Raw genomic sequence first — 130,096 nt, 5'->3', positions numbered from 1 at the left:
AAGAAACATTAAGAATGATGATACTGAAACTCGTTTCCATTTATTGAGTCTTTAGCTAGTGCCAACCACTATGCTATATTTTGCATTATCTCTCCATGTATTGCACCCATGTTGACTACACATGTCTTCCCTTTTCTATATGGAAACTCTGAGATTTGAAGGGACTGAGAATTTGGGACTCAAATCCAAGCTCAATTTATTCTACCTTGCCCTTGGGGTGGCCCTCAGGTAGAACCTGGATGACTCCTCTGAGACTGTCTCTGGCAAGGCTTCAAAGAGACCAAGGACTTGGGCTCCCTTGAGACTCTGTTCTGGGATGAAGGAGAGGCTCGCTATGGATTATTTAATCTTCAGAGAAAAAAATTCATGCTCACACCATCAGCAAATTTCCCTCGGGTACTTAGCTGAGAGAGGAAGGGAGTCCTGAACTCACTAAACCACTGATTTCTGCTAAACCCTGTGATAAGTGTTCAGGGGCCTTTGGCCCATGCCAGGCCTGCTGCTAGGAGCTTTATTGCCATATCTCATTTCAGCTTCACAGTGAACCCAGGACATGTGGCATTATCATGGTCCTTAGAGAGAAGATAGCTGAGTCTCACAGAATCAAGTAATTTGCTTGAAGTCTTATCAGCCAGAGAAGACCAGACCAGAACAGCAAACCTATCTGACACCTGAGCCATCTCTCCTGGGACTAAGCCTAGTTATCCTGCCCCTGAATCACAGGAAGACTTTACAGGAAATGTTTCATTGACAATAGCTTCAATTTCAGTTTTGAAGGCAATTTGGAGAGTGATTAAAAAAAGTAGATTCAAATAGCATGATTGTCTATACTCTGATATAATCGTACGTATGTGTAAGGATTGTGGAGAAGTAATGCATCCTGGGACTCTTATGTTGAATGATATCACTGCTTTTTAAGGACTTGTTTTGATCCAAAATAATCACAATGATAGCCCTGCATAGCTGGGAATCATGAATGGTCATAACAATTAATTAGGTATTCCCACACAACATATGTGTGTATGTATATGTATGTATGTATCTATTTTCAAAATGTGACTTAATATTTAAATATTCCTAATGCCATTTTTGTAAGTGACCAAATGATCCATATGAAGAAATGCCTTAGAATTTCCCATTAGAGGGAAAAGAGCTCTTGGGAAATCTGTCATGTTTTACAGTATTTCTCATTTTTCTCATGATTTGTGTAGCATAGAACATATTGTTGAACGTGAAGGATTTTTATTGCTCAAATTCTTTGTTTACAGCTTTTCTCTTTGAAGCAATAAATCATCAGCAAAGTAACTTAGTGGATTAGGTGGATTTTCTTGGGTATTCAGTTATGAGGCAAAGATGGGGCACTTAACACATTCAATCAATGCTTTGAGGGTGGGACATGCGTTTCAGATATTTATAGAGAGAGATAAAAAATAATTTAATAGTTTGGAAATGTGCTTAGGAATATAAATTCTGGAATCCAGAAAAGACCAGAGCCCCTGATGTATTCAGGCTCAGTGACACCTCCTCAATACCAGAGGCAATGTTTACCATTCACTCAGTTACTCATTTATTCAATGATTTTCTATATCCTCAACTAGTCTAGTTACCCTGGGGTCAGGGACCATGATGCATAGCACAGCCCCTGACACATGCAGGGGCTGAGGAAGCAGGAGTGGGTGGACGGACAGACTCTCTCCCCAGCTACCTGAGGAGCCAAGGGGCACAGGGAAGAGGTAGGGGCTTCGCTATACAAGGAAAAAGGCCTGACAGTGGGCTCCAGTGCATTTGAATGTACTTTACTCTTATTTGAGTTCCTCACTAGGTCATCTGGGCCTCAGTATCCTCAATGGTGAAATGCACAAAATGATTGTATCTACCCCTTGGGAGGATGTACATTAATACAAAATTTTAAAATAGAGCTCAAAACCTAGAAAACCCTCAATAAACTCATCTATTCTTAGCTGAGTCTGTTTCATCAGACACTTGGGGCAATCAACCAGGCTATAGTAAGGATTGCTGCCAATGTGTGTGTCTACACATTTAAATTATTTACTCTTTGGTAGATATAAAGTATCCTCAATATCAGTTGAGTGCTCTTTTATTTTAATCATAGGCCACTTAGTCACTGTGTCGGGCAACTTTCCCATTGCTAGTACACAGTCCCCAAAACCTGCAACTTAAAGGAGCAGAGGCCTAATTTGGTTCCTTGTTCAGGGGATTCAGTCCATGGTAATCTGAGTCAAAGGCAGAAACATCACGGTGGAAGGGCCTGGCAGAGGGAAGCTGCTAGTCTCATGGCCAGGAAGCAGAGAGAGAGGGAGGAGCTGGGGAAGGAGACAGGCCCTCCAGTGCTGACATGCCTCTTTCAATCAGGCCCCACCTCTTCACAGGGCATTCAGCCGTGAGCTCATCAGCGGATCGGTCCACTGAGGAGTGTAGTGGTCCCACAATTCAATCACCTTCCAAAAGCCCCACTTCTGAACACATGAGATTTTGAGAGAAGATTCTAGATAGAAACCATAACAGTTTCTTTTAAAAAAAAAAAACTGTAACTTTGGAGCTTGGTTAAAGTTCAGTGGCTGAGGGTGAGAGAGAAGGCCGCATTCCAGGTTGAGACTCTGAAAATAACCCATTCCTGCCTCTGTTGCTAGCCTTGCACTGTGCAGAGGAGAATTTTCAGTTGTGATTTTTCAAAATCTAGGTTTGGATTCTTGGAGCAGCTGAATTGCTATTGCTCAGCTCTCTATTTTCCAGCACTGGGGATTAGAAGGCTTCTGATCCTCAACAAGTTCTTGCTGTCCTCATGGCTTCCGGTCAGAGGAGTCAATCCTGTGAGGGTTCAGTCTCCTCGCAGGATGCACACTTCTCTCACATCCTGCAAAATGTGCTCCTAAATGCCAAGTTATGTAAGTTGGTGTCATTTCTGCTCCACAAGTATCAAAAGAAGGAGCAGGTGACCATGAAAGAAATGCGGCATGTTCTGCCCCACGATTACCGTCACAACTTCCCTCTGAACTTTTGGGAACTCTGTGAGTCCATGTATCTGGGCTTTGGCATTAAAATCACGAAAGTGAATCACTCTGGCAATACATATGAGCTAGTCCCCATTTTGCGTCTTACATATAGTGGGATACTAGGTGGCGATGATGAAAGAATCATTCTCAAAATCAACATCATTATATTCGTCCTGTCTTTAATCTTCATAGAGGGCCACTGTATCAGTGAGGAGGACCTAACTGAAAAAGTGAAAAGATGGGACATGTTAGCTCAGTCTGAGCATATTCATTTTGAGGAAGCCTGGAAATTCATCACTGAGGATTTAGTACAGGAAGAGTACCTGATGTACCGGCAGATTCCTAACAGTGATCCTGCTCGCTATGAGTTCCTGTGGGGTCCAAGGCCCCACGCTGAAACCAGCAAGATGAATGGAACAGGTCCCAAGTCTTACCCAGAACTATATGAAGAGGCTTTGGGAGCAGAACTAGGTATACAGCCAGGGTTCCTGAGAAACAGGGGATATTGCACAAGGGTCTCAGTGAATTTGTTCTCCCCTGAGGAGAAATGAGGCCCATTTTCAGTCTCTGTGGAGAGCAGGCAGTTTTCTAAGTAGTGAAGGGCCAGGGGAGGGGTCAAATAGCACACATAACATCTTGCTGTCTCTTCTACTTGGGTTACTTGGAAATGGACAGGGGTTTTCTTTATGGTTTTTTGAAGTATTGGTCCTTTTGGGGGAGACTGAAGTAGCTTGCGTATTTAGTGAATGGTATTGATCTCCTGTGTATTTTTAATTTGTGATGTTGATGTTTGTGTTTTCTGATGGGAATGTGATTTTGTGTGACATTGATCACAAATGGAGTGCCTTTTCCATTCAAATGTAACAGTCTTTCCTGTTTTATCATAGAAACAGAAAAACTATTTAATTATTTATGATAAAATGGGACTGGAATAGGAATTTCCTTGAAAATTGTAAGTTTACATCTAGTTAGAGGGACCCTAGAAAAAGTGATAAGGATGAAAATCAAATATTGGCTGCTGCTTATTTCTTTTCCCCTGTTGATGTATACTATGAAACTTATATTTATTGCATACCTGAAAAAAATACTGTAACTTTACTTACAGCCCAGCTTAGGGCAGAAAGAACATGCTACTCTTCTCTGTGTCTCCCACACCCAGCCCAGCAAGAGCACATGCTCAGCTGTGTGAGCAGATATGCAGGTGGCTGGGACCGATGCAATGAATGACCCTTTTGATCCGTTCTGGCCAGATCCCACATAGTTCCGAAACACATGATGATATCATAGTAAAGGTCAAGGGGAGGCTTGATTCCACTAACAAAATTTGTCTCATGAACTGTTTCCAAGAATACTTTTATCCCAAAAGGTAATTGTTTTCAGTATTGAAAGCTGGATCATGGAGTGATATAAGTGCCTCAAATTAAGAGAAATGTGTAGATTTTGAGAGATATTTCCAAAGATATCAGGTGTCTGAAGTTTTGGGAAAATGGGATTTGGAAATATAGCCAGAGTGTTTTATTATAAAAAGTAGAGAGGTGGCCAGGTCTAATCGCACACAGCTGTAGTCCCCACCACTCACTAAGTTGAGGCAGGAAATCTCTTGAGCTAAGAGATTTGAGGCTACCCTGAGGAACACAGTGAGACTCCATCTCTAAAAATGTACATAGTGAACATGTCAGGATTTCTCGTTGTCTCCTCTCACACAACAAAAATGCAGAGGTTTCCTCTGTTGTCAGAAACCCAACTACTACCTGAGTTTGGATTCTCTCTGAATGTAGAGCTGAGTGAAGGAGACTTGTAAGGAGAAGAGAGAGCGGCCATAAAACCCACGTGCTGTCTCGAACATTCTGTACAGAATGTCTCTGGATCTCCACTCTGAGGCTCCTTACCCTTGATTTTTACATAATACTGCCAATGTAGACTTACCAGACTGTCGCATAAAAAGGGAGAGGGAGGTGGAAGAAGCAAGGCTATGGGCAACAGTGAAACAAACAATCTCAGCCTACCAGCCAAGAAGAGGGGGAAGATTAAAAACGCGATGAAAAGCATCATAAAAGCAGGTTGACTGGGTCTGTGTAGATTGCTCAGTGGAGGAACAGATGCACCCCAAGCCACTAACACCTTGCAGGCATCACATCTTAGTCTGGAGAGCTCACTGGTCCGCAACCCTGAGATCTCCACTGGTGTCGGCATGTGCTCAGCAAATGGTTTTAACAGGCAACAAGGGATGTGACCCAGTTTAGAAATGGCTAGGCAAGCTGTTTAATCTCTGAGCTTTGTTTTCCTTATCTGTGAAGCAAGACACATCTTCCTGACAATGGATAAGGAGATGCTATAATGCATACTCAGTATTCCTATTAGTAGAGGAAGTGTCTGTCTGCTTGTTTATCAAAATTCTCCTGTTAGTGTGATTCTGGGCTAACCCTGAAGAACTCACTAGCTGGTGCAGTGAAGGATACATACAGTGGCCTGCATGGCAAATGCTGCAGGTGTCATTTCTCTTGCCTCCTGGGAAGGACTGGGCATTTGGGAAATGCTTCTCAGAGACAGGATGAGGAAGCGATGCTCTGCAGTAGTGAGCCCAGCTGCAGGACATTTGCTTGTGTACGAAGGACACATCAACTTCACTTCCACTTCCTCAGAGCCCCTGCTACTGCAGATGAGGGGTAGGAGTGGTGGGACTTGAGCCCAGGTATAGCTGATTGGACATCTGAGCCAAACTCGACCAGTTAAATTCCTCTACTTAAAAGACACAAAGCAGGCCAGGGATTTAGCTCAGTGCTTCTGCCGCCTGCTTTGCAAGCGCAAGGTCCCAAGTTTGATCCTCTGTACAAACAAAACAAAACACAAAGCTTTGATTGGTTTTGGGTTCAAGAATGGAAAGGTCAGGTAGCCCTTTGGTTGGGGCTAGCAGCATTTTATGCTTCAGAGTTGCAGAGAAATCTGACCCAAGAAAGGAGGCTGATCTGTTTGCTCAGACCCCTCCCCCACTACTATTTCCAACTCAAGGCTTCAGCTCCTAGGTTCCCAGGGGCACCAGGGAAGGGCTTCCACGAAGCCTAAGAAGCTCCAGACAAATACATGAGCAGATGGACTTCCATCTAGGGACCAATGCAGTGACTCACGGCAAGCTGTGTCTGAGAAGAAGCTATGAGGAAGCGGTTGCAGGAGACTCAGACCCTGCTTCAGCCTGAGCCTAGTGCATGCTTCCTCTCCCAACTGCTTCTAAAATGCAAGGTTGGGGATGTGAAACCAAAAGGAGCAGCTAGAGCAAAAGTAGATCTGTAGCTGGCAAAACAGTGTCTGGGCACCCCACCTGCCAAAAGCATCCAACCGGGCAAATATCCAAGCTGTTCCTGGGTTTCCAAGCCTGATCCAGCAAGCCCAATGGTCTTTGGGCTACCCCACTCCCCAAGGTGGACTGAGACAGCCCATTGCCCTCTACCAGACCCAAAGCAGGAAAGAAGGGCACTATCTGTGAACCAGTGTGCTTCCTGCCCCACTTGGGAAGCAGAGCTTCTTAATGAGAGCTCTTTGGACCCTCCGGCACATAGACTCTAATGGCCCTGTCCCAGGAGGAGGCAAAATGCATCTTCGTTTCCACTAGCCTCTAGTTGCAATTTAGCATTCACCTCTCTATAAACATAGGCAATAAATCCCAACAACATTGCGAGCTGTGGTCACAGGCAGGGGCTTGTCACAGCTGAGGGGGCTGTCTCAAAGCATGCTGGCCATTACTTGGAAATTGCAGTCACACTGGGACCTGCCTCAACCTTCTATTTAACTTATTACTAAGGAAGTGTGACATCATCACACAATTGCAACATTTGAGTAATTATACTTCAATGTGCCTGATTCGCTTTCTTACGATAATTCTATGGATTTTATCTTATTCATTTAAACTCTTTGGAAGTGGGTAAGAAGGCTTCTCTTTTTTTTTTTTTTTTTTTGGTACCGGGGATTGAACTCGGGTCCTTGCACTTGCGAGGCAGCCAGCAGAACCACAAGAAGGCTTCTCTTACTTACCAAAGAGGCCCGAAAAAGGCCACCTTCTCCTTGGACTTAGCTGGGACAAGGGACAGAACTGTGGTGTCCAGCCCTTCCCCAAGACCACCCCACTGGCTTCACTTCCTGTCCTGGACAATATAGCAAGTCACTAGCTCAGGTGTACACTGCACGCTCCTCACACACACGTAGCTCATCCACCCTCTGTGCTGGTGCCCAAGAGGGCACCCTTTATGGGGCACCTCCTCACCCTTCTGTGCAGGGTCAATACCCTGGGCTATTCCAAGCCTATTTCCTGGACAGCAGGGTCCATGGATTACAAAAAATATGCTCATTGTTGCATGATGCAGACCTTGGAAGCCTTATATCTCATCATACATAGGTAGCTCTTCAGGAGAGGTGAGAAAAACGAACTTACTTTACATAATGGGGCTGCTGCGGGTTGGGTGACAGTAACTTGCTGGAAAAGTGAAGGAACCACAGGGCAGTTGATAAAGGTCACTCTCACCTGCGATGGGCCATGCTGATACTATGTCCCTCCCTACGAGGTGACAAGGGCTTCATCCCTGTGGGTCTCCTGCCAGCTGAACCATGAGGAAAATCCTACACCACCCTCCCCGAGGGACCTTCTCCAAAATGCCTGGCCAGTGCTTCTCAATACAGCCCAAAAGCAAGGGAAATTTGAAAAAATGCATGGAGAGCATGGAGATGTGAAACTGGACTTGCTGGGGCCTTCTGCAAGGGACCCTGGATAGAAAAAGGACCCTGAAGGGGAACAAGTGAAATCCCAAGAAAATCTGAAGCTCAGGGGACAGGCAAACTTCTCTGTTGTGACAAATGCTCCCCTGTACCCTGTACCATAAGATGTGGAGAACAAGGAACCTGACAGCGGGGCACAGGGGGACTCTCTGTACTACTATGGCAACTGCCCTGTAAATTTTAAGAAGTTTTAACAAAAAGCTAAAATAAAATGGGAAGTTACATAAAGCCTGTTTACATGTTCAAAAATGTCCAGTAGAAAGCAAGCACTACAGTGGTTCTCACTGGGCGTGAGAAAAGCCACGATCATTCCACATATCTTCCTGTAATAAAAACAAAATTTAAAAATAAAGATGATTCCCTCTAATTTCAGAGTGAAAGGCTCTATTCTCTTGTCACTCTGCTGATAAAGGTGCTGGGTCCCTGATGTGCAGCAGAACACATCTGAGATATGCTATGAAGATGAAACACACACTGGGTTTATTAGTACAGAAAAGGGAACGCGTTAAATGTCTAATTGGTAAGTTTGCTAGAAATGGCCATATTTTGGATATCCTGGATATCCTGGGTTAAATGAAATGGATTATTACAATTACTTTTGCCTGTTTCTATTTTTAAATGTGGTGACTAGAACATTTGGTTGTCCGTGTAGCTGACAGCTATATTCCTATAGATCCTGCTGCTCTAAAACAAAGACTTCTGGGGCTGAGGGGCCAGTGATGGGAGCATGGGGGTCAAGGACAATCAACCCCCTCATTAAAGACCCGTCCCCCACCCCACTGTCCACACACAACCCCTCAGGTAGAGGAAAAAGACACAAGCCATTGCAAAGTTACAAATTTATTGGTCTGGAAATAAATACAAATATCTCATTAAGAAACTCCTCTGGAAAGACTTGGACAACAGCTTCTGGTCTGCACTCAGCCACTCTCTCCTGGGTCTCTGAACTTTTCAGCACAAGGTCAGGGGAAGCCTGCCTGCGAGGTGGTAGCTGGCAGGTAAACTGAATGTTTGCCTCTCGGCCACTCAGAAGGCATGACTACTTCCTTGTACCAACTCTGGGGTCCTCGGAATCACCAAACCCCAGTGGCTGTTGCATAGTGTTCGGTTCACTCTGATCAAACTCACTCTAAGAAAATCCAAGGTTAGCCAAAGTGGAAATCAGAAGGCAGTAGTTCAGGAATGCAACAGCTGCGCTGGCATCTTAAGGAGTGTGAGTGGTACTGCCCGGTGAGCAGGAGGAGGTTAGAGGGGCAGGAAGGAAGGCAGGGCAGGGAAAGGCATTCCCATGGACCACAGACCCCGGGAGCCTCACGTTCCCTCAGCCCGTGACCCACATACATTCCCATTCCTCACACGGGAGCAAAAAGGTGTGTCTGAAGACCCACTGATAGTCTTGGGTCAGAGACATCCAGCTATCAAGTTCAAAGTCAACCTCAGAAGAGAACAAGGGGAGCCCAGATTTCACTCAATCACACAAGATTCCTGGGAAACAGGAATGGGTGGGGCCCACTGAAATAATCACCATTAGGTTGGATTCCCTGGAAAGCACTTAGTCTGCTCATCCAGATTCCACTCCTAGCCCCCTTCCCTGCTCCCCTGCACAGAGGCTGCAATGTTTGCCTCCATTTCAAAGAATGCCACTACAGATCTAAGGATCTTCCCATGAAGGAAGCTAATCATTCACTGCAGGATGCAGGCAGGAGGTAGGGGTGGTGGAGGAGGCCAACAGCAGATCTAAAGCCTTAGAACAGCAAGACACCAATGTCTGCTGAAGCCGTCTTTCTGTAAAGCTGGCAGAGCATGCTGCCTGATTTCATGGTACATTAAAAGAGGCCAGAAAAACAGGCACGTGTGCCCTGGCACTCAGAAGTTCATAGAATGGCACCAACTTTAAAAACAGATTTGAAGAAAGTGGACTATGTGGATTTGTTTTTCCAAATGCTTCTAGGTTCCACTTCAATTGCACTCTGTCTTCCCTCTTCCTGTTTTACGTACTTAAAACATGCATCCACACTTCCCTGCTCTGGCCCTCCCCAATTGGAGATGGTTTCCTTTTGGGAACTCAGTCAGCTTGGCTCCAGTTGGAGAGGAAACAGGAAGTAGGTGGGCTGGCAAAAGGCCAGAGCGTCAGGCCGCTGAGCCAGGAGGGGGAAGTGCGTGCCGCTCTGTGCTTCTCGCTTTTGGCAGTTTGGTGTCTCTGAGGGCAGGTAACAGGATGGCAACCAGGCCCCTAATTAATGAAAACAGGACCCTGAGCTGACACTGTCCTTTGGTCCCCTGCCACCTCACCCTCGTTCCACAAGGGGCCCTGGACAGACCCAAGCTGTCAAGGCCAGAGCTCACGCTTTCAAAATAAGCTTTGAATTAATACCACATTAGCGCAGGGTGGCAGGCCTGGGCAGGCAGAACGGGAGGGGAGGCCTCTACAGAGATCTGAGTCCGGGGTGGCCGGCACAGGCCGCTTAGCAGGACACCTCCATGGACTTGGGCCCGGCGTTGTTCCCGCTGGCCCCCGAGTTGGGGGTGATGTCCAGGTGGGCCCCCTCGCTGGTGTGGGAGCGGCTGCGGGCCCCCTCGCTGGTGTGGGAGCGGCTGCGGGAGCCTTCCTGGGACGTGACGCTGGAGCCAGAGGCCGTGCGGGACCTCATCAGGCGGGTCATGCTGGCGGAGGGCACTGGGGAGACAGAAGACAGCTGGTTCCGGGGCAGGCCATGGCTGCGGGGACAGACCACACGGCCTGGCTGCCAGCCCCCATGCCTTCCGAGTCCCTTCCCGCCCCACCTCAGTCCTGCAGCGGCCCGGCCACAGGTGCCCGCTACTCTGGCCCTCAAGGGGGCTACTGAGCCCCCGATGGGAGAAGCACTGAGCCCGGACCTTGGTGTGAGGCTCAATTCTGCCACTTGCTCAAGAGCTACGTGACTTTGGGGGTGTGCCTCTCTCAGTCCCCGTGTCCCCATCTGTACAATGGGGGCGTTAACACAATCCCAAATAGGAGCGTCCGATGCCCCCTGCTGGCAGATGTCAGTGGAGCAGGGAGGATCTCTGAGTGTAGCCAGGCAGGTCCTAGCGCCTCACGGGTGAGGAAAAGGGCCCTACAGCAAGTGTTCCACAGAGATGTCAGCTGTCTGTGTCCCCCAAAGAGCCTGTGAGCTTCCCCGCACTAGCAATGGTGCTGAGCATCCTCTGAGATCTCTTCGAGACTTCAAATGTCTGGAAAGCGGGTGGTTGATGACTGGAATGACCAACTAACAACCCTTCCCACCTCTGCCGGATTGCATAGCGTCACAGTGTCAGCTCCCAGATCCATGGCCACCTGGAACCTCAGAATGTGACCTTGTTTAGAAACAGGGTCTTTGCAGAGATAATTAGTTCAGTTGAGGTTGTCCAGGATTAGGGTGATCCCTAATCACATGGCTGGCATCCTTAATAAGAAAAGAAGACAGAGATGCAGACACGGGGCAGAGGGCAGTGGGCAGATGGAGGCAGAAACTGGATGAGGCCACTACGAGGCTTGGAAGGCCGATGATTGCTGGCTCCAAGAGAGGCCAGGAAGGGGCAAGGAGAGCATCTTCCACAGCCTTCGAGGGGCACAGTCTTGCCAACACTTTGATGTTAAACTTTCAGCCCCTGAACTATCAGAGAATGATTTCCTCTTGCTTTGAACCACCTAGTTTGTGAGAGTTTATTATGGCAGTGCAATAAGACTAAAACTCCACCCAACTAAAGTAGCCTGCAAAGACTACACTGAATAACATACATCAGCTGCCAAAGCAGAGGACAGGGGTGGGTCCACAGAGGGATGGCCATGATGGATAGTCATAAGGCTGGTTTTCTATGGCAGATATTCACACACAGTACATTCCCTCCTTTTGAATCCAGAAAAAATCTACATCAATCCCACATCTGTGGCTCACATATTTTCCCTGAGTCTTTATTGCTAGACTCCAATTGGGAGTCTTGCTCCTGGCCAGGGCTACAGTGACTGTCCAGCGATGCCAGGTACACACATGGTGCCAGTCACATGGCCATCGTGGGCAGGTGATGAACGGCTGCGTTCTGTCCCTTTGGGCAATGCCTCTGGGACGCCAGCTATTCCTGCTATGTCTCCAAGACCTGTAGGATGCTTTGGCTGCTAGAAGCTAAATTGGAGCAAAAAGCCCAGGCGAAAAAGAAGCTGATTTGGGGGGAAAATCACAACTTTGTTTTTGCTCCCTTTTCCCCCAGAATACACTGTGGGAGCAGAAATCCAAACCCATGTCAGATCCAAGACAAACGAGCCACTATTCACGCCCTGCAAGGTAAACAAGGCCGGCGCAGTGCCTTTCTCTGGTTTCCACATTTGCCTGCCTCCTCCCTGTGGGAAAAGCAGGCAGCCAGGCAGCCGGGCTATGAGGAGATGTGTTCTGCTGCTAGAGGTAACCTGGGGACAGGGACCCTCCCTAGCACGGAAGTCATTTTCCCTCACTCTCGGCCTTCTAGAAGCCAACTCATCTGAGGCTGAGCTTAGGATTGCACTGGTTTGTCAAACACGCTGTTACTCTCTTACACAGGTGAAGGGCCTAAGGAAAAAATGAGATTAGAAGTTCAAGGCTTTCCTGGCTAAGACAGGCACATGAATGACGATTCTAAACATGGGCAAGAAGAACCGAGAGGGCCACTTCAGGGCCAGAACCACAGTACCATGCCACCAGCCCTGACCAGGGCCATCCTCAGCTAGGAGCTTGCACTGTATCTTGTGAGCCCTACTCGGAATGTGGCTGTATGTAGGTGACGACCCAACAGCTAAAAATAAAGCAGGGGCAGCAAGTTTTTGAATTAAGCTTTCATCTGCCCACCTGTTCCAGAACCTAATGATTTAGCAAAGACTTGGTCTCTCTTGAGTCTAAGTAGCTTTATCATCCACGTGCACAGAGCTTAGAACTTCCATGGACCACTTCTCCACTGCTTGCTTAACCTCTACAAGTCACAATTTCCTCATGTGTCAACCGAGGTCAAGAATATCTTGTAGGATTATTGTGATGGTTAAATGTGAAGAAATAAAGGATTTATCAATCCTTCACTACCACCACTGTCTGCAGAATCTTCACTGCAATGGGTAGGCTTTTAAGTAAGCATGTAATCAAAATTAGAAAGACACTGCTTGGTGTCTGTCATCTTCTTAGTGCTTAAAGGGACAGTCCTCACCTAAACCTAAAAGAATTCCAGGTGTGAAGCACTTCTATTCAACCAAATGTTGCATGTGCCACGCAATGACATTTCAGTGAAGACTGAGCGTGTGTATGCAACAGTGGTGCCATAAGATTATATGGCTTAGCGATGCCTAGTGATGCCGCAGCTGCCTAAGGTTTTTTTGAACTGGGGATCGAACTCAGGTCCTTCCGCTTGAGAGGTAGGCAGTGGAAGCACTGAGCTAAATCCCCGGCCCTGCCTAAAGTTTTGTAACTTTATCATTTCACCTAACTGTGAAACTGACTACTAGTGCATTTCTCAGATGTTTCCCACCATTCAGTCATGCACAATGGCAAACATTTCTTTCTTTGTCCTGTCCATTATTCCAGACCTAGAATCTGGCCAGTGTGATACAGAATTTTCATCCAAACCCCACTAGGGCATGGCATTTGCCTTCCCACTCCTCCCCTGCCCACCATACGCCAGGAGATGCCACACTCACTGTATCCCATGCCCTGCACGAAGTACTTGAAGGCCTCAGCGAGCTTGGCTGGCTGTGAAAGAGGGGAGAGAGAGAAAGTGTGGTCAGCAGCTGGAGGTCCAGATTGCCAAAGGCCACCTTCAGCAGGGGCTCTGGGTCACCTCTGTGCCAGAGCTTTGCTTGAGATGAACAAATGCCATGTGTTGACAGGACAAGACATAAAAGCAAAGGTAAAAGTCTGGGCTAGTTACGGGACTGACATTAGCTTTGGCCAAGGAGAAAGAGTTCAAAGTCACTTCATAGCTGTAGATACTGGGATAAGTCACATGACCATCTGAACTGGCTCCCTGGCAGCGTCACCCTAACTGCTGAATGTTTCTGGGGGCCACACCGGACTCAGCACTGTGCCCCACGTCAGACACAGAGCCACAGCAGCATCATGAGCTGCTTGGGCCACCAAGGGTTCCACAGCTCGGCACCGTTTCATCTCCTCCCACCAAGCACTGCATGAAATTCATGCTATTGCGGGCACATGGCATAGCAGACAGAGCTGGAGAGGAAAATTATCCACCCAAGATCCTCAATAAGGGGTGGCTCCCGTAGATTCACCCCCCGGACTCCAAACCCAGAACCCATGTGCTCAGGGTAATTCACCACCGGGCTCAATGGAAGGATGGATGGATGGATGGAAGGAAGATAGATACATGGATGAAAAGAACAAAGATGGGTGGAAGGAAGAAAGGGAAAATGAGACTATGGATAGATAGATGGCTAAAAATAAAACAGGTTCGAGAGGCAGAAAAAAGGAAGGAAAGATGGGTGAGAAAAGACAAATGAAAGGAGATAAAGATGGAAAGAAGAACAAACGGTTGGATGCTTGGGTGGACAGACAAACCAATGAATTAACTGGTTACTTTCACTGAAATGAGTGGGGAATGCTGGACCACATGTGGTGCGGGCATTTCCTCCGAAACGGCCAATTTACTGCCAGCTACGAGGGAATACTCAAGCACATCTGCAGTCTCCCGGCAATCTCGGAGCTCACATCCATTGCCCCGGGTCTCGTTCTCCTACAGTGAGGAGTCAGTAGGGGGCCCTCCCCGAGAGCCCCACCACCTCCTGCCACTAGTCTACACAGAGGCAAATGTCATCTGGCTATGAAAAGATTGTCCTCTGGGATTCACGTGACAATGGAAAAAGTGACAAGTGGGGCGTGTCAGGGCTTCAGAGAGAAGGGACAGAACCAGGAAGACAGGCTTGAGAATGGGACTCGCTGGCCCAGCGGGGCTTCCTGGGTGACTGACTGCGGGCCAACTCCCCCATACTCTAGTGTCAGTGTCCTCTTCTGTGACACTGAGATCAAATCCTGGCACTTCCTGCCTCTGAGAATAATTGCAAGGGTCTAACTTGATCAAGGGCAGGAGGGTTGTTTGCAAACACACCCCCTGAGGGGGCCCAAGGCAGGAGGGGCGGCAAACACAGGAGCAGGGCCTCCCCGGCTGGTTTCCTGGAAGCTGGGGTCAGCCCACTCCTAATCCCAGGCAGCGTGAGTGAGATCCGCTCTAATTTCAGGTAGGGAAAGGAAGCAAGGAGGTGGGACAGGGTTCGGAGGAAAAAAGACAACAAAAGCTTCATGGAGCATTCCATTCCAACACAGAACTAAATGGTAAGAAACCAGAAGAAAGGTCCGTGCGATGGGTGGATGGGGTTGCTCATGGGAGGCAACTGGAAGGTCAGTTATGACAGGTGCAGCAAACATGCTGTATCACTGACATGGTCATAGGTGTATGGCACACACAGACTCCACACATGCACACACGATTTGGTCACATATCTTCTGTGTCCCTCTGACCCCGGCTTGAAGTCCTGGGGTGGGGCCCTGGCTCCAGCAGAAGCCTGCAGTCCCTAGGGAGACCTGCAATCTGCCCCATAGTGACCAAGCTCTGTCCACTGGCACTTCCCTGAAGCCTGTGAACCCCAGGGCCACCTACTCCATAAGGGGTTCCTTTCTGGGGATCGAGTGTGTCCTGGTGTGAAAGCATATTCTATAAACCATCACCACAAGTCCACAAGCCATCATCTGCTGTCACAGGGAGCCGGTGAGGAGCGAGGCACATGCACAGAGGGCCCCTGCCAGGGAGAGGTGACAGGTGGCACTCACCTGAGAGATCTGTGGGAGGCCGCCACAGTCCGCCATCTAGGAGGGAGGGAAGCTGTTAGTGCCCAGCGCTCGGCCACAGCAACCTGCTCCGTGCCAGGTGGATCATGGCTGGGGCGCACCCCACCCCCACCCAGCAAGGCTGCTCTTGGGCATGTCAGCGTCAGACTGTCTCCTTGGCAGTCTCTGCTCAAAGCTTTCCACAATGCCAGCCCAGTGCTGGGCCCTACAGACCACCGCACACCCTTCTTCGAGAGCACATATGTGTCTCTTTTGGCAGGCAGAAACTGGGCCCAACAGGGCTGCAGTGACTTATAAGACAGTGGCCAGAATCTGTCTGACCTGCAAAGGTTCCACATAGGAGGCCCTGTCTGCTCACTCCCCGCGGAAAGCCTTCATGGGGAAACTGGTGGATTGGAGGGTTCCGGGCTGAGAGGGCTCCAGAGGGGGTGCAGCATGGCCATCCTCCAGCCCAGGGGCTCAAGGCCATATCCTGACTTCCATAAAAGAAAAGGGAAGTGAGGCACGGTGGTACACACCTGAAATCCCAGCACTCTGGGAGGCTGAGGCAGGAAGACTGCAAGTTTGAGTCCAGCCCAGGCAACTTAGTGACTCAGTGAGACCCTCTTGCAGAATAAAAATGAAAAGGGCTGGGGATGTAGTTCAGTGTAAAGGCCCTGGGTTCAATCCCCAGCACCACAAAATTAAAAAAAACAAAGAAACAAAACTGGACCCAGACCTGGAGACACAGAGGGACGCACTGCCATGAGGTGATGGAGGCGGAGACCTGAGCACTGAGGGGCTGCAGTGACTGCAGAGCCGGAACAGCGGGGCAGCAGCCCTCCCCAGAGCCTGAGGAGGACCCACGCCTGCCTGCACCCAGCTCGTGGGCTTCCGGCATCCAGCCAGGAGGGAGGGATTTCTGCTGCCTGAGCCACTAAGAGTTCGGGGCTTGGTTTCGGCAATCCCTGAAGGTCAGCAGCATGAGGGCGGAGGCCCAGCATCATCCCATCTCACAGTGGAGTGTGAGGAATCAGAAAACACTCCCAGGGCCCAGGGCATGCTGAGAGAGAGCTACCACCTCTCCCCACAGGTCCCTCCTCCCGCCCACCGCCTGCCCTCCCTGGAGGATGCCCCCTCCGGAGGGGGAAAGAACCCTGCTCTGTGCTGCATCCTGCTGGGCGGGCCTGTGGGCGGCAGTCTGGGCTGTGCAATCAGCAGAGAGCAAGTGGCCGCGCTCGAGGAGCCGGTGGGGTCACCCAGGCTGGCCACTGGCTCGGGCCGTTTGCGCTCCTGGCAGCCGGAGCCCCGTGGCGGGCACACGGGCCAGCCTGGGACACAGAGCCCCTGCCAAGCCCTCCCGGTCCAGCCCGCCCTTGCCCTGAGAGGATCACTTGTCTCTGCAGCCTCAAGCCCCGGCCAGCACCTCCATGAGCTGGCTTTGTAAACAGAGATGGAAACCCTTACTTCCACCGTCTCTGACCACCAGCTCTGCCCTCCCGGCACAGCTCCGAGTCCTCTCAGTTTGCAGAATACTCAGTTTCTGTAGACACAGACCTCTGGCCCCGTACCTTGAGCAGAGTGGTCTTCGTGGGGTCCAGTTTCGAGTTGCACTCCACCTGGACAAGGGCAGAGCTGTCAGTACCGCACGCCCGCCCTCTGCTCTGCACTGGCACTGGAAACCCCGATCTTCCCTCGGCACAGAAGAAAGAACCTGGGCTCCCGGGCCTCGCAGAGGTGGCTTTCGATCTCAAGTCTGCCGTGACCCGCTGTGTGGCCTTGGACAAGTTACTTAACTTCTCTGAGCCTCAGTTTCCCTGTGAATTAAATGAGAACTGAAACTCTCTCCAAAGGTTGTTGCAAAGTCTAGCCACAAGGTGGAAGGTGAATGAACGGCCTTATTTTACCAGCTGCTGTAGGAACTGTACAGATTGAACAACTGCAGTTCCAACAATCGTTCTTCATGTTCAGTCACTCCCACCAAGGAGGTTTCTGTCGTCATTCTGCAGTGTCCCTCTTAAAAGTGGTATCCAGATTAAACAGATTTATCTGTAAGTAATCTATGATGTTCCACATGCCTAAAGTAGAACTATCACCTCCCTTGGCATGAACAGTATATCTCTATTGATGTGCCCTATGATTACCTCCAGTGAGTCACAAGGAACTCAGTTCCTTAAGACAGTACAGGTTTTTACTACATGACCATCTGCAAATTCTACTCTGTAGCCCAACCTGAGGCTCTGATCAATGGCCAGGGCCAGCGCGGCAGGTGTCACCTGCAGACTGGACAGGGAAGGCGCCCTCCATCTCCACTCACCACGGCGTCCACGGAGGGAGAGCTGTCCCCGACCACCAGCAGAGCAGGGCACCTGGGGACGGCAGGGCAGAGTCAGCACCCGCTCACTCGGAGGCTCCGGCCCCTGCCAGGCTGGCCCGGACCCCAGAAGAGCTGTTCCCTGTTCCTGTCTCCCCAGCAGCCTTTGCTCCTCTCGCCGCCTGCCCCCATCTGCTCTGCTCTCAGGATAGATGGGTTGGTCCTCACTGACTCCTCAGTCTAGGTTTCAGTCAGAGGAGTTCTGGGCCCTGATGTTTTGCTTCAAAGGCCCCTCTGTCACCTGGGAAGTGTGGGCTGGACTCTGCCAGCAGGCAACATGGAGACGAGAATGGCAGGAATACAAGGGGAACAAAGCCCGCCAAATTCACAAGGGCTGCACAAAGCAGTGCTCCAGAGCCGCCTGTGACATGGGCACTGCTGGACTCTCCGCTGCTGTGTGCTCTGCTGCCTTTTCCTCCGGGTGGACAGGTTCTGTGCAGCGAAGCCTAACAGCTCCAGATGCACAGGAGCCAGGAGAGGGCTGTGGGGTGTGGGCAGCACACCTCGCCCGATCTCCAGTGCAGCCTGCCGGGGTGAGGGGAGCAACAGGCTGCGCCAACCCGAGGAGGAGATGGCCAGTTCCCAGTGCCCACCACATCCCACTGTGGGCCACGCTCAGCAGGCTCCAGGCACAGGGTGGGGAGGGCCAAGGACTCACTGCAGTGTCACGGTGTGGGCTCCAGGCATGGGCCGCTCGATCTCCAGGTCCCGGCGGCTGCAGGGGACAAGTGCATCTCAGTATCAGCACACGCTGTCCCAGGGCAGCCTCCCCTCCCGCCGCTCAGCACAGAGGTCCACTGCCGGCCATGATGGAGAGCCACCCACACCCACGGTGCTCTCAGGCTCCGGGACCCAGAGCCTCCCGCGTCCATGTCAGGGGGCAGCAGGACTCGTGCACATCCAGCAGAACCCAAATGCATTGTTACTGTCGTTGTTGCAGGGATGCAAATCGTCCCCTTTACTCCCTGGGGTTTTTTACATTGCCACTGTGTGACAAGTGCACTGCAATGGTCATTGGGCCTCCACTCTTAACCTGCGTCCAATCTCAGCGCCTCCACCATCTCCACAGCAGCCGAAGATCTCCCGAAAACTCAGACCTGAGCTCCCTCCAGCCTTGGTGCAAGTCCCCAGGGCTCCCCACTGTACAGCGTGGCCCCAGGGTGGACCACCTTCCCCTGCAGCACTACATCACCCCTCTGCTGTCTGCAAGCTCCCAACAGGAGCCACCTTTGCACACAGTCTGCAGCCAGACAAGCAGGGTTCAAATCAGCCTCCACCACTCCTGGCTTTGTGACCTTGGGGAGATCACTAAACCTCTCTGAGCCTTTGCTTCCTCAATAGGAAATGACCACAGGAGCAATAGCACCTCTGCCCAGCACTGTGCTCCGTGCCCTCCATGAGGCAGGACAGAGTGTGGGCCTGGGGGTCACTGCCCAGCCCCGGGCCGGCCTCCCTCCTGTTCTCGGGAAGCAGTCGGGAGTCAGTGAACTTCAAAGTCTGTCTCTTTGATGACAGCAAGAACCTCAGCACCGCTGCCCTTGCTGAGATGCCACAGGACACAAGAGGAAATGGCCATCAGACTTTGTGATAAACACCAGCACGCTCAGTGATGTCACCTTATTACCATGTGAGGCCAGATGACCCCTCAGGCCTTCCTGTGCCCCTTCTGGGGAGTGTGACAGAGCTACCTCAGCAGGGGCAGGCTGATCCCAGAACCAGCGGCCCACACCAGGGTCCTCTAATCCTATCCCTTCTAAACTCAGAAGGACAGACTGGCTTCCGGGCAGCCCCAGGGACCCCTCCCTCTGCCCAGTGCTGTGCTGTTCTGCTTACTGAACTGTCCTTGCAGTCACCCAGGAGCATGCGTGCCGAGCCTCTAGCCCTGAGCCCGAGGCAGCATCTCTGGTCCACTTCTGTGCTCACGAAACACCAGGAGCCCCTGACACATAGGTGTCCTTGCCAGGCCCCGTCCTCCCAGCCTGCTGCTCCAACTCGGGGCCTGCACCTCCTCTGAGTGCCACCACCCTTGCCCCACTGGCCCCTGGTCAGAGGTACCTGTTGTAAGCATTGATGAACAGGTGCAGGTTGCCCGGGTTCATGTCGTTGAGGATGTGCTGGCGGTAGGTGTGCACCACCTCCATGTTATTCTGCATCTCCTCCTGTGGGCAGAGAGACGCTCTTCACTGTGCTGGGACCTGGCTGCACTTGGCTCTCCAGCTCCAGATGGCCCAGGTATGAGGCAAAGGCAACCAGCCATGGAGCATGAGGAAGCTTCGGGGATGGCACCATGGCAGTCAGTGGGGAGGAGGAAGACGCCTACCCAGAAGGGATGGCTCTGTCTCCTGGGCTTGGGTACAGTGTCACAAGGCCAAGGGCTGCTGGTGGACAGCCCAGCTCTACTACCACTCCTTTGGCGGGTTCATCCTTTGAACTCTCTTGAGCCTCAGGTCCTCAAACAAAGAGGGTGTTTACGGGACTTAAGAAGGCTGTGCACACAAAAATCCTTTGCAAACAGCCAAAATCAGATACAAATGCCAGCATTTATTTTTTAATGGAGGGAGCTGAAGTTTTTCATGCTTGTAAGCCAAAACCGACTCATGAAACAGGAAGTTGCTGGAAAGAGGAGACCTCAGTTCCCACAGGGCCCCCCAGGGCCTTTTTGGAGGTCGACCTCAGCCTGCCTGCTCTTTGGGGGGCTTTTCCAATGTGATTTGGGTCCAAGTTATGAGCTTGCTTTGTTTCTCCTCTGTACAGGGCAGATGCTGAAGTTTTCATACAAAGATCTGATGTGATCAGAGACAACTAGAGCAGGGGTCGGGGGAGCAAAGAGAGCAAATGTCAGATCTGAGCTCTGTCAAAGCAGCCCAGTGTCACGGTCATTAAACCAGCAAGGAGGCCAACTGGCTATTAAGAAAAAAGTTAGGAAAAGTAGTCTGAGGAATCATCCTGGGATTTCTAACCAGAACACAACTGCAGAAACTTGGGGCCACCAGAGGCCCTCACTGTCCGACCTCCCAGCCTCCAAGAACTTGAGGTACAGTCAGGTCAGACTTTCAAGGCTACGCCTGACATCTCCTTTAAGAAAATAGAAACACTGGCTCTGAACTCTCGCAAATGCCTCTCCGCTCCAGGAGATGTGCTAAGGGCAGACAAAATGCATCACAAACTGTGGAATGAACCAGAAAGGAGGAAGCAGAACTGCAGTGGGCTAAGAGTGGCCTCCAAAGGATATGTCCACATCCAGCCTGGCACTTGTGAATGTGATCTTACTTGAGAAAAGGGCTTTCTCAGATGGGATTAATTATAGATTGTGAGACATGACTCTCCTGCGTTCTCCCTGTGGGCTCTAAATCCCTGCCAAGCATCCTATGCACAGATAAGAGACAGAGTTGGGACAGATACAGGGAAGGCCATGGGAAGATGGGTCAGAGATGAGGGTGAGCAGCCACCAGCCAAGGAAAGCCGACAGCTCCCAAAAGCTGGAAGACTCAAACAGAGATTCCCCAGAGCCTGTGGAGGGCTTCCGTCATCCTAAGTCATTGTCTCTGTAACAGTGCGTCACTGCAGCCGTGGGAAAGGAATACAATGGCCACGCCCAGGGGCTGCACCTCGACAACTCCAAAGCTGAGGAGCTTGGCTGCTCTGGGACCCAGGAGGGTGCCAGACGGTCACACTCTGCAGTCCTGCAGCAGACAGTATTAAAGGCACAGAGTGAACACAGCAGCTCACTTGGTTAAGGGCAGAGATGTGAAAAGAGCCCGAGGCCGTACCGCCAGGGCTGGTCACCAGCGTGCCAGGAGAGGCCTGGCCCTGCAGCCCACGGAGGGCCCCTGTGGAGGGACAGCTCTGCAAAGCACAGCCCAACTCAGAGCCAGGTGAGAGCTGAGGCCCCAGGGCCAGGGTCTCGCAGTAGCTACCAGCTCCAGCTCGGATTGTAGGTGCGAATCCCCACCACCCTTCTCCCTGCAGTGAAGCCTCACGCAGGTCACTCCGCCTGCCTGGCCCATTTCCTCATGCAAAGGTGGGGACGAAACTAACACTTATCACAGGGCCCACAGAGCTGAGCAGGCACCGTGAGAGAGCTGTGAAGTCCTGAGCACGGCGCCCAGCGCACAGCTAAACCCAGGGAGGAGTCTGCAGCAGAGCTTGCCTGTGACTCCCCACAGCGGAGAACGCGGTCCATGAACAGGTGAACGAGAAAAGCCGTGATACACCACCCCCGGAACACTGCTCAGCTCTGAAATGGGACTCGCCGTGGCTAACACTCAACAGCACGGTGGGCTCTCAAAATAATGAGGCTGAGTAGGAGAAGCTAGACCAAAAAAAGGAGTCCCTGCTGCCTGACGTCCTTATATTCAAACTCGGAATTACACACTGGTCTACAGTGGCAGAAAGAAGATCAGAAGGTATCTGGGAAGGAGGGAGCGGAGGATTATCAAGGGGTACGGGACGCTTTGGGGGTGGTGGAGATGTCCATCATCTTGATTTTAGCGATGATTCTACCGATATACACCTATAGCAAATCTTGTCAAGATACACGCAGGGTGTTGGACTTCAATAAAAGGACCTGTGTGTCACGGGGAGGTGGAATGAACATCTTGCTGACTGTCGCAGTATGGCCCGGGTATCAGCACAGGGGCCCCTTGACTCTGTCTTGTTCACAGTCAAGCACAAGGGCCCCCACTGGGTACCCCAGTTAACCACCCGGTGTGAACGACCCAGTGCCAGGCTGGCCACTCACCTTCCCGAAGAGATGCGACACCACCATGTCCGGCAGGGCCTGGGTCCATCCAGAGATCTGCAGGAAGACAGCAGTACATGGGGAAGAGGGCCCACAGAGGGGCCAGGCTCAGCACAACCCCACTGCTCAGGGACAGAGTGGCATCCTAGGCCCCCCGCTTTCATTCTTGAGGACTCCCCTGCTGCAGTCTGCATTGGAAGGCCCCCTAAGGGCCCACATGTTGAAGGGTGGGTCCCCGCTGGGCGCTTTCTGTAGGCTGTGGAACCTTAAGAGATGGGGCCTAGGAGGAGGTCTTCAGGTCACCAGGGCCTTCAAGGGGACTGTGGGACCCCAAGCGCTTCTTCTGTTTACATTTTGCTTTCCTGCCATGAGGTCAGGGGCTTTGGGCGTCTGCTTACCATGGGCCCAGAGCAGCTCGGCCAAACCTCAGAAGGTGTGAGGCAAAATAATCCTTTTCTCTTTGAGAGTGAGGATCTCAGGTATGGGCCCCAGAGATGGAATGCTGAGGACCAGCTTCCCAGGGATCTCATTCGCGTCTCTGGACCCTATGGGACAGGCAGCCCTGGGCAGGCTGGCCTGGGTCCCTCCCTCCCAGGAGGCAACAGCAGGTGAGGCTGCCAAGGCCCAGCTTGGCCCTGGCTCACCCGGCTCCAACAGCTCCCCGGCCTTCAGCAGAGAGCCGCTACGGTGCTCTTCTAAACCCTCAGCTTCCCCAGTGCACACCCAGGGGCTGCTTAGCCCAGAGCACTCCTCATGCATCACGCCGCTCTCTCCCTTCAGCCAGTTTCCTTTCTGTGTATCTGTGGCTATCTACGGAGTTACTAAATTCATTAATGACTATCTCCCTCCCTCTCTCCCCAACAAGGCTATGTCTATAGCAAGAGCTCCACACATTCCCTAAAAGAGCTCTTTATAGCACAAGCTCCAGAAATATGTGCTGACCAACTCCGGCACCAGTGGGGGCCGCTGAGGGGAAACTCCTGGCCTAGGGCCTCAGGTAGGCCATTGACTCCACCTCCCAGCTGGGCGGCACTAGGCAGGCGGGGACATCTGGGCCTCAGACCTCTCATCCGTAACTGCAGGTGTCAAGAATCTCAGCGTCACAAGCCCACAGTGACGGTCATGAGCACAGGAGGCAGCTAAGATGCCACCATACCTGCTGCCTGCGCCTGACGCACAGGGCTCTTTCTCCGTAGCTGGGCTGGAGCGCGAGGACACAAGTGGACATAAACCCAGCAGGCCTCCGGCCCTACTCCAGCCAGGCCCAGTGTCCCCAGCCCCCATGCCTGGCTCAGAACAGCTATCCAGGAGCCAAACTGGTGACTGGAATGTCACTTCCTTGGCTGGAAAAGCAAATAAAAATGGGGAGTGTGCTCTGCTCCTGAATGTCCTCCGAGGGCAGAGGGGCTGGGCTCCCAGGTTCTGGCGGAACAGCATTGGAGCTGGGAACATGTCAAAGCTGCCACAACAGGGACCGGGAGGTGGGCGTGGTGCCCCAAACCCTCCGCCCTCGCAGCCACTTCAAAGGGAGGAAACACTTTCACGCTGAGATGCTGGATCACCCCAGCCGGAAGCGTGTCCTCCTGTTTCCATTGGAACGATGCCCAGCCCCTGGGCAAACACTGGGGCTTTGATGGGATAAAAATTAAAGTAAAAATAATAATCATTTTTAAAAGATAAACAAGGAGCCCCAGGAGCCTGGCCAGGCAGTGCCTCCTCCCAAGCAGCTAGGCAGCATCACAGCCAGGACTGAAAACATACTCACTTTCATCAGTAATGTGAGGATTCCGGAGAGACTTCCGTCTCATTTGTCTCAAAGAGTTTTATTCAACGAGATCATCGACAGTTTGAGAAGAGTCCAGCGCATGGAAGATACTCAGCAAATACTCAGGAATCTGAGTGATGCTTGGGAGGCTGGCTCAGAACTCTGTCCCTGTGACCTCGCTGGTGTGGCCCTCCCTCCACGTGCAGGGACCCCGGCCCTGGCCTCACCTTGGAAGCAGCCCAGTCCATCCAGCCTTCTGCACAAGGGTTCACATTGATGAGGACGAGGCCCTCCACCATGTCAGGGTTGTTCAGCTGGGGTTGGAGACACAGGGTCAGAGGGACAGACAGACAGGAATCTGAAGCCCTAGGAGCTTCCTGTCACAGGGAAGCTTGGGGAAGGAACAGAAAAAGGGCCAGCGTGGGGCCAGAGGGCTACCATGCTCAGGGTCATGAAGACCCTGGAACCCCACCATGCAACACTGGGGCTTCCAGAGCCTTCAAAACTGAATAGCTTCCCCAGAGAGCAGAATGAGGAAGCACTGGGGGGTGGAAAGCACCACACTCCAGAGCCCTGCCTGGGGCAAGCGCTGCCCCCGTGCCAGGCCTCAGTCTTGCCAGCTGCCCAATGTGTCCAACACCTCATTCTCTGCACAATCAGGTGGGTGCACACATCCTCTACACTGCTGGTACTTCCAGGAAACACATGGATCCCTGGGACCCAGCTGCAGCCTTTTAGTCGTCTGCTCAGAGCTGAGATGTTGGGCCGGCGTGCGCGCTCAGCATCTCTGACCTGCAGCAAGCATGGACCTGACTGAGGCGTCGGGGCACCTCAGCTGGATACAGTGAGTGCCCCGGCATTCAGGACGATGCCTGGTACGAACACAAAGGTCTCCCCGCCCCTGGCTGGGCCTCAGCGTAAGACCCATAACAACAGTGTCAGTGGACAACACGGGTTTCTGACTCACATTCAGAATCTGTTAGGGTCCAAGACCATAAAAAGCTGCAGTTGTGACAAAGCCGTCCAGGCTGAGACAGAGCACATCCAGTGCTGTACTTTAGTGAGGGCACAGCACCGTGGGCACATGTGCACAAGACACACTGGCACACCCTTGCATACTCCCGCACGGCACCGTGGGCATGTGTCACTCAGGAAATGGAACTGCAGCTCCCTGCTTTCTCTCTTGGGCTTCTAGATGCCTTTACAAGTGTCTAAATGCAATTTTCAAGAACTCACAGCAAAGCGGCTGAGGATGTAGGCGCCGGCGCCCGTGCCCATGCCCATGATGCTTTTCAGCCTGGGAAGGAAGTGAGAAGTCAGTCCCGGGAGGAAAAGGACGGTGAACCCCTACCTCGTCTTGTCCCTCAGCACCGTGGTCCCCTCGGGGTCTGCCCTGGTGCTCACTGGGCTGGCTAAGTGGAGCACGGAGCTGCTCTTGGCCTGGGCGGCCTGGGTCAATCAGGCTCTGCTGGACCAGAGACTTTGGCCTTGCAGGGGCCTGGCCTTCTGCTCACTTTCCTCACCCTGCTTTCGGGGCTCTGAGATGCCTGCCATTTACAGGAAGGCCCACGAGGCCTCACTTCTTCCCACTCCCAAGCTTTGTTTTGCATTTTAAGTCTTGGAATGAAAGCGATTGTGCCAGAACCATGAGGTGTTACCTACCTAACGGGAAAGGCTCAAGTGAGGCAAAGGCAGAAGGATAGCAAGATTGAGCCCAGCCTGGGCCACTTAGCAAATCTGCAAGACCTTTTCTCAAAAAAAAAATAAAATTGGGCCAGGGATGTAATCCAGTGCAAAGGCCCTGGGTTCAATGCCCAGTACTGGGGCGGGAAGGAGGGGCACATTGGCAAACTGAGGGACTAAAGAGAGGAGCTGAGGTAGCGGCAGCTCCATTCCAGGACATTCCATGGGAAGGGAAGGGGGTTGAGGAACAACAAGCCAAAGACAGGGTGGGGAGGCTGCCAGCATGTGATGTGGCCACTCAAGAAGCAAGGCTAACCTGGGGAAGGAACAGGGGAGGGCTGGAAGGCGGAGGGAGGCGCACACTGCGGTGAGCTCCCTCTGGCCCCATCCTGAAACCCCAACCTGCCTGCCAGGGGCTAGGCCAGGTCACGGCCGGGAGGCAGGGAGGTCAGAAGCCCCCATCCTACAGGCACACACTTACCCAAACTGGCGGAGGACTCCGGGAAGCATCTCAGCCAGCTGATCCATGGAGGGGTACATGTACCTGGGAAGACATAGAGAGGCGGCCAGTGAGAGGTGGAACCCTGCCAACACAGGCAATGCGCACGGGACACCCTCCACCTGGTCCCCAGCCCGGCCCCCCATGTGTGTCGCACACAGAAACGCGAGCTTACCCCACTCTGCTGCTGCATGAGGCTGCTCCCATTCTAACCCCCTCCTTCATTCTGTAAAGTGACTTTGGATCCACTCCTGCCTCTGCTCCAAGCCCCACGGAAGAGGCCCCATGCGAGGATTAAAAGCTCATTCACATCTCACACAGACTCTGAGGCTGCTATGGCTCCCAGGACCAAGTTCATAAACATCCTGAGGCTGGGCACAAGCCTCATGGCTATGCAAGATCAGTGCATGGCTGTCTGCTCTCTGGCTGCAGGGCTGGGAAGGCAGAGGTAGTGTGGACCTGGATGCATTTCACAATCTGACCTCAGGGACAGGAAGCAGGACCCTGAATTGCATCAACATGGAAACTGTGGCCCATGCAAGGCCCAGTTCTTGGGAAGGAAAACAAGTGGCCCTGCAGATGTGGCTCCGATTAGGAACCAGCTAACAAGTCAGCAGAGATAAAGTGAGCATGACTATGATGGAGGCTAGGAAGTGACACCAGAGGGCTGAGAGGGGACACCACAAAAGGGAGACGGTTCTGCTCAAGGCATCAGGAAGGGCTTCTCGGGAGAAGTGACACTTCCAGGGAGGAAGCAGAGGAAGGGACCAGCATGTGCAAAAGCCCTGGAAAGAGCCAGAGAGAGCTGGATATTGTGACTCCCCTGAATTGAAGAGAGCCTGAGGACAGAAGGGGCCAAAAATGTCACGCTCCTTCAAAGTGGCCAGAGCTCAGGGTGCAGCTAGCAGCTCCCCAGGTGTGGTACCGGGGAGCCACCTACCTTCAGGGGCTTCTCTGCCCTCCCCATGCCCCAGGGCCAGCTGCACAGCAAAAGGGGAATCAGTTCTCTGTTGACTGGGCCTCAGGGTTGGGGGTTCCACCCTTGCAGGGCCTGGGAGAACCTCAAGCCTGACTCCAGAGGCAAGAACGAGCCAGGCCCCTTCCAGCACTGGCTCCCACCACCACACCCTGGACCACCTGGTTGGCTGAGGAGAAGCAGCCTGCATCTCGGTCTCCAGGTAAATGAACCGAAATTCCGGGGGGTGGGGTGAGCAAGGGGAACTAAGAGCCTCAGTGCCAGGTCTTTCAAACATTTAGTCCCACCCAAGACGGACTTACAGCGGGCCTCCAGGGCTCTATCTCTGGCTAACTGTTAACTGTACCCCACTGTTTTCATAAGCTCTTTACCTCTGGTTCTGGCCCCACAGGGCCCAGTGTCCCTCCCCTCCTTCACTGATAAAGGTTAATAATTAAGAATAATTCTGAAAAACTGAAAAAGGATATCTAGCTGTGAACGATTCAAGGCCTTCCTGGAAGCCTGTACACCCAGGGACAGCCGACCCGGCCTGGTCCACTGTAGCGTGGGCATGTTGGGGACATCTCTGAGGTCTGCTTCCCCAGGCAACGCTGCTGGGGGCCAAAGCTGCCCTCACCACTGCAGCATGTGGGAAATGGAGATAGCATATTGGCCACATGCTGTGAAGGCCAGGGAATAAACACCCAGGAGCAAGGCAGCCTCGTGCTCCAAAGCGACATGGTCTTAGTTAGCACGGGAAGGAGGCCAAAGCGCAACTTCCTACTTCCAGCTTCGTGCCCCTGAGCAAGGCAGTTAACCCCTGTGCCCCAGCTTCCTCATGTAGAAAATGCAGGTAGGGACAGCAGCAATCAATTAAGTGACAATGACACTGATAAACACAAATATCCCACTGTAGTAAGTGCAACAGTGGGGTTATCTCCCTCCCTCCCTCTCTTTCTTTAACTCTTGAGGTTTTCTCCTCAAAGGCCTGCTCTGCCATCGCTGCTGCCCAGGTGGAGCCCCTGAGCCAGCCGCGCCAGACATGGGCAGAAGTGTCTAACGGGCAAGTTTCAGTGGGAGATGAGGGAAGGGCCCTGGAGATGGCTACCCAGCAACGTCTGAACTCACTCAATGCCACAGCACCGTGCACTTCAGAATGGTTAAGATGCTAGACGGTATGGAGCAGTAAACTTTCCATTTTACCCTGACGAGGCAAACCTTTTCAAGTGAGCTCCATGGGTCCCCACCCCGTCTCCCCTCGCACTGGGACCCGGCTTCTCTCACCCTGCTGGGAAGGACGGAGCACCATCCTGCTGGCCCGGGGCGTCCACGTGGCACACGGCAAAGTGCTGGGTGATCTCCTGCATGTCCTCGGAGTTGAAGAGGGGGTTGTAGCAGGTTTTGTCTGGAGAACAGGCCGGGAGGGGTGAGAGCAAGAGCGAAGTTAGCCAAGAAACCAGTGGATGCTGGCTGGCTGGCCCCGCACCTTGGTTGTGATAGTGTCACTGCAATCCAGCAGGGAGGTGGGCTCCTGGCCCCCGCCCCACTTTGCTCTGGTGATAAAAGCAAGAATAAATCATGGTGGGGGAGGGGGGGCTGAGGATTTAGCTCAGTGGTTCTGCCGCCTCTCAAGCGCAAGGACCTGAGTTGGATGCCTGGTACCAAAAAAAATAAAATTAATAAATCATGGGGCCAAGGGGGTAGGATGAGGGTAGAGCTGGCCAGTGGCCTGCACTGCACAGGCAGTGACTGAGTCTTGGATTTGCCCTGGTGCTAGGACGGCTCCCAGTCTAGCTCCTGCCTCTTCCCAGCCATGTGCATGAGGTGGTCTGGCTCCACTGACACATTCTGCTTAGGTCCCCTAGGCCATCACATATGGGGCACTGGCCAGAGCACAGAAGATTTTCGAACAAGGAGAAGCATGGTAGATAAAGCATGAACCCTCTAAAGTGACATAGATGCATCTGTCACTTGTGAAGGGCCTCAGGCAAAGATGCTGGTCACCAAAACTTTCACCCTTTCCTCCTAGGCAAATCACGACTACATTTTCCAGGATTCCTTGTGACTAGTGGCAGTCACGTGACTGGGTTGTGATGTCACCATTTTCTCCACATATCTGCAGCCAATCCTCTACATTTCTCTCTTCTCCCATCAACCTTTTAGATACAGAGGGGCAACAGAAGCTTCTGAGGATCCTGGAAATGGCAGAAGAAGTAACTGGGTCGCTGAATCATACACTGAACATGTACCATTCATACTCACTGGATTTATAAGTGAGAAAAATCACATGCTGTGTTAAGCCACAGAGGTCTTGGGTTGGTGTTTCAATACAGCATTGAGTCTGCTCCAACTAACAACAGGCCTTTCTAAAGCAGCAGAGAGGAACCGCCTTATGTGCCTGCTTCCAGCTCCACACCAGAGTCCAGTGAAATAGGACAAAGTCTGTAAGTACCTAGCATGGGACCTGGCATGTAATGTAATGGATACGCGGGACAGACAGGCAAGATGTGAGACAAAAGAAGTGAGACTGAAAGGAAGAGGTGGTTTCCAGTCACTGACATCATCCCGTCTCAAGATATTAATAAGCTGTAGGAAAAAGATCAAGCCAAACCACCCAGTTATCCATCCTGGCAATACTCAAGTTCATAAAGAAGTGTCTAGACCCTTCCATACTCTGGATGGGCTTAACAGTAGGTGGATCTATTCCACTCCCTTTGTAAAAACCAAGGCACCTGGTAATTAAGAATTCAGCGTCTCAACATTTGCATGGCACTATTCATAATAGCCAAGAAGTGGAGAGAGTCCAAGCGCCCATCAGCTGAAGAATGGATGAACAAAGTGTGGTGCATCCTACAATGGAATAGCACTGTGCAATGGGGCTTGAGGGACTGACACAGGCTACAGCATGGGTAGAGGCTGAAAAGGTGTGAAAGAGCCAATCATAAAAGCCCACATGTTGTATGATTCCATTTCCAGAATAGACAAATCCACAGAGGCAGAAAACAGATGAGAGGTCCTCACCAAGGGCTGGGGAGTATAGAAGATTGGGGGTGACAAATAAAGGGTACAGGATTTCATTTGTGTGATGGAAATAGTCTAAAATTGCTTGTTCTGGTGGCTGCACAACTCTATGACGATACTGTACAACACTGTGTCCCAACACAGTGCATTTCTGGCTTCTCCAGGCCACAGCAAGAGTCCCCACCAGGACAGTTCCAAGGGGGACTAGCCCTTTTCAGCTGCTTTTCCCTCTGCCTCTGGGACCCGAAGCTCTAGGGAACTTACGGTTCATGCCGATGTCATGGTATGTGAGGATGACAGGCCGGTTTCCCTTGGGGGACCCACACAGGGTGACGTGCAGGGAGCCATGTAATGTCTCGATGTCCTGCTCCTGAGAAAAGACAGCACACAGAGGCCTGTCAAGTGGGCTGTAGGTGCCAACCACAGGCATCCAGCATGTTCCCAACTGTGCTTTGAGGATGCTCCAAGTACACATGGGGGCCAGAGTTTCAGACAGCAGGCCTTTCTGGCCAGAAGGGACACCCAGAAGGAGGGAAGAGAGAGGAAGTGCAGAAAGGCTCCATCAGGAGGAGGGGGAGCCCTGGATGGACGGCGCCATCACTGCATAAAGCTACAGGGCCAGAGGAGCCCCAGAGCCCCCTCTGCAAAGGACTCTGTTTCCTCCATTCACAAAGTGAGACCTTCAAGGTGTGAGCAGAAGGTAAAGCTGAAGCTTCTCTCATATCACCTAACTCACAGTTTGCTGCCCCTGTGATAGATGTCTGAGGATTCAGGGTGGCCCAGAATGCACTTCCTTTTCCAAGAAGAGCCTCCAGTTTCCTTTGTGAATCCACCCTTCTCACCCTCAGTCCTAACAGGAGTGTGAGCACTTGCCTCTCCTGCATGTTCCACAGGCTGAAGCTGGTTCCTGTATTTTACCTCCCAGTGTCAGGGCCTGAGTGCAGGGGGGCCACTTAGAGCCCACCTCACTCACTTCCAGCCACTGGGGCCAGAATGGACTTGACCTGCCAAGGTTGGGACCCAGAGTTGTATATGTGGGAGTCATTTTGTTGCTATGAGGCAAGAGCCCAGAGACAGAAAAGAGAGATAACAGGTCTTAGGGAAGGTATCTTCCAACTGAGATTTTCAGTCAACTAGTCAACCACTTCCAACCCCATATACACCATTTGGGTTAACCAAAAACATCCTAAATGACACCATATCACTCTTCCCTTCTGCCCCCCTTCAGGAGGGTTAGGTGGCTCCTCCCAAGTCAAGGCCAGTTTTCCAGCCTGTATCCTCAAGTGGGCTGACCCCCACTCCTGGTACAAAACCCCTCAGGGCTTGGCCTAAGAGCAGAGCACACATTCAGCTTTCACCCATCCTAAAAGAAATAAGTCCCCCATCTTGTTCTAACCACCTCAACTCATTCCTGGACCAATTTTTCCCTTGCCATTGTCATCTACACTGTCCAAGATGGTGATGGTCATGGGCCTTTTCCAATCAGTCACTTTTTCCACAACCTTGGGCCCAGCTGTCTTGGATTCCTGCCCACTTAGAGTTGCCCAGAAGCTTCTGAGGACCCAAGTCACAGTCTCCCTGGAGCGATCCTGTGTCTGGGAGCAGTGACTTCACTCCAAAATGCCATCTCCCAACGGGGGACACCGAGGCCTTCCTGGTGCTGTGCAATGCTGAACCACTTCTTTCCAGGCCCTTCACCCTCCCAAGAGCCCAAAAGACCATGCGACTCACTCTGGCTCAGGGCCATGAAGTTGTAGTCAGAGCCACACAGACCGGTGACACCAGTGGTGCTCCCAGACGGCTGGCCTCAGCATCCTCAGACTTCTCATCTCCTCATACAATGGGGAATCAAAAATATCAACCCACACTCACACCTCAGGGGGCCACTCAGGTTAGCTCTTGAGAGCAGATGAGGGTGGAGTGGGACAGGGAACGCACAGGTGCCAGGAAGCTGCTCCCCCAACCCAGCAGAGATTTGACCCCAAGGGTCCCTGCTGCATGGCAGGAGAGAGGAAGACCAGCGTTCATGGCCTCACATGAGAAGAGGTGGATGATGACACAGCCAGTCACCCCATCTGTAACACGGGAGCAAGCCAGTGCCTGCCTCCCTCCTGAAAATGCTGGAGACCTATGGGTACAGCAGGTGACTGCAACAGGACCCTGGCCCAATCGTCTCATCTCAGGCAGGGTGACTGGCCACACCCACAGCATCTACAAGGTTGGGGGTCAGATCCCACCTCTGCTACTTCCTACCTCTGACTCTTAAGCCAGTTCCATTTCATCCACCAAACATTTATTAGGCACCTGCTATGTGCCAGGATCTCTAATTTCTCAGAGAGATGTGTGGATAAAAACTCACAAGCCAGTGGGCAGCGGTAGGAGGCCCAAGGGGGGACAGGCTCTCTGGGAGGATTTACCCTAGTGGAGGCTAGCAGGAAGGGTCAGAAGAAGCACTCAAAATCCCATAAAGCCAGTGGCTCCCAAGTGAGAACCTGAACCAAGAGGGAGAAACATAGCCTGATTTAGTACTCTGTTTTAGCAGGAACTGGCCTTCTCCACGCCAGGCAGAGGGATGTGGGGGTCCTGGTCCTAAATCAAGAAACTCCTGAGGCATGCAAGGCCAGGGCCATGCTGCACCTCCATGGAATGGGAGAAGACCTTGGGCCCATGAAGCATCTACAGAGCAATGGTGTCAATACACGGCACAGCTCGGAGAAGACCCTCGCCCTGAGCGTGGGGTCCTCTGAGAGCCCAAAACCAAGTCGCCTGGAACACAGACCTCACCAGTCTGTCATCTCCTGCCCTCTTGCCCTCTGGGACCAACATTTCTTCCCTGCTCACAACAAGCACTGGAAAAATCCACAGCCAACTGCGCCAATGACCAGGCCCAGCCCCCAAGCCACAATGGCCCATTATGGGGCCACAATCTTCATTGTCTCCCTGGCTGGCCCACATGGCTCACTCTAAAAATAGGCCAACCCAGGCAGTGTCCCCTCTGCCCGCACACTCAGGTTCATATCCACACTCCACCCTTGCCCAGCTCCCTGGGCCTGCAGGTCCTGGCCTCTGAGCTGGAGAGAGCAGCTCCACTGGGTCCTGATGAGCAGGACTACTTCGTGAGTGTGAACAGTCCCAGCCAGGAAAGGATCCTCAGCACATCAGACAGAGATTTTTTTTTTTTTTTTTAGAGTTTTAACCTGGTGGCAGAGGCCGGACCCCTGGCCTGCCTGAACCTACAATGTCCCTGGCAGGCCTAGGAGTGGGATGTGTCGCATCTCTTTTACCAACCTCTTTGGCTGCCTTACAAAACGATATTTTTTAATTTGAGGAGCCCATGTCTCAGTCCAAAAGGAAAAACCTACGTGTGTGACTGTTCCACTCAGAGCTGCCTACACAAGCACTCAGGGCCACTGGCAAAGTCTCAGATACTCAGGGTCATGGACGTGTGATCTCCTAGGACAGCATGCTTGCCACCACCAGATTCATCCAGGTGGCTCCTCCCTGGGACATCTCTCAGGACCGGCTTATGCTCCTGACAGAGCACGTGGGAGTCATCCCTGTATTAACCCCGATGTCAACCCTGAGCAGGTCCCTGCACAAGAGCCCTTTGCCATGGCCAGCCTTACCAGGGCAAAGACTCTGGTGTCAGGAGAGGGAAGCCAAGTCGCAATGGCACACAGCTGCAGGCCTGCCCCTCATCACAAGTGGGCTGGGGTGAGGGAGAAGGTGGCTAAGCATCTCCCCAACCCAGCCAGGGTCCCTGACGCACGGCCACAAGGAATTACAGAGGCAAAGAGACCCGGACGACCTCCCCAGGCCACCGGCTCATGTAGTAGAATCAGGATATACTCCTGCCTTGAGGGGCCCTGTGCTTTTGTGCCAAGGTCTGTGGGCCCGATCAGGCCCTCTCTGAGCTCCAGGCACACGCGCATGCATGCGTACACATGTACACACACACACACACGCACATACACCCTCTAAGCCAGCTCCTGTGCTCTCTCCATTGGTGAAAGTCAGGAAGACTGTCTGAGACCGAATGGGAGAATTAACACACACACAAACACATGCCATTGTGTCCTTTGGGTCCCCAAGGAACATTCTGTCCTTCTGTGCCTGTGGGGATGAATCGCCCAGTGTCCAGGGGGAACGGGCCCTCCATATCTCAGACATTCACAAAGACAGGGGACCAGAAACCAAACGTCAGTACCACCTGGTGCTCGGCAGGTCCCTGTGCCGGACAGGGATAGTTTCCTGTATGGGGGCTCATTAGGAGACTCCCCAGCTTCTCCATCATCCAGAACTTTCTGCTCAGTCATACCTCAGCTTAGAAGCAGCCTGCAGAAGACCCTCTTCGGGTGCCTCATCCAGCCAGGGGGAGCCACAAAGACCCAGGCCATGCTGGTTCCTCTCTACCCTGTTCTGGAAAAGTCAAGAAGCTTCTCTGTCCAGGAGTAGTGATAGCCATGATGGCTGTCACGGCTGCGGTGGGAATCGTATCAGGCATCCCATTCCAAGCCCTGCCCCGAGTACCCTAAATGTGTCCTGTCATTTACTGCACAGTGACCCCTTTGGGTAACGTCCATCTGTATGGGACAGATGAGGAAGCTGAGGGTGAGAGTACTTAAGTAACCTGCCCAGGTTCACACAGCTGGGATGGTGGCGCATGGTGTGAAGCAATCCCGGATTTGGACAGTCCAGGTTCAAAGCCATCTTGTACCGTATTCCAGGGGCCACATGAAGGGGGTTAGGGAACCTTGCTACTCACGGTCACTGTGCTTCCCTAAAGGCAGACACCGCGGGTCTCATCCCCACACTTAGGCAGCTGCAGATCAATCATCTCCCCAGCAGCAGACAGGGTCACACAGACACAGAACAAAGACTAGTGCCTGCTCCCGCCATCCTGCAGAGGTGCGCCTTGGCCCCAAACTGCAGGCACGCAGGGGATGGGTGTGTCAGAAACAGAAAGGCTGCACCCCAAGCGTCACCTCTTGGAGAGGCCTTTCCTGCCACACACCACACACATGGCATGCCCCCATCCTCTTCTTTTGCTAACACACGGCAGCCACAATTAGAACTGTCTGCTTAGCAGCCTCCCCCCACAACCAGACTGCCAGTCCCCAAGAGAAAGGGGGGCTCTGTCACAGACAAGGTCTGCCTCAGAGGGGATGCTTAGGGACTGGCACAGCCTACACTGTCTACAGGCCAGCAAGTAGCAAACACGGCTCCTGACACAAGTGTCTACACTGCTTGTGACCTGGCAGGTGGAGAAATGGCAGCTACCACTACATACAATTCAAAGCTTTCATCTCTGTGGCTGCCCCTCCTGGATCAGGGGCTTTATGAACTACAGCAGATTGCTGGGTGGCCTCCCAAACAGCTATTTTCTTCTTTTTTACAACAAAATTCCAAGTTTTTCTGAAGCACCAGTGTACCTGATAAAACTCTCCTCTTGCTATCTCTCTTGTATCGAAGCTGGTCAGGAGAATTGGTTCTGGCCCATGAGAAGTGACCAGAATTTGCTAGGCTTTCCTGGAGAGATTTTTGGGTTATTTTTAAGGATCAACCTTGGAATTTTGATTTTTTTTTTTCCTTTTAGCACTTCCACCTGCTTTCTACCTAGAACATGGATGAGGTGCTTGGGATTCTGCAGCCCTCTTCTAATCATGAGGATAGAGGCTACACACTCAGGATGACAGAGCAGGAATCTGGGGCTGGATGACATTCATGGCCTGCTGGACCAGGCCTTGTAGGTTAGCAAAACTTAGCGAATGTTTCTGCTGGTTCACATCTAGATGTCCCCCAAAGCCACAAGCGCTTGTAGCTGGGGCTTTGGGGAGCTAATTAGATCATGGGGGCGCTGTACTCATTGGTGGATTGGTCCACTGATCAGTTCATAGTTAAATGTGATGTTGGGAGGTGAAGCCTGGTTGGAGGAGGTAGGACCCTGGGGGCATGGCCTGAAAGGTCTATCCCTCTCCCTCCTCCCTTGATCTCTCTCTGCTTCTTGCTGCCATGCCAAGAGCTGTTTCTCCTCTGCAATGCCCCTCTGTCACGCTGCCCTGTCTTAGAGCCAGTTGACTATGGACTGAAACCTCTATAAACTGCGAGCCAGAATAAATCTCTTCTCTTAATTTGCAGATGTCAGGTATTTTGTCTCAGAGACAAGAAAAGTTAACTAAGACAATTTCCTCTCCTAGGGCTGTTCCCCAGACTAAACCACATCATGGGCCTAAAAGCGTTCCCTTCCATAGTAGCTGTCACAGGCTGATTACTCTGTCTACCTGCCTGCAGGTTAATGGTTGGCTGGAGGTAGAGGGGGTGCCCTGGAGACCAGCTCCTTTGCCCCTCCACAATCCCTCCTTCCCATGGCCCCTGGGAGGATGCTGAGCACACAGGACCCTGAGAGGGTGATGCTAACCCAGGCACTACATCCCAGGTGCCTTGGGCCACCCCTCCCCCTGTGGCAGCCAGCCTTGGGGTCTGGGCACTGCCAGAGTAGGAGGTCACCCCACAGCGTGCCAGCCCCAGAAGGCTGCAGTGGCTAATGAGAGCCAGCACTAAGTCAAGGCGAGCTGAAGCAAGAGAGGGTACACAGGAGAACAGAAGTGGAAGAAACGGCCCAGAACCTGCCTCGGCGGGACTTTTTAGGGAATTAACGCCCGCCCCCGCCCACTTCTTCCTGGCTCACCTCCTGTGCCCACATGGGGTACAGAGAGTCAGGCCTGTACCTGTGGCCTTTGGGTCCTTTCAATTAAAAAAGGGGCACACCGAGAGGGGAAGACGGTGAGGGAAGGGTTTGGGGCAGGTAGGGGACACAACAGCACTAGCGGACAAGGACAGCCACTCATTCACTGAGCAAATCCACAAAGCCAGCTCTGGCCCGTGATAGGACAGCCATGTGACAGATGGCCTCTGGAGCTACGGCACAGGTGCCCAAGGGCACCCACACAGGGCTGGTAAGATTCAAGGCTGGCTTCCAAAGCTGCAGCAGGCACAGTGGGGATGGGGCACCAAGAAGTCGCCATCAGGAAATGGGTTGCTGAGGGACAAGAGGACATCAGCCTGAGCTCACTCTGTGCAACTGGGACCTGCTCCAGGGCCTTGATTCTTCACGGAAAAAGAATCAGCTCTTCTTGGACCAGGAAAAAGAGAAAGAGAGAGAAAACCAAGAGCCCACAAGGAGCAAGGGAGGGAGACAGAGTGCTGCATGCTGATCCACGGCTGTAACGTTTGAGACACCCAAGACAGCAACACCTTCCTCGCTCTAAAGATTAGAACATTGAGTCCCAGGAAGGGAACGTTAAGTCCTAGGCTAAGGGGTGGCAAAAGACAGGGTTGGATCTGGACCCACTCTGTCTAAGGCACCTTTCTGGGGCACGTGGAGAACAGGTCTTCCCTGGCTGTTTTGGAGCCTGGCCTGGACAGACCCGCTCTGATCCCCGCATGCGCCAGTGGGTCAGGCATCCTTCGTTCTGGGCGGGCACTCCCAGGGAACCCAGGAGAGGAGGCAGACAGGGCAACCACGTTTCACCCGCAGCCTCCCTCTGTGTTGATCCAGATGAGCACCCTGCCATCTGTCACCTAGTTTGCTCTGAGTCCCAGTGCCTTCGCCAGGAAGCAGGGTGGGGAGTGGGCAAGGATGGGGAAGCGAGGGGTGAAGATCCCCAAGCTTCTGCATTCTGCTCACCTCAGTCGAGGGACAGGAAAATAAGAAGCAATTGTGTGCAAAGAAAGCAATTAGTGAAGGGTCACTCTTTCCACTTTCCCTTACACTGACAGATTTCCAAGAGACAGGAAAAATTCAGCCCCTAAGAGGGATCACGCTGCCCTGCACCCAAGAGCCAGACTTCAGGAGGCCACGTCCGCCACACCCTCTGCCCTGCCTCCCTCCACCAGGAGGTCCTGTGGGGAACAGCAGCCCGTTTCCTAGAGAGCCCTGGTGAGCACACAAACACAGATTCCCATGGAAACCAAATCAAATCAAACCAGCTGAATAATTAAAGATCCAGGTGGAAGAAATTAGAAACATCAAAGGACACCAACAAGAAAGGCAATCTGAGGCACAGAGAGCCCCCCAGCCTGAGAGCTAGGAACTATGGGTAGCAGACACAACTCTGTCACCCCCTCCCCAGAGCTCCCTGTGGACTTGGCTCTGGACATGGGAATGGAGACAGCGTTTGCCCTCCATCTCAACACTGTGTGACTCTGTGCACATTCCTTATGACCTTCTTGGGCTTCGAGTCTTCAAGGGCACACTAAGAAGGTCCAAGGATCAAGTGATAAGACGCACAAAAGCACTCAGCAGTTCTGGCATAGGGTTTACACTGGAGACGGAGGCCTTCATGGCTTCATGATTGTCACACTTGTAGTGTGGCCTGACCCAATTTTAGAACTATCTCAACAGTACCTTTCATAAGTGCCTACATATCTTCAAACTGGTCTCTCATCTGCAAACAAAGATGACCCCTGCTGCCCCGGTGGGGAAGCCCTGAGACAAGGTAGCATCTGGTGGCTGTTCAAACCCTCCCCATCGGAGGGTCCAGCCGAAGAGATAAGGCTGGTCCATCTCAAAGGCATATACAGTCTTCTGACAGTCTTGGACTCGAGAGATCCAGCCAAGGAAAATAAGCTGGAACCCGAGATACCCTACACTTCCAGCTATTCAGTTCATAAACACAACTTCCTGGACCTGGATGCCAGAACCTTCTCAGCAGGCCCAGGTGAAACCATCCTTCCTGCAGATGCAGGTGCGCATCTGCACAGGGAAACAGCTGAAATCCTTAGGCAGGCAGGACCCCTGTGATAATAAGCAGACGGGGGAAGAGATACAAGTGGCTGGCCAGGAAGGCACGGTGATCCAAGTCCCCATCAGCCCATGCTCCTAGGTTTCACATAAGCCCAGTGAAGCACTGTTAGACCATGTGCTTGGCAAGATTGTTTAAAAAAAATAGCCACTGCGAAGCAGGATAAGAACCTGATCCTAAAAATTGGCCTGGCCCTTTCAGGTCTGGATGGAGTAAGGCCCCAGGGATGAGGGTTTGACAGAGCTGGGACCAGCAAGGTCACCTCTTAGCCCTGGCTCCCCCATCTGCAAAGTAAGGATGAGGGGACAAGTCCCAGAAGACTGAGCCAGGGCAGAAGGAGCGCTGGGGACCAGCGTGGCTCATCAGAGGTCAGCAGCTGGCAGGTGACTGTCACTTTGCTGGCACCCCCATGAGCATCCTGAGGCTGGAGCACACTCGCCTATCCCTGGATGGGAACACCCTGCAGCCACCTAGGCCAACCGATGAGGCTCTGTCACGCTCAGCTCCTGGCCCTGGGTGCAGGGACCCCTCACGGCCATCTCGTCATGCAATGTGACACATTTTGAAGGCAATCCTACAGTGACCCGACACCGAGGGACATGGAGATTCATGGTAGTCATGACCATGTCAACAATCTGGGGTGGCCTTCATAAAGGTGACCATTAGGTCTGGGAGCCACACCCAAGAGTAGTTTTGTACACAAGTCTTTTGGTAACAATCTTCACAAAGTGTCTCGACAGTCAGATTCGGCTCAGATTCCATGGTGCGTGGTAAGATGGGGCCTGCCAACAGCTCATGGGAGTGACACCTCTCTGTCCGTGGACAGCTCTGAATTCAGGACTTGGGGCTCACATCTCCTTGGCGCACGGCAGGCTCCATCTCTCCCTAGGCCACTGCCCAGACAGCATCTACCATGCCCTACCCCTCACCTGCTTCAGGTCAGTCCCTGCTATTCCCATCAATGCCCCTTCCATAGATGGAGCAGTCACACTGCCCAGTTGTTTTATGCGTCAGTCTCACCTTTGTGGGGAGTCAGAGAAGAAGTTTCAAACCCGTGCTCTGGCAGCTTGTGGCTCGAGTACAAAGCTGGCCCTTCCTTTCCTAGCCCTGAGGCTTCCGGCAGGTTCCTTAGCCTCAGCGGCTTTCAGGCCCTCCATCTGTGCGCGTCAGACCGGACTGCCCGGGTGAGCTCAGTGTGGGGCACACAGAACAATGCCTCGTGCAGGTTCAGCACGGAGACTCCTTTGGGCTGAGCTACTACTTCCAAACGGAAGTTCCTGGAAGCAAGGGGGGCGCCTGTCTCCTTGCCACTGTATCCCCAGCATGGAGGACCCCGCTGGGCACTGAGTGGCCACGCATGTAAAGAACAAAGGGTTTTGTACCAGGGAAACTGCCCACCCTACAGGAGAGCACTGGGGAGGGTCAGAGGGGACAAACCCGGGTCTGGCACATGGTGCTTTTAGACCTTGTCCTGACCTCTGCCAGCCCCTCCCTCCCCTTAGCAGTCCCGCTTCATCAGCCTGCTAACACTGCAGCTCCTCAGCCCCTCTGGCCCGCAGAGCCCTTGGTTCCACCTGAACTAGTAGCAGGGCCACTGCTCCTGTCCTCTTCTACCACCCACGGCAGCCCTAGAGGACAGGAGTGACACCGAAGTGAGAACTGCAGGGAACAGATAATCTCTGCTTTCTAGGTTTTCCACAATCAGTGACTGAGATTTTAAACATCCACAATCACCACAGGATGCAGTAACTCTACTACTCACAGACCCGCCAAGAACGGAAATGAGTCTCAAGTAGTTATCTGTGCACTCATGTTCAAAGCAGGATTCATCATGGAAGCCACCCAAGAATCCACGAAGGAATGAATGGCTAAGCAAAATGTGATAAACGCACATGGGGGAGTATGACTCAGCCTTAAAAAGGAAGGAGGCCGTGACACATACTGTGACACAGACAGGCCTGGAGGGCATGGAGCTCAGTGAAATAAGTCGGGGACAAGGGACAGCTGTTGCACGGTTCCACTCACATGAGGCACTTAGAGCTGTCAAACCCACAGACAAAACGCAGAATGGTGGATCCCAGGGCCCGGGAAAGGGAAGTCCAGCATCATTGTTCAATGGGGCAGAGATTCAGTTTTGTACAGTGAAAAGCCTGGAGATGAATGGTGGTGACAGTACAGTACAGTGGTGACAGTACAGTACAGTGTGGATGTACTTAACTCCACCGAATGGTCATGTATAACGGTGAAGACCAACATTCCCTGTTATGTGCATCTTATCACAATAAAAAGATGGGGGACCCTCAACAGTTAGCAGGTAGGATGTGCTGAGGTTGGTCCATCACGATGTAGAGGTGCACCTCTGCCAACCTCTCTACACTGCTCTTGAACAAGGAGAGAAATGCACACACTTCCCTCCTCAGGAAGGCTGCAAGGGGCAAAGCAGTGTGCCCTGGGCCAATCACCAAGAAGGGGCACCTGGGATCGCAGCCCTTGTTTCCTGCTTCTGGGATTTGGCTTTGACCCTGAGGGAAATGGACAATCACTGCATGGAAAGACAGATCCACCACGGGGCTCGTCATGGCCCTCCCAGTGGCTCCACAGAGCCCCGAGATCACCCCAGGTGGATGGTCCAACACAAGGCCCACGTGCCCCATGGCAGGGAAGAGGGCCTGCATGGCCTTGTGCTATCCAAAGCTTCCATCCTGCCTTCATTTTCCTTTTCCTCCCAAAGATAGTGCAAGACCCTGCCTGTGGATGGCTGGGGGAGTGCAGTGGGGCAAGAGTCTTGGGAGGGAGTAGAGGGTGGGACAGAGGAAGGGGACCAGAGCTGAGAGCGGCCTGAAGCCAGGGACCCCTGTGTGGGAGCAGGTGGAGGCTCAGGCTGGTGCATTCAGCTGTCTGTGGCTGGCTGGGTGCTGTTTGCTCCTCTCCCAGCGGGCACGATCTCCCGAGTGTCAGGCTTTCTGCCTCCCCCTTCTCCTCTGCACCTCAGGCTCAGCATGGCGTGGGCCTTCCCAGCCATGGGGATGCTAAGTCCAGTCCAGGACCTACACACCCCGGGCCGCTGTCCTGAGAGCGTGTTAACTCTCCCACCAACCCCAAGCAGGATGGCCGTGCTTCAGACCCAGGACAGCAAACCCCAGGGAGAGCTCATTTCATTTTCCTGGCCAGAGCCTTCCCATCACAGGGTTTCCGACCTGCTAGATGCCCCACTGTTTCCCACACGCCCCTTACAGGGCTGAGGGCTCCACAGGGCCGGGGCTGTGCAGTCGTCTGCCCTGCTGCTCTACAGGGATGTGACTGGCTCCTGCTTCTCTGGCTGGAACTCATGCCACTTCCTGCCAGGAGATGGCTAAGTGTGGGACCTGACTGAGCCCACTTCCTCCCCTCCCCTGCCCCCCATGTCTGAAGAGTGATCTACTTCCCACCAACAGAAGGAAGGAAAGAGAGGAGGGGCAGGGAGTAGGGAGGGAGGCTACATCTTCTACTTGCCTGGACATCAAACTCGTGCAGGAGGCCAGTGATGGTCTGTGGGAAAAACAAGAGACAGGACGGAAGTCAGGCTTCTTAGAGAAATACGGCAGGGACACAGGGTCTCCACCCCCAGTCTGTATCTACCCTCTTCCTCTGGGGGGCGCTCTTATTCCCTGCAAAGAGAGGCTGGCCTTTTCTTCTCAAATGAAGGCAGCCCAGCAGAAAGGAAGACACTTTAGCTCGATTCCTTTGTGATGACAGCCTTGGTGAGAAAACTCGCCTGAGGGACGCAGGGCTGTGAATGGCTGTTAATGTTAAGTGGTCTCCCAGACCACACTCAGGTGCCACACTTTCAAGACTCACACCTCGGGCCTCAGTGGTTCTGCCGCCTGCTTTGCAAGTGCAAGAACCCAAGTTCGATTCCCAGTACAAAACAAAAACTCAGACCTGACCACATCATTGTCCTCCTTCAATGTTTTTCATGGTTGGCATCATGTGAGTTCTAGATTAAAATCCAATCTTTCATGAATGGAAGGTGAGAATGGACATCTCTAAGCATTTCCCTCAATCTAAACACTATCAATTTCAATCCAAATTCCATCTTTCACCAGACCTTTCAGTGGCAGGAAAGGCTTGGAAAGTCGGGGAAAATGTCCTTGTCCCCAGGGGAGCTGTGGAAGTATAGCTCAGAGGAGGACTGGAACCTCGCTTGGCCTAGATTGTCTAGAAATGTCGCCTGTGTTCCTCTGACCCAGAGACAGACAGATGACAGTCCACCATCTGTTTTTGTAAATAATGTTTTATTGGGACACTGAAAGTCCAGACACTCACAAAATGTCCATGGCTGCTGGCACGCCATAATGGCAAAGCTGAGTACAGTCATCCCCTCAGTACCTGAAGGGAACTGCTTCCAGGAAACCGCTTCTACCCCGTGGATAAAAAGTCCACGGCTGCTCATGTCCCTTATATAAAATGGAGTCGTGTTTGCACACAGCCTACACACATTGCCCTGTATGCTCTATGTCATCTCTAGGTGACGTGTGATACCTGATACAGAATAAAGTTGTGTCAGTGGTTCTTAGACTGCATCGTTCAGAGAACAACAACAAGGACAATTTCTGTACAGACACACACACTACGTTTTCAAATGTTTTGGATCCACAGTTGGGTCTTCAAATGTAGAAACAGTGGACATAGAGGGCAGAGTGAGGTAGCATCTGGCCCTCCACAGAAGGTCACCCAGACCCTGGGTGCAGAATGATGCATGAATTTTCTGCGGCTTCCCCAGTCTTGACTTCTCATCCTAGCTGTGTCAACCTCCAGAATGAACTTGGGCAACTCCCTTCCTACCTGAGCCAGTGTCTTTATCTGCAAAATGGGGACGTACACAGAAATTAAATGAACAGTCTGTTCACCACAGGAAGCCGACCTGGTTTGATTCCATGCCTCACACTTTGCAGCTGTATAACTGAGGATAAACTGAACTCCCTAAGACTCCACCCCCTCCTATGTCCAATGAGGACAACCACAGAAACTAGTTCAGCCACACTGGACATATGGCTAGCTGAGAGGCACGCAGCCAGCATGTGGTCAATGCATGTTCATGATTATTCTAAAAGGCACAGGCTTGGCCTTAGAGTGACTTCATTTTTAAGCCTAAGCTTCCACATTCTTTTAGAGTTATCAACACGGGCCATTATGAGTCTCTGAGAAACGTGAGCACATTATAAAAACCCAGTGTCAGCTGTGCAGACAGACAGCCTGGCCCACCATCGGCACAATCAGCCAACCGGGCTTTAGCGCACAGCTCCTGCTTCCAGCAGCAGGACCGCTGCTCACAGAAAAAGGTCCAGCAAGAAGAGCCGAGGAGACACCTCGATCACTAATGAGTGTGCTCATCTCCTGTAGAGCAGAGAGGCTCTGCCTGCTCTGTGTGGATCAGTGCCCCCTTCCTCACAAGGCCCCTGCAGGAGCCCACGTCTCCACTTTACAGAGGAGAACAATAGCACGAAGAACGGAGGCGCACGCTGTGGACGTAGCCACAAAGCGCTGTAGCCAGGACTTGATCCAGGCAGTGTGGTCTCATGGTATGCAGCTTTACCACTAAGCTACGGGGTACGCAGACCCCATGGGCACTGGACTCCACGTCTAACGTTCTAGAACCACAGGATGTCAGACTTGTTCAGAGAAGCCTGGTCTGACGCCCTCACTACCAAGGAGAGCAACGAGGCACCAGCAGACAAGAGCTTGGCCCAGGGCCCCGTAGCACTTAACAGCCACACCGGGTTTTGAACCCATGCCTCCTACCCCTGTGCACTCACAGAAGCAGTGCAGACATGTGTGCGAAAGGTTTATGCATGCTTCGTATTCACACACATGTGGTGTGGGTGTTTGTGGGGGGGGGTGCTATGTGCACACACGTGTGTGTCTACATGTGCACACCTGTGCGTGTGAAGGGAGGAGCTGAGATCGTTTCCACTCACCTCCCCTTTCTCCACCAGAGGCTTCACCTCGGCCAGGTCCACGTCCTGAAGCTCCCGAGACATGTCCGTGCTGTCACCTGCCTGCAAGGGGGAAACCAATAGGTCAGCACTTTCTGCTGGAGGCGTTTCCTGGCAGAAGGAAACCCTAGGCCAGGGGATAATAAGATGGGCGAAGAGGTCAGGCCTGTGCTGGGCCCACGCTCTCCCTCCTGCACATGCAGTACAGCACAAGGAGGTCCTCTGTCTCCACAGCTCCACCCTCATCTTCCTCCTGGGGCTGTCCCAGATTTTCTGGGACAGGAAACTCACAGACATGAGCTCCCTTCCAACAAAGCAGATGGATGGATGGATAGAACACAAAAACAGGTCCACATCAAGTCCAGGCCCACCCGCGATCCCCAGAATGCTTCTCACTGCATTTCAGAAGCAGCCCACATTCCTGATCCCCAAATCAGGCAGCCACACACTGGCAAGGAAAGGGAACAAAAGGTCACTGCCTGGGGGCCCAGCTTGTGCAGGCGTGGTATAAGCCTCACCCTGCACACACACACACACACACACACACACACACACATATGCCTGCCACTCTATAGGATGCTAGGCTGCCTGCTGAGAGGGACAAGGGACAGGGAACAGGAAAACCCTTAAGCCAAAAGGCCTGCCAGGCACTGAGCTCTGGGCAGGAGTAACGTTAAGTCAGAGCAGGGCGCGGAGCAGACAGGGCTAAGCAGGAGGCTCATTTCCTCCTCCTGGGCTCCAACTCAGCAGGTGCAGAGTTGGAAATGGAGCTGCAAGGAGACTGGGCAGAGCTGGGGATGAGCTTGGAACACTGCCTCCTGTTCTCCTGCAAGGCAAGGCTTGGGTGGAGCTGTGTCATTTACCGAGCATACCTTCCCAGAGTTTAACCTGGGAGCTGGAGAGATAAACACTCATTTTCACAGATCAATAGTCAAGTAGGAAAAATTAAACACTCACCAATACCAGGGTGAGGACCAAGGGTCCCAGGGGAGGCATAGTTGTTACAGGCAGCACAGAAGGGACCTGGGGAGGAGGGGGAGTGACAGAGGGGCGCCCAGGCCTCCACCTGGTTCACAGATTCCAGCCTCTGGAGCAGACAAATTCCGGAGAAACAGCTCCCCAAGGCCACCACACTGTGCCTCTACAGCAGAGCTGGGAGGTTCTCTGGAGACCGTGGCAAGGGAAAGCGCCCAGGCTTCTCTGAAGACTCAGCTCCCTGAGCCCACAGCGCCCGAAGAAACTGCTCTCCCACCGAGCACCACACCCCAGGCGATAAGCGGCATTCAGTGGGTGGGTGCCTCTGGCCCCGATGCTCTGGCCTGGGGCCTCATGATGTTTCCCCCGTAGATAACCACCCCACAAGAATGCCTTTATGCAGCCTCTGCAGTCTACACTCCCGAACATTCTGAAAACAAAGTCGGTTTTATGTCTGTGAGCATTCCTGGACTGCTGCCTGCTCGGAGGCAGGAGGCATGAAAAGCCAGGGTCTATGAGCCCTGCTAATTCAGCATGTTCATGGTCCCGAGACCCTGGCTGTGGGACACTGCATCCACACAGCCTAGAGAGGCTTCCAGAAGCCAGGGCCGGGGAAGCACACTGCTCACCCTGAGAGCGAAAGGCTCCGCAGTTCACAGGGGCTTCCAGGCATGCAGTTGGATCTTTCAAGATCCATCCCAGCTGGACCTCCTCAGCCCCACCGATGAGTTCCAGAGGCAGAGAGCACACCTGCCTGTTCCCTCAGCTGCTCGCCCAGTACAGCTCCCTTCCTGATCAGATGAGCAGTGCACTTACTTAAATTCCCTCTTAAAGTCACTAACCCCCAGGAGCAAAATGCCTTGAAACCCTTCCACATTGTAAGGACCCACACAGGCTGTAGTTCAGCCTGGCCTGCTCAGCTCTCCTTGGTGTCCAGAAACTGTGATCACGCTTGAATACGATGTCAGTCTCTCCAGCTCCTTGATCAGGACAGAAGGGAGACCAATCTCAGCCTCTGGTTCCCTCCATGCCCCTGGTAAAAGCCCTCTGCCTCACACTATTTTTCCTTCCTCCTTAGCGTCCAGGCCACAGGAGGCAGTGGTTCGAAAACTGGCTGAGTCTCCTGAACTATCAGGTCCTTGCAAAGCTGTTCTTTGGAGCTGGAGGGGCCTCTTTTAGCAGAGCCCTCAGCCAACTCGGGGCCCGAAGGAAGCCAGCCCAGCGGTGAAGATATCTGGAGTCTCTCAGGGTCTATCACAATCTGGGGTGACTCTGTCTCCCAGGACCTCTGCAATGTGTGCATCTTGGATTGTCATAACTGGGGATGCCATGGCATGTCGTGGGTGGAGAGATGCCGCTAAACACCCTCTGGTACACAGGGCGGCTCCGCGACAGGAAATTATATGACTCAAAAGCTCAGTAGTGGTGAGGCTGAGACACTGAGTCCAAACCAAGGACTCTGAAGTGTGGATGGAGGCTGGAAAAGGCCCAGGACGCTTCGCACTTGTCCCGTGGGCACAATGGGACCCGTGTGCTCCTGAACATAAACTTCCTGCAGATGGGACAGAAAACCTGCTAGGAAGTCTCCCCACCTAGGTCACTGCCCCACAGTAACCAGGGCTGTGCACACCCGGGGCTCCAGAGGGGACCTCTGCTCCTGGACCCTGCCGGATGCTGGGGCCCAAAACAAGGCCGCCCTGCAGCTGCAGAAAGGAGCAGCTGAAGTGAGGCGTGATGCTGCCTACCTGTAATCTCAGCTACTCAGCAAGCCAGGGCAGGAAAATCCCAAGTTCAAGGCCAGTCTGGGCAACCTAGCGCCCAGTGAGAGAGACTCAGTGCGACCCTGTCTCAAAACAGAAATAAAAAGGGCTGGGAGTGTATCTTAGTGCGCCCACCTGGTGTTCAATCTCCAGTATGGACAAGGAAGGAGGGAGGTGGAGGGGGTGAAGGAGAGGAGAGGGGAAGAGAGTGAAGGAAGGGAGAGGGAGGGAGGGAGGAAGAAGGAGGAAGAGAAGGCAAGAAACACGGGTTCCACCTTGACTCCTGACCAGGGCAATCAAAGACCTTTCTGAGGTTTCTCTTTGATGCTTTCTTTCAAAGAAAAACTTATAGGAAAGTTCAATATATAATAAGGGGCTTGTAAAAAGGAAACCCCCAGGGTGCTCTGAGTGCCACCAGGGCACTGTGAGGCATCCTGCCCTCCCTTGTGACCCCAGTCTTCACCCAACTCCTACCCCACAGGCCCTGTGCCTCCAGCTCTGCCCCGGAGAGCAGTTGAGCTCCAGGAGGGCAGGAAGCTGCGATCTGAGGGAGTTTCTCCTGCCTGAGGTTCTTCTGGGCCCCACGCTGAGCCTAGAGCTAAAGCAGCAGCACCAGCTTCCATGATGAGGACCTGCAATGCGACGGATGTAGAGTCCCAGAGCCTCAAGCAGATGAACCGGTCCCTCCTCGCCAAGCTCAGCTGCCTTGGGGCGGGGGCAGCTTCTGGGGCCCGCAGCATCTGCCCTCACCCAGCCCTGCTGCTGTCTCACACTGGCACCCTGAAGCTGCCCTGAGCACCCTACGATGTTCAGGGGCACACCCAGTCCCCTCCAACACCCCCCAAATTGTGACCATGGAACACACCTGCAGACAATGGGAGGGATCCCCTGGGTGCAAAATCCACCTCGGCTGGGAATGGCTCCTGGGATGAAGCAGGTGTCCAGAAGCCATTTGTCAGCTGCCACTCTTGCTTATCTAGGCCATACACACACTTACACCCACTCACATGCACAGACTCAGTCTCACCACAAGGTCTCACACACTCACAGTCTGTCTCCACACTCCAGCCCAACGCCATCTCTTCACAGAGGGTCAAGCTCCCCCATGGTCTGACCACCATCCTGAGCACACAGCTACAGGGGCAGGCAGGGCACTTTCCCAGCACAGTGCTTCCCCTCTGCACTCAGTCCCTGCCTGGAGAGCGGAAGATGCACGTAAGGACTCAGATCCAACAGAAGACACTGCTGTGCAGGGCCTGATCTGCCCTGATTTGAGGGCTCTGAATCCCCAACACCCCAGTCCCTCCACCAGGGGCAGTGCCCAGGGGCCTGTGGCCCCAGGTGACAGAGGCTGGTTTGGCTCAGCAAGAAGAACAGGCCAAGCCTCTTCTGGAAGCCAGTGCTGAACCTAGATCCTGCCCCTCCATAACCTCCCAGGGAAGCCTAGACACAGAAAGTCAGGACCAGAAATGGCCAAAGGCAAGGAGACAGGGCAAGGCCACATGCACTACTGCGGTAGATGACCTCCCGACCATCTGCTCCACCCTGGACAGTGGCAGGGACTGCCACCTGCATCCCCAAGAAGTAGTGAGGGGTCCCCGAACAGGGAATTAGGTCAAACCAGGTCTTCTCCTGCTAAAACCAGTCCAAACCAGGCCTCCAGGGCACGGCCCCGGCTCCCAGCTGCCGACTCACTTGTCCCTTCCCCACCTACCAAGGGATTCAGCAAACCCACGCAGAAGACACCTAAGGCACCCTGGAGCCAGGAGGAGGCTTGCAGGGAGACTTGAGCATCACCACTTACCGGCCTTGTAATCCTGAACAAGCTACCTAACCTCTCTGCCTCCGTTTACTCATCTGCAAAATAGGCAACATAACTTGCACTCCCAGCAAGCAGCACCAGGGCTCACATTAAACAACAGTGCGCTGAATCTGGCAAAGAGCTGCTTAATTCATCGGATATTTTCCTTCCTGGTTGCCTTGGAGACCCCAGGACTTCTATGAAGACAGCCTGTGTTTTACACACAGTCCCAGAGTGGCCCACAAAAAGACGTCCAGCACCGGTCTCCAGTCTCTCTCATCAGAGCCAGTGTGCCACGGAAGGCCAATTCTGGGACTCCAGGACCCAGCACTCCAGGAAGAGGAGCCCAGGTGGACAGCATCATGCCCTGTGTAGACCCACAGTGGCAGCCCCAGGGACACCCTCAGCTCTGCTGTCTGTGAGCCCCACGACACCCCGAAGTGTCCACTCACTGAACAGTTCCATCTGCTTCCCGGAGGTGTCCCTAGGGGACAGTGGGTGTGACCATGCCACTGTACAGGCAACCAGGGGCTCCCGTTCAAAGGCCCACAGGACCTTCCAAGGGCCACGTGTCCAGAGTCCTCCTCACCAAGGGAAGGATGCCAAACCCACTCCCTTGTGGGCACAGGTGCCAGCCGGGGAGCTCAGGGGGGCAGAAGACAACCTCCCAGAGTCCTCAGTGAAGCAGAGAAAGGGACAGCAGGAAGGGCCACCGTGGGCCACTTCAGCTCTGACTGTTATTGTCAACACTGGCCCAGATTCTGCGCCCTCTATAACATGCTGGCTTCAAAGGCACGTGAAAGCCAGCGTTCCTTCCAGCAGACTGGGCTCTTTACAGATCTTTAAAGGGAGAAAAATCAAGGTGTACTGCTGCTGTTCGGCATGGCCACTTCCCCAGCAGAGCAGCCCCCAGCGAGGTCCCATTTCTGCACTAACCCCAAGGAAGAGCGCCTCGGGACACGCCCCACGACCTGCCTTGCTGCAGGAAAGGGAGCACTTTGTCGATTCTCTCCCCGAAAGACTCCGAAGTCCAGCTGCAAAGCAGTTCACTGCTCTCTTGGTGTTTCCTGGACCTTCTGAAAGTCAAGGCCCTGGGGAGGGAGAGCAAGCTGGCAGCTTGATTCTTAGTGCTTTTCCTACTTCAATCTAATAAACCACAGGAGAGGACGGACTGGACTTGTAAGAAAGTCCCCTAGTGTAGGGAGTAGGGAGCCATGAAGAGGGTTTTGAAAGTCTCAGCATGATGAAAATCAGCGGGGGAAATGGTGCAAATGTCATGTCAAGATGGTGCAAAAATGAGAAAAATGTTGGAGCACATATCCTACCTTTCCTTCTGGACCAGGAATTTCTCAAGTGCTCCAGAACTCTGCACAGTCCTGGATACTGAGTAGGCATCACTGAGTTGTTCAGGGCACAGCACGCAGAAACGGGATCCCTGAGCTGAGGCAAACCCCAGCCCCCGCATGCATCGCCAAAGCTGTCTCTCCTCCCTGGGTACCCACTGGCTGAGTTCAACCCAGCACAGAGCTGGGGAGTGGCTGAAACACAATAGGAGGAAGAGGGAGGTGTCGGGACCCAGCCATGACCCGTCCTCTTCTCAGCAACACACAGGTCTTCCTGGAGGTTCTCAGAGGCATCTTGGCATTAGTGAGATTTTGGCAGAGTAGCTGGATTGGCAAGATGACCATCAAAAGGGCCAGAGGCAGTGACCAGAAGTGTGATGGAGGACACTGATCATGCTGGAAGACTGTTCTGTGAATCTGCAGAACAGGCAGAGGAGCTGGCCTGCATGGTCTGAGATAATTTGTTGAAATCACACAAGCAGAGCCAGTGTTAGCCTAGGACACGGAAATGCATTCCTCATACAGAGCTCTTTGTCCCTGAGATCAGATACTCGCCACAATAATGAGATTTTTTCCAAAACAGTCTTGCTGCTCCCATCCTCTGGAATGGGCCTCCCATGGGCCTTATGCAAGGTGGCCCAAGTTATTTCCCTCCTGAGGGGAGGTTTCCTTTTGATCCACATGAATGGAGTGCCTGTTAAGCGCCAGGTTCTTAGGTCTCAAGAGGGCATGGAAAAGCAGAGAGACATTAACAGCCCAGTGAGACCCCAGCAGGACACATGGGAGCACGGGGGGAACCCAACCGAGCTGCCCAGCCAGGAGGAGAAACCAGGGAGGGCCTTGTGGGGGAAGGAGGAGAAAGTCAGAAGGGCAGGGTTCCCAGACGAGAGAGGCACACAGTTACCCACCTCTGAGGAATCTTACCTTCTCAACGCTAAGGACGGTGGAGACAGGATGAGGATGGGCTGCGAGGCCTGCATACCCACACCTGGCACCACCCCTCTGAGCAGAGGGCCATGTGGGCTTAAAATGCACACTTGTACAAAGGCTTCCTCAGCTTTAAGGGGCAGGGAGAGGACCTCCCAGATAAAAGATGAACTCCACCTCCTACTGTGCGCTCCACCATTGCCAACAAGCCTCCGAGGGAGGAACGCTTTGCCAGACTGAAGCCTAGAGGCAGCACCCAGATGGACAGCGGTGGACAGGTCTTCATAAATGTTAGATGGGAAAGGCAGAGACCAGGTCCGAAGAGGGTGTTTGTAGACCCGATTTTGCAATCGGTTCCTTTTCCACGGAGCCAAGGCAGACTCCCCAACCTTCTCCTCAGGAACTGTTTTCTCCTCCCAGTGGTGCCAGCCATGGAGCACTCCATGCTGCAGCAACACCCACCCACCAGTGGCCCCCCACTTGTGCATCCCCTTGGGACCCAGTGTCCCCCCCTCCTTTATACACCCGTGCCCACCAAGCTCCGCCTGCACGCAGTAGGAGGCCATGTTCCACAGCAGAGACTACCGGCCAGGCCAGCCCGGCCCAGCCCAGATCGCCGACTCCACATTTCAGAGAAACAGCAAGAGGAGCGGAGGTGCCACCAGGAAGGAGGCCCGAGATGAAGCCAGGAACCCAAGTTCATTCCCCAAGGCTCTGGGTGGCCTTGAAGGGCCCTGCTGGCGTTGCAAATCCCTCACTTTGATCTGGACCCACTTGCTCGATTTTGAACAGCCAAGTCTCCTCCTGGGCCTCTGTTTCCTGACCTGAGAATAAGAAGAGTGCCTCCCGGCTGCTTCAGTTAGCTGAGCTGATACACCGAACCACAAGGTGCGCTAGGTAGACGAAAGCCACTTGCTGAGCATCCATTTATTACCAGCCCTGAAGGACACAGGTACAGCACACACGGCCTCTTTCTGCCTTCTCTCCCCAGAACAAGAGCAGAGCAAGCCTCCGAAAGCCAACTGTGGGTGCAGCATCTGTGAGTGCTTTCACAGTCCCAGGGTAGCTTAAGATAAAAGCCCCAGACACTGATTGCCAAGAAGGTGGCTGGCAAAAGTCTTTTGTGCCAACAACTTCAGGTGCTCCCCACATGCTGGGCACTATTTTCAGTTTCCAAGGGTTAGCTCAGTTGAGACACACACCCTGACAAAACCGTGTCTGTTATTCTCATTTTAAACAACAGGAAACTGAGGCCTGGAGCTCCTGGCTGACTCTCTGCACTCTTCATTCCTGCCCTGTCTGCTTTCCCAATGCACCTCAACCTGCTGTCATGAGAAGGCACAAAGGCTTTGAAGTCTGACTCTTCAGGTTCAGTATCTGGCCGTCTGTCCTGCTTTCAGCCACGTGGCTACAGGCCAGTCCTGAATCTCTCCGGGATCAGTTTCCTCATCCACTCAATGGAGCTGATACAACCCAGGCAGACCTCTTGCAAGTACTGAAGGGGATGAAGACAGGAGCTGCTCTGCAGACAGAGGTGGCCTGCCCCTCTCGGCCTTCTTTCTCAGCACTGTCCCTGCCCAGCCCTCAGCCGCTCAGACATGCTGGCTTTCCCACAGAGCCACAGGGCCTTTGAGTCATACCCTGGGTGGATCCCTGCAGCTGGGTCCCAAGGAAAAGCCCAGCGTTAGACCATCAGAGCTGGCTCAGCTCAGCTCATGCAGTGGGTTTCAGGCCACCTGAGCGGCCACAGCTCTTAGATCTGCCAACCCTCCTGGAGGGGGCAGCCCAACCCAGTAAAGACACTCGGAGGGGACTGTGATCCTTGTCCTTTTCTCACCAACATGACTTTGCTAATCTAAACATCTGATTTACACTCTCCAAAAAAAAAAGACACCCACACTCTGCCTCAAAGCACCCTTACCAGAAACTTAGTAAAGATGCCAACCTAAGTTCGCCCCTCCATGGCAGACTGGCAAAGATCACATTCAGTCCCGACCAAGGGGCCCAGCGAGTGTCCGCTGGCTCTCAGTCGCCCTGGCACATGTCTCCCTGTCTGCGGGTCTCAGTTCCTATATGTAAAATGGGAAGAGGTAGGACCGGACACTGCGTGAGTTGTGTATTCCATTCCAAATGATTCGACCAATGGTTACCAAGCCTGGAGGTGCCTGTCACTCTGAGGGAACCCCATCGGGAGAGGGGTCCCTACCTCATGACCCAGGAGCCAAATCCAGCATCCTCACCCACTACCAACTAAACCTCCTTAGGACTTGACCCTCTGGACCAAGCGGGACAGGGACAGAGGACAATGAGCTGCTCTGCATGTTTGAGCTCCTCCTCCAAGCCAGGTCCTGGGGCAGATGCCAGGCTCCAGGGCGAGGCAGGCAAAGTCCTCCTCCTCACCCTGATACAGCCTACCCTCCATGAGAGACAAGGCCCCACAAGGCTAGGAAGGGGCAGGGCAGGGTAACACCCAGTGTCACGGCTTACACCAAAGTACATCCTTCAGGAAGGTCTCCACCCTTCCTTCCCCCACCTCGTGCCATGCCTGCCAGGGTCTGGCTCAGCCGCCTCACAGTCCCTGGTCTGCCTGTTCCCTGCTCTTCCCCTGACAAATGGCCAAGGCTTGAAGGCACACGCCTGTTAGGTCCCCTTCTGGGGACCACACTTCTTTCAATTCACATTTATAAACTTGACCAACTCCAGAATGACCATGCAGGTGGATTTTTGCCTCGAAACTGTGCCTTCATGGCAAGGGTGGGGTTGGTACACAGGTGCCAGGTTCACTAAGGAGAAGCATGGCTGATGGGCACCACAAGGTTGTCTAAGGCTTTCCCGGGGGCCACTGCTGACCTCCTCCGAATAAAGCAACCAAACCAGCGGAAGTGCCCGGGGCATCTGGGAAGAAAGGCTCCCTTTCCTGCACTGCCTCTGACAGGCACCTTCCTTTCAGGCCAGAGAGGTGGAGCTGAGGACCCGCAGCAAAGGCTGATAGCCAACCCGGTGACTGATGGGGGAGCGGGGCAGGTGGCTAGGTAAAGCGGCCAGCGCAGAACCCCAGCTTCAGCTATTCCTCTAACCGAGGCGTGACAGTAAGCTTCCCCTACCGCAGCATTCCACACGCCCAGCCGGAACCTCCTCCCCAGGCTGAATCAGAGACCTCAGTGGTCTCCCGGGACGTCCTAGCCTTTCCAGCTGTTCGCCTGCTGCTCTGACAGCCAGAGGCCGGTCTGGGAGACAAGGAGGGACCGAAAGCCAAGCAGAGGACGGCGGGCGGGCGGGCGGAGGGGAAAATGACGCCACCCCTAGCTCCAGCCAGCGGAGGGGCCACCAGATGCCCAGAGACCCTCTTCCTCAGGCCAACTGTCCCGTGTTCTCGCCTCAACGCCAGTTTCAAGGCCACCTCTGGATGCACCCTGCCCGCTCGCTCCTGCGCATACCGCGTGTGGCGCACCCCAGACTCTCCCCAGTGCGCGCGCGCACGTACACACGCGCGCACACGCACACACACACACACACACACACACACACACACACACACACGCACACCCCACTCCTAGGCTGGATGGGCACCCGCCGTCGGCCCACTCTGGAAACCAGGCACACCCATGCCCACTTCGCCATCCTCCTTGCCAGCGTCGCTGTCTCCTACCCACCCCATCCACACACGCGGCGCAATGTCCCTCTCGTAGGCGCTCTTCCACACACCCACACCCGTCACACACACACACACACCCTCCCCTCCTCGCCCACGGGCCCGCGGAGCCACCTGTGACTCAGGGCGCGCGCCAGGCAGCGCCATCCAGGTGCTCCTGGGCAGACTCGCCGTCCCTCCGCGACCGGAGCCCCACTTCCCTAGCTGGTAGAAAACCGAGCAGAGACCTGCTTTTCCCTTTCCTGTTCTCTAGCGGAAACCCCCACTTCTGCGGTGCCGGCTTCCCAAAGCAGAGCCACGCGCCGATCCATGCGCTCCCCGCTCACTGGCAGCTACGGGGCGCGAAGGGTGGGCCCGGCGCTCGGGCAGCACCCCACGGGCGGGAGAACCTTCTCTGTTGCTCCCCGCCGGGCGTCCGGCGGGCTTACCTAAAGCTCCGGGAGAATGGAAAGGAGACGGTGCCTGGCGTTGCCGACAGCACCCGCGCGAGCAGAGGAGAGCGGAGCGGAGAGGATGGGCGAGCGCTCCGTGACCAGAGCAGGCGCCAGGCGACGTTTGTTTATTCCCCGCAGAGGGCGACTTTAAGAGCGCCGCGGCCCCGCCTCCAGCCTCGCCCCTCCCCGCCCCGGCGCCGGGCGCAGCCGGGACACACCCCTTCCCCCCCCCGCCCCCCGCTCCCTCCTCCCCGGCGCGCGGTGCCCGCTGGAGCCGCAGCCTGTTGCGCAAGCCCGGGTAGAGGCGCGGCGGGTAGGGGCCTCCCAGCTGGGCTGGGGCTCGGCTCTGCGGTCCCCTCCAGTGCTCGGGCGCCCGAGGCCACTGCGTGCTCAGCGCGCGCGTGTGTGCATTTGCGCGTGTGCTCGTGCGCGCTCGTTGTGCCTCTGCGTGGCTGCGTGGCCCCGGTCTCTCCCGGGGAGTTTCTCCTGCTTAGCGTCTCGTCGCGCCACACCCAGACATCCCTCTGGGCGACTCCCCCACTTCCTTCTGGTCTCAGCGCCTGGGCTCCCCAGCCAGGCTCAGCTGCCTTCTGCCCAGCGAGTTCCCTGGGAGTCTCACTCCAGGCCCTTCCCCGTGCCTGCCGCAGGTCCCCGCAGAAATCCTGGATCCCCTGGAACTCTGTGGGCCTTGCCCTCTCACAGCCCCAAGTCCTGCACCTCCCTCCAATGGGTCTTCCTGTTCTGAGGGCATGGGCAGTCCTCAGTGGCAGCCCTGCTATGTGACCAGCCTGCCTCCCCTTTCCAACCCTAGTTAGTCCTGCTGCGCTGGCACTGTTTGTTGTGAAACTCCCACCGGCTTCCATGTTCTCTCATAGGACCAGAAAAAGCAGCCCAGGGAGCTCAACCTTGACTGCCTGTGAGAATCTCCAGGACGCTTAAAAAATGGTGGAGGCCAGTGCCCCACCCTACAGCGGTTCTATCAGCTTTTGGGGAGTGCAGCCTGGGCACTGGGGTTTGTGAACCAAACCGGGCTCCAGGTTGGTTCTACTGTGAAGCCCTCCAGAGAACCACGGTACTGGAGAAACATCGTTTTAGGGATAAAGAGAGACTGACCCACAGCCAGCACAGTCATTGTCCCAAAGCCGCCTCCCTAGTCTCCAGTTCACCACTGAACCCAGGGCTGGCTCAGGTGCCCTTCTCCCTGTCCTACTGACTTGTGACCCTCTCGTGCACCAGCCCAAGCTGTGCTCAAGGCAGGGATCCAGCTTTCTTCTCTGCACCTTGTTGCCTCCATAAGGCCCTTCTGTTATTCTGTGGGTATTTACTGACCAACTGCTATGAGCTGAGTGTTTGCTCAGGAAAGGACTGAAAAGGGCAAGTCCATTCCTCCAGGAGTGTAGCAGAGTAGAGCCCATGACTCAGTTTCACCACTCATACAACAAGGTTTAGCTGATTGATTCCACAGTTGTATTGAGCAGCTACAACATACAGGCAACATTTTTCGGCCTTGGAGATACAGGAATGAATAATTGACATCCTTGGGAGCCATCCTATCATCTAAAGAACCTCCCAGATCCAGTAGTCCATTACCCCACTTATTCGAATCCACTTTTCTATAATCTCTCATTTTGACTTTCAGCAAACATTGAGCACCTATGGTTTGCTACCTGTCAAACATATAAAGCTTTCAGTTCAAAAGTATGGAGGAAGGTGCCCACTCCTTCAGTTACAAATGGAGTTCCTGGCATGGGGGGGGGAAAGGCATGCTGTCAAGGGAAACCAGTTCTTCTCTCTTTGGGGAAGTCTTTCTTGGGGCAGGGCACACAGAGCAGCCCAGATCTGCGACTGGAGAAGCTAAGGATGTCACCTGTTAGGGGTTTGCTTGGAAAGGCCAACCTTCTAGATGACCTTCAGTGTTGAAAAGTCAGGAGCCACCTGGTCCAGAGGAAGGGGCTTCCCAGCCACCATCCCTCCCGCTGCTCCCAGCCCACAGGAAAGGACTTTTGGGTCACCATCCCTACCGCTGCTCCCGGCCCCTGGCCCACCTCACCCAGCTCAGAGGAGGTAATCTGTGCAGGCGCTAACAGCCCCCGGCCCAGTCGAAATGAGAAAACACGTAAATAAGTCTCAAAACCAGACTTCCAGATCACCTACAGCAACCCCAAAGGGAAATGAGATGGAACACTCTGATACTCAACCACCTGGACCCACTGAACTGACAACAAAAGGGGATCCTTTTGAAAAAATGAAATCAGAAATAATTTCTCAGATAACAGGAGAAATTGTGCCCCTAGGGCAAGACATGATTAATAAATCTAGAGAGGAGCTCAGGAACATGATGGAATCCCAACATAAGAAACAAATGGAATCCATAAAACAGATGCAAATAGATTTCCAGGACATGAAAAATGCCATTGAAAGTCTACACAGCAGAATGAGCCAATGTGAGGACAGAATTTCAGATATAGAAGATAAGATTGCAATTAATGACCAGGGAAAGAAATATTGCTTCAAAATTATAAGGGAACATGAGAAATCAATCCAGCAGCTGCTAGATGATGCAAAGAGGAATAACATAAGACTGATTGGGCTCAATGAAGAAACAGGAGAGAGTGGAGATGACATAAAAAAATCTCTTCACAGAAATAATGGCAGAAAACTTCCCAACCATGGGACAAGAGCTTGACATACAGATAAGTGAGGCATATAAGACTCCAAATAGCCTTGATCAAAAAAAATCTACACATAGGCATATAATTGTTAAGATTCCAGAAACACAACAGAAGAACAAAGTTCTCCAAGCAGTCAGAGAAAAGAAACAAATCACATACAAAGGAAAGCCCATCAGAATCACAGCAAACTTCTCAACACAAACCATCAAGGCAAGAAGAGCTTGGAGTGACATATTCCAAGCCCTAAAAGAAAACAGCCTCCAACCCACATTGATGTACCCTGCAAAACTATCTTTCAAAGTGGATGGAGAAATAAGATACTTTCATGACAAAGAGCACCTTAGGAACTTCGTGAATACCAAACCAGCACTCCAAAGAATTTTACACAATATCCTAGGAACAGACATTGAGGATCACAACCCCAGGAAGCAAAGTAGAATGAACCCATCTGGCATGACAAGAAATTAAATGGAAAGGGGGAGAACCCAACAAAAAGAAAAAGATATGGCAATGACAAGTCAATACATTTCAGTTATAACCATCAACATTAATGGTCTCAATTCACCAATCAAAAGAAACAGACTGGCAGAATGGGTCAAGAAGCAAAATCCAACAATATGCTGCATACAAGAAACACACTTAATTCAAAAGGAAACTCATAGACTGCAAGTTAAAGGGTGGAAAACAATACTCCATGTGACAGGAACCCGAAAAAAAGCAGGAGTAGCTATCCTCTTGGCAGATCAAGTAGATTTCAAACCAACACTGATTAAGAGAGATGAAGAAGGACACTACATCCTTGTAAAGGGAAGAATCCAAGAAGAAGAGATGACAATCATAAATATCTATGTACCAAACACTAGTGCACCCAACTATATAAAACAAATACTAACGGACATGAAAAGTCATATATGCACTAATACAATTGTAGTGGGGGACCTCAACACCCCACTGTCACAAATAGATAGATCAACTAGACTAAAAATAAGTAATGAAATACTAGAACTCAATCAAACTCTTGAACAAATGAACTTAACAGATGTTTACAGAGTCTTCCACCCCACAAAATCAGAATACACATTCTTCTCAGCTGCACATGGGTCATTCTCCAAAATAGACCACATACTCACACATAGAACATGTTTAAGTAAGTGCAAAGGAATTGAAGTTATCCCCTGTACATTATCAGACCATAGTGCGAAGAAATTGGAGATCCATAGCAAAAGAAACTCAAAAAATTTCATAAACACATGGAAATTGAACAACACACTTCTGAATAACCAATGGGTCACAGAGGAAATTAAAGAAGAAATCAGACAGTTCCTTCAATTAAATGACAATGACAATACAACATATTGGAATCTATGGGACACAATGAAAGCAGTCTTACGAGGGAAATTCATAGCAGTGAATATGCATATTAGAAAAACAGAATGAGCCCAATTAAACAACCTGATGCTGAACCTCAAGCTTCTAGAAAAAGAAGAGCAGGACAACCCCAAAGCTCATAAAAGGGAGGAAATTATAAAGATCAGAGGAGAAATCAATACAATGGAGACTAAGAGAATGATACAAAAAAATCAATGAAGCCAAGAGTTGGTTCTTCGAAAGAATCAACAAAATTGACAAACCTTTAGCCAACCTTGTCAGAAAAGGGAAAGAAAAGGCCCAAATCCATGCAATTAGGAATACAAAGGGTGAAATGACAACAGACCCAGCAGAAATCCAGAGGATCATCAATACCTACTTCCAGAACCTATATGCCAACAAGATGGACAACACAGAAGAAATTAACAGATTCCTAGACACATATGAATTACCAAAGTTGAATGAAGAAGACCTAAAAATTCTGAACAACCCAATATCAACCAATGAAATTGAAAATGTAATTAAAAACTTATCAACTAAGAGAAGCCCGGGCCCTGATGGCTTCAGTGCTGAATTCTACAAGACATTAGAGAGGAACTGCTGCCACTACTGTTTAAACTCTTCAGTGAAATTGAAAGGGAAGCAATACTCCCAAATTCATTCCTGGAAGCAAGCATCACCTTGATCCCCAAAGCAGAGAAAGACCCAACTGAAAAAGAGAACTATAGGCCAATCTCACTAATGAACATAGATGCAAAAATTCTTAATAAGATACTGGCAAACAGAATGCAGAAGATCATCAAGAAGATCATACACCCTGATCAAGTGGGATTCATCCCAGGGATGCAGGGATGGTTCAATATACGAAAATCAATCAATGTAATACACTATATCAATAGAGCCAAGGACAAAAACCATATGGTTATCTCCATAGACACAGAAAAAGCATTTGACAAAATCCAACATGCATTTATGATAAGAACTCTATAAAAAATTGGAATAGATGGTCTCTGCCTCAAACTGATAGAAGCCATCTATGAAAAACCAACAGCCAATATCATACTAAATGGTCAAAAACTGAAATCCTTCACACTAAAATCAGGAACAAGACAAGGATGTCCACTATCACCACTCTTGTTCAATATAGTTCTGGAAACATTAGCCATGGCAATTAGACAAGAGAAAGAAATAAAAGGAATAAAGATAGGTAATGAAGAAGTCAAATTGTCATTATTTGCAGATGACATGATACTCTATATAGAAGACCCCAAGAACTCCACCAAAAGTCTTCTAGACTTAATAACCAAATTCAGTCAAGTAGCTGGTAACAAGGTCAACACACAAAAATCAATAGCTTTCCTCTACACCAATGACAGACTCACTGAGAGAGAAATAGGGCAAATAATTCCTTTCACAATAGCATCCAAAAAACTGAAATACCTAGGAATCATCCTAACGAAAGAAATCAAAGACCTTTTCTCTGAAAACTATGGCACTCTGAAAAGAGAGATTGAAGATGATATCAGAAAATGGACAGACATCCCCTGCTCCTGGGTAGGAAGGATTAATATAGTGAAAATGGCCATACTTCCAAAACTGCTATATAGATTTAATGCAATTCCAATTGAGATCCCAGCAGCATACTTCATAGACCTTGAGAAAACAATCCAAAAATTCATTTGGAACAAGAAGAGACCCAGAATAGCAAAAGCAATTCTAGGTAACAGAGACATGGCAGGGGGTATCACAATCCCCAACCTGCAACTCTACTACAAAGCTACTGTGATAAAAACAGCATGGTACTGGCAAAGAAACAGACCTGAGGACCAGTGGAACAGATTAGAAGATGCAGAAACAACACCAGACACACTCATCCATCTCATCTTTGACAAAGGAACCAAACACCCTCACTGGAGGAAAGATAGCCTCTTTAATAAATGGTGCTGGAAAAATTGGGTTTCAACTTGCCAAAAATTAAAACTAGACCTGTATCTCTCACCATGCACTAAACTAAAATCAAAATGGATTAAAGATCTAAATATTAAAATAGAAACTCTGAACCAGTTGAAACAGAGGTTAGATAGAACCCTTGAAGACATTGGTGTAGGAAAAGATTTTATGAACAAAACCTCAGTTGCCCGTGAACTAGCACAAACAATCAACAAATGGGATCTCTTCTTATTAGAAGGCTTCTGCACAGCAAGAGAAACCACCAGCAGTGTGAAGAGACAACCCACAATGTGGGAAAAAATCTTCACCTGCTCTTCCTCAGACGAAGGTCTACTATCTCGAATCTATAAAGAACTTAAAAAGATCAGACCTCCCAAATTTAAAGACCCAATCCAAAAATGGGCATCTGAAATGAACAGACATTTCTCAGATAAAGAATTAGAAATAGCAAATAAATACATGAAAAAATGTTCAACATCACTGGTCATTTGAGAGTTGCAAATGAAAACAACACTGAGATTCCACTTCACTCCAGAAAGAATGGCTGCTATCGTGAAATCAACCAATAACCAATGCTGGCGGGGCTGTGGGGAAAGAGGAACCCTGCTCCACTGCTGGTGGGAGTGTAGACTGGTGCAAGCACTGTGGAAATCAGTATGGAGATACCTCAAAGAACTAGGACTGGAAGTCCCATTTGACCCTGCTATTCCACTGCTGGGGATCTTCCCCAAAGAATTAAAAGAATCATACCACAGTGATATATGTGCACCCATGTTCATAGCAGCACAGTTTGTAATAGCTAAAACTTGAAAACAGCCCAAATGCCCATCAACTGGAGGCTGGATAAAGAAAATGTGGTTTTTTAATAAAATGGAGTACTACTCAGCCATAAAAAATGAGAAATTAGAAACATTTATAGCTAAATGGATGCACATTGAGGTGATATTCTTAAGTGAAATAAATAGGACACACATGTGTAAATACCAAATAGTTTCTCTGTTGTGAGAAACTGAAAGTGTAAATAAGGACTAAATGTATAATAGGTAATGTGAAATAGGAAGAAAAGGAGCAAAGGGGAAGGAAGTGGGAGGGCTAGGGGAAAGGATAGAAGGGAATGGGATTAATATGAGAAAATGGAAAAATAGGAACAAAATCTTTGTAAATAGGGAGGACTGGAGAGGTTGAAGGGAGGCCTGGGCAAGGGTGAAAAATAAGATCCAAGAAAGACTATGTAAAGGTGCAAATTTCCAATGATGAATGTCATTATATTGTATACCTAAAATGTACCAATGATTAGAATGAATAATCGATAATGTAAAATAGGAAGAAAAGGTCCAAAGGGGTAGGGGTAGTGGGAGGGGCAGGGGAAAGGAAAGAAGGGAAAGGAAAAATGATGAGAAATGGAAAAAATGGAAATAAAGTCTTTGTAAATAGGGAAGGGTGGAGGGTGTGAAGGGAGGGCTAGGAATGGGGAAAAAATAAGAACCAAGATGAATTATGTAAAGGTACAATTCCCAATGAGAAATGTAATTGTGTTGTATACCTACAATGTACCAATAAAAGGATTTAATACAAAAAATAAAAAATAAAAAGTCAGGAGCCAGAGCAAGGACAGTGCAGAGAGCAGAGCTGAAAGAGAAGGGAAGACCTGGAGAGTGGCACCTAAAACTAGGGTCCCAATGACCTTGGGAAAGTTCTGTCATTGGCCCCCACACACCCCTCTGAGGAGGACACATCTCTAGGTTCCTGTCCCTCCTGCAGCTTGTTCTCCCTTCCACTGAGCACTGGATGAAGCAGCTGTCTTATGTCCGCCTAAGGAGACCACAGTATAGGAAAAAGGCCAACTTAGTACCCTGCCAGATGCAATGCCCACCAGGAATGGATGAAGGGTGCTCACCCCACAGAGGAGTCACCCTGCTGCAGGAGCGAAGCACTGCCTGCCTGCCTGTAGGTCCACATCCCTGGAGCAGCCAGCTGAGGCAGCAGAAGCCCTTGGAGCTGGAAGTGGGTGCAGCCACAATGAGCTAGTGAAAGTGTTGCCCTTTCCCTTTCTCACTGGTCAGCAGTAGAATTAGATTCACTCAGTAAACGCACATGCGCTGCAAGCTATCAACAGAACAAGATTAGATTTTCTGGACCGATGTCCACTGGAAATTTCTATTTGGTAACACCTGAGATTTTGAATTGCCCCTCAGAATTGGCTACTCCCAACCCCCTTTCTTGGAATCTGTGAGTACTGGGGGGTTGAGAGAGGACTCACCGGCAGCTTGGATCCATGGAGAACATACAGGTCTGTGGCTCCAAGCCAGATGTCACCACTTATAAGCTATGGTGACTTGGGAAAGTTACAGTGCAAGAAATCATCAGGCCCTTTGACTAAAATTTGTGAGCCAATGGATGGCGTCTTATATTCTTTTCCCTCCTAATAAAATGAGGAACCAATTCCTGAAAAGCCAGTATCTCTCGAGCTCGAAAATCCAGCTGCTCAGGGTCCCCTCTCCTCTAGCATCCATCTCTGTGTCTCTTCTAGATCATCTCAGTCAGCAAGAAGCACTCACTACAGTGAGTGACTCCTCCTAGACCACCCCGTGTGCACCCCCAGGCCCTACCAGTTACCACTGCTCATCCCTCCCTCCATTTCTTCTCCAAACTTCGAAGAACGTGAATCTGCACACTCAGCCCCATGTCCTCATCTCCTCTTCCTTTCCCTTGTAGTGTGTAATTAGCCAGTTCCTCTTAGACCTGGTTGAATAATTCTGTAGCATTTGTCAGGAAAATAATAATCTTCATCCCCTACTCTCCCACTGTCCTGTTCCCTGAAGCCACCACTGTCATCTCACTGAGAATCATTTGTATTTTACTTTTGCCACCTGCAGGCTCTGTGCTCCTAGGTGAGCTATTTAATTTCTTGCCTGTGCCTCCTTATCTAAAAGACACACATAATAACAGTGCTGCTTACAGGGTCATTTCGAGAAAGGCACCACCATTACCACCATATTGCCAAGTGTTTCTTCGCCCATCCTTCCCCGTCCAGTCTTGTTGCTTGCACTCTCCAGAGGGACATAGCCCTTCTGCTTGCTTATGAACAAGTCCACTTTCAAGCTTCCACCCGTAGCTCTCCACCTGAAGATCCACACCGACGCAAATGATCCCAATTCTCTGTGACAAGACCAGCAATGGAAAAACCTGAGAAAAGAGACCAGTTTTAAATGAGGCGAGATATAAGGCTTGGGTAAGGTGTGGAAAAACCCTTTGAGCAGGAATGAAGAGGTGGCCATGTTTGATCCAAAGGAAATCGGTTTTTCCTCACTCCTGGTTTGCATGCACATCCTACAAAAACGATGACAAAGTCTCGCATGCTGATTGTCTCGAAAACCATAAACTTGATTCCCTCGCAGTTCTGGAGTCCAGAAGTCCACTATCTGCAGGACCCTGACCCCAGCAAAGCCTCCAAGAAGACCCTGCCCCTGCCTCTTCCAGCTTCTGGGCCAGCTGGCAGTTCTTGATGTCCCTTGACTTGCAGATGCAGCCCTCCAGGCCCTGCCTGTGCCATCCCGCATCCTTATGACCATGTGTCTCGTCTTCTGGTGAGAAAAATCTAGTTGAACCTCTGTCTGTCCTATTGGGCAAAGACCTCTGTAATCCAGTATGACCTCTTCTTGACTCACTCTTTACATTTGCAAAACCCTATTCCCAAATTCGGTAATATTTTGAAGTTCTAATTGGACATACATTAGAGGGGGGCTGTCAACCCCGACCATGGCTACTATGCATTTAGCAAATATTTCCAGATCTTTGCAGGGAGGCCTCCTCCGTGCCTGTCAGGATAGCCTTGATGATGCTGCTGTCCTGGAATCCTGCAGTGGCTCTTGCTGGGTCCCTTACAAATGTCTTCACTGTGTCCTCTGCCCCTACATCCACAGGATGCTGTGCTACAGTGTCACTCGAGTAACTTAAATCCTATGTTCTGCCTCATTAAACATTTTATGACTCCTGTGGCCTGCAAAAGTCCACCATCTCCTTGTCATTGGACATGGCACTGGGGACAACATCCAGGGCTCCAGCCTTTCTCCTCCACCCTACATTCTCTTCCTGGTGCTGAGTTACTCAGGGCTTGCTTTCTGTGAAAATATCCCTCTCACCTTTGTCCTGACCCTTCACCACGCTGTGTCCCCTCCCTGCCCAGGGGCTTTGCAGATCCCACCATCTGCCAGGGGAAACATTCAAGGGTCCTTCCCACCATCTCGGGTCTCCTGCTTTCTGCATCGGCATTAGGCACATAGGCATGACTGCTCCTGGCCATGATTAGTGCATGGAGATGACCCATGTCCCTTACAGATGGGCACTTTCAGTGCCAGGCTGAGTGTAGCACTCCTCCTTAATCCAGACACAAGGGCCAGCAATGCACCCGAAGGTGGAAGCTCCATCCCTGGGACCTGGAGGGAGGAGACACAGCAGAGCCCCTGCTGACCCGAAGTGGACAGAAACGTCACACAGTTCTGAATGCTGTGATCTGAATGTGGGTGTCCCCACCCCTCAGATTCATGTGTTGATGCCTGATCTCCAGTATGATAATGTGAAGGGGTTGGGACCTTTGGGAGGTGCCTGTGTGCATAGGAATGGGATCCATGCAGGGCCCTGATCCCCGCAAAGCCTCCAGGAACGCCCTGCCTCTGCATGTGCCAACAAGATTGGTACATTATAAAAGAAAGCCCAGAGAGCCACATGGCCCCTCTGGCATACGATTTTACAGCAAAAGACAGCTGTGTGGGAACCTGGGCTCTTACCAGATACCACATCTTCTGGGACCTTGATCTTGGACTTTCAGCCTCCAGAAGAATGAGAAATATATTTCTGTCGCTTATAAGCTGGCCAGTTCATGGTGTTTCTGCAAGGTAGCCTAAACAAACTAAGACAGGGGAGAAATAACCCTGTTGCTCTGTACCGTTAAGATTTTTTTTTTCTTGCGATCCTGGGCTTTAACCTGGGGCCTTGTTCACACTAGGCAAGCACTCTGACACTGAGCTCCACCCCCGGGGTACATGTCCCTAAGACTATAAAGAAGCCACTGCAGCAACTGCACAGCCCAACCTCGCTGGCTGACATCCCCAGAGCCTACACACAGTGCTCCCTCTTCTGATAAACCACTAGGGCCTTTTAGAACTTTTGACATACATTTGTGAGAATTTACAGCCCACCATACACTGTATGGGGTGCTAGCAATAATAAGGTGGATGAAGAAGCATATTTCCTATGCTCGTGAAAGCCACACAAAGTGAAAAATGGCAGGACCGTAATTGTTGCAAGTATTTTAAAGTAATACTACAGGACCTTAGAGGACTCAAAGACCAAGAATCGAACTACTCTGGAGGGCCAGGCAAAGTTCTCTGGGCAAAATTGGTCTTTGAAGCAGAGATTCAATTGGATAAGCGTGACCTTGTCACCTGCTAGTCTCCCCAGCATGCTCTGTTCTCCTTTCTGTTTATTAGTTAGAGTTCTTCAGTGCATACATGGTATAAATATAATCTCAAATATCTTAAGCAATAAAGAGAGGGTGATATTTATTGGCTTGTGTGGCCGTAAAGTTCAGAAGAGACCTGGCTTCGGGTGTGGCTGAATCTGAGGCCTTCTGTTACCAGGCCTCTGTCGCTCTAGTTCTTGATCAATTTTATTTGGTGCTGGTTTTTTTCTCAGGCTAATTCTTTCTAGATTAAATCATAATAGTACAGTAATTTTTGGTCAATTAGTTAGAAACTGCCTTTTGCTGAAAGACACAGCACCATCAGCATCTCTGGATGGTCATATGGAATGGCTATTATTAAATAGTGTCAAGAAAGTATGTTATTCCGGAAATGTTCTTGGAGAAGCATGCTCTTTTCCCACTGTAGTGCCATTGCTGTTTGCCTGTCTGTCTGTCTGTCTCTCTCTCTCTCACACAAACACACACACACACCTCTCTCTCTCTCTCTCTCTCTCACTCACACACACACACACACACACACACACGCATACACACACACAGCTTGGGGGACCATTTCTCCCTGGAAGACCTTCCCCATGGACAGGGCCCACATTAGTAAAGCTGGGCAACACCCATCTCTCCTTCTCCCATCCCTGCCTTGTCTTGGCCTTCGCTGCTCACACTTCTGCTTCTCCTTCTTAGCTTGAACCTTACCTGTCCACGGAGCCCTCGCTGGTGGGCACTCACAAGCAGCAGCCCAGGGCAGAGAAGGAGTGTGACTCACCTTGTGTAAGTGGAGACACTGGACTGTAGACAGGGACAGTGCTGGGGTGAGTGTTCTTAGCTAATGAGAATAGGTAAGACTTGTGTAGCACAGAGTACCAAGGACTGTGGGAAATTGTTTGCATGCACTTGTCATTTTTACCCATCTCTAAGAGGTAGGTACTATTTTTGTCATCTCCACTTCATGAACGGAAATACTAAGGCAGAAAAAAAAAAATTCAGTCATCTTCTCAAGATATCCAAGAAAGTGAGAAGAACTAGGATTTGCACCCCTACAATCTGCCAGGTTCTTCCTGTCCACCATGTCTGGATGATCTCCCACCCCAAATCCACATTCTTTCTCTAAAACCACAGTAACTTCTACTATGAGCTAAAAGGCTCTCAGCACAATTATCCTAGGCAATGCCAGCAGGGAAATGCCTGGGCCAGCTCTGTCTCTGTGCCTCTTGAAGAACCTGACGTCCATACCTCTCAGCTCATAGGACCCGGGGTCCTGTTCTACTACCACACCAGCTTACACACCTCCTGGAAGGGAGACAGGTGACCTCTTCTCCTGCCTGACCAGTGGGCCACAGTGGGCCTGGACAATCCAGAGCAGTGATCATGTGCTTAATCACTGAGTGTCCATGGGAGGCTCCCTGCAGCTGGTTATTAATAGAAGCTGAGAGGTGTGCGTGTTCAAAGACAGGTCAGTGCTGGGAAAGAAGCCAGAGTCGCCTCGATGAGTCAGGGCCCAGCCCTCCCCCTTGACTCATCCTCTGGCTGAGGCCTGCTGTTCTCACTTTTGGGCTCCCCACTTTCAAAGGGAATCACTGCATCTCTTGCTCCTTCCTACACAACGACAGCAGGACTTGATGTTTCTACCCAGGGAAACCTGGGTTGACTCCTAGGGAAACTTGACCCTACTTCTTAACCTTTGGAGACCTCAGTTTTCTCATCTTTGAAGTGGATACATTAAGAGATAACATACTCTCAGGAAACTGTCACCATTTTAGTTGTCATTGAGGCTGCTCAGTGAACTGATGGCCACAGACCTGCCCCCTTGAAGATTCCATTCTTTTGCTTCAAGTGTCTCTTCCTGGTCTCTCCTCCTTTTCTCTGTGTGGGGATGGGCAGGCGGCTGAGGAAGGATAATGTTTGCATCAGTGGAGCTCTTGCTGTTCTTAGCAGGGCCCTGGAGAAGAACCCCACACAGAGGGTACAGGTATTGAGCCCAGAGCAAGACTTGGCCCTTGCTGGCTTTTGTTTCCATAAAAATAAAGCCATGAAAGATTTGTGCCAAGAACACCAGAAGAGAAGGAGGAAAATCTGAAGGTAGAGAGAGAGAGCCCTGTGCAGGAGTGGAGCAGGGTCTGGGGTGTCTGAGGAACTGGAGGGTTGTTGTGTCCTCACCAATACCCCTGGGGACACGGGCAGTACCCTACCCTAAGGGAATCTGCACTTATTCAGTAACTGGCTGCTCCAGAACAAAGCCTGGATGCATCACACTGTCAGGGGAGCTGGGGCACTCATTCATGGCTGAGGATAAATTTCTCACTGAGCCAAGAAAATGGGGTTACATGTCTCCACTGATTTAAACAGGATAAAGAAATGGGTTTATTGGGCCGGGGGTTTAGCTCAGTGGTGTCGCTGCCTGCCTCGAAAGCGCAAGGACCCAAGTTCGATTCCCGGTACCAAAAAAAAAAAAAAAGAGAAATGGGTTTATCTTGGTCCTTTCTTGTCACTGTAACAAAACACCTGAGACTGCGTAATTTCCAAGCAAAGTCAATTATTTTGGCTCATGGTTCTAGAAACTGGAAGTTCAAGGTCAGGAGGCTGCGTCTGGTAAAAGCATCCTGCTCCTCCAACTTGTGGTTGAAAATGGGAAGGCAGCAGGTATGTTCAGAAGAAAGGAAGAGCCAGAGCAGGAGGGACAACCTTGCTTTGTAACCACTTGCTTTAGAGGTCCCACAGGAGTGAGATTCATTCATTCTTACAAGACTGCAATGATTCATTCCTGTGGGCTCTGCCCCCAGGACCCAAAACCTCTCCCTATGTCCCTCCTCCCAGTACTGCATGGAAGAATTATGTGGCATCCTGAGTTTTGGTGGAAAAGAACCTTATGCAAACTGTAACAGATTCTTCTTGCATACCTGACGTCAGGGTCTGAGAGCAAATGGACAGACATACAGTGGCTGCAGTTCTCTCATACAACAGCCAGGAGCCACATTTGGCCAGGCTTACATTAGCTAAAATGGAACTCAGTGAAATATTAGCCTCATTTCCCCTGCTTAATGTGACCTCGCCAACACACATTTCCATCAGCAGAGAATGTTCTGTTTGTCTATTAGTTATCAGTCTAGAGAGTTCTACCTGAGCTAATTGATACAGGACAATTCTCCAGGAAGCATTGGGCGAAATTTTTCTCTGCTTCTTTGGACAACTGGTGAAGGCCAAGCTCCAATCTCAGGGGCAGCTTTAATGACATTCCCTGGTCCATGTGGCAGAGGCCTACAAATACCTGAGGGTGGATAAAAACTCAGCCAGGAAGAGTGTGTGTGCAAGCCATTTCCACCAGACACACATGTAGAAGGCTGGTGATCATTTCAGCTCTGAGACACATCTACAAGTCCCTCATTCCGGCATGCTGTCATGACATCCCCAACCTATGTCTGTCCCAAGGTGATTCTGAAGGCTTTCTGGAATGATTATGTCACACTGAAGCCTTGCTTTCTGTTTAAAGTTCTGTTCTCTTCTTAAGTGCCTGCTCTTTGGGCAAACACCCAGCATGGCAGATGTGACCCCAGTGTCCTGAGCCAGTAGCAAATGCTGGCAGGTGGATGGGAGCATTGGCAGAGGGCAGCTGGCAAGGGTGGCTGCCTTCGGTCTCCAACACACTGGGCTATACCTCATCTTCCTAGGAAATCTTGGCTGACTATAGTCTCCAAATCTGACACAACCACATTCCATTATTTCTGGATTGTTTTCTTAGGTTCACAGAACTGAACCAGTTTTGATGTTATGAGTAGGGGGAGAGCAGAGGGAAATGATGAGGTGCAGGGAGAGTTCAGGAGAAACTCAACAGACAAAAAAAGGAACAAGAGAAATAGATGTGGGGCCCTTGGGGTGGGCAGGCTCTTCTGCCCCAGAGGCTTCCCAGGGGTGAGTAGGAGCAAGCCCTGAGCAACAGCTATTTTTGTAGCTCAGCCTCTTTCTATACTGTGCTGGAAACACAACAGAATATTCCACCTGGGTCTTTTATCCACAAAACTGAGAAGCTGCTTGCAAATACATCCAGGGAAAACCTATTATAAAGAGAACAAGTTGGAGGGCTGGAGTGGAGCGACTCAGAGCTCAGGTCCAGGGGCTAGGAGGCAGCCTGCTTCTGGGGGGAGGCGGGGCTGGCAAAGCCTTAAGCTCATTAGCCCTGGAACAGGCGCATCCTGGAGGATAGGCCAGGCTGGCTCTGGAAGACCCTAAGGTCTGGCCTAAAACAATGCCCAGGGTACCCCTTCATTCCAGAGCTTGCTCAGCTGGCATTAAGCTGCCCATGTGCAGGGCTGGAGCAGGGCTCTGTCCTCCCAGGCAGTCCAGTGAACCAGACATCTCACCTGCTCCTCCAAAAGCCACCCACGTGCACCAGCTTGCCTGAGCACTGGGTCACGTCCCCCTCGTCAGCCTCGTTCCCCACACAGTCTGCACATGGAGACACGTAGTCTCTGGCCTGGGGCGGGTGTCTCTAGACAACTTGCCTTGTGGGTGGAGCAACTATTAGTGTCACTGTCCCTCCCCTACCACCTAGAGAAGTCTCCCATTTTCACACTAGGGCACTCCCGTACCCACTACCAACAGTTTCACTTTTGTCTTTAAATCTTTACTATTGGACTTCACTGCATCATGGATGGAAAACATCATCTCTGTGCACTTCCGCCCTCCTTCCAACAAGCAGAGGAAGAGGCATTTGCTCTTGTCATTCCATCCAATGACATTCTCTACCATGGGCAGAGTGTTCTGTCCTACTGAGTGCTAGAGGGGAGGGACAGGACAGTCAGGCCAGGTAAGGAGGTTCAGAGAATAGAAAGGAGCAATCACATAATTACAGCTTACACTAAATGAGGCACTTTCTGTGCCTGGCCCCTCCAGGCACTGTCCATACCAGAAACTTCAAAATGTTCTCAAGAGGGCTGTGTTGTGGTGATCCCAATTTTAAACATGAGGAAAGTGGGGGCAGAGAGTCACACAGGATGACAGAGCCACAGAAATCCTTATCCTGGGGTTGGAAAAGGATGCCGGAAGTTGGAGTACCAGGAGGTTGAATGGCAGTGATCTTTGGTGACCCCCACTATCTGAGCTTTGGGTGCCCTACATCCCCTGGATGCTCCAAAGTCCCATGTGAATTTTCCTTTCACCACTAGGGATGCATCCCTCCCCTTAGCAGAGTGACAGCCAGAAATTTAAAGAAACAGAATAACTTCATTCCCAGCAGGCATCACCAGAGCATTTCCCCAGGAAAGGTCTCTAATTTGAGGGATCCCTTGCAAATCCATGGTTGCTGTCCCTAAGAGCAGGAAACAGAAAACAGTTTTCCATCATCCTACCCTTCTCCAAGCTCAGAGCTTCACATCAAAGAATATTTTAGCTAAGAACCCTATCAATCACAAAATCCTCGCCACTCTGCAATAAGAAGCCAAGGCTCAGAGAGTAGGTACAGCTCTCTGAAGTCACAAAGCCCTTGCTGGGCAGAGGCTGGACACCCACCTGGCCTTGGAGTTTGTGCCTGAGGCAGACATTGTCTGTCTTAGTTAATCTGAACCCCTTAACAGCTGGTGAATAACTGAATGAACAATGAACAAATGAATCCCCAGCCCAAACCCTCGTTGTGGGCCCATATCACTTAAAAAGGAATGGCTCCTATCCTTCCATTCTTTCCATCCTCCACAAAAGGATGTCACACTTTAACCCGTAACCAGTGAAAATACATGTTTCCAGTTCCCCTTCCTAAGTGACTAACTGCTTGTGATTAAGTTTTGACTAATGGGATCTAATTATGGTAGAGGGAGTGAAATCTTCTAGGAAATATACTTAATACACACACCCAAATGAATTTCCCTCTTCCTTATGCTGGCAAGAATGGAGGGCAATGGCTGGTACTGCCATAGCACAAGGACCACAAAGTGACCTTAGTATAAGCCAGAGCAGCACAAAGCAACATAGTGAAGGGACCTGATTTATTGGTGCCAGGCAGCAAGATGGCTCCTCTGGAAACCTTGAACACTATAGGAAAATAAAGGTTTATATTGCATAAACTATTGTTATTTTGCAGTTTTTCTATCATAATTGGACTTCTGCTTAACTACTGTGAGGGAGTTAATGGGACCTTAATAAAGAAACCACTTGGCAGAGCAGCTGCATAGAGGACTGGTCAGGAGCTCAGGCTGTTTGTTCAGGTGCCTCGCCAAGGTGAGCCCTGTACTTGACTGTCCCAGCCTGGGTCTGAGTGTTCCCACAGGCCCATGTGTGAGGAGCTGTGTCCCCCGCCTCGGCACCATTGGGAGGTTGTGGGGACTCTGGGATGGGGTATAGCGGGAGGGCTTCCAGTCCCTGGGAGAGTGCCCCTGAAGGCTACAGTGGGGCCACAGCCCTGTCAGAGCGTTGGATATTCCCAGCTTTAACCCCAAGCCCTTGCTGCTCTCACTGAGCCACGCTCTGTTCCTGGGAAGGAGAGAGAAGGTCCATCTGACTAGAAAATGATCAACACTCTCCTTCCTCTCTCCTGGATGAGCTGACCAGGCAAATCTCTCCACATGCCTGCTTAGCTGTGACTCCAGGATGCAGCCTTGGCTTTGGCCACAGACAGTTGGGTAGTTCCCACGGCGGCTAGAGAAGGCTGTGTTTTGCCACAGATGGGTCAGCTTGGGCCAAGAGCACGTTCGACAAGGACTCATCTTTAGAGAGTCGTTCCTGTGCATGCAGAGACAGGGCCAGAGCTGACTCAGGGCTCTGGGCTGTCTGGAGTTGCTGACTCCAACAGAGCAGGGAATGATGGGGCCTGTGTCTGTCGGCCCCCTCCTGCAGGCCAAGAGCTCTGGGGGCTGCACAGGCTCACTCCTGGAGCATGGACCCCTTGCCCTCTGACTTGAGCCCACGCTGACTTTGTTCGAACTTTGCAAATGTTTCCATAGTAACTAAGTCACTTGTTAATAGCTTAAAAAATGACATAAAAAGGAACACAAGAAAATGTCTTCTTCTGATCCTGTCCACCCCCCTCTGGGCTTCCTTCCCCCACCCTAGTAGCCCCTTGTGTTGCTTCAGTGCATGTCCTTCCAGAGGCAGAAAACAGCATGTATGAACATGTATACACAGGACTCCACTGCTATGCCAAAGTCTGCACATTGTAAACACCCTTCTCATCCTATTTTAATAACAGTCTAACCCAAGGCCTTATAATATGGAGGGGACGTTCTCAGTCCCTCGGCATTAGAATACAGTCCACTGAATGGCTGCTCTGCAATTATCAGTTTCCTTTTGATGGACATTGTGTACGTTTCCAACTTTATTACAAACAGTGCTGCCATAATGTACATCATCTGGTCACCAAGCACATTTACCCTTTGGATACGTTCCTAGAAGTCAGATTGTTGGTTCAAAGAGTAAACACACTTAGGACTTTGCTGGTATGATAGTTGGACATAGATTTTTGGCCTTATAGGAGAGTGAAAGGCATATGTGCTCCAAGGAAACTGTACTTCCAATTTAGAATTTTGCAGTATCCAGCATGGCACAGTCTTTGTGCTACTCCAGAGTGGGAGATCCCAGGCAGCCTCTTGATTGCCAGGAGAGGCCTCACCGTGTGCTGTGCCACTGGCCTCTGGTGCTCAGCAGCAGAGGTTATGAGTTTCTGATCTCAGATATTCTCAATTGACAGCAGGTCTGTAGGGAAACAGCCCTGGCGAAAGTCAGGGAGTATCCACATTATCAGAATGCGTTCCGTACAGTGGATATCAATTTATTCTCTCACCAGCAGTTTACAATGCTGTACAACCTCACCAAGAGAATATATTGTTGAAATGGCTTTTCATTAATCTAACAGCTGAAAATGCTATCTCAGTGTTGTTTTGATTTATCTTGTATCAAGCTATATGTAATGGCTGAGCAATTGTATCAACTTGAGAAGTTGGATTAAGCGAAGCCTCGCTAAATCAGCTCAGCAATTCTATGCATTAGGGCATGGGAGAGCCATCCCAGCGGCTCCTCACCTGGGTGTTGCAAAGGAGAAAAGAGGAAGTACGTGGCTGCTTCTGTTCCTCTAGAGAAGCTCCTGTCTTTGCCTTGGATGTCATCTCTCAGCTTCCAGAGCAGACTCTTCGGCTTCCAGTGCGGATCCTTCAGCCTTTGGGTGTAGACCATTCAGTCTTCCCTCACAGATCCATGAGCCTCCCGATACAGACCCCCAAAGGACACTGCAGTGAGCTCCAGGCCTTCGACTGAATCCTTTGGTCCCGTGTGCAGACAGACCCTGTGTACTCTTCCTCATCCGACTCTGTGGGCGGCCTTTGTAAGCCAGTCCTCTAAATTCTTACATATTCATAAATCTGGTGTTGTATCTGTTTCTGTACTAAATACTGACTGGTACACTGTATATCTTTGTACATGTGTAATGGTTGTTTATTCATTTTTGAGACATAGTCTTGGTATGTGGCTCACATTGGTCTCAAACTCCTAGCTCAAGCAATTCTCCTGCCTCAGCCTCCCAAGTAGCTGGGGCTACAGGCATGCATCAGTGGGCCTAGCTTCCTTTGTGTTTTCTGCATACATCTTTTCCGAGCCTTCCAGCAAATCTACAAGTTGTTATGTGAACAGTTCTTCCTATTGCTGTGTGAACTTTCTCTTCATATCTTCTGCCCATTTTCCTTTCGGGTTATTAGGGTTTTTTTCTTTTTTTATTTCTGAGAGGTCTTTATATATTAGGAATATTAAAAGGTCATCTATAATAATATGAATTAAAAATATTCCCCAAGTGTTTTAGCCTCAGATACACTGTTTTTATTTTGTTATCTAGAACCTCTGAAACATTTTGTATAGTCAAATTCATCAATCATTTTAAGAACATTGAATTTTGAGCTGCTTTGATTTGAATACAGTTTAGGGGTCTCCCCTTCGCCACGGCCTGTGCGGTGGGAAGGTGACCCACGTTGTGACAGTGTGGGAGCTGATGGAACCCTTAAGCCGTGACCACAGTGGGAGATCCTTAGGTCCTGGGGGCTCTGTCCTTAGAAGTCACGCTGGTCTTCCGGAAAGTTCTCAGGGGAAGGAGTGGTTACAACAGCCCGAGCCACGCCACCCCCCAGACTTTCCTGCTCTGAACTTCCTGTTTGAGATGAGATCTTTCTCTCTCCCAGGAGTTTCTGCTACCTACAGTGGAGCCCTATCACAGCCAGCCCTATGCTCACTGGGATCTGAACTCCCATACATGTGAGCTAAATGAACTGATTTGTTTTATAAGTTAGCCTGCCTGGTATATCTTACTACATTAACAAAAAAATGGACTAATACATGAGCCATAACTCAACAGACCTTCTTACTCCATATTTTCCTTTAGAATTTTTGTGTTTCAAATTTCAAACTTTAAACATTTTATCCATTTGGAATTTATTCTGGGGTATGAAGTAATGTATGTTTAGCTTGTTTGCCAGTTTTCCCGCTATCTCTTATTGATTATCTTTCCCCTGATGATTTAAGATGCCTCATTTATCTTATACTAAGTTATAGAATGTTTTTTAGTTTTTATTTACTCATGATCGAGCCTGTTCCGATAAACTATTTGTGTGTCGGTGCCATAACAATGCAATTAATAATTACCTAATTATTTTTTAGTTTCATAACATTTTAGTATCTGATAGGACTAGACTTCCTTGTTTTTTTCTTTTTCCAGATATTTTCCTTGTTTGCTTTCAATATAAACTTTAGAATCATCGAGTCTACTTCTAAAACAAAAACAAAAATTAGAAATTTTTATTGAGATTGCATTGAATTGATAAATCAGCCTAGATAGAATTGGCATTTTTATACTATGGAAACTCTTTAATCAAGGACAAGTTATTTAAGGCATGGTTAAAATATGCAGTAAATGTATACATTTAAAAAAATTACAGTAAAAGAAACATTACCATTAATCCCCTTAAAAATACTCCTCTTCATTTCAAACAGACTTCTTACACTTCCAGTTCCTGAAGCAGTTCTAGAAGTTCTCTTTCATCAGTGTTTTACTGAGTAAGATAAAAAAAATACGATGAATGCTGCCATCCACAAAATGCTGCCATCCAACAAAGGGCAGGCTCGTGAAAACATGATGGTGTGTCTTCATCCACCTATTCATCAGATCTGCCACCGTGTGCCTTCTGGCTCTTCCCCAGAGTCAAAATGGCCACAAAAGGTAAATGTTTTGAATCAATTCAGGACATCAAGGCGGCCACAACAGCACAACTAAAGACACTCAGGAAAAGGGACTTCAGGAATAGCTTCAGAAAGTGTCAAGAATGATGGGGTAAGTGTATTCGCGAAGCAAGCAGTATATTTTGAGAAGAATTAATGACAATTTCTCTTTATCACCATTTTCAAAATTTAGACATTCACCTTATGTTTTCATCACACCTAATATTTTGAAGAATGTCTCAGGAGATTCACATGTATGAATATATCATGATGTCAGTTCTGAGTGGATTAATAAGAATATTTATTCATTCATGTAACGACCACGGTCTCCTTGGTGACCCCGCCCCATGCTGCTGTACTCCAAGCACTTGCTTGAGGCAGCCTGGCTCTCTCCTCTCATAGCTGGAATGCATCCAGGTCACCTATTGCATAACCAGAAGGAAATCGCTGCTCAGGGGCTTAGACAAGATAGCTTCAGACTTGGCATTCAGAATAGAATATAGAAGGTAGCTGCAATGGAGCTAGGAGATAAAAGTTAAAGCACACACACGCTTCTACTTATTGTATATAGCTATTGTAAAAATGTCTTTTTTATGGTGCTGGGAATCAAACTCAGATCTTCCGGCATGCTAAAGAAGCCTAGCCCCAAACTGCTCATTTTTATATTAATTTTTACCTGTTTACTTTAATTTCTACTAATTTGGTGCACAAAGTAAAGTTCTATGGTGTGGCATTTTTCATTTGTGAGGTCATATAGAGACCTAAAAGTGTCAGATTTTGGAACATTTCACATTTCCTATGTTCGGATTAGGAATATTCAACCTTGTCCTTCATTTGAATGTCTTTTTTCCAGATGTGCAATCGTAACTGTCATTGTTTTACTTTTAGAAGTTTTAATTGTTTAATTAATTGCCTAATAACACCTGCAAGATCCTAAATGAAATTAGCGACAGTGAGTATTCTTGTCTTACAGACTTTAATAGAATTGTTTCCTTGTTTAGTACTATGTGATCTTTGAGCAGAAAAAAATATATTTTACCATGTTAGAGGAACATAAGTCCATTTTTACTTTGTTAGTTGAAAAAAAGCCAAATTATTGTTGAATTTATTGATTTTTTCTGTTACTACAGAAATAATCTTGTATTTTTCTCTGAGATTGATTAGCATAAGAAATTACATTAAGATACTTTATATTATTCATCACATTCTTGAATTGTTGGTTGAACTCTGTCTGGTCACAATGTATCATTCTTTTAATGGGCTGCTAGGTTTAATTTGTTAATATAGTACTCAAAATTTTGGAATTAACATCTTTTAGTAAGACTTATTTTTTTATATATGAAAGCTTTGTCAAGATTTGGTGTTGATTTTTCCTACTCTGTGAAAGGGACATAAAAATTTCATTTTTCTGTGTGTACTACAATAATATAAATTATATAGAAATTACCTACCCTTTTAAAATCCTGCATGTGTCCTCAGTGAAAACATCTTTACGTGCTCTCTCTCTCTTTCCTTTTTTCTAAAAAACTTTTGGCCGCTTTCTATATTTATTTTCTGATATTTAAATTTTCATTATCTTCTCAGATCCATTTTAGTATTTTTTTCCAGAAAATTTTCCATTTCATCTATATTCCAAAGCATTTCTTTAAATTTTAGTTTTATTGTGGAAAATTTTAGCAGTACACAAAGTTAGGAAATACTAGTACATGAAGCACCTGTGTACCCAGAACCCAACAGCCATTACTTCTTAATTTAAATAAATTCTTCATGTACTTCACCCTCCCCTAAAGTCCAGATTACTTTGTAACAAGTCTTAGATATCATTATTTTGTCTGTAAACATTTCAGTATATAACATAAAGGATAAATATTCTTTTGTACATACAAACACATTACACAAATCAAGACTATTTAATATAATAATCAACATTAAAGTGTGTCCAACTATATCATAAATATCTATGTTTTCCAGTTCAATTTTTTCAAGTCAGGGTCCAAATAAGGTCTAGAGAACTAAAATTATTAGATATATATCTTACATCTCTTAATTTATAGATTTCCTATAAATCTCTCCTCCTCCACCATCTATCTTTCCTTGAAAGGTATTTGCTGAATAAACTAAGTTGCATTTCCTGTAGAATTCCTAGTCTGGAGTTGTGCTGATTTCATTTCCAGGTGTCCTTTAGCACACTTATATTTCCCTGTATTTTCTGTACTACTGGTCAATCTAGTGGCTGTCTCAAATTCAGTTTTGAGGTAAGGGCTAAGAATGCTTCATAGGTAGTTGTGGGTCAAATTTATTTGAAAGTTGAGCAATGAAATTTCCACAATTAAAAAAAAATTCTCTTTGGCTCCTTCTTAACATTTCCTAACACCTATTTTCTTTCCTTTCTTTTAAAGCAAGTTAGTTTGTAGTTCATGAATATTCAAATAAATACCTTTGTTTTCACTTACTATCTGATTTCTCCTCTTATCCTTAAAATTACTTCCTTCTAGTCATGTATTTTAATGTTCTTTTTCTAACTTTTTTGTGTGTAATGCTTATTTTCTCTAATTTTTATGTCACTGTGCACATTTATGAACTATCCCTCTGAGGATTATTTATCTCTACTTACACATTCTAATGTGCTGTTCATTAGACATTCTGAGATTTGGGTGTATATTTGCTTTTCAACACATGAGTTGTTTAAAAGAGAGACTTTTTAGAGATTACAGATGCCATGGTTTGAATTTAGTTTGTTCCCCACAAAGTCACGTTGAGACTTCATTCCTCACTGGTGGTATTTTCAGGTAAGTCCTTTAGTAGGCAATTTCTTAAGAAGCAGCAGTTAGTATTAGTTTTACATGGTTTTATAAAATAGTCGATTATTTCCCAGGATATGGTCACAGGCATTCTGAACCCCGGGTTATCAACGGGGACAATTTTGCCTCCAGGGGACAATTGGTGATGTCTGGACACATTTTTGGATGTCACAACTGGAAAGAGGGGGTGCTGCTGGCATCCAGTGGGCATAAGCGAGGATGATGCTAAACACCATGCAGTGCAAGGGAAGCTCCCTCTCAAAGAACTATTCTCATATTGCTGTAGAGCATCCAAAATGCAACAGGGGCCTGAGCACTCAATGTGGAATCTCATGACAGAGTTTACCTCCCATGCCCACTTCCTAGCTGAGTGAGCAGATGGACAATTCACTTTTTCAACTAGTCTTCTATTTTGTCATCTGTAAAATAAGCACACATCATTTTTATCTCATTATTTGTTAGGATGAGTAAATAAATTATTACACATTAAAATGTGGCACATATTAAATGCTTACCCATTGTTGTTTGTTTCTCTTTCCTTACAAATTCTCTGTTCAGAACTTTCTGTTATGGCTTGTGTCTAGATGTCCTCCCCAAAGCCTTATGCAGTCAGAGGTGGGGCTTTTTCAGAGGTGGCTGCATCTATAGTGGGTCATGCTGGGATTGATTCATGGTGCAGTGAGTGCTAGGCTCAAGGGCACTAGGATTAAGAGTGTGAGTGCTCCCCACCCTAAATAACCTGGACAAAATATAAGGGATCAAAAGAACTGTGGTTGTCCCTTGGTTGCTTTGCTACTTTCTGCCCACCATGAACTGTTTCTCCTCTGCAATGGCTGTCTGCCAAGCCACCTGCCTTAGAGCCAGCCAGTTATGGACTGAAACCTCAACCAACTGTGAGCTAAATAAACCTTTCCTCCTTTAACTTGTGGGTGTTGGATATTTTGTCTCAGCAATGAAAAAAGTAACTAAGACACTTGCCATGAAGACTTTGGCATGCCTGCTGTCCTTAGCCAGGCACAGGTGGCAGAGGTGGCATCAGACATGGGCAATCAGTGTTTACGTCAAATCCAGGCTGCATCAGCCCTATGGAATCTGCCCATCCCCCCCCCCCTTCCTATCACAAGTCTGTTCCCTATTCACTGTGGCCCTCAGCAGCTGTGGAACTGTCCTGTGTCTGTCTTTGCTGGCGTGTCTGTCACTTTGCTGAGACTGTCACTCCAGGAAGACAGAGGCCCCTTCTGTTTTTGTCTCCACGGAATCCTTTGTGCATCAAGTACTGGCTGGATCATCCCAGGTACTCAATACATTTTTTGCACATGTATGATTAAATGCACAAACAATTCTGTCCCATTTTAAAAGCAAAACAAAACAAAACAAAAGAAAAACAGAATAAAACTATATTCACAGCCTTCCACTACTTAGAGCTGAGAAACTTCAAAGACAGAGGCAGAGGGGAGAGAGGTGGCCCAGCCAGGTGCATCGGAGAGAAGACTGAGTTCTGCTCTGAAGGGATTCACCAAAGTCCCACAGGCCTCAGCTTCCCTGGCTTCTGCAGAAACCACAAGCACCCCACTGGGAAAGCTCAGACTTACATCCAGTCTAGCAACAATATTGAGCTAATCCACCAGAGTCCTGGGAGAAGAGAGATGAAATCTGAGGAAGCTCAGGAGGAAAGATGCACCTGGCTTCTGAGGCCTGGAAGGAGCAGACAGTCTAGCTTTCTTTGCAGAGGGAGACTTGGGACGGGAGCACCTGCAAGTTGGAAACTAAAACTGCACATTTATAAGGGCATCCTTTGGCGGCCCAGGGAAGTACTCAGGTCTAGAGGGGGGACAAGACTTGTCCACATCACACAATAACTGCTGGGTGGACCAAGGCCCTCGGGAAGGGATGAAATCAGATTCAACTTTCAGACTTTTTCCCTACTGGCCTTTTCTTTCATTCACTTAAATTGTAGTAGCATCTGTTCAAACAGCCCCAAGTCACACCTCCGCTCTTGGCTTGAAGCTATGTGTCTGAGCCCAGTGATCCAGCCTTGGCTGTTAGGAAGGAGCCCTGCCCTCCACCACCCAGTGAGAATGGGACACAAGGAGGAAGCTGCTGCCGTGACCTTGAGAAGTGCGCGCATGTGTGTGTGTGTGTGTGTGTGTGTGTGTGTGTGTCCATATATAAGTTTGTCTCTCTCTCATCCTAACAAAGTAATGAGAGGAGAGAGAGAGAGAGAACCTCACCCTGAGGAGGAGCACTTCTAGGCACACATATACTCTGGCCACTCCATTTCCCAATAGTCCTGGGCCTTCACTGGAAGTCTCATAGCCAACAGGTAACAGAGCCCTGGGCTGGCTGGGCTGGCTGACCCCACCCATCCCCTAGTCCTATCTCTGCATTCCTTTCCCAAGGCTAGAGGTCACTCTCTACTCTGGCCTGGGTAGAGATCTGATTTAGGCAAGCCCTGGACCTTAGGCAAGGAAAGTATGGGGCCAGAGAAGCTAGATCTGGACATCCCACGTACCCTGAAGATTTAGCACAGTGCCTTATTGGCCAGTATTGGCCACCTCTCTGCCTGAAAACCTATGTGGCTCCCTTTCCTCCCCTCTAGGGTGGTGAGGACTGATTCTCACAGCTCACAAAGGACAGCTCTGCTGCTGAGGCTGAGTAGAGTTTATAGAGCCTTCTCCAGGTGGATCCTCAAGCTCCCATGAAGGGTGACTCAGTGTTGGGGAATCCGCACCCCAGAGGGCTCTGGTCCTGAGTGCATTACTGAGTACATTGGTGCTGACTGGACCCTGGGACTTGGTGTTCCCCCTCCTGGGACAGAGGACCACCCAGACATGCCAGGCTGCTCAGGATCCAGTCGGAGCAGAGCAAACTTGGTAGAGTCACTGCACTCTTAGGCCATCTCCAAAATGAGCACATTTCCATCCACTCTCAGGGATCTGGTCCTGAGACTTGCTCACCCATTTACGGCATGGAGGGCTCCCCGGTGATGTGGAGAACATGGGTCTTACATGACAGATGCCCAAAGCAGATGATAAATAAGCAAGACACTGGGCAGCCGTGTAAGCCAGGAGGGGGTAGAGTAGGAGGGGTCAAAATATGAGATGCTAAGAAGAGGCCTCCGCACTGAACGCAGCAAGGCCTGAGGGTGAGGAGGGCCAGCCCAGGCCACCGTGGGCGGAGCTTTCTGCTGAGGCAGAAGATGGCGGTCTGGCCCAAGGGAAGGTTCAGGGGAGGCACAGGAAGGCCATGGGGCTGGAGTGTGAGAGGGGAGGGCAGGGTTAGTGTGGGAAGGGAGGCTCGCAGAATGCAGGGGTGGGATGGAGAGAGGACTGGAGCCCAGGTGACTGACTGTGGACAGAGCTCACGGAGGGAGCAGAGGAGCAGAGTGAAGGGCACTTGGGGCAGTCACTCCAAGCCTCAGAGCACGAACCTGGTGCAGGACGGTCCACAGTAGGTGCAGGATCCCTCTCCTGAGGAGCCTGCGCAGGTCAGTTTCCACATTCCCAGCCCAGGCCCTGCAGACAGGAGGGGCTCACGGACGCTCAGGGGCTGAGCCTACTGCCTCTTGTCTGTGTGGCCTTGAGAAGGCCCCAGGCTCTTGCCACGCCTCAGTTTTCTATTGGTAAGATGGGAAAATTACTGTCTCCAGACCTCACGGGCTTCTCACAATACATCAGTGAGTTAATACAAGGGCTGGTCACAAAAAATGGGTGTTGCGTTTAAATTAAAAAATGTATTACAGTGGACCCTCAAGTTATGAGCGGCTGACATACAGACAACTTGGGCTAATTAGGTTAATGGAAGATTCATCTGCCTCTTGTTATCTACAGTGTGTACCCAGGTGCTCATCTAGATCTCAGCTGTATTGACTTCCAGACCCAGGGAACCGATCAAGTTCGTAAGTCAAGGGTTCACTGTATAATAAAAGAAATATTGCCATTAATCCCCCTCAAAATACACTCCCTTTAAACACACTTATCTCATCATTATTGTCACTTCTAGAAGAGTTCTGACAGTCCCCTGTCCTGAGTGTATTTACAGGTGTGATCAAACATTCAGCAGATGCTGCCGAGTGCCATCCACCAGAAAGGCAGGCAGGCTTGTAAAAACACCGCAGCACGTCCTGATCCACCTTATTCACCAGATGTGGCCCCGTGTGGCTTCTGGCTCTTCCCCAAAGTTAAAATGAAAGGCAAATGTTTGGAATCAATTCACAACTTTGAGGGAGCCACAACTTCGCAACTAAATACACTCACGAAGGAGCACTTCTAGAACTGCTTCAGAAAGTGGCAAGCATGATGGAATAAGTATGTTTGAGTAAGGAGAGCATTTTGAGGGGAATTGCTGGCAATGTGTCTGTTATTGTAATACATTTTCTTTCCTAATTGAAATAGTCACCATAATTTTTGATCCCACAGTATACATGGGGACATTTAGAACAGTGCCTGACACATAATAAAAAGCTAACATACATGTTAGCTATTATTTTTGATATCATGGTTTACCTCAACCCTCCTGCAGATAGCACAGCTTGGCTGGTGAGCTCCATGTAACCGTGTGAGGTATGCAGCTATGCCGCCTACCCTGCATCCTTCATTCACCCACTGTAGCACACAACTAAGCCGCATGGCACCCTACTTAAAAATGTGCCCCTGACATTCAAGGAACTTAAACCGTTTTCATAATGGTCTGAACCCAGAACCTAACCACATGTTCCATGGATACTCAGAAGGTTTCTGCATGTGCCTCAGTCTGCTTTGTGCTATTATAACAGAACACCAGCACCTGGGTAAGTTATAAAGAAAAGAAATTTATTTCTTACAGTTTTAGAAGCTAGGAGGCCCAAGGAGGAGGGAGTGCATCTGATCAGGTCTTTCTTGCTTCTTCATAACGTGGTAGAGATCTTCTCCTGGCCAAGACAGCAAGGGAGGTGGGGTAAACTAACCTTTAAAACAATTTCCCTCCCATGGTAGTGACACTGATTCCCTCACAAAGGCGGAATCCTCTCCCCACTGCTGCCTCGATGATTAAATTTCCAACATAGGAACTCTGGGGGATACACTCAAGGCATAGCATCATCGTGTTAGTATTTTCTGCATTTTCTAGGAAACAACAACAGAGTAGGTGGAAGGAAGTTTGCGCTCTGTTAGGTTTGTGGGTTTTCCTGAGTTACTCACTGTTTTGGTAATTCGCCTTGCTCACACGTTACTGACTTTGAGTCACAACACAACACACCCAAGATGGTTTGTTTAGAACTAGTCATGGTGGCTTCTGATTTATAGTGTCATTAACCTGCCTGCCCCACTGTATCTTCCAGCACAGTCATGCCCACACCTCTTGCATACTGAGATAATAATGCATTGTAAATCACTATTCAGCAGTATGTCTTGCCTTTGTATGCATAAGCAGATCATACTCCCTATAATTTTGATTTCAGGATAATAAAAGGACATATGCTTTAAAGGGCAGGGGTAAAGAGATTAGTTTTAGGAGTTTTTTTCTAAGAAATAAATAAGTGAGGAAAAGGAAGCTCCCATTGGCAGAAAGGCCGTGGTGGAGTTTCAGGCACGTAAACATAGCCTAGAGGAGTCCAGGTTCTCTTCACGACTGTCTGCATTGCCCCTCTCTCACCTTTTAAGATACCTCATTTACCTTCAAAGCATGGAGAGCTGATGAAATGTCTTTGTTTGTCTGTTCTGGCTGTGTCTATAGTCTTTTAGAGGGAAATATGCCCAGCTGGGAGGTGCAGCAACTCAGTTTGAGTCCCATTCTGCTGATAAGGTGGAGACACTGGATTTCTCCGGAGCTCTGTGCCTTCGGGTGTAAGGGGCGGTGTGATATTCCCAGTCCTGAGAGGAGAGTGTATGAGACTTACAGAGGACCGTAGGAATAAAGGGGGCAGATGCAGGAGGGCTGAGCCTACACCTACTGGAGAGAATACACCAGGCTGTCCTAGGAAGAGATCCAGACTGGCCCTGCCCACCGGCCACCCTGTGCCCTTGTCTGTCCTCCTACCCTCCACTCCCAACAGCCAAACAGACACCAGGCAGAGCTGAGGAGAGGGATTCTAAGGCCCATTTTCCCACAGAAGCCCTGAGAAATTAATTAAAGATTAGACCTGCCTATGGAGAGGAAAGATAGGTTTTCAGAAGTGATCATCTCTAGGATTGATTGTATGTGTGAACTTGGCTGGATATGGCGCCCCAGATGGGACATTCTGAGTGTAACTGTTTCTGCATAAGATGTTTGAATCTGGGGACTCAGTAAAGCCAGTGGCCTCGCCATGGTGGGTGACATCACCCCATCCGCTGAGGACCTAATTAGAATGAAAGTGTGGGAAGCCAGAATTTTCCCTTTTCCCCCACCTCGCTGTTTAGCCTGGGGCATCTCATCTTCTCCTGGCTTGGCCCTCTGTCCTCTGGCTGCAGTTGAGCCACCAGCCTTTTATGGTTTTTTCCCTTCATGTACTGGCTCTCTTGGCTCTGTTTCTCTAGAGAACCCAATAATTCTGTTCTAAGAATGGAAAGAAGCTAAATCTCAATTGTCTACAGGTCTGAGAATTGTCTTGAGATAAAATTACTCTTGGAAAAGAAACATTGACATTTCCGTGTGCTGTGGAAGGACTCAGATGAGGGGCGCTGTGTCTGAGCCTCACACACCCCTCGGATTAGCAGAGGGCACCCACTCTCTCCCCTGACCAGCACTTTCTCCAGCCGGTCCCCGGGATGGGTGACCAAGGGTCGTGGAGAAGGTGAATGCAGACAGTAGCCAAGCCCGGGCTGGTGCCAGCTGTGATGACCGAGGTAGCATGGAGAACTGGGGGGATAGAGAGCAGGACCACCTGACTACCCAGGGCAAGAACAATGGAGGCAGACTGACATGACGTTCCTGGACCAAGAGAAGGGTCGGGGACCTGATAGTCTCGGGAAGAAAGAATGCCCTGTGCAAAAGTGTGGAGGCGTAGAAACTGGTGAGTTTAGCAGTGGCTCATAATCAATCTACTGGGCATAAAGCACAAGGTTTGGAAAAATCTAGGATTCACTTCTGTTGAGTACATAGGGTTGGTCATGGAAGCTCTTGTGTTACCTCCTAAGGATTTTTGATTGACCTTTGGACAACTGGGAGGTCACTGAGGGGTTAGGAGAGCTGCGTAGCCAGATTCCTGTTTTCAAAAGACCTTGGTGTCTGTCTTCCATTGTGCTGTGTAAGTGCTGTGGCAGAGAGACGATTAATGCAGTCTTACGAAGTGGGATACACTGTGACAGGAATTAGTAAGAAGCAGCTGATCAGATGGATGTTACAAGGTGAAGAAAAGAAAAAGAATTATTGGAGGACAGCCTGAGATGGAAATGTCAACAGGTGCCCGGGCAGGGCATATCACTCCCATGTACAGGGGATAGACCTAAAACACTCATGAACCAAGATAATGAGTTTTGGATGGCGGACTCTATGTAGGACAACATCACATTAGTTTCTGTACCAATCATGGGAGTTGGTTAATCCAGGAAGCTGCTCATTCAGAGAGCATAACTGACTTACCCAAGGTCATACCTGCAGGCATCTAGGTGTGATTCTAGCTACTTTACATTAACTGAGATCCTGAATGATCGGAGCCTTAGTAGCCTGCTGCTGTGTTGTTGAAATGTGTCTCAGTACCTAAGAAAGGATGCAGATTGTCCTGTGGAAGCCTTGGGCCATACACCATAGCATCATGAGCTATCATAGGTGAAGGGGTCAGGTCCATCAAAATCCCTCACTTTGAGAAGAAGTGTCTTTGGTTTCCATGGTAACTGGAGATGGAGCCAGAATCTTCCTGCACTCTCTGTGCAAAATTGAGATTTATTTTATTCTATGATAAGCTGTAACCTGCCTTATAGATTCTCCCCATCCTGGATGCCTCCCCTCTGTTTCTCCTCCCTTTGGCACGTGGATGTCTCTTTCCAGCTAAATAGGTTGGTAGAGTTGGAAAGGTTCACTGTTTGCATGATGGATGCCAAGTTCCCCACCCGGCCTTCCTCAGCTGACACAAATTCATGGAAGGCCAAGCCCAAGCTTCCCATTGAAACCTCCCACCTCTGTGCTGTCCCTTCTACGGCACCACAGTTCCTCTCGTGGCTGGTTAAGGTCAGTCACCACGTCTTGAGCACTGCCCCAGTGAACTCTGGGTGCTTGCTCCAGTGGCCTTTCTCCCCTTTGAACTCCGAGGGTCTTGTCGCAAGCGTGGGGGACCTCATCTCCTCATCTTCATATCATCCTTACTAGAATGTGACTTCCAAGCAATTGTTGAATGAATCATGAGAAATGGGTGAATGAATCATGAGAAATGGGTGAATAAATGGGCAAGGGAATGGGGAAAAAATAAGAACCAAGATACGTCATGTAAAGGTACAAGATCCCAGTGATGAATGTAACTGTGTTGTATACCTAAAATGTACCAATAAACTTAATGAAAAAAAAAAGATGCCAGTAAGATGAACTGTACTGAAAACACTGTCTTTGATACAATTAACATATTTTATTAAATTATTTTTATGAAATACACATGCTAGGTCCAAAATATCCTTATAGACTCAAGGTTTTAAAATGAAAAGTGAGGGGTTTTTTTAACACCTCTCAAAACCACTGCTCTGATATTGCTATCCACAAAATCTTTCCTTTTATACGCTTTACACAGCTGGGGATATGCTGTACAAATTACTCAAATAAAACAAGAATAAATCTTTTCATTTTTAAAATACTGTCATGCAAAGAGTTCCACATCATTCTCTATTTTGAATTATGTAGAGTTGCATGTTGTAGATGGACATCTAATCAAGCTCTAATGGAAGAAAACAATGACATGCCAGGTGGGTATGGTGGCACACTCCTGTAATCCCAGCACTCTGGGAGGCTGAGGCAGGAGGATTGCAAATACAAATCCAGCCTGAATAATTCAGTGACTTAGCAAACCCTGTCTCAAAATAAGAAATAAAGAAGACTGGAAATGTAGCTCATTGTGAAGCCTCTCAGCTCAATCCCCCATACCTCAAGGACAAACAAAAGAAGAATGATACCCCAATTAATAGTCCCACCACCAGGGCCTGTTAGCCTTTATCTCCCCCAGTTCTAGGTAATACTTTATTCACGTTTGGACCTTGGGTTGGCTTCTGGATGAAAGTGATGGCTTTGTCAGTGTGGGTTCATCCACACTATTTGCACTGTATTTAGTTTGTAACTGGCATTTCCGTCCATCCCCCAAAAGCACCGCAGGTAGGGGTGTCTTGTGTATGCACGGGGTCCTCCGTGTGTAGTGCAAGGAGGGAGTGAGCAGGGCCTGGGTGGTCACATGCAGGTGACAGAGTCGGGAAGAGTTGTTGAGTGTTTCCTGAGGCAAGGTCAGAGCCTGGACAGCCTAATTAATGCAGCTCTTCCTGCACTGTATTCCACCCAATCGATGCAACCCACCCTTTAAGAATGGATGGTAACGTTTCTTTCAGTCTTTTATTATTCAAAACGTTGCTGTGCACTTTCCACAATCTGTTCTTCCTGAAAGGTTTGAGAAAGTCTTAAATGTGAAATTACTGCATCAAAAGTTTCACTATTCTCATAGGCTTTGATGCATATTAACAAATTTTCCCTCCAGGAGATTTGCAGAACTTTTTACTGACTAGTAATCTACCAACCTTTGCCATGCCCATCTTAAGTAGGGGCAAATGACCTGAGATTTATTTATTTCTTTGTTTGTTTGTTTGTTTTTATTTTTGAGACAAGATCTCACTATGTTGCTCAAGAACAATGACAATGACATGAAATTTATATAATAGTACCTCCGCTCATGAACTTAATTCTTTCCACAACTCTGGTTCTATGCTTACAGTTCGGTTGCAACCAGAATCCTGGAATGATTTCTGTGACTAGAATTGTGAAAAGACTGAAGTTCACGAACCATGGTGCCACTGTATGTGTGTATATATTTTTGACAAAGGATCTCAAAGTGACCTAAACTCCCGGCCTCTAATGATTCTCTGGCCTCAGCCTCCTGAGTAGCTTGGGTTGCAGACACATGTCATGGTATATGGGTAATGATATGAAATTTAGATGTGTATTTCTTCATTGCTTAAGTAGGTTGAGTATACTCTCATATGCACGTTGGTCTGTTTTAGTTACTTTCTCGTTTCTGGGACACAATATCTGACACCCACAAGTTAAAGGAGGAAAGGTTCATTTTAGCTCACAGTGTGTAGAGCTTTTGGTTCATAGATGGCTGGCCCTAAGACAGGACAGCATGGGAGAGGGGCATGGCAGAGAGGAAACAGTTTATGGCAGGGCAGGCAGGAGGAGGTGAGCAGTAAGCCTTCCTTTCCCTTTTTATTCTGTTCAGGCTACAAGCCCATTTGTTGGTGCCATCCATACCTGGAATGGGCCTTCCCATTATCTACACCCAGAACTGTCCTGAACCAATCAGTGGACTAATCCAATTATCACCCCCATAATCCAGTATCACACACCCATGACCCAGCCACCTCCCAAAAGTCCCACCTAGGCGCTTATGAGGCTTTGATGGGACATCTACATATAAGCCGTAACATGATCCTTTGAATTAGTTTTCTTCCTGCCTCTGCCTGCCTAGTGGCTGCAACTACAGGTACACACCATGGTGTGCAGGTCAGCTGTGTGTGTTTCTTATGTGAATTATTTGTTCACTTCTGTGGCCCATTTTTTTCTCTTGAATTTTGTTTTAATTTTTGTAATAGTAGCATGTCACCTTGCTGCTTACAGGGACCCATGCCTGCTGCTGTCTTTTGCTCCCTTGCTCTGGGATCTGCTGAGCTGCCCTGTGCTCTGCTCTAACTGATGGGATGTGGCAGAAGCTATGTGGACATAATCAGGAAAGCCTAGTGGCTTCTGCCTCTGCCCTCTTGGAGGCTAGTTGCCATGTGGCAAGTCCAAGGCCTAGAGACAACCAAACTATGAGAAGCGAGTGGATCCCTGTGGATCACAGAGGGGATCCATGAGGAGGAAGGCAGAGGTGCCAGCCAGCAGCCCTGATGGCACTCCTCTTGGTGATCCTGTGAGTCCACACACTGTAGGTACCCCTTGCCCTGTCCCAGATACCGAGCTGATGACCAAACATGCAGAGCAGAGAGGAGCCACGCCCTGCCCTGGCTGCACAATCGAGAGCAAATTCTGCTTCAAGACACTGGTTGGGGCAATTTAAGACTCCTCCACGAGAATCCAAAGCACTTACTTGTGCAAAGATTCTACAGATTAAGGTTTCTATATTGGGGAAATGAAGTGCCAACAGTTAACTGTGATAGTTTCATTTTTTCCCCAGAGTTGTTTGGCTTCATTGTAGTTGGTTTATTTAGATAAATCTATTAAACTTTCTCTGTACAGTTTCTGATTTTGTTATCATGCTCAAAGATCTTCCTTAACTCAGTTAAGCACAATGTTAGTCACCATATTTCTACCATCACTGATTCTATTGTTAAATATTACATTAAAAGTTTTCATCAATCTAGACTTAACCCTGAGCAAAGGCAGGAGTAGAAGAAAATCTTCTGCTGGAGCTGAGGTGAGAAGACAGAAGGGGAGTGGGAAGGGGAAGAAGTCATGGGTAGTAGCACACTTGGCTGCAGGAGGGCAGGGCAGGTGCCACTGATGCATGAGGTCAAGAATATGAGCCGCATGCCCCTACCCACCTGGCCCTTTGGGTTCCCGCTGACAACACTGTCTCTGTCTACTCCATCCAGTCAAGAGTTACCATTAGTCTGAATTACAAAAATATTCATCATGAAAACTTTAATAAGTCTATTTAATTTGAAACAAATTAAGAATCTACTATAATAAACATAGAAAACACCTTTACCATTTCCCCCTCAGTAGTATTCTGACAACAACATATATTTACAACTTTAGGGAGCTGAGGAGTAAAATATGCATATCGAGACCAAACAGTTTCTATGGTAGGAAGGATACTAGTGTGGGAGTAAGAGATAGCTGCGTTTGAATCTTGCCTTTGTCTCTTACAGCTGTAGATTGTCAAATGGATATGACAATTTGCAGTTTGAGGGATTATGTAACCTGAGAGATAAGCTATGCACAGTATCTTGTAAGTGCTCAGTTAATGCTAGTGGTAGTAAGAAGTCTTATTCATATAATAGGATATTAGGCAGCCTTAAAAAAGAAAAGCAGCTCATAGCTGGGTGTCACGGCACACCTTATAATCCCAGTACACTGGGAGGCTGAAGCAGGAGGATCCCAAGTTTGAACTCAGCCCAAGCAACTCAGCAGCTTAGCATGACTTGCTTCAAATTTTTAAAAAATTTAGAAAAGAGGTAGGAATGTAGTTCAGTGTGAAGGCCCTGGGTTCGATCTCTAATACTAGAAAAAAAAATGAAGCTATTATCATTATGCTTCAAGAGTTATGCTAAGCATTATACTGTTGCTCTTTACAGAAAATGTATGAAGTAATTCACATTATTCTTATTTCCCTTTTACAGATCATAAAAATACAATTTAGAGAAGCATGAGGAACTTTCTCCAGGTACATAAAGAGCACACAGTTTAATATTGGGAAGCTAAGCCAGGATACTAAACCTGTCTGGCTCTATATCTTAAATTCTTTTTTTTTTTTTACATCTTAAATTCTTAATTGTTTGACTACATTATTTTATTGGGTTTTTACATAATCTATAATCTATAAATACCAAGTATGTGGATAAAACCCATTGAAAATATATAGGACATTTTAGTGAGGTTGTGCTAGGCTGTGGCACAACAACAAGTGAGCCCCCCGTTCTCAGGTATTTAACATGACCAGAGCTTACTTCTTGCACGAATAGAGTCTGATGTGGGTCACACAACTGCTCAGAGCCACTTTCTTCTGGGCAATCACCACATCCTTCACGCTCCCTGTCTCCCCCAAAGTCTGTGTTGGCTCCATCTCAACAAGTGGCCATCTGGGTAGTCATGGTAAAGAAAGAGCTAGGGAGCCTCATGGGATCTTGGTAGCAGGCTGCAAAGTGGATGTACAACTCCCAGGCACATCTGTGGGCCTAGCTCAGTCCCATGAAGTCACCATGACCATGAGGGAGTACCGGGGACCAGCCAAGCACCACAGCTGCCTGCTTGAGGGGTATTATGAAGGATAAAAGACCAAGACAGTTTTGCAGGTGAATGTGGGACTAGGAGGACAGTGTCTCAGGTTGGGCAAAAGACAAACACTCTCCAAGCCTGCCACTATTTATTGAGTAGCACAAGCACTCAGAGGGGTTGGTGACTCCAGAAACAGTGAAGGTGGGTGCCATGGGCTAGGAAAAGAAGAACAAAGCATTCATATAAGAATGGAATATAAGTTTAACAGGGGACCTGAGTTTTCCCCTAAAGTGGGACTTTAACCTCCACTGCATTGTTCTGAGAAGTCAGGTCCTCGGCAGATGGTATCTTGTCCTGTGAGTGTCACAGCTTTGTGGGTCTTCCCACCATGACCAGGAGCAAGTGGAATCTCCACCTACTAACCAGTCCACAGGGCAAAATACTCATCTTTGCCATAATTCACATACTGTGGGCCCTGATGAGGGAGACTGGGCAGCATTCCCTTGTTTGGAACAGGAAATGGATTGGGAAGCACATGGTATTGCTTCTGCTCCTTCAGTAGAACTGTAACTCTAAAAATGGAAAAGAAAACAAGATTGAAAATATGTGTCTATATGCTATGAGTAATTTCTTTTATTTATGTTGCAAATAATCTATGTATGAGTCTAATCAACGGGAGCATTTTTAAAACAAAAAATTGAAGCCTCATATATAATGTTTCCTTTGCAATTTAAAATGTACCCATTTAAAAGTTGGCATAGCTGACAAGTAGAGAACTGAAGTAGCCACCCTCATCTCTCATGGTAAGTTAAGGCAGAAACTGAAAAAGATCTGAGTTCTCTCTGAATTTGACTTTCTGCTACTCCTGGCTTCATAATCAAATCATTTCAGTTTTGTTCACACACAGCAATCTCACTGTTGAATAGATTTTGCTCCTTGCTCCTTTTTCTTGTTTAGCTGGCATTTCCATCCCCATCTTAGCTGTTTGTCCTATTGTATGATACCATGGCCTGTTGCAGGAAATAGAATCTGGTGGACAAGAAGCATCCACCTGAATGGTGGAGCAGCCCACAGCAGGAACATGGCGATCCTGTGTTCCTGGGAGGCCGGATCTGATGTTGGGCCCCACTGAGGCCAAACAGTGGGCCGAAGAACAGCTTAGTCTCATGGCTTTCGAGACAGCTCAGCAAAGCGACCCTGGGCATCCTGCTCTCTCCCAGTAGGCTCCCTGTGGCCCAGCCTCCCCAGGAATCCAGGGACCATGGGTGTGTGAGTGGTGAAACGGCCATGCTTCATCTTCCTTCTCCTGTGGTTCGGTCAAGTCAATCCATCTTGTATTCACAAAGCACTGTGGTACCCGGCTATGCTGAAGGTCATCTGTCTAAGGCTCTGAATTGCCAGAGGAAGATGAGGAGCGTCCTCAGGGCATGTCTTCCTATATGGGAACCATCTTGGCCATGAACAATGAGGAGCCAGGCACTGTGTGACACAAACAAACCTTAAATCTTGGTGGCTTTGGAAAAGAAAGTTTGCTTCACATGCATGTTACACGTCTAGTGTGTGCTGTCACTGGGGAGATTGCTCTGTTTTACAGTCACTCAGGGACCCCAGCTGGCAGAGTCTCCACTCATCACAGCCTTTACAGCTGCCACAAAGGGGAAGGGAAGCTTGTACATTAACTGCTTAAAGCTTCAGCTCAGACAAGACATGTGTCACTTCTGCTTACATCTCAGTGACTAAAGCGATTATCTGGCTGCACTGACATTCAAGGACCTGCTACCCTCTCTGGGGCTTCCCTGTCTATGTCCCCCTCTCCCTCGGAGGACTCTTGCCATCAGGGGCCATGTCTTATCCAATTGTGCATCTCTAGAGCACAGCCCAGAGCCTGGCTCCTAGCCCCTCAGGAAACATGTTGGACAAATTAAGGTGGCAACAATACATATAAAAAGAAATCTGCTTGGGGACTTAGACTTAAAGGCACAATCTCCTTTACTCCTCTCCTCATACTCTGAGGTCTTTAAGAAGATGCCTGACTGCCTCGTGGTCCTGCAGGGAGCGTATGCTGGTGTCGGTCCTCGGGCTGAGCATCAGAGTGGGTGGTGGCCACATCTCCAGGGTCTGGGCATGGCAAGGGGAGCTTTTCCTTGGAGGGTCTGCGTTCAGGGTCATCAGCCAGGGATGCCCTCAGATGCAATGGAAAGAACTTCCCTGAGGGTCAGTGTAGTTCAGCTGGAGCCCAGCAAGCCTTGACTGGGATGGGTTGAAGGGGAGGACATGCATGCAGGTGCTCCACACACATGAGGCAGCTCACACACAACCTTTCTGTCCTCCCTGCTTCCCCCAGCTGCCAGGCTGTCTGCTCCATTGAGCACTGTCAGACATCAGAGCCAGGATTGATTGCTGCCTAGGCTATGGCTTTGAAATGGGGCCACAGACTACTATGGATTGTTGAGGACAAGAGGATTTCTCCACGGGGCTGGGAAGGTCAAGGGCATTCATGTGTCCATCTGCTCCTTTATCCCTTTAGTCAGGAGGGCCTCTGATTGAGTGCTGTCCTCCTGGGGGCTGGAGGGTAAGGGAGACCTGGTCCCTGAGCTCGGCATGTGCTGTCACGCACCCCAGCAAACACAGGGTGAAGGGGCAGTGGGGCGCTGGGGAAGGAAGAGCCACCAGAGCAGGTCTCCAGGCCATGGCAGGGGTCACATGAGTGGAAGTAAGGACACAGGACCACAGAGAAAGGGTGGCCTGCTGGAGCTGCATGGGGTAGCACAGGGGGCCCAGGCCTGGAAAGTCTCGGTCTGGCACTGCAGGGTGTGGCCAGTGCCAGAGAGGCACAGCCTGTGAGGCAGCATGAATTTGCCCCCAAGCTCTCTGTGGAGACCATGCTGTTCTTTCCTCTACAATGTGACCTGGGGCCCAAGAGGAGCCCAGGCCAGCCAGGAGTGGGGTGGGGTAGGGGAGGATTCGAGCACAAACCTATTTTTTTCTGCTTTAGTTAAATAAAAACCCACATAACTAAAGTGCTGCCTAAGCCCTGAATCCATGTGTGCGCAGGCCCCTTTCAGGTGGATTTGCTGAGTGAAACCAGTTTGTCGGACTCCTCTGGAGACAGACCCAAAGCAGCAAATGTTTAACCAGGGAGGGGAAAGGCAGGTCCTATGCTTGGCCAGAGCCTTCAGAACTCAACCCTAGTGGTGACCTCAGGCATTCTTGAAAAGTGTTGCTTGGGGTTTCTCCCCTTCGCTAGCGGGGGCACCTCTGGGCAGCTGCATGGGCTTTGTGCCTTCTAAGCCCACAGCTCTGAGATACAAGGTCTTCTCTAGGGAGGTTACAAAATCTTTAAAAAGATTTATCTTCCTGTGGTACAAGAGGAGAAAATGCAGAGGATTCAGCCTGTGCAAAGGCCCTGAGGCAAGAGTGCCCACAGTCAGTGTTAGTGGCTTAGAGGGGCCAGTGTAGCTGAAGCAACAAGCCAGGAGGAATCTGTGGCCAGTAGTTCTCCCATATGGACAGAAGACACAATTGAAGACCTCACTGAATGCCTGAAATCCAACATAATACTGAACTCTAGATATATTGCTTTTTTCTAATAAATACATACTCCTGTGACAAAATTAAATTTATAAATTAGACACAGTAAGAGATGATTAATGATTTAAAAACAGAATAATTCTAACAGTATAATGTGATAAAATTGCCAGCATCTCTACTCTTGCACTTTGAGATCCTTATTAAGTACAACACAGGTACTCGGAGGTGAGCAGTGTCATACCATGAGATGGACTGGCTGCAGACTGACTGGCACTGGTGGCTGTTAAGGAATGTGGAGCAGCCAGCTGGGCACAGTAGTGATTCACATCCCAGGTGGGACAGAGCAAGCGAGAGGACCCAAACTGCACCAGGCTGCTCCAAATGGGGCATGCTTGCTTCTTTCTTTCTCTTTCTTTCTTTCTTTCTCTCTCTCTCTCTCTCTCTCTCTCTCTCTCTCTCTCTCTCTCTCTCTCTCTCTCTCTCTCTCTCTCTCTCTCTCTCTCTCTCTCTCTCTCTCTCTCTCTCTCTCTCTCTCTCTCTCTCTTCCTTCCTTCCTTCCTTCCTTCCTTTCTTTCTTTCATTTTTGGTGCATGCTTTAAAACATAAATTATTTCCAGAATTTTCCATTTAATCTTTTTTGGCCATTGATCATGAGTAACTGAAAGCACAAAAAGCAAAACCATGGAAGAGGCGGTCCACTAGCCACAGGGCAAGTGGCTTTACAACCAGAAATTCATTTTCTTAGAATTCTGGAAACGTCTGAGAGCAAGGTCTTGCAGAGCTTGTTTCGCTTGTGCCGTGGCTTGTGGACGATCATCCTCTCTCTTTATCTGTTCTTGTGGTCCTCCCTGTATACCCATCTGGGTCCTAGTTACCCCATTTTATGGGTTAACCCATTCATATTAGGTGAGGGCCCACACTGGTGATTGCAATTGACCTTAATTATCTCTTTGTGGATCTGATCTACATACAAATGCAGCCAGGTTCTGAGGTTGGGGTAAGGACTTCAACGCATGATTTGGGGCTGGGGGAGCAGTTCAGCCCATGCAGGCTCAGCCATGTGTCCTGTAGAGCCCAAGACGGAGTTTAGACCTTGCTCTGACCAACGTAAGGCCATCAGAATTTATAGGCTGAGGAATAAAGCATGAGACTTGTTACCAACTCCAGGTCTGGAAGCTCATCCCAAGTGAAGGGCTCAGCAAAGGAGAGCTCTTCAGTGTCCTCAGCAAAGGTGGCTTTCAAGTCCCTGGAAAGCAACCTGGGCCACTGTTGTCACCCACAAGGCAGACGTGTTACCTACGGCACCCTAGCAGGAGACTCATAGTGCACTGCCCAGCTGTGTGACCTCCAAAATGACTGACTTTTGAGCCAAGTAAGAGTAAGTCAAGCTAGAGGGTTAAGTTTTTCTGTAGTAAATCATTCTCCTGGCTGCTGTGTGCTGATTACAGTTCAAGGGGCTAAGGGCTGAACCAAAGAGGAGGCCCATGGCGTGGACAGTCGAAAGTCCCCATTGGTTATGTGATCAGGTTTTAGGGTGCTGGAGTCTCCTTCTGGAGATGGTTTCCAGGTTCTTTCTGTCCTGACCAAAGAAATGGTCAAGACAAGCATAAATAATAGCAAAGTTTAATTAAAAGTAGGAAAAGAAACAGGCTCTGCAGAGTGAGTTTGAGCTAAGTAAAAGCAGGAAAAGAAGTGAGCCCTTGCAGGACAAAGATCTTCCAAGAAAGATCCCTGATCCACCCCTTTCCACTGAAATTCCTTGCTCATCCCTTGCATGCTTGCTACGTGACTTGTTTTCCCGTTGGTTCCCAATTTAATCAATATTACCTAAGCAACTATACTTGTCATAATCTTACTAGCTGCTCATAGTTTTGTCCACCTTGTGATTTCTCATTGGATCAAATATTAGCTAAGCGACTGTACTTGTAATCTTACCAGTTGACCATAGTTTTGTCCCACCTTGAACCTGCCTCACCTCTTGGCTTTGTTCCATAAAATACCTTTGAAAAGTTGGGTGAGTGGGCAACCCATCTTCTGATCCCTCTTCTGTCTGTCTTAGACAGAAGCTATCTTTCTTTCAATATATTTTTCCTACTCTTGAAAAAAAAAAGAAGAAGAAGTGAACCCTACAGGTCAAGTGAGCACCACACTGCAAGAGCAAACATGGTGGCAAAAACTTAGTGGCAAATCCCCAGGCTGACATCAGGTCTAGGCCATCCTATGGAAAACCTGCTCCAGTTCTCATGAGAAGTCCACATGCAAGCCTTTGGGAACTGTTCTGTGTATGTATTCTGGGATTTTATAATGAACAGGTCATGCCTATTTCCCCAGCCAGCTTTTCCATGCCCTAATCTCCTGTCTCATTTCCTGAGAGACACAACTCCCCATAATTCTTTATGGGGGCTGAGGGAGTGGAGGGTTCTGTCTTATATAGCTTCTTCTAACTAGAAGCAGCTATAGAACCTACCTACTGGGGATGATGTGCTGTCCAACTACCTTGGCTCACTGAAGAAAAAAATATTAGAAAAGAATTAGTGACCGACCATCGAGCTGCCTGTTTGATCGAAGCAAGAAACTCTACTATTAGACCAAATATGAGGAGCGGGTCAGATTTCCATGCCTTTTGTGGAGAACAAAGTATAGCAAAGATGGAGATTAGAAAACTATCAAATGCCTGAGAGCCATAGCCTTACCAAGATTGCCCACATAGTGGGTCTAATTAAAAACAGGAGCTCAGTGCAGGTGCCCATTTAAGCTGTGCTGAATTAGGGTCATTAGTGACTCTACTTATCGGCACTCAGAGCAATACTGGAGTTTTGGTTTCTGAAGGGAGCGTCAAGACTTCCAGAGGTTCTCAGGAATAGCTTTTGTTCTTAGTCCTCTTCAGGGTCTTGGAGGGGCAGATCCTGCCTGCTTGCATGGGTCTGGGAGATTGCTTGTTCATACAAATGGCTAACTTCTGGGCCTGTAGGCATCAGAGAGGCTGGATTAGGAGTAGAACAAGTTTTATAATAACTTCAGAGGTTTGTAAGAGCATGGCCTGATATTTCTTAAGCCATTCCCCTGTTAACCACAAGTAACCTTTGGTTTCAAGAATTGCTCTGACCTGATGAGAAGTCAGGACTTCTAGTTTCTGTCCTAAAATCTTCCTCTGTTAGCATAGTTGTAACTGCCACTGCCCTCAGGCAGGGTAGCCATACAGCAGCCACTTCATCAAAGTTTTTGAAAAGTCTACCACTGGGCAGAGTTCTTGTCCTAGCCTTTGGGTCAAGACACCCAAAAATAATTCCTCTCTTTTCTGACATATAGAGAAAGAAGGGTTTTCTAGGTATTCCCTTATACCATGCAACAAGATCTACGTGTTGGCTAATTAGGTCAGGGAGACCTGGCATAGTCCCAACAGGTAAAATCTATTTTGGCCTTTGCTGGAATTTGAGAGTTGCTTCAATTTTGCTAGTAAATTTCTTCCTAGCAAGGGAGTAGGATACTGTGGGATAATTAGAACCTCATGGTTAAATATTTGGCCTTCAAAGTGATATGTCAGAGCAGGAATAAAGAACCTCCAACTAGTGGTCCCCTCCACCCCAACTAGGGCTATAGGTCTAGGGGAGGGCTTTCCAGAGAAGTAAGTCAAAATAGACTGTATTGAATTGGCTTACCAGTGTTAGCCAGGGCTCCTCACAGGAAATGCTGATGTCCATGGACAGGGGCATTGTGGGTTCCCGTGGGCCTCTTCAGAGCAGGAAATGAGAGTTTGGGCTGCCTAGCCCCACTCTGAGAGCAGGGACAGTCAGCCCTCCAGTGCCATGAGAGGGACACATGGCTGCCTCACACTCAGAGCAGGGACAAGGGGGTAGCTTGGTGCACTTGCATGCCCAGTGTCCAGACTTCTTGCACTTGAAACAGGAACTCTTTCCTCAGTTACCTTTGGGTTTTCCTTTAGATGATTTGGGTGAGTTTCAATCATTGCCAATTGCAATAGCTATAATTTAAGCCCTTCCCCTTTGATCTTCCTCTGGATCTCAATTGATGAACACAGAGAAGGGTGTGTCCAGCAATGAGGTCATGGGTGTCCTGAGTGCCATCTGAAGTTTCTTCATTAAACACATGAGAGAAACCATATCCCCTTCAGAGACAGGTGAGGATCTGAGGACAGGATCATCAAAGATATCTCTCTCTTCCTCCAGGGCCACTCTAAATACCATAGTTTCTGGGCTTCTCTTGAAATAAAGCATCACAAAAGCCTGAACATGAGGGATTTCATTCCACTGATTATGTTTTAAGCAGAAACAATTTAACTGAAAAATAATCTTACAATTTAAACTGCCATATAATACCCATCTCTTGCCACTTCCTAGTTCATACTGTACCCAAACAATATTACAGTAGTAGATAAGCTATTCTTTTTTTAAATTGGAAGGGTCAAATCTTTTCCATTGATCTAGGATATAGCCTGGTGGAATCCATGGAGCTTGGTTTGTGTGGTTTCTATGGTTCATTTTGTGCCTATAGAAAGAGACAAGTAGGTCTTCAGTCCTTAAAATGGCATCCCATGCAGCAGAAAGGGACCAGCAGAAAGGGACCCGATGAGCCCACACAGCATCCCTTGTGAGACTCAAGTATTAACTAGGCAGATGTCTCTGTCCGAAGCTAGGATGATGCTGGCATCTTTCATAAAAACATAAATGAAAGTCCTACTGAGGGCTTTTTGTCTCCATGCTTGGGCCCATTAACTCCTAAGGGAGGGGTAGTTGAGCCATGTGATGGCTCCACCTAGTCCAAAACTCCCATGAGGTCATGGTGGAGTCTCTCCCCACTGAGACTCCCTCAGCCAAGTTGGGCCACTTGACGGCTCTACTTAGGCAGGGTGAAGCCATTTGGGAAATAATACCACTCACATTTACCCCATAGTAAAAACTCTGGTGCTTTGTTTAAGGCAGTGGAGATGAAGTTTGTGGGATTTTTGTCTTCATACAGGGGCCCATTAACTCCTTAGGGGGAGCAGTGTTGAGCTACTTGATGGCTGTACTTAGCCCTTCAAAACTCCCATGAGATCAAGGGATAGTCCCTCTAGCCAGGACTCCCTTCACGACCTTGAGCCACTTCATGGCTTTGCTTAAGCAGGGTGGAGACACTTGAGAAACAATATCTCTTGCATTTACTGTGATAGCAAAAGCTTTGGCCCTATGTTTATGGCAGTAGAAACAGAAATCTCCTTTTAAAGTAAAAAACCTTTAAAAATCCTAAGAATGAGGTTGGCTCTACATTTGACTCATAGTCACTTGAGTTAAGCTTTACCGGTTGCTGTTTTGTTCTGCTCAGACCATCAGGCATCTGTTTCTAAATTAACTGCATTTTGTTAGAAGAAACAAGGAAGGGAAACAAACATAGTGGAACCTTTGTGAATCCAAAATGGCTGCCAGTCATGTGACAAGAAGGCAATCAGTCATGTGATGAGACAAGATGATGTCCTTAACTAAGATAAAACCCTGAGAAAGAAATAGAGATCCAGGGGGAATAGTGCAGAGGAGACTTTGAGCACAAAAAAGTAAACTGGGTAGGTGACTATTCAGGTAGGCTAACAAGTTACCAGCAGGTCTTTTTTTCCCCCTAAAGAGTGAAAAAGCTGAGCAACGTATGCTGAAGAACAGAACTATGAGGCCAAAAAGGTGTATCTAAATGATCCGTTCCCCAACTAAGTTATTAACAGGCTCTCTGGCTGTACTTTACTAACTTGTGTCTATAATGACTGACTAAAAATGGGAAAGACAAGAATAGAGGAGACAAACTTCAAATGGGCCTGTAGGTCTCCTATGGCTAGAAGAAAAACAGCATTTTAGAGAAATAACAGCAGCAACAAAAAAATATGTACCCAAAGGATTTTACCTGCTTTTCTGCTGGCTAAGCCACATATGTTACCAGTTTTGCAGGTACTAGAATCTTCTCCTGGAGGTGGTTTCTAAGTTCTTTCGTCCTGACCAAAGAATTGGTCAAGATGAGCATAAACAATAGTGAAATTTAATTAAACGGAGGAAAAGAAACAGGCTCTACAGAGCAAATTTGGACCAAATAAAAGCAGGAAAAGACATACACCCTACAGCATGAGGGTAGGCCACCATGCAAGAGCAAACACGGTGGCAAAACCTCAATGGTGACTGTCCTTTTTGTATCATCCGTGCTCAGGCTGATGTCAGGTCTAGGCCATTATATGGAAAACCTATTCCAGTTCTCATGAGAAGTCCACATGTAGAAGTTTGGGAACTGTTCTGTGCATGTGTTCTGGGAGTTTGTAATGAACATGTCACACCAATTTCCCCAGCCAGCTTTGCCATGTCCTAATCTCCTGTCTCAGTTAGAGCAGGACAGGACATTAGAAGGGGAAAGAAATGGCTACATTTGGGTATGTTGAAGACAGAAATGATAGTCTCTGATAATGGGTAACTGGATACAGGATTTGAGAACTAGAAATGATTAGGGACACCTAGACTCAACTCTTGCTCAGCCTCTTAGAGGCACAGTAACTTTGGGGAGGTGACTTCATGTCTCTAGGATTCTGATGGAAAGTTTGGTGGCCATAAGGCTGGGATGGATCAAGACAGGAAGTAACTGGGCATCAGGAGGAAGTAGTTCTGAGGAATCCTGGCAGAAGGTTTGATGGCAGCCTGTGGCATGATCCATAGTTACAAGGACAATTGGAAAACACCAGGACACAAGGCTTGTAAAGAGTGTTTTCATTTTGGAGAGAGAGGACAACAGTAACTTCAGTGGTGATAATAACCAGAGGTTATACCCCAACTCTGAGTGTTTTGAGTAGAAGCAGACTCATGTTGACAAAAGAGGCTGTAGCACCCACTAAAGGCACTGCCCCCACCTTCCAGCTTGGGAGAAGCCTTCGGGCTAGAGTTTTGATAACTTTCACTTTGCTTCCAGGTGGAATTTAGATAATCAAATGGCTAACTTTTTAAACCATTCTATCTTTAAATTGTTGTTAATCTCATCAGAATGAGGCAGATGGTTGGTAGGCTGGAGGTAATGTGTAGAAAGTACCCTCTGGACGCTTGGTCAGGGATGCTGATGGAGAGTATCTACGTCTCTCCCCCTAGGCTGGGCATTGCTCACTGCAATTTACAATGTGGTAGTCCAACCCTATGGGAAGTCTCTCTGCCTCAGAGTTCATTCCAACACCCAGATGCACTGTAGATTATGGACCCCAGCTGCCCCTCAGGCTATGTCTACCCTTATATCTCATCTTGTTTCTGTGGGTCATAAGAGCCCTTGTATACCTGGTTCTTCAAGCAAGAATCCTTCATCCTGCTACCACCTTGTGGCAGGATCTCAGCCCTGGCTCTAAGGACTATGTTATTCTGAGATAAGATATGAAGAATCATAACCCACTGTGGGCTTCTGAGAGAGGAAACAAGCCTGGGCCCTGGTGAGTGCAGGGCTGGTCACTACCCAACAAAGGTTAGCCATTTATTATCTAAATTCCACCTGGAAGCAAGGTGAAAGTTATCAAAGCTCTATGCCCAAGGCCTCTGTGAAGCTGGAGCGTGGGGACGGTGTATTTAGTAGATCCCAGGGCTTTGTTTTGTCAACATGAGTCTATTTCTAGTCCAAACACTCAGATTTGGGCTGTAGCCTCTGGTTATTTTCACCACTACAGTCACTGTTGTCTTGTCCACAATGAGAACAGTCTTCACATGGCTTGTGTCCTGGTGTTTTCCAATTATCCTTGTAAGTGTGGATCATGGCACAGGCTGCCATCAATCCTTCTCCCAGGACGCCTCAGAACTACTTCCTCCTGATGCCCAGTCACTTCCTGCCTCAATCCATCCCAGCATCATGGGGATTCAAGATGGCCTTGCAGGGGAGCAGGTTCATCTTGGCCCATAGGGCTCAACAGAGAGGAAATGCTCTGGTACCTGATGTCCTAGGGAGGGGACTACATTTTAGGTGGCCTTAGCCCACTCACTCACCATGGGGCTACTCCCACTCCACATGGCTTCCTTCCAACTCTGCCTTTCCTTCTCTCATGCCTAACCAGGCCCTTCAAAACCCTCTTGTAACTCAGAGGATGGCCATAATCCCCAGGTTCCTGTGTCTCACTCAGAGAGCCGATCTCACCATGATTGGCTGTTAGATAAAATCAGACCCCAGAGAACAAAAGTCATTCTCAAGTTGGTCCCTTAAATCCTGATTGGCTCTAAGAATGAACTCAGTTTAGAAGTGGTACTACCAATTTTCTGACACCTGCTCCCTTCTTGTAACCAGAGGAGAGCAGCTTCTGCACCTGTACCTGCCAAAAGGGTACATGGCACAAGAAGGTGATGCCTCGCTGGCTTTCACACCTCTTTGTTTTTACTGATGCCTGCAATTTATGGCCAGCCAACTGCTCCCCACTTAGAACAGTGATACAATGGTTTTCCTCATGTGTATGTGAATTTGCACAAGGAAATCTATTAAACTTAAAAAATGAGAGTTGTTGTGGTTGTGGTGGCAGTGGTTCTGGGCACTGAACCCAGAGCATTGTACCAATGAGCTACATCCTGACCCTTTTTTGAGAAAGTGTCTCACCAAGTTCCCCTGGTGGGAACTGAACATGTGGTCCTCCTGTCTTCAGCTCCTGAAAAACTGGGATTACAGGCATCCTCCACCACACCTGGCTAGGAGATACATTTTATAAAGTGTACTTAGATTATGGTAAATGTCATAGACATGGTTTGCCAAGCACTACCATTTGGGAAATACTACTCAAGCAGGCAGGAAGTGAGGCCTTGCAAGGGGGACCCAGGCAGCTGCAGGCTGAGTGTGGCCAGTCTGAAAATCCCAAATCTGAAATGCTCCAGATCTGAAATTTTGAGCCCTGACTTGAGGCCACAGCAGAAAGTTCCACACTTGACCTTATGTGACAGGTCAGAGTTACAATGCACATATGCTTAAAATATTATATAAATTTGCCTTTTGGGTAATGTATATTTATAACACATACATGAATTTTATGTTTGGGTTTGGGTTACATCCCCAAGACATCTCATTATGTATATGTAAGTATTCCCAAATCCAGAAAATCCAAACTCTGAAACACTTCTGGTTCCAAGGATTTCAATTAAGGGTCACTCATTGCATAGTAGTTGGCAGAGCACGGACTGCAAGGAGCCACATTTTTTACATACCTGCTAGGTACCCGCACTGTATACCCAGATCTCTCCTCAACTGGCCTAGGATCCTATTTATCTTGTTACAGTTTCAAGAGCAAAGAGCGATTTCAGAGAGGTTGGGTGACTTTCCAAAGTCACACAGGTGATGGATAAGAGGCAGAGTTCTTTCTACCCTGGCCTGTAGCTTCCTCTCCTCAACGCCCTTCTCCCTCCCTACAGGTTTGGGGACTGAGTCTAGGAGCCCTGAGCTGGCCTTCTTTTGTCTCAGCATAAAGCTTGGGATCTTTCCTGGTGTTGGCCAGCATCCAAGCACTTAGGCATCTGCTAAAACCCATGGGAGTCGATTTTCTCCTACAAAGGCCAAGCTCGGCCCCTGCAGGGTTCTCATGCCAAGGAGCACCTGCCAAGGCCTGGGCCTCACTGACATTAACTCAATCTTTAGCCTACACAGCCTTGTGGGTTTTCCCACTTTAGACCTGAGTATACTGGGGCCCAGAGAGGTTCTGTAACTTGCCCAGACTCAACAGGCCAGCAGGGGGGAGGTCCAGCTCCAAAGCTGACTTTAATCTGACCCCCCTGATCCCCATATCTGCAAAAGCCTGAACCCTTTCCTCTTGGACCAAAAGCATCATTTCTGGCAGTGCCAGTTACAAAGGCCATGTGGTGCACGATTCCTGGGTGCTTAGATCACAACAGGTTTCCAGGAAGATGTGGATGGGGGGAAGAAGCAGGGGCCTGTCTGAGGGATTGTGCTTCTAGGCAGTACAGACCCTGGGCCACAAGGGGCAGAGCCAGGGAAGGTCTGGCTGGGAAACCAAAAGTCTCTGTCCTGAACTCTGGCCAACTCTCATGGCCCTGAGGACTCCGGCTCCTCAGCTTACTCCTCTGGAAAATGGGGAAGAGCCTCTGGGATTGTGAACTCTCCAGCTTTCTACAGCTAGCAGATGTATTTGTGTACCTGGACCAACCAAGCCCCATGGCTCCTGCCTGAGGAATACCGCAAAGGATAAAAGACCAAGACAATTTTACAGGTGAATGTGGAGGTAGGAGGTCAGTGTCTCAGGTTGGGCAAAAGACAAACACTCTCCAAGTCTGCCGCTATTTATTGAGTAGCACAAGCACTCAGAGGGGCTGGGAGTGACTCCAGGAACAGTGAAGGTGGATGCCATGAAGGGGCTTTCAAGTAGGAAACCTAGCTGACAAGCTGTCACTTGGAGCGGGAGACTTGGCACCTGGGGCTGCTGGGTTGCAGGAGAGTTTGGGCTGCCTGTGTATGGGACACCAGACCTAAGTCCTCCTGCACCAGTGCTCTCAAAGGTGCCCAGTCCATATCCCCTGCTTTCATCAGCCAGTTTCCTGGGTTGTTTTATGAGCAAAGAATAATTCTCAATACCACCTCTGTTCAGTGAGGGCAAAGTCACGTGGAGGGTCTATCTAGAAAAAAAATCATCCTCCTCCCTCTGTCCTCTCCTCTCTCCCTTCTTTCCTCTTGCCTTCTTTTCCTCTTTTCTTCTTTCCTCTTTCTCTCCCTTTCTCCCTCCTTTCTTTTCATCATTTTCTGTTATTTTCTTTGGCTTAATTGTTTGGATGGGGGTAAGAAAGCACTGAGAATCGAATACTCTTTCTGTTTAACAGACAATGAGAACTGTGATTCTGCTGTACTTTTCTATCCCTGCCCCCTGCCTGTCCCCCAGGTCCAGTGGCTGCTGCCCGGGCCAAAGGTCCCTTCCCTTGGGGCCAGCTAACCTCATGGTGGCCCTGAGGGACAGCTGCTTTGAAAGTGAGTCTGGAATATGTTGTTTTTTGTGTTACTAGCACAGTGTTCATTTTGAGGGCCGGACTTGGGAGCAGTGCTGGCTGCATTCCTGGAGGGTTGGAGGAGCACGTGTGCTGTCAAGCAGTGGAAACAGCTTCCTTCAACAGCCCTGCCTGGGTTCTGCTCTAGGGGATGGCCTTCAGGACGACAGTGACAGGGATGGGTCCAGTGCATCAGAGAGGGAAATGGGAACATGAGGTGGGGGAGGCGGACCGGGGCCTGGGTCCTAAGCCTGTGTACCCTCTATTCTTGGGAATGCAGCATGAGGAAGCATTAACCTCTCCATGTGCAAGAATATTCTTTTGAGAACAAAAGAATAGATGTTTAAAATTTTTTTTAAGGAGTTTCATCTTGGCAGATTTACGCACACACAAAAGGGCTTTTATCATTTTCAACCCCAATCACCCGCTTTCCCTCCCTTCCTCCAAGATTCACCTTTGGGGGGTTCAGTGGTAGAGTATATTTTGCTGGCGTTATCCTCCTTAGTACCCACCCTTACACTCCAACCCCTTTCTCTTACCCCATTCCTCTTTCCTAATGATAGTCTCCCCTCCACTTTCATGTCAGCTTTTTTAGATTCCACATGTTAGTAAGAACATGAGATATTTGTTTCTGAGTCTGGCTTATTTCCCTCGACACTATGGTCCCCAGATCCATCCATTTTCTTGCAAAATGACAGATTTTCATGCTTCATTGTGGCTGAATAATACTCCATTGTGTATATACACACTAACTTTCTTTATCCATTCATCTGTTGATGGACATGTAGACTAGTTCCATATCTTGGTTATTCTGAATTGTGGCACAACAAATGGGTATTCAGGTATCTCTACAGTGTGATGACTTTAATTTTGTCAGGTGTATACTCAGAAGTGGCTTCTAAGAATCAAATGGAATTTCCATTTTTAGTTTTCTGAGGAACCTCCATGCTGATGACCAGAGTGACTGTCCTAATTTACCTTCCCATCTGCAGTGAGATGGGCAGTTCCTTCCCCCCAACCCATCCTGGCCACCATTGTACTTTTGTAGCCATTCTGACTACAGTGAGATGGAAACTCAAAATAAGGTTATGGTTTCTGATCGGCAGAGTAATTTATTCTTTCTTTCAAAAACACTGAATGTTGGAGTGGATGATTCCTCTTCCCAGTCAGGTTGGCTCCCATTACCTCACACCATTCCTTGTCTCCCCAAGCTTTCCCAGGAGCTGTTTGAAGGGGGAAGCTCGGGTCACCACATAGCAGGAATGCGTGAGGAAGCTCCGGAGCCTGAGACGAGGTCTCATGTTGGTCACCCAGCACCTCCATGCCCACAGTATGAGCCTCTGGGCCATGGGCCGGGTGAGAGCTCAGCCTTGGCCGTGACCTGACCGGGGAGCGCCGTGAAGTCTTGCCTCCTGGGGGGAATCCGAAGGAACTCGGCAGCAGAGTCTAATCTGTTACAAGCAATGTCCATGCTATCTATTATGGGATGTTAAAGACCCTGCAGAAACTCATCAGGCTTTACTAGAAGATGTCCTTGCACTTATGAAGCATGCACAGGTATGAGTACACAGCCATCAAGACAGCACCATTTTCCTAAAAGCATATAGAGTTGAATGGTGGAAATTCTTCACACAATGTGACATTTAACCAAAACCTTTTTGTCAACCAGAGAATACTTGAATGGGTAAACTGAGCGGCACTAAAAAAATACAAATGTAGAAGATTAGTATTATGTGAAAACTCATGCTTGATACATGGTTTCAATCAGTTTTTTTCGAATATTAAAAACAAACTACAAGATAGTGCAATGAAGCTGGTACATACTAAAAGATTAGAAGCTTTTGCTTCTCAATTGGCCATAGGAGTAAGAGAATCTGAGGTTAACCTTTGTTCTAATCCTGAGGATAAGCTTCAGGTTCATAGGAGCAGGCATACTTGGATTCACCCAAGATTTCACAGGCACCCTCTTATCTATAGAAAGATGAATTAAATGAAATATGTGGATGCCAAATTAAAAGAAAAAAGTGAACACTATATTATTTAGAAATAAGACCAGAATGTAATTCTCTTAAAGCTGGCATGGAGTTTAAATGCTGTGTAAATGCTCTGGTGACATCATTTAAACAGATTATCATAGACAGTACCAAGGCTTGATCAGGGAAAATGAAACTGAGAAATTACATTTAATATTTCCACTGCTGGACAAATTTCCTAATTGGATAGAGTCAATGTTGAGAGACTTGAGGAAACATATTGTGAGTGCTGGCCTGGCAGATATGGTAGCAGCTGTTAAAACTATCGCTATTTGTTCTGAGAAATGTGTTGAGTAGTTACTTACCCTATGTAATAGATTTAGAAAACTCATCAAAGAAGCTTTGCAAGATGATCTACAATTTCTTACCATAAGAAATAAGGCATATAAAGCTATTGTTAATGATGCTACTATGTTTAAACTTGGATTGCCTTTGAAGTAGAAAGGAGTGGAGTCGAAAACTCATTTGTCTTACTTTTCGTGTTGCTGGGACAAAATACCCGACACCCACAAGTTAAAGTAGAAAAGGTTTATTTCAGCTTAAAGTTTGTAAAGATTTCAGTCTACAGTTGGCTGACTCCAAGGCAGGGCAGCATGGCACAGGAACATGGCAGAGGAGAAACAGTCCACGGCAGGATAGGCAGGAAGCAGCAAGCAGCAGGCTTCTCTTTCCCTTTTGTCCCATTCAGGCTACAAGCCTTTTGGGTGGTGCCACCCACATCCCAGGTGGGTCTTCCCATTATCCACACCCAGAACAATGCTAGACCAATCAGTAGACTGATTTAGTTACACACTAAATATATATTCATGAACTATAGATCCAGCCAGCCAACTCTGCAAAACCCCACCTATGAGTACATGAGGCTTTGGGGGGACATCTAGATAAAAGCCGTAACACTCATCCTGAATCAGTGTCCAGAATTGCCTACCAAGTACCATGATGTGTTGTTAGGAAAACATAATTAAGGAAAAAACTAACTTCCAAAGAAATTGAAGCAAAGCTTAAAGAAGTGCTCTTAGTACTTAAACACATACAAAACAAAGATGTTTTTATGAATACCTCAAAGCTCATTAAATTGCCTTTTTTTTATAGAGTGAAAAATTAGGAAAAATTTATTGAACAAATGTAGTCTGGATATATTTTAAAGTTGTATATTTACATTAGTATCGTTCACCTGGTTCTGTAATTATACATACTTAATAAAGAAACACCTTCCAAATTATAACATAGTTTTATTATATAATTATATAATTCAGACAAAATTTTTTCACAGGAAATCTTAATTAAAACTAATCCAATTATTTGATTAGTGTCTAAAATCTATTATATTTAAGCCCACTCCAAAGCAATTATAACATTATACATTTTCTGGCTGAGAAGCAACATTTAACATTACAATTATTCTCTGTGACATCCTCTGAATGTGTCTTACAAATGACATATAAAGCCAATTGGGTGTTTTCTTTGTTCATATTTGTAGTGTATAATGTTTATATTTCTTGCGTGGAGCTCATTTAGACAGGACGGCTTATATTAGGGATCTCTGCCTGTAGTGAAATTAAAGAAACTGGGGTAAATGGCTAGGAGAAGTTGGTAGGCCAACATGTAATGTAAACAAGCTTGCTAGAATGTCTCAGGACACAAATGCATCTGAATGTTTGAACCAAGCTTTTAAGGGAATATCCAAAAATAGTAAGTTGCCTTTACCAGCTGATTCAGTTAATATAAAAATTCTGAATGCTGGTGCCTAGTTAAGAAGCTCTGAGAAAGTCTTTGTCTCACTTCCTACTGAACTGAGGATTTGACATCCAAAGTAGAAGAATTTTACCAAAAAAAAACCCCATAGAGGTAAGAAAAATTACATTGGCATAATCTCATGTCAAAAGGAATTAGAACACTTAAGAATGAAGTAGGGCACTATGATTTGGAGGGAAGCATATTGCAGCAGGCTGTGTTGTTCACATGGAAACAAAGACTCAGAGGGGAAAAAGTCAGTTTTGAAACCCTAAAACTTGTCAGTGATGCTGAACTTAGAAAAACTTCCTGGTTTTCAGCAGCGTTCCTAAAGCTTGAACAGCAAGTTTTTTTGTACAAATCTCAATTCAGCTTATTCAGAGGGTTCATAGAGAGAGCATGGCCCACCTGCCATACCACACCTGCCCAGGTGTTCCAGGCTGCAGCTAGGTGGGGTTCAGTGCCTTTGCCGACTGGTAGCAGGACTGCATTTTCCAGCTTTATTGTATTTTGCCTTTTCAGCTATGCTTCTAGGTGACTTAGAGAAGGTCATGATTGAAAAATAAAAATCAATCACGCAAACCACAAGCAGGTCAGCAGGCTGGACAGTGTGTAAGTCACAAATAAGTAAGTGTCCCTTCCTCTGAGGAGCCCTGGGTCTGCACACACGGCCCAGAGAACAGAACCTCAGCTGGATTTCTGCCTCCTTGTGCAGTGTGCGGCCTGGCCAACTTCACACATTTTTCTAGTTGGACAATAAGCCGGAGCCATGCTGCCTGCCCACACTCAGATTCAGTCTTTAAATCCCATTTATCACATCCTCTTAGACAAGCTACTTAAACTACTTAAACTCAGTGTGTCCGTTTCTAGTGTGAAACAGGAGCTGATAATCATCATAATCATATGCCTCCCTTATGGCCCAGTAGCAGCACAAATCAAGTTAAAATACAGAACCCTCTTGGAGGAGTACCTGGTATATAGGAAGCACTTAATAGAGGCTTTCTCCTAGGCCCTTGGTAGAGCACTTTCCTTCCAGAGGCCAGCATTCTACCCTAGGCTGTGTTTTTCCCCACACAAAGGCCTCCTCTGGTTTCCAAGGTAGTGCATTGTAATGGAAAAAGGCTGTGTTTGGGAATCGGAGAATGAAGCTAGAATCTTGGTTTTTCCCTCCCATCCCTGAGACATAAAACCACTTTAAGCCTCCACCTTCAACTTCGCTGATCTGGTCATTCCCATGCAGAGTTTTCTTTCCTTAGACATTTGAATCTGTCAGCACAGTAAATGCTGGTGTCCCTGGCAATGAGGGACAGCGGCATGCAGCTCAGGGCCGAGGGGAGGCGTGGGGACTGGAAGGAGAAGGGCTATGTGGGAGAATACCAAGAGGAGCAGTTTTATTCCATCCTGGCTGACTTTTCCCAGGGCAGCTGAGGCCACCCACCCATGTCCAAGCGTCTGTGTAGCTCCCACCTAGCAGGGCCTAGTGTCCCTCACCTCCAATCCCGCTTCTTCTCCAAGATCCAGCCCTGTGCTTTCACCACCCTGGAAAGGACTCTGCTTCTCATGGGTCCCTGTTGTTGATGGCATGTCCTATAATTCTAAGCTTCTACCTTTCTGCGGGTGCTTTGGTGCCATGTGTAGTTCTCCAGCCACCTGAGGGCAGAGGCTGGTGTAATCCAAGGCAGGTGGGCTCAAGCACTGGCAGCCTGAGCTCAGTGCCCAGCCCTACCTGTACTACCTGCCTTCCCCCTTAGTATCTGTGAGGAATAACTGGCCGCCGTCACATCCGCTCTGTGCTGCGCTGCACTAGGTGGCCACCCACACTTCCAGGACAAATTAGAACAGGGCTGGGTTCCCCTTCTTTCCTTCTGTAGGGGGGAAGACAGTGGAAGTTCAGAAGCAGCAAGATTGTGCTGTTGCTGGGCTGCAGAGCTGAAGTCTGGACCCTATTTTGTGGAGATGCTCTGGCCCCCCACAAGCCTCCTCTCCCCAAGGCCATGAGGATGCTGGAGGTGGCCCATGGGGACTCTGTGTCCTGTAACTCAGAGTGTTGCTTACCGATAAGACTTGACTGCAGTGTAGGGAGGTTACTGCCTGTTGCAGCCTGACTGTGACTTTTGTGTCTGGGTGGAATAAATGACAGCAAGCCCTTGCTGGCCTCTGGGGCAAGAAGGAAGAGTGCTTGCCTCCAGCTCCGCCCAGCACCACCTGGTCGTCTCTGAGGCTCAGGAAGCATATTTGCCCCCCTGTTCTGCTGTAGGAATTTGGACGCCACCCATGTAAAGACCAGGCTCGGACTCTGCACTGGATAGATGTCAATAGTGAAAATTGACCAAGTTTGCCTCAGGGCAGGCAGAGGGACAGTGACATTTATGTACATCCCAGAGCCATGACGGTAATCACGTTTGCCAGAGGCTCCTGGACCTCCAGCCTGGGGTCAGGGTGGCAAACACCAGCCCTGACCCCCCACTTACTTGCGTGGCATAATCCACAAACACCCACTGTTCACACAGGGACTCGAGGGCATCGGCTTGGCATGCGGTGATTCCAGGTGATTCCATCTGCCCCGCCTCTGTGACCACTGGCCCATCCACCTGCGCTTGATTCATGACTTCCACTTCCAAGTGATTGGTATCTCACCAGCTAAGGCTCAACCCTGTAAACACCTCGTGGATGACAGACGCTTCTGCAACGTGGCAGTTTGGGGATGGTGCAAACCAGAGAGGAAGGAGCCAGTTCCTTCAAAACTGTAGCCTCTCAGCCCACCAGATCTAAGGAGTGGATGTGGTGGAGCATCACAGTCGTAGGTCTCTGGATCTCGACTGAGTGATCTAGGACTAGTTCCCTTAGCCCCTCTGAGCTCAGTCTTTAACTGGAACAATTACACACATCCACCTCAGTGAGGAGGAGCAAGAAGACAGGGGAAACAAAACCCAGGCTGGCAGACGAACAATGTTCAATTTATGTTATTTTTTCTCTTCCTCTTAATCAAATGATTGTATCACTTCCTTTTCCATAAATGCACTTTAGGAGATATGTGTTCATAAGAGGTCACTTGTGCAAATATGATAAAAAATCACTTCATGCCACAGTGCTTCCTTGTTGGTGAGTCTGCATCCAGGACTGGACTCCACAGGTTCCCCATGGCATTATTCCAACCTGCAGCATTTATTAGATACCACCATAAGCCTGGCCTGGAGCGAGGGGCTGGGTGGAGAGAACCTGGTTCCGCCTGGAAGTGCTCACATCTGGTGGGTGAGCTGGGTCGCTCTGGTCAGAATGGAGCAGGGACCAGAAAGACATCCCATGGGGACCTCTCCGTGGAGCTAGCATTTCAGACAGTGACCTGGGGACACTTGCGGGGGAGGGGGCATGCCATGCTGGGGCCTCCAGAGAGGAGTGATACTGCTGGTGACCAAGAGCGGGACAGAGGCAACCCAGTCAGAGAGGATGACCTAGGAATGGCCACACAGTGTGTCACGTGTGAAGCAACAGTATGGAGCATGGGTTCTCAGGAGTGAGTTGGCACCAGAGTCACTGGGAGGGTACAGTAGGACACAGGTCACTCTCAGGGCCCAGATCACGGGTCAGTGGGCCAGGGTGTCACCCACAGACCTGCACTTCTAACACATTCTGAGTGATGCTGCTCTGGCTTCCAGTTCACATGCGCACAAAGACGAAGAGGAGGCAACTTAGAGGTTGGATGGAGCCAGACCTTGGAAGAACTGGAGGGGTGAGAAGTCACTGAGGATACTCATGTGTCCTGCACTGACTGGCCAGGAATGTGCTTTCATTGTCCCTCCCTGCACAAGCATCTCTCAGCCCTACTGTGTGCTTGTGCTGGGATGGATGCTAGGTAGATAGCCGTGAACACACCGGCCTGAGTTGCTGCATCTTTGTCCTGCTGTGGCTCAAGATCCAGAGGAGGGTGGATCTTATCGCACAGCATGTATTGCCCACTTCTCCCTGGGCATCAGGCCTCAGGGGTCAGGATACTATGGGTGGAAGTTGCTGTCAACATCCTGGTGCTTACAGGAGGTTCCTGTCCACTGGGCTGGAGGGCTGGCTTGCTACAGAGCTGATGTCTGTTTGTTGGAACACAGGGTCAGTTGCTCCAGCTGATTTGAACAAGCCAGTACTGTATTTCAGGGACCATGTGACAGGCTGGGCTTGGACAGTCCCTGGCTGAAAGGGCTGCTCCCTTGAGGACTCGGGTCCTTCCCTTTACTGCTCTATGACCCTGGGTGTTGCTTCATTCCCTGTGCTGTCATGAGTCACTGCCGGGCCAGGGCCACCAGCAGAGAAAGCCAGGAAAGTGCTGCTCTCTAGAGTCACATGGTGCAGCACTGGAGCTGCCCCCACTCTGCAGGCGGGAGCGGACCTCCCCAGGAAGGAGCGCCCCACATACTGCACATCTCACTACTGCTCACAGACCGCAGATCCCCACTGGGCTGTGTGGCCTCTCTGGGCTCCTGTGGGATTGGAACATGTGCTCTCTCTTCTTAGTGCTCCTGGCCAAATAAACACAAGGGACTCTCTGACCCTAAGCCATCTGTCACTACATCCTGATGTGGTGCGCTTTGTATCATGACTCTTTCACAAATGTCACACCTCCTCATCACCTTGCCTTTCTCCCTCACTGCAGGAGAAACCTGCAGAGTACAGGTATTTCCTCCAGGGTGACAGCTTGTCCCATCAAATATCCTTCTCTGTCTTCTAAGAGGATCTAGACCAGTTGTTTTCTTTTCTTTTCTTTTTTTTTTCTTTTGGTACCGGGGATCAAACTCGGGACCTTGCGCTTACAAAGCAGGCGTCAGAACCACTGAGCTAAATCCCTGGCCCAAGACCAGTTGTTTTCAATTCTCTTTGCGTCAGAATCACATGGGATGGGCATGGCTCTTAAAATACTGATGTCCGTGTCCTTTTGCCAGAAAGTCAGATTGAATTTGTTCTGGGTGGGGTCAAGACGTCAGGGCTTTTTTATTTTTTAATGTTTTTTATTTATATATTTATTGGTACATTTTAGGTATAAAATACATTTACATTTATCATTAGGTGCTTGTACCTGAACATGATGTATCTTGGTTCTTATTTTTCCCCCATTACCTGTGCACCCTTCACCCCCTCCACCCTTCCCTATTTACACAGACTTTGTTTCCATTTTTTTTTTCTTTCTCATAATTTTTCCTTTCCCACTTTTCCTTTCCCCTTCCCCTCCCGCCACCCTTACCCCTTTGGACCTTTTCCTATTTCAAATTATCAATTATTTATTTTAATCATTTTCATTCTTGTTTACACTATCAGTTTCTCACAGTAGAGAAACTATTCAGTATTGACACATGTGTATCCCATTTATTTCACTTAAGAGTAGAGCCTCAATATGCATCCATTTAGCTATAAATGACTCTAGTTTCTTGTTCTTCATGGCTACAGAGCCCCAGGAGATGCTAACAGTTGGCGGGTCCCGGATGCCATGAGTCTGGGGGCCCTGGCTCCCCTGTGTCTCCCCTTCAGTGTGAGGGACTCCTGGCCAGGGCCTGAGAGGGTCGCACACTGAGCAGAGGTGATCCCAGATGGGCTTTGAGACGTTGCATCCAGGGCGCGCACTAAACATCAGCCTGGTGTAATACCCACTACCACACGCAAGTGCTTGCTGCTGTCCCTGAGATGGAATCTCCCTGACCTGGCCCTCTGGTGTCAGTGGTTCCATAATTGATCCCCAAGAGCCCTGAGAAGTGATTCAAGCCACAGTGTGCTCTCCTGGGGTGGGGAGGGAAGACAGAGAGGTTTAATAGCAATGACAGGGGAAACACAGATATTCTCTGATGGCTACCTTGAGCTTTACTTTAACTTTTCTCTGCAAAGATTGCATGCTGTTAATTACATGTGTATTTTATATATCTATTTATATGCATTTTATGGTTCATATAGGGATTTTCCTGGTTGATTCTCTCAATAATCCTTTGTTGGACCAGACAGAATCATTCTTCCATTCCCAGCAGCCCCATTGCACCCTTGTACCTGCAGTCCCTGACTTGTTTGGCCCCTTCCCTGCACCATCCCTCTCACTTATACCCCTCTCTCTCTCTTCCTCTCTGGGCTGGGTAGTCTTCCTGCCCTCTCTGAGGAAAGACAACAGGATCCCACTTCCACTGCTGCTTCCTCTCCACTGAGGTCTTCCCCTGGAGTCAGGCCATGTGAAAGCAAGGCCACTTTGGAAAACTGTTGCCACATTCTGTATGCATTTTCCAGCTTCCCTCTGGATGCTGGACCTATGGGGACTAGGGTGGGTCGTTCCTGTGTGTACTTGGCCCTCATCAGGGCTTCCTTGGAATGGCTTCCTGGTGCCCTGTCCACACTTTAGGGATGAATGCTTCTAGCTTCTTCTAGCCTCTTGTGTTTGGCAGAAGCCCTTGGCTTCTCTTGGCCTGTAGATGCAACCCTCCAGCCTCTGCCTCCACAGACACGTGACCTTCTTCCTTTCTTTCTTTCTGTGTCTCGTTCCTATGTCTTTTGACCTCTTGTAAGCACATCTGTTACACTGAATTCAGGGCCCATCCTACTTTAGTGTGACCTCATCTTAACGGATTATATTTGCAATGACCCTCTTTCCAAATAAAATCACCTCGGTTGTCCAAGGATTAGAGTTTAACCTAATTTTTGGAGGGGTCACAACTGAACTCATGAGGTAGGTAGGCATGTATGCTCCAGCAGCCATTGCACAGGCACAGGCAGAGAACTGTAACAAGGAGACAATATTTGGCCACTGAGGGGTGACAGCTGGAGGCTGTCCTGTGAGAGCATTCCCAGCAGAAGAGACAGCACACCCTGTATGAAAGGGGAATAGGGCAGAGAGCACATGATTGAGCCCACCATACAAGTCCATTGAGATTTAGTTGTCTGCATGTTTTTACTTTACACAAGTGGACACAGGACAACAACTGGATCAGGTACCTTCTACACTGTACTCTTCTGAGGCCTGGTCTTTTCATATGCCTAATCCCAGAGCCAGGCATGATGTCCAGCTCATTTTGGTGCTTCCTTTGGATGTAAAAAAATGAAGGATGCAGTCCTTCATTGTGACCTTTGTAGGGTCACTATTAACATTCATCTTAAGATCATTTTATGATCTTGTGAAAAAGCCACCATGGTGAAAGGTGGGATGGAGACATGAGAAAAAGTGGGTCTTGTTGATAGCCATGCAAGTGCTGAATGAAGCCTTTCCAGAAGCCCTTCCTAACTGTCAACTTGCTCACTTCTTATACTAACCAATGCCCTTATCATTTAGTTCAGCTCTAGGTAGGTGCTAGTTCTTCTGGCTAAATCCATTGCAACTGATGTGAGAAGTTATAGTGGCTTGAGAGCAGAGAAGATATCTGATCAAGTTAACTACTTTGTGTCCTTGGACTTCCAGGCTAAGAAAACTATCCTTCCAACATATCCCTCAATGTTGTATTCAGGTGAAATCAAGTTGAAATGAAAACCACTGATGGTCTTAAGTGGGCAAAGAAAACCATAAGTGTTCTTTTAAATAGTATGGATGACGAGACATCTCCCCCTTTATAATGAAAGCTGTATTAGTTGGCTTTCCATCACTGTGACAAAATACCTGAGGTAAAAAGATGAAGGGTTTATTTTGGCTCATGGTTTCAGAGGTTTTGGTCCATGGTCGCTTGGCTGCCTTGGTTTGTGACTGTGGTGGGACAGTAATATATCATGGTGAACAATTATTCACTTCAGGGTGACCAGGAAGGGAGGAGGGAGAGAGGCCATGCCCCCAATGACCTAACTTCCCTCCATGAGGCTCCACCTCCTAAAGGTTCTACCACTTCTCAACCACACCACAGGAACCAAGACTCCCATGCATGGCCTTTGGGGACATTCCAGAACAAACTCTAGCAAAGGGAGGGCTGGTGAGATGAGTAGCAGTTTGCTTGTACATGAGCTTTGTGCCTTTTTTCTCTTTCTTTTCTTCTTTTTTCTTTGTTCATTTTTCTCTTCTTTTTCTTTCTTTCTTTTTGTTAAATTCTTTTATTGGTACATTGTAGGTATACAACACAATTACATTTCTCGTTGGGAATTGTACCTTTACATAATGCATCTTGGTTCTTATTTTTTCCCCATTCCTAGCCCTTCCTTCACCCCTTCCACCCTTCCCTATTTACAAAGACTTTGTTTCCATTTTTTCCATTTCTCAGAATTTTTCCTTTCCCTTCTTTCCTTTCCCCTGCCCCTCCCACTAACCTTACCCCTTTGGACCTTTTCTTCCTATTTTGCATTATCGATTATTCATTCTAATCATTGGTACATTTTAGGTATTCAATATAATGACATTCATCATTGGAAATGTGCACCTTAACATGATCTCTCTTGGTTCTTATTTTTCACCCTTGCCCAGCCCTCCCTTCAACCCCTCCATTCCTCCCTATTTACAAAGATTTTGTTCCTATTTTTCCATTTTCTCATATTAATCCCATTCCCTTCTATCCTTTCCCCTAGCCCTCCCACTTCCTTCCCCTTTGCCCCTTTTCTTCCTATTTCACATTACCTATTATACATTTTAGTCTTTATTTACACTTTCAGTTTCTCACACCAGAGAAACTATTCAGTATTTATACATGTGTGCCCTATTTATTTCACTTAAGAGTATTGCCTCAATGTGCAACCACTTCACAATGAATGTCTCTAATTTCTCACTTTTGATGGCTGAGTAGTACTCCATTTTATTAAAAAAAAAAAACCACATTTTCTTTATCCAGTCTCCAGTTGATGGGCATTTAGGCTGTTTCCAAGTTTTAGCTATTACAAACTATGCTACTATGAACATGGGTGCACATTTAACACTGTGGTATGATTCTTTTAATTCTTTGGGGAAGATCCCCAGCAGTGGAATAGCAGGGTCATATGGGACTTCCAGTCCTAGTTCTTTGAGGTATCGCCATACCTATTTCCACAGTGGTTGCACCAGTCTACAATCCCACCAGCAGTGGAGAAGGGTTCCTCTTTCCCCATAGCCCTGCTAGCGTTTGTTATTGGTTGATTTCATGATAGCAGCCATTCTTTCTGGAGTGAGGTGGAATCTCAATATGCTTACTCTTTATCTGTCCATTAAACTTTGAAACCTAGGCCCCAACAAAATGGTCTGGCAATACGGTGACACAACTAGGATAGGATTGGCACAGCAGAAGCAAAATCTTTATATGTAGATGAAATGATGATCTACAGAGAAAATACTAAGAAATCTCTAGGAGCCCCTAGAACTTGTACTTGAATTTAGCAGGATTAGAAAACATAAGCTATATATAAAAATTCAGGTCTGTGTTATACTTACTATAATGAAGAATTGGATATTGAAATTTAAAAGTTATGTAGGAGTACAAAGGACCTAGAAAAGTTAAAAAACAAAAACAAAAACAGTGTTGGAAAACGTTTAGTACCTAATTTTAAGACTTCTTCTAAAGCTACAGTAATCAAGGCAATGTTGGTGTAAGGAAAGACATATAGATCATTTGAATAAAAGAGAGAATCTAGAAATAAAATCACACATATATGGTCCACTGAGTTTTGAAAGATTATTTAACATTAGCATTTTATAGAATATAAACTCAATTCAAGAGCCGAGGAAAAGATAGTGTTTTCAGCAAATGGCACTAGAACACCTGGTATCTGTATATAAAAAATTAACCTCAACCCTTTATTTCCATACATGAAAATAACTTGAAGAGATCTATGAACCTAAATATGGAAGCCTAAAAGTATAAAACTTTAAGAAGAAATTATAAGGGAAAATATTTATGAATTCAGGGTAGGCAAGAAATACCTAGGATACAAAAAACATGATGTATAAAAGAAAAAAATTGATAAATGAGATTCCATCAAAATTTAGAACTTTAAATGACATCATTAAAATGAAAAGTAGTCCTTAAACAGACCATATTTTCAGTGCATATAACCTATGATCAGAATATATAAAGAATTCTTAGAGCTCATTAATAGACAACCCAATTAAAATGTAGACACAAGAAGATGATAAATAGCCAGTATAGCACAAGGAATGGTGTGCAACTCTAGAATCAGAAAAATACTAATCAGTACAATAATAAGATTGAATTACACACTCATTAGGGAGATGAAGTTAAAAGTTTTAAAAGCCTTGTCAAGACTTTTTCTTTTTGTTGGATTCTTTCCCTTTGTGTTTAATTTGTCACACCCAATGGATTCATTCTGCTGGGTTTCCTGGGGTTGTGATCCTCATTGTCTTTTCCTAGGGTATTGTCTAAAAGTTTTTGGAGTGCTGGTTTGGTATTCATGAAGTTCCCGAGGTGCTCTTTATCATGAAAGTATCTTATTTCTCCATCAATTTTGAAAGCTAGTTTTGCAGGGTACATCAATCTGGGTTGGAGGCTGTTTTCCTTTAGGGCTTGAAAGCTTGAAATACATCACTCCAAGCTCTTCTTGCCTTGAGGGTTTGCATTGAGAAGTCTGCTGTGATTCTGATGGGCTTTCCTTTGTATGTGATTTGTTTCTTTTCTCTCACTGCTTGTAGAATTTTGTTCTTCTGTTGGATTTCTGGACTCCTAACTATTATATGCCTATGTGTAGATATTTTTGATTAAGGCTAGCTGGAGTCCTATATGCCTCACTTATCTGTATGTCAAGTTCTTTCCCCCTCCTTGGGAAGTTTTCTGCCATCACTTCTGTGAACAGTTTTTTTATGTCATCTGTACTCTCTCCTCTTTCTTCATTGACTCCAATCAGTCTTATGTTATTCTTCTTTACATCATCTAGCAGCTGCTGGATTGATTTCTCATGTTCCCTTACAATTTTAAAAGAATTTTTCTTTTCCTCCTCACTAATTGCAATTTTATCTTCTATATGTGAAATTCTATCCTCACATTGGTTCATTCTGCTGCACAGACTTTTGATCAAGTTTTTAATCTCCTGGAAATCTGTTTGTATCTGTTTTATGGATTCCATTTGTTTCTTATGTTGATATTCCATCATGTTCCTCAGATCCTCTATTTTTTTATCTGTGTCCTCTCTAGATTTATTAATCATGTCTTGCACCATGACCACAATCTTTGCTGTTATCTGAGAAATTATTTCTGATTTCATTTTTCCCAGATCCTCTTTTGTTGCCAGTTCAGAGAGTCCCAGTTGTTGAGTATGAGATTGTTCCCATCTTGTTTCCTTTTGGGGTTGCTGTAGGTGATCTGGAAGTCTGTTTTTGAGGCTTGTTTATGTATCTTCTCATTTCCCCCCGGCGGGGGGCGGTGCTTCTGGCTCCCACATGGCTCACCTTCTCTGCCCAAGGAGGCTGAGGTGGCGGCGGGGGCTGTGAAGAGATTTTTTTATGTCATCTGCACTCTCTGCTCTTTCTTCATTGACTCCAATCAGTCTTATGTTATTCTTCTTTGCATTGTCTAGCAGCTGCTGGATTGATTTCTCCTGTTCCCTTATAATTTTGAAGCAATTTTTCTTTCCCTGGTCATTAATTGCAATCTTATCTTCTATATCTGAAATTCTGTCCTCACATTGGCTCATTCTGTTGTGTAAACTTTCAATGGAGTTTTTCATCTCCTGGAAATCTAATTGCATCTGTTTTATGGATTCCATTTGTTTCCTATGTTGGGATTCCATCATGTTCCTCAGCTTCTCTGTAGATTTATTAATCATGTCTTGCACTAGGAGCACAATCTCTCCTGTTATCTGAGAAATTATTTCTGATTTCATTTTTTCCAGATCCCCTTTTGTTGCCAGTTTAGTGGGTCCAGGTGGTTGTGTATCAGAGTGTTCCATCTCATTTCCCTTTGGGGTTGCTGTAGGTGATCTGGAAGTCTGGTTTTGAGACTTATTTACGTGTTTTCTCATTTCGACTGGGGGGCCAGGGGGGTGCTGTTGGCTCCTACAAGGATCACCTCCTCTGAACTGGGAGAGGTGGGCCAAGGGCCAGGAGCAGCCATAGGGATGGTGGCCCAGAAACCCCTTCCTCTGGGCCCGGAGTGGCGGGACCCAGTACCGTGGTCTGGTGGCCTGGTGTCCTCTGCGTTTTTGTAGTGTGGAACCAGGTGGCTGTACAGAGGCACGGTGGTTGGGGAGAGGGGGAGACTTGTCCAGTGGATTGCTGCTGGGGCATGGGCTCTTTTCTCTTCTTTTTCTTTCTGGCTGATGTCACCAGTTGCTTCTCTGAGTCACTGCTCAAGATTCTGGTACCTACTTATGAAGATATGGGGGTTGGTTGGAGTTTGCTGTAAGTTCACACAGCCCTACAGGAACGGGGTAAAACACTGAAAAGCAAGCCCCAGAAGCAGTTCTATCTTCATCTCTCCAGCATCAGGCTGGCCCCAGGTGGACCTAGGGGCCAATACACACCCGGATCCCTGGGAGGCTGAAGCGCAAAGAGAGCCTCCCAGCAGAGCAGGCTGGATGGATTCACTGCCTGCGCCTGCACAAATCCTGTCTGCATTTTCACACACATCTAAAGAGCTTCAACAGCACATGCTGTGACAAAGAGAAGAGGGAAACAATCCACATTCTCCCTCTGAATGGTGTGGGGCCTTCTGCTCCTTCTGGCTCTCAGTGAGTGGGTGTGCGGGGAGCATGAACTGGAGATGAGAGTCCATCCCCATCCCTGCAGAGTTCTCGAGGGTGCAACCAGAGCACCACACCTCTGCTGCTCCAGGGCTGGACTGTGATAGGCTGTGGAGGGACAATTTTGCATTGTGTGCGGCTAACAGAGCAAAGTCACTTCCTCAGGAAATACTGACTGAGCATAGACTTCAAACAAGTTCCACTCCAGATGCCTAAAGCAGCAGAAGAGTAGAGAAGGCCTGCAGCATTTGGAGCCCACATTCTAAGAGGTGACGCAGTGAACAAACAGGGGACTGAACCCTTTGTTCACTGGAGACTCTGTTTTGGAGAAAAACAAAGCAGGAAAAGGCTGTGTCTCTCACAGGAGCGTTTTGGCCGTCAACTGCCAGTCACCAAAACCGCGGATGCAGGAGCACAGATCCCCAGCTGTGCAGTGTGGGGTGCACTCCCTGGCACCACCTGGCACCCCTGAGGCTATACTGCCGAGATGGCGCCTTCTCCCTCCCATCTGGCCCACTTCCCAGGTGGCTGCAGCAGGTCAGACTCAGGCCTCTCTCCAGGCTGCAGAGGCGTCCTCACTATGGGGGTTCAGGAGCCTCAGGCTCCTCACGTGCACCTGGGTAGCGAAAGGAAAAAACTGGAGACTGAACCCAACGCCTTCTCACTGAGATTAAATTGCCCCTTTTCATTTGATTTTAATATTTTATTTGAAGCAGGGTCTTTTTTTTTTTTTTACATTTCATATAAATTTTATTTTATTTTATTTATTTTTCTTTTTTATTAAATTCTTCTATTGGTACATTGTAGGTATACAACACAATTACACTTTTCATTGGGAATTGTGCCTTTACATAATGCATCTTGGTTCTTATTTTATGAAGCAGGGTCTTTTATTAAGTTGCTAAGTTGCCCAGGCTGAGCTGGAACTTGCAATCCTCCTGCCTCAGCCTCCCAGAGTACCAGGTTTACAGCATGTATCACCACACCTGGTAGAAACAGAAGTTCTTGAAGGCTGGATCTGACAGGCACAATTACTTTCACCCCATTCCTGGTAAAGGACATAAGGCTAGCTCAGATTTGAAGGAAGGAAAACTCTGGCCTCTTGCTGAGAAACAGGGTACACTCACAGGGAGGGTTGGGTGGGAAGCAGCCATGGTGGGGGATTATCATCCATAGGGAAGGGGGCCTCACATGCAGGGGGCACAGATCAAGGTGTATACAAGCAGACGTGTACAAGGCGACGTGCTGGAAAGAGCAGTGTGCACAGACAGAGAAAACAACTGTAGGTACAGGGAACAGTGGGTGCAAAGGTCCTGGGCCAGGAATGTGCCTGCACGTTGAGGGGCAGTCTGGCCGCAGCAGGGAAATGTGAGGTCAGAGAGTGGTGAGGTGCTGGTAACAGCTGTTTGCTTGACAGCATCTGCATGCCTGGGGTCATAGGGGCCCCTGAGAGGAATGGGCATAGCCCTGAGCAGATGTGGTGTCGGTGACCAGCTGACCCAGACTGCCCAGGATTGAGGGGATTCCTGAATGTGGGACTTTCCGGGCTTCACCAGGAAAGAGATGCAGGGGTAAAGGCAGAGGCAGGGTGGCCTGGGGCAGGTGGCTCCTGCAGGGTCCCAGTGTGGGAGGATGGCAAGAGGCAGCAGTGTGCCAACCTAGGTGGGTCCCCCCAGCCACCTCCCAGGCCAGCTTAGTCCCACTAAGCACTGCCTTGGCCCAGGCTGGGGCACAGCTGGGCCGCCCTAAGCTCCAAGGTGCTGTCCACTTGCCCAGAGAGAAGAGTAAGTATCCCACCTCTTGGTGAGCACAGTGCTGGTTTTCTTCAGGCCACCCGAGGCTGGGACTCTGAGCTAGAAGGAGGTCTTGCAGTCCTCAGGCAAGCAAGTCCCTGCCTCACGGTGAAGGAGCTCCAGTGACTCCCTGCCCCCTGTGTCCATGACTTACTTGGACAGTGGTTTGTTGGGTGCCAGCCTGGAGTGACATCCAGAGGGCATCACCTCGAAGGGAGAGAAAGACACACTCTCATCACAACAGTCACCGGCCCAGCAACGGGAGTTCCAGGAGGGGAGGCCCTTGTCACTACAGGGGGGGCAGGGTGAAGGGGACCTGTGGGCTTGGGAGGGTACAGTGTCCAGGCAGTGGGCAGCTTGGCGAGAGCACAGAACTCCACCATGGTGGCAGAGCGAGCTCAGGGACAATGGTGGGAGTGTGGACAATGGAAGGAGAAGCAAAGCTGGGTCTGGAACTTCCCATGCTGCAGGGGCGGTCACCTTTCCTTGAATGTCCCCAGCTGCAGAACCCACATGGAGGACGCTTCCCTCTGCCTGCCCTTCCTGCCCACCTGACCCGAAGCCAAACACAGGCACCTCCTCCTTCTGCCCATGACCCACTTTTCAGGGCCAGGTCTGGCTCCAGACTTGCTTTCCTTGGCCACAGTGACCTGGCCCAATAAAAGGCTGTCTCCCAGGACCTGATTCCAGCAGGCCAGACCTGATAACAGGGGGATCTGCACGCAGTATCTCAGATGCCTCAGGAGGCCGGGGAGGGGTGATTGGAGAAGGTCCCACAGGGCTACAGAGCAGTATTCCCTGCTGAGCTTCCCGTCCATGAAAGTAATCAAGGATGATCATCAAAAGATGGTCAGGGGGCATTTGGACCACCAGATCTCTGCCCCCCGCCCCTTGGGTCTCATATTCAAATCCTTGGTCCACCGCTCCTTCACACACTGCCAGTCCTAAGCGGTTACTGACTGCTCCGTGAGCTAGTACACACAGGCGCTGTTGGCCGCAGGCTCTCTCTCCCTGGCTGTAGGACCGGGGCTCATAGTCTGTCTCATCCCCCAGTTTCCTTATCTGTGGAGTAGGGGCAGAGGTACAAGCCAGCTGTTCTCACTCCTCAGGGTGTGGAGGGTCAGAGGGCTCTGGGCCCACATGAGGACCCTTGGGCATGTCTGCCGGTGTCTCTCCGGCCTGGCTTGGGCATCGTTTTGCAGACGGGAGGGCAGGCTCCCTGAGCACCACCAGCCTGTGGTGTGCAGGCCACACACCCACCCCATGTCCTCATGCCACCAGTGGCCTTGCACACAACTATTATCCTCCACTGCTAACTCACACGTCAGGCCACCCAGAAAGCACAGAGCACCCAGGAATATAAAGTTTAAGCTTCCCAATTCACTGCTGTTTCTAGCACATTCCATGCTTTTGTACCTTTGCCCCGGCTGCCCCGTGCCTAGAGAGCTGCTCCCCCTTCAGCTGTCCGTTCTGCAGTCTGTAGCCTGGGGCCCTGTGTATGCTTTCCTGGGCTCTCCTTTCTCCAAAGACTGAGCACCCAGCCCTACTGCAGCCTTATCACAAACCACCGCAATTACAGGCTGTGCCTCTGCCCCAGGGCCAAGGCCCCACCTGGCAGGTCTGCTCTGCACAGCCCTTATCACCCTCGATCTGATTATAGTCATTTAGGCTGGGCCCACTCCCTGGGTCTCATCTGTTCCCAGGTTGGGCAGGACCTTTGCCAGCAACAATCAGGCTGAGGGCTAAGGCGGTTTCAGATCACAGGCTGGGGCTCAGGCCTGGGAAAGGGCTGGGGGACAAGGCCAGGAAGGGCAGTGGCCAGGGAAGCACAGGAAGGAGGAAGATGAAGGAGAGAAGCAAAGAAAGAGAAAGGTAAATGGCAGGGGTCAGAGATGGCCTGCAGCCCGGGCCTGGGGCTGGGTTCCTGCTGCCCTGTCCTAGGCTCTGTGAAGAGGCTGCCTGAGGCCTTCCTGTGGCTCCTGCAGTAGAGCCATGATCCCCCCCCCCCCCCGCCCTCGGCTCTTTGCAGTGGGGAACCTGCACTGCATAGGTCTGGGGCCGTGCTGTGGTGCCACTCCCAGCCCTGGGCCAGGTCGGATGTGAAGCTGCTTGGGCATGACTGCCCTGCGGCCATGGTGAGCAAGTTGCTGGTGAGACAGTACTGATCACATCCGAGACCCAGAGACCTGGGTGGGAGCTTGGGACAGGCGGTGGGACCCAACCCGGGGACAAGGCCACTGTCTTGGAGAACAGAGTGGGCAGAGCCAGAATGGATGGACAGAGCTACAAGCACACAGCTCCTCTCACGCGGGATCCACTGGGCATCCCAGGGCCCAGGACCAGGACCAGGACCAGGACCAGGCAGGCACAGTGGGGTCAGGGGAACAGGGGAGCCCACAGCTGCACCCAGGACAGTGAGTGTCACGAAGATGCAGCGGGGGTCCCATCTCAGGTCTCACCTGGAATTCTGATCTTCTGAGGAATGAAATCACAGATACTGTATGTGTTTTTGAGGCCTCTTTCTAGCCAAAGTGTCAAAATCCCAACTCAAATGGTCTTTAGCCACAAGGCAAGTACAGCACCTGTCTCACATGACTAAAACTCAAGGTTTGCAAGCTTCAGGCACGGCTGGATTCGGATGCCCAAATATTGGAAGTGTGTGCATACACACACACACATACACACCATGGTTCTGTCTTCTTTTGTGTTGTCTTTGCTGCAGGTAAACTCCCATCAAGGTGGGGTCCCACAGCTCCTTCTGGCTCACACCCCACCAGCAACCACCTCCCCTGAGAACAGGGAGCCACTTTCTACAGAGTCGGCGGCGAAGGCCTTGGAACAACCCTCAGGGTGCTGGTGTGGGTCACAGACCAAGGCCAGGGGACTGACCGTTCCCTGCGGCCAGAGGCAGTCGGCTGAATAAAGTCTTCGCCCTTCTTCCCCAAATAAAAGTCCATGTCCTAATCCCCGGAACTGGGAATACGGTACCTCACCAGACAGCAGGGACTTTGCAGATGTGCTGAAACGAAGGGTCCTAGGCGGAGATGTCCTGAAATATCTGAGCGTCCCATATAATCAGCACAGTCTCTTTAGGGGGTAGGGGCTACTGAGCTGTGGTTAGTGTCTGCTTTTAAGATGGAGGATGGGACCCTGGGCTGAGGATCTCCAGAGCCTTGGGAGGGAGCCTGGCATGGTCAACAGCTTCCCCATCCCAGAAACCCTAGTTTGGGCTTCTCCTGTCTAGAGCTGTGGATAATAATAAACCTGCGATGCCCCCAGCCACTCATTTTGTGGTCGGTGGTGTAGGATGCTAACATGCCTCGCCGGCTCCCCGGCTGTTTCCAGACGCCTGGCTGGGGGATGAGGCGACAGCCTGAAAGTGAAGGGGGCAGAGGGACAGCTACAGCAGAGAAGGGGCGGGGGGGAGCTGCCAGCCACAGCCGGGAGGCCCGGTCAGAAAAGATGCGGGCTCTTGTGTGAGTCTTCTTCAGTGAAGTTCAGGTGCAGGCCAAATGAAGGGTGGAAGGAGGTCAGCTCACCTCTCAGGGAGTCTGGATACTGAGCAAGACAGGTCCTGGAGTCTGGGGAGCAGCAATAGGTACTGTGCCCGGTCTCCGCATGGCTTCGTGTTTATACATGGG

At 49.1% G+C, this 130,096-nt stretch overlaps 1 protein-coding gene and 1 pseudogene across 4 annotated transcripts; one reads left to right on the top strand and one right to left on the bottom strand.

Moving 5' to 3' along the window:
• Positions 1 to 8,602: 8,602 nt before the first annotated feature.
• Positions 8,603 to 56,486, bottom strand: Ndrg1 (N-myc downstream regulated 1). Of its 4 annotated transcripts, none has more exons than XM_004837920.3 (16): positions 56,293 to 56,486; positions 45,389 to 45,469; positions 42,924 to 42,959; positions 30,892 to 30,997; positions 28,891 to 29,011; positions 26,634 to 26,696; positions 25,706 to 25,766; positions 24,697 to 24,783; positions 22,705 to 22,761; positions 20,019 to 20,122; positions 18,622 to 18,678; positions 17,907 to 17,958; positions 17,161 to 17,208; positions 15,593 to 15,628; positions 13,453 to 13,504; positions 8,603 to 10,455 (listed from the first exon to the last, which is right to left on the bottom strand). In XM_004837920.3, exons 2-16 carry the CDS (start codon positions 45,449 to 45,451, stop codon positions 10,244 to 10,246), a joined length of 1,155 nt encoding a protein of 384 aa, XP_004837977.1. In that variant the 5' UTR covers positions 45,452 to 45,469; positions 56,293 to 56,486; the 3' UTR covers positions 8,603 to 10,243. The 4 variants fall into 4 exon arrangements, with proteins under 4 accessions (XP_004837977.1, XP_087043558.1, XP_087043564.1 ...); XM_087187432.1 differs by lacking the exon at positions 56,293 to 56,486 and adding an exon at positions 55,979 to 56,103; XM_087187438.1 differs by lacking the exon at positions 56,293 to 56,486 and adding an exon at positions 51,268 to 51,480.
• Positions 56,487 to 87,623: 31,137 nt separating this feature from the next.
• On the top strand, positions 87,624 to 129,374 carry LOC101718740 (cullin-5-like; annotated as a pseudogene).
• The last annotated feature ends 722 nt before the right edge of the window (positions 129,375 to 130,096 follow it).

This window comes from Heterocephalus glaber, unplaced genomic scaffold, assembly GCF_053883595.1.
Source record: "Heterocephalus glaber isolate CG9 unplaced genomic scaffold, H.glaber_assembly_v1.0 deba00000281, whole genome shotgun sequence".
NCBI classification, from domain to species: Eukaryota; Metazoa; Chordata; class Mammalia; order Rodentia; family Bathyergidae; genus Heterocephalus; species Heterocephalus glaber.
This window is presented reverse-complemented; position numbering and strand designations above follow the sequence as displayed.

Bases quoted from the DNA above. Each gene is read 5' to 3' on its own strand.
- Ndrg1 (XM_087187427.1), bottom strand. From the start codon at position 46,402: ATGCCTCCCCTGGGACCCTTGGTCCTCACCCTGGTATTG. The intron at 20,123-22,704 runs GTGAGTGGCCAG...CTCTGCCCACAG, and splicing joins TGTCGCATCTCTTCGGGAAG to GAGGAGATGCAGAATAACAT. The intron at 17,959-18,621 runs GTGAGTCCTTGG...TGCCGTCCCCAG, and splicing joins GCCCACACCGTGACACTGCA to GTGCCCTGCTCTGCTGGTGG.